The sequence below is a fragment of the Lontra canadensis genome, unplaced genomic scaffold, assembly GCF_010015895.1.
Source record: "Lontra canadensis isolate GAN:19392208 unplaced genomic scaffold, GSC_riverotter_1.0 scaffold78, whole genome shotgun sequence".
NCBI classification, from domain to species: domain Eukaryota; kingdom Metazoa; phylum Chordata; class Mammalia; order Carnivora; family Mustelidae; genus Lontra; species Lontra canadensis.
Window position 1 is genome coordinate 6,002,916 of NW_022631072.1, and position 144,179 is coordinate 6,147,094.

The 144,179-nt window shown below is 42.0% G+C and overlaps 2 protein-coding genes across 10 annotated transcripts; one reads left to right on the forward strand and one right to left on the reverse strand.

Annotated features, from left to right (window-relative positions):
• The first annotated feature begins 17,899 nt into the window (after positions 1-17,899).
• On the forward strand, positions 17,900-85,013 carry RMDN2 (regulator of microtubule dynamics 2). 8 transcript variants are annotated; one of them, XM_032881931.1, is made up of 13 exons: positions 17,900-17,920; positions 23,751-23,861; positions 29,213-29,680; positions 51,379-51,553; positions 52,528-52,630; positions 56,485-56,545; positions 62,634-62,709; positions 63,585-63,662; positions 68,520-68,618; positions 73,516-73,569; positions 74,095-74,175; positions 83,591-83,640; positions 83,749-83,964. In XM_032881931.1, exons 3-13 carry the CDS (start codon positions 29,229-29,231, stop codon positions 83,852-83,854), a joined length of 1,335 nt encoding a protein of 444 aa, XP_032737822.1. In that variant the 5' UTR covers positions 17,900-17,920; positions 23,751-23,861; positions 29,213-29,228; the 3' UTR covers positions 83,855-83,964. The 8 variants fall into 8 exon arrangements, with proteins under 8 accessions (XP_032737822.1, XP_032737821.1, XP_032737823.1 ...); XM_032881930.1 differs by lacking the exon at positions 17,900-17,920 and adding an exon at positions 22,052-22,189; XM_032881928.1 differs by lacking the exon at positions 17,900-17,920 and adding an exon at positions 22,342-22,518.
• Positions 85,014-115,803: 30,790 nt separating this feature from the next.
• On the reverse strand, positions 115,804-121,951 carry LOC116881857 (cytochrome P450 1B1). Of its 2 annotated transcripts, none has more exons than XM_032881933.1 (3): positions 121,548-121,951; positions 120,113-121,252; positions 115,804-117,163 (listed from the first exon to the last, which is right to left on the reverse strand). In XM_032881933.1, exons 2-3 carry the CDS (start codon positions 121,156-121,158, stop codon positions 116,575-116,577), a joined length of 1,635 nt encoding a protein of 544 aa, XP_032737824.1. In that variant the 5' UTR covers positions 121,159-121,252; positions 121,548-121,951; the 3' UTR covers positions 115,804-116,574. The 2 variants fall into 2 exon arrangements, with proteins under 2 accessions (XP_032737824.1, XP_032737825.1); XM_032881934.1 differs by having other exon boundaries at positions 120,113-121,347.
• Positions 121,952-144,179: the final 22,228 nt, after the last annotated feature.

Sequence of the window (144,179 nt, forward strand, 5' to 3'; positions counted from 1 at the left end):
ATTCAAAATGGGATTTTGTAGCAACACACTAAGCTTAAAACCCAGGCTTAAGTCAGAGAGAGAGAAAGTTTGTTCCACGTTCTTTTATTTCCTTCTTTGACATATGAAAACCCATATAGACCATAAAAGTCCATAAAAGGAAATTAAAAAAAGGTGAGAGGAAAGTCTGTCTCTAGACCCAGGCATGGGTAGGAAAGGGAAAGAAGCTGATCGATTAGGTTAGTCAAGCTTCTTCATACTCACTTGGAACCAAGAAGCTTGCACCAGGGATGGTGAATCAGTTGGTTCACTGCTTTATTCATCAAGGAAATCTTCAAAATCCTTAAAAATTGGGCTGAACTATGCAACGTGCTTACTCATATAGTAAAAACGGAATGACATCGAGGTTTGGGACGTTCAGTGCAAACCATTCTCTTTATTAGGTGCTAATACAGATGCTGATCTGTAACAAGGACAATTGTTTCCTGATCAGGAGGGATGGTGGTGTGGGCAGGGGTGGGGGCAGAGCTCTACGGACTCTGGAATACTTGCCCTGTGACAGGAGCTCATAGTGTTTCTGCAGGTAAGAAACCACCTCAGTCCCAGCTTTTGTAGGTGTGAACCGAACAGCCATCTTGCTTATTTGTTTGGCATCTTCAATACTTTTAATAGTCATAATACTTCCATGCAGAGTTCCAAGCCCACTCTTCCATGTTAGATAAGACCAAAGGGCACACGCACAAATTAGGGGCTTGGAATCCAGTTTCTACGTACTGTGGTGACATTATTTATTAGTGAGGTGAAGATGATCTTGGCACGGCCTCCCGAAGAAGTTAACACACTTCCTGTGTTTGGTAGAATGTTTTGAATTTTTCCACTGAAAAGAGGTCCCCACATAGGAAATCCGTGGATATGGTAATCCATATCTGTCATCAAAATCTTTTAAATATTCCACAGTTCGGAAGAAAGAAAATACTAGAATTTTTTTCATTTTTAATTAGATGTATTCATATTTAATACTCAAAATATCCATAGAAGGTACATATAATTCATAACTAAAATACCTATCCTGCGGGTGTGGGCTCCCGCAGTTTGTGCTAATTGGGATGCAGACTCCATAGTTTGGAGTGCACTGGATTACAAGATAAAAAGATCAGGCTATTTTAGCCTGATGCAATTAAAGACCTGATTTCTTGAGTTCCCCCTTGTACTGATTCCTTGTGGTTATGTCCTGCCACAGGTGGATATCTACATAGGAAGAGAATGTGGAAGATACAGAGGTACTAAAATACTTTCTGATTATGATTTAGTTTGCCATGTAGCTTAATGACAGGGAAAAGAGGTCAAGAGTCCAGTCCGTTGAAAACCCAGCTGCGACATTTTGCTGTTCACTCTAGTCTCCGGAAGCTAGTCTCCTGCCTGTGTTCATCTCTCAGAGCTGGAGGAATCTGAGGCCTTCCTGTGGGGATCCTGGGATGAGGCGACCCGTGCACAAGAGATCCTGCAAGATCTTCCATCCCAGAGCCCTGCCCTTCCCCATGCTCTCCATCCTACCCCACCCCACCTCCCAGGTCTGCCCTAATCTATCACATATTTTCAGCTCTGGCATAAGATCTACTCCTGAGAAAATTTGGAAAACTACTGCCCTACCCACCTGCCACCATTTGCATCTGCTCTCAGTGCTGAGTTCCCTGGTTTCACCTAATTCCACCTGTAAATCTACAGACACATCTTTTCTTCAATGAGTATGCCTTTACCGAGGCTCCATTTGTCTGTCTCCGTTTCAGGCTGGGGCTCCCTGTTGTGGGTGCTCCCAGGGCCAAACCCTCCTGCCCTCCTCCCGGCTCTGCTCCTTCAGAATTCCTGGATGCCTTCAGACAACACCTCTGTCCGCTCCCACCTGCAGCCTCCTAAAAGCCAGAGGTTCTCTGGTCCTCCAAGTCTCCTGTAGAATCAAGCCCAATCGACACAGTCGCAGCTTCATGAAGTCGCACTGATGTCAATTACTGATGAGGGAACAGGAGGAAGCGTTAGGAAATCAAATCAAAGGCACCAGTAACAAGACTTTAATTGATTAGATGAAGGGTTGTCCCAGCATAGCATCTGGTTTCTGGTTGCCATGGAATCCAGGCACTGTGCAATCTTCCATGTTTTGTTTTGTTTTGTTTTGTTTTGTTTTGTTTTGTTTTGTTTTTATTTGACAGACAGATCACAAGTAGGCAGAGAGGCAGGCAGAGAGAGAGAGGAGGAAGCAGGCTCCCCACTGAGCAGAGAGCCCCATGTGGGGCATGATCCCAGGACCCTGGGATCATGATCTGAGCAGAAGGCAGAGGCTTTAACCCACTGAGCCACCCAGGTGCCCCAGTCCTCCATGTTTTGAAGCCCAGAAGATTGGGGACGATTGGCTGGAGAGATTGTATCAAAGAGACCATTGCTGGGAAAGTGACCTGGCCTAGTTACTGAATTTGCTCATGGGGGAAGCCGAAGGGGTAGACTAGATGATGTCTCAATTGCCGGGCTGGTATTCAGCCCGTGTGTCCCTCTAAGAGCATTCCAGACCTTAATATGTTGAAACACTTTCCTACTAGTAGGTAGATGGCTGCTGGCGTCCTTCCCTGAAGGGTTCCCCTGCCACCTCCCTACCCTCACTGTCCAGACCCTTCTGCCCTTTCTCATTCCTCCCAGATCTCCCATGATCTGGCAACAAAGGGCTAAAGCTTGACTCGGGGGGGACTTCCAGACCCAACCCAGCCCTGGACACTTGGTAAGTCCCTGCCACGTGCACCCTGCTCAGGCCCCAGCCGTACCTGGCAATCCAAACTTCTTGAGTTTCCATTCCATTGTGAAATGGAATATGGGGGTGCCTTCCAAGGAGGGTTTGGCTGGATGAGAAAATAAAGACTTACTCAGGCCTGAAATTGCCCAAACTGTGTCTCATTCTCTACACTGGTGCGCTGCTCAGGCGAGGCCTGGCAAGGCAGGAAAAGGCACTATCGGCAGGGACAGGCGTGGAGTCTGCAACCAAGGAGAGGTGACCACATCCGATCTGGACAACTCATGGCTCGGTGGGATGTCCCTCTATGAGGGCTGAGTTTAAGCTGCTTGCTCAGATGTAGCTGACCCAGGCCATGGCCAGTGCATTGCAAACTCAAGGCTACTACTGGAGATAAAGAAAAGGTTTGCATCAAAATTCAAGCTGCAAAAAGGGATTTGAAGCTTCAGTCCACAGAAACGAACCTGAAGACTCAGAGAATTAACTGGATGCACTTTTCCTTCCTTTTACATCCTCCTTGTGTTGATGGCTAAACCCTTGCTTGATATCTCAATGTTGTACAATGCTTTGCAGTCTGCACACAGCTCTCATGGGTACAACTGTATTCACATCTCACAACAACCGCTCGCAGGGCAGTAATGATTATTACTCATCTTACAAACAAGGAAACCAAGGAATCTCAGAGACTTGCAATAACCTGCCCGCCCACACTCCTTTTGAAGCCAGGCCTTCCGACTTTAAGTCCAATGTTTCCTGTTATAGTGGGCTGTTTCTTAAACTCCTTTGAAGACAGGGCCCTCTTCTGTTTAACTTAGCGGGAAGCTACACCATAAAACTTAGTGATGTTTGTTCATCTCTTTCTTCCCACCTTCCTTCCCTCCTTCCTTCCTTCCTTCCTTTCTTTCTTCCTTTTTTTCCTTAATCTTCCTTCCTTCCTTTCTTTCTAGACATTCTTCCTTTCTTTCCTTTCTAGACATTCTTCCTTCCTAGACTGACTGACTTACTTCCTTCCTTCCTTCCTTCCTTCCTTCCTTCCTTCCTTCCTTATTTTATTTGTCAGAGAGAGTGTGAGCACAAGCAGTGGGAGCAGCAGGCAGAAGGAGAAGCAGGCTCCTCGCCAAACAAGGAGCTGGATGCGGGACTTGATCCCAGGACCCTAGGATCATGACCTGAGCTAAAGACAGATACTTAACCCACTGAGCCACCCAGGCATCCCTGTCTGTTCATTTCTGAGACAGTGAGATGAAGTGGAGTTTGTAAGGAAATGTAAGAGAGTCTCAGGAGTTTGTTGCTTTGTCAGTCAAATGATACACAGACTTGTGAGACTCCTGATAAAAAATACAGGAATCCATACTTCTTTTGTTGTAAGGACTTACTGATTTCTCTACAGATAAGTACAGTTCATTGCAATGTTGCCTTTTGAACAGCAAGTGAAATAAACATAAAACCCAGCAGTAGGAAATTCACCTGTTGGATGTGAACCCATAAACAAGGAGAAAGAACAGGACGGCAGATTTAGTTCATGGGGAAGAAGATTTGGGAAGAATGCAGAAGAATAGCGTACTCTGATGGAAGCGTGGGGAGAGATGACAAATTCAGGTGATGCAAGTTTGCTAAGCCTGCTAAGGGAAGGAAGTAGGAGAAGCCTTCAGACATTCTCACATTTGTCCTCGCCTGTCTGGGTTTTCTGTGTGGATTTTCTCCTGTAGAAGAAGAGACTGAGAAACTTCTCGTGTAGTTTCATGGTTTTATGACCACTTTGCCTGATGTATGTGTCGGGAGGTGAAGACATTTCTGTTCCTTCAGGGGCTGGTAGGTGAATTTCTCTTCACAGGAGGCGCATCCTTGTTGGGGAAATATTCAGTGCAGCCACTCAGAGCAGATGAGTCTGGGGTGGGTGTCGGGGGGGGGGGGACTGGAGCCAAGGCCACGAGGCCACAGGGGAAGGGCAGGCAGTGAAGGAGATGGGATTGTCTGCTCCCCAAAGAGGGAGGGAGGTGGAGTTAGGAAGTGGGGTTAGAGGAAGAGGAGAAATGAAGATATAGATGTCAGGCTATGGGCTATGGCATCCAATAACCCCCTTGACTTCTCTCTGACACCATTAACTTCTAGACATAATTGAGTAGAAGGACGAGTTATAGAATCCTCCAAGGGTCTGAGTTTCCAGGTTGAAGGGAAGACAAAACAGGGGAACATTTGTGAATATAGGAGTTCAGCTAAACCCCCAGAGCAGTGGTGGTCCTAGCTGACAGCTGGGTTCCATAGTTCATCCCTTTAAGACATTTATATATATATATATGAACCAGTACACATTGTGTGCTTTGCTAGTTTTCAAATTTGGGGTGAGCTGGTACCAGGTATCTTTTTGGTTCTCCTCAACTCAAGGCACCATGATTCTTTTTATGCTCTAAATTGTAGTTTCTGAGATTCTGGTCTTTGAAGGCCCTCCAGGTGGTCTGCGGTTGCCCAAATGCAATGAGTAGGTTTTGTTCAAAGAGTATTTCTGCTGTAAAAAGGATATAGAAATAGATATTTGATGATTACAACCACAAAGATGGTCACTTGCTAAGCAAATACTTCATATGATGCGGTTGTGGTGGTGGTGGTGGTGGTGGTGGTGGTGGTGGTGGGATGTGTGTGTGTGTTCCATGGTTGCAAGCAGAAGTTTTGAGGTGGGTGGTCCAAGGGATTCTTGCAATGTGGGTCATAGTCTAAAATCTCACTTGGGATGAAGTGAAGCCAAACACTTTTAAGACACCAAGAATCAAACCACCTTGTTTGAGAATCTTTAAAATAGGTATTTGAAACTGATACTTCAATTGCGAAAATATCTTGACCCTAAACCTTTGCAATTTCATTTCTGACCATAATGGAGGGATATCTTAGCCACAAAACCCTCATATCCAATTTTATTTCTAGTAGTATAAGTAGCTACTCAGCTTTGAAGTTTAGTGCAGAGCCATATTTTAGGGGATGGTTTGGGAAGAGATTGGCTAGGAAATCCAACCTCAGAAAAGGTCTTTTGAAAACCTTCATTAATCTTTATCATCATACCTATCTTCCAGCTTCATTTAAAAGAATAGTATTCTACCCATGGGTTCAAAACCATGGCAAGAATGCAGACCATTCAGACAGCAAGAACTAGTGGCAGTAGAGTTTTATTTAATCCCCAGATCATAAAAAAGAGACACAGCCATAAGGATGATGAAAGAAAAACACCAAGGACACCTTCAACAAACAAGGTGAAAAGGAATTCCCAGGATTCCAGATCTTCAGGTGATGGCTGGGTGTGCCAAAACGTGAGACAGCAGCAAGGCTTGAGAGAGAGAAGAAAGATTAGAAAGATCTGTGAGCCAGAGGATCTATAAATTACCAGTCTACCTCACCCCTGAAAGAAGAGAGCCACGCTAGGAGGACCTCAGTGAGCAAATTGAACATCATCCAGTAAAAAAGGCTCCAATCAGTAAGATGGTGGCTGGGCTGGGCTGGGCTGCCATGGTGGTCTGGATCACAACCCCACAAACACACCCATGTTCTAGTCCCTGGAACCTGTGAATGTGTTTCCTTACATGGCAAGAGTGATTTAGTAGATGTAATTAAGTTAAGGATCTTGAGATGGGGAGGTTATCCCAGACTATGCAGGTGGGCACAATATAATCACAAGGGTCCTTACGAGAGGAAGGCAGGAGGATCACAGTCAGAAAGGAGATATGACAACAGAAACAGAAAGCGGAGTGACACATTTTGAAGATGGAGGAAGGGACCACAAGTCAAGAATGCAGGTCGCTTCTGGAGGCCCAAAAATGTAAGGAAGTGGACTCTCCCTCAGAGCCTCCGGAGGGAGTGGGGCAGTGCCAATACCTTGATTTTGACCAAGTGGAACATATTTTGGATTTCTGACTTCAAGAATTGTAAGCTACTGGGTCACCTGGGTGGCTCAGTGGGTTAAGTCTCTGCCTTTGGCTCAGATCACGGTCTCAGGGTCCTGGGATCAAGCCCCACATCAGATTCTCTGCTCAGCAAGGAGCCTGCCTCCCCCTCCCCCTCTGCCTGCTTCTCTGCCTACTTGTGATCTCTCTTTGTGTCAAATAAATAAATAAAATCTTTAAAAAAAAAATTGTAAGCTACTAAGTTTGCACTGTTAGCCACTGAGTTTCTGGTGATCTGTTACAGCAGTAATAGGAAACTAATACAGTGGAAACCACATCACCCAGAATCCCCGTTCCTGTGTGTCCCAGTTAGAGTTGGCCAAAGGAGAAACTTGGACAAGATTTGGGAAGTGGGAGCCATTTCTCTCTAACAGTCTTTGTGACAGGGTACCCCGTAGGGTCCATCCAGGTTGGCCTCTCTCTCCTGTGCTACATGTCTAGCTCTTCCAGACGGCAGGCCCTCCTGAGCCAAGACAGCCCCAGGCCTCACATCAGATGCTTGGCTGTGAACCCACAGAGACCATAGCTACACTGAAGCAAGAGCTTCCTAGAGAACCCCCTACAAGTTCCTCTTCACGGCCCCACTTCAGCATGGACCCCTGGCTTTTCCGATTCCATTGCATTTTCCTAATAATGTTGGTGTTTCTCCAAGTTATTCTACCATTTGCTCTGCAATGAGTGGATTTTTTTATTGTCCTGCAGCCTCAACAACACTTAATACAGTTTGATTTGTTTTGAACAATCCGTAAGCTATGGGCTGCTGTTTCATTGTGACTTGACTTTGCATTTCCCTGATAACTAACGAGGTTGGGCGTCTTTCAGTATTTTTTTTTAAAATGTTTTATTTATTTATTTGACAGACAGAGATCACAAGTAGGCAGAGAGGCAGGCAGAGAGAGAGAAGGAAGCAGGCTCCCCGCTGAGCAGAGAGCCCGACTCAATCCCGTGGGGCTCAATCCCAGGACCCGGAGACCATGACCTGAGCCAAAGACAGAGGCTTAACTGACTGAGCCACCCAGACGCCCCTCTTTCAGTATTTTTAATGGCCTTCTGGATCTCCTTATTTCTGAAGCACGCCTGACTTTTGCCCATTTTTCTACCAGATTGTCTCCCTTTTACTTACCGATTCATGATTAGTCATATATGCTGGATATTAGTCCTTTATTGGTATTCTGGATTGCAAACATCTTCTCCCAGGATGTGGCTTGCCTTTTCTCTATATTTTAAGATGTATTGGCTTTTTTTTTTTTTAACGGTTAGTGCTTGTTATGCACACTAAAACCCATATTAATTCTACTTCTGGATCTATGCCCTAGAAAAACTCTCGCACAATTCTCCAGGTACGGGAATATTCACAGAAATGTACAGGGAGAAACCCAGAAGCTCTGTAAGTGTCCATCAAGAGAGGAAATAGGGGCGCCTGACAGGCTCAGTTGCTAGAGTGTGTGACTTTTGATCTGGGGGTCCTGATTTTGAGCCCCACACTAGGAGTAGAGTTTACTTGGGGCCGGGGGGTGGACAGAGAGAGAAGAGATGAATCCAGGTGCACATGTCCCTACACAGTAATGAACTACAAACCCATGTGTCCATATGGATTTGTCTCAAAAGCCTACTGTTAACTGAGAAAAAGAATTACTTTTATTAGAAATTCAAAATCAGCCCAATTTAAATAATATATTATTTAGGGGTTAACAAAAAATACCAGAAACCCAGAGGTGTTAAGCTCTAAAGAGAAGGAAGGGGGCGATTCCTACAAACCTCAGGGTCATGGTTACCTCTGGAGGGAGGGAGGGAACCCGAAGTGAGACAGGCACACAGGGGCTTCTAAGGGGCTCGCCACCTTCTACGTTTCAACCTACGCAGTGTGGGCACAGCTCTTTCCCTTATTCTTCTCGGTGAAATGAACATATGTTTTAGACGGTCATTGTTACGCGATCTATTTTCTCCATAAAACATTTGAACAGGTATGATTCTCCAAACAATCATATTTGTCGACCTGGATTAAGGTGGCTGAAGGTAAGAGAAGATTCGGGATACTTTAGAATGCCAGCTATGGAGTTGCCTCATCCGAGTCAGGCGGGCCGTGGGTTAAAACTGCCATGTACCCCCCCCCGCCCCCGCCCCCACCCCCAGCTACTGAATCAGAGTGTCCAGTATGAGACGGAGGAATCTGTGTCACCTTGTCCAGGTTTGGGAGCACCCAGTCCCTCCAACCCTTACGCAGCCTCAAGAGTGGCTCCCTACTGCCCTCTCGTGGCCAGTTCCCCCATCCAACCTGAGCGGAGGAAACCAGGCGAGATGAGCAAGAGAGGAGCAGACTTCGTCTTGGGATCAGGGGTCGTCCAGGCCTGGCGGCAGACTGAGGACTTCTACGATGGAACTAGATGCCAAAAACAGCATCTAGGACCCACTAGCTTGTCTAGTATTTCTATGTGAAGTCCCAGTGCTCTAGCCTGGCTTATTGCCTCGAACTTTATCCAGGCTCCTCCTGACAGAGATGATCTCGTGGACCCAAAGACCCCTCCAGCCTGCTTCAGACCCTCTTGCGGCTTGGTCCTCCCTGCCCCGGGAGATGCCCCAACTCTGTAAACTGCCTCCCCACCGGGACTCACCACCTCACACACCTGCCCAAAGGAGCGGCTCTCCTTTTCTGCCTGAACACACATCTGGTCTATCTAGCCCACTCCCTGATCCTGGATTCTGCTGCGCGATGCTGTCCTGCCCTTTGGCTGCCTCAAGGGCAAAGCTATTAAGAGGGTAAGAATCAAAAGCCACAGAGAATTGCAGCTCGGGGGCAGGTGAATGCTCTGAGGCTCCATTGAGCCCGCTAGGTGCCTGGGGCTTCTCTGCCCCTGTCCGCCATCTTCCTTTTTCTCTCTCCCTTCCTCAGTCAGAGTTTCTGATTCCTGACATCAAGCTTGGCATGGGCAGGTTCATTCAGAAAAATTATAGAACTGGTGTCACTCAAAGGAAGAGCCTGGCCCAGACCCCAGGAGGCAGGATCCAAGTGTGTAGAGTCCCTGGTGTAATGTAATGATTAAAAATGAATTTAGAATAGAAATTGGATTGGAATCTCTGCCTGCTTCTATGCTTGGTAGTCTTGGGACATTGTTTTACCATCTCTGAACCTCAATTTCCTCTGCTCGATAAAGAGGATAATAATATTTAACTTGAAGTTTGTTGTGATTATTGAAGGAGACAGAGTATGAAAAAAAAACGCTTATCTCATTTTATAAACATGGAAGTACTAAAGAAATATACTAGTTGTTATTTATTATGAAGTCCAGGCCTGTTGGGACTCAAAGGGCTGTATCTTAGAAGCAGAGTCATGTGGAGCCCTTGGAAGCCTCTGTGGCCCAAAGGCTCCACTTGGAACAGCCTGGAAAAGGGTCCAGTGTGACTCCATCCTGCCTGTTTCCTCCAAACCCCATCAGGGCCCTGGCCCAGCCGCTGGATTCATGCCCTCAACCCAGGGACTACTGGCCCTTCCTGTCCATCAGTCAGGTGGACCACAAACCTACTCCCTCAGGAGAAGGAGCCCCCTTTCTCTCTGCTCTCCTTCTGGCTTGCTCCCTCCCCTTCCCGCCATCTCCTCACCAACACTCTCCCCACAGCCATCTGTTGTCACTCTGTCTGCTCCTTTGCCCCTCCCCTCCACCTCCCACCCCCTCACCACCCCCAACCTCCCACCCTCACCCCCACCTTGCTTACTCAGTGCTCTCTTCCTCCTGCCTTCCCCAGTCAGGTCTCTGGGGTGAGGAGCACTGGAGCCTCCTTGGGCTGCTCCTACTTAAAGGCGGCAGCCCCAGGTCTGTGAGATGGCCCATCCCTAGTGATGACAGAATTGACCAGAACGCACAGCCTAAGCAGCCTCTGCCTGGCTCACAGGGAATGTCTCCTTAAGTCATCCCTCTGTTCTCTAGGATACAGAGCCGGGCGTTTTACTGCGAACACCGTGAGCACACTCACCTTGCTTCTAACCACAAAATAAACTCTGTATTCACCGTTAGACATTGAGGACACAAGAACCCTCATGGCAACCACGAGACCTGAGTTATGTGTCCAGCTTGGCACTTACTGGCTACGTGGGGCTGCTAAGTTACTTTCCCCTCTCTGGGTTCCTCACCTGACCGATGAGGGGGGCAGGATGGATGGTCTCAGAGGCCGCTTTCAGCTCCAGTGGGTCGCAGCAGGCTCACCAAGGCACAGTTAGTCACACTTGCTCTTTCTGGGGCTCCACCCTTCTGAGAAGCTCCCGCATTCGGACCAGACGGTTCTGTCCACTTTGGTCCTCCATGCAACTTCAAGGCTAGGTCATTGACTGACCGACCGATGACGCAGATCCTTTAAGGTGACTTGCTCGAAGCCACAGAGTAAATCGATGTCCGAGGCAGAACAGCCACTCAGCTCTCCCTCCCAGCTTTGCCCCTCAAGCCCGCCCAAGACTGCAAACAACCCCTGCTACCACCCCCCAAACTCCTCCGAGCTCTACACCCACGCAAAACTTCTTTCTCACCTAAATCTTACCCTTCAGCATGGTGTGTATTTAACATAGACGAACACAGACGGTCATCATTCAAAACTCTTTCTTTAACCTGCATGAAAGAACATTTAGAAATTGTGAAACTGTATCCATCTGCTTTTTCTTTCTGTGCTTTGTTTTTGAAAACACGAGAATGTCAGTTTCCATACACAGCCCCACGCCACTCAGCGCCTGGAGGCTCGGATTTGTTGGGGGGACTTGGTGTTCATTTCAGAAGCTGAATGCTTTATAGGCACAGGTTGCTGGTACAAAACCCCACATTGACTCAGCTGAGGATTGAATCCCCACAGAGACGTCAGGCTCCCATGAAGAAAACCACTGAAACCAAACATTTTTTTTTTTCTCTAAGGCAACATTATCTTATCTCTGACTCTGTTCCCTTATCTAAGAAGAAAGGATCAAATTCTTCCTGCTTTCCCCCAGCAGGGCCTGCACTGTGGGAAGTAAGGCTGATTTCTCATTTGTCCTCTATGATAATGGCAGCTGGCACACTGTGCGAAGGGAAAGTTCGGGATTTGGAAAATCTCGGGGTCAGGGACTCTCTCTTTAGATACCCGTGCTTTATTGTGTTACCACTATTTTTATGAAAAGACTAGTTTGTCTCAGAAAGTTCTGTGGCCCCACCCAGGTAGGAGGGAGGGCAGGAGTTTCTAAGACCCCCGAGGATGCAGTGCGGGGAGGTGGGGAGCAGTGTGGTGGGAGGGCCAGAGAGCACAAAACACTTATGGTTGGGACCCAAAAGAAACAAAATGCTAGACCTTGAAACCAATGGCCAGGGACACCAGCAGCTGAAGGCGGAGCCTGCACCCAAGGACGGGGTGGAAGTAGGGTTTGGGGTGGGAGGGGGAGAAACCAGCTCCCTGGCATAAGAAGCAAATGGGAACGGAGCATGGCCAGGCTGGCGAGCTGCCAGGATGACACATGAGCCTTCCCAGGAGCTTAGCTCACCCTCCAGGAGGAGGAGAGAAGGTGCATCGGAGTGGAAGATTCCCAGACTTAAAATCTAGAAGTAGCTGAGCTACCTTGAATAGGTGATTTTGATCTCTTCCATGGCGTTGCTAGCCAGGACGAAAAGATCCTCCGCAGAGTTCAACTACAAGTGACATTTCTGCATACATGAATCTTACAACTGAAAGTCTCATCTGCTCTATCAGCAACATTTTGTTTTACTAAAGGATGTCATAGTAGATCTGTGTAAGAAGGCACTGACCCCTAACTCCTAACTGTTTGTGAAGGTAAAAGCCAGAATCTATTTTTCTCTTTTTAAAGGGCCATTAGACACAGAGCACCTCCCCAAATGTTTCATGTCCATCTGGAAATTTGTTTATATGGGTCCAAAGGAGAAACAGTAAAAGCTGTTTTTGTATGAATGCAAATGTGATTTAGACACAACAAAGCTGCCTCTTGATCTTCTATATTTTTAGACCTCCGTTTCTGGCAACATAACATGTTGGAACACAGTCTCCTTTTCATACAGGCATTGATCCTTCAAATGTGAAAGCATGTTAGCAGGAGAGCAGGCTCACGGTCAGGTGCCCTGTTCCCTAAAGTCAGTTAACTGGTCAGCATTACTCTCAGGAGATAGGGAATATATGGGCCTGAGCCATTTTACTATAAAGCCAGGTTAGAAATCTGACTTATGGGGCACCTGAGTGGCTCAATGGGTCAAGCCTCTGCCTTCGGTTCAGGTCATGATCTCAGGGTCCTGGGATCAAGGCCCACATCGGGCTTTCTGCTCAGCGGGGAGCCTTCTTCCCCCTCTCTCTCTGCTTGCTGCTCTGCTTACCTGTGATCTCTCTCTGTGTGTCAAATAAATAAATAAAAATCTAAAGAAAAAGAGAGAGAGAAAAAAACCTGACTCACTTGTAGTGAAACATCTAAAGAGAAACACAAGATCTGTTCATAAAGCAATTTTGTTTGCTCACCCACAAGCTTCTTTACACAATAGCTTTCCTATGTTGACTGTTTGATGGACTCCACCAGCCACAGCAGAGGGTAAATGGCAGTTACTTGTTTTTCTAAGGCAGCTCCCTTTCAGCAATGGCATGGGTATGAGCAGCTATGGCCATGGAGACATGAGGAATATCTGGGGAAATTTTCCTTAATCATAAAAAGAAAGAGATGCAGGAGGATAGCCTCCTTCTCCCCTCCTGCGTTCAGAAGCAGTTGTGAGAGGGCATGATTCCTGGTGCTGTGGCAGCCATCTTGCCACCATGAGGATCCAGACCTAGGATGAAAGTCAGTATGTTGTGGATTGCCGCCTGGAAATATGGAAAGTGCCTGGCTCCTAATGATACTTTTGTGATGCTGAATCAGTCAGGCCTCCAGACTTTTTGAGATATGGGATAAGAAAAACCTTAAGTGTTTAAGACACATCAAGTTGGTTTTCTATTACTTGCAGCCAAGCAAGACATTAAAAGTCATAGGAAAGAGAACTAATTTGCATAAGCTGTGAAAAGAGAATAAAAATATTTTAGTTTGTGTTCTAATTTTCCTGCTGTGATCCTCTGGATTTAGTATGAGAATCCTCTTCCCATTCCCCTCCATCCCATTCTCCAAAGGGAAATGCTTCATTCTCTCTGGGGGTCCACAAGCCCAACTCCCAGCTCCCCTGTCATCTCAGTACCAACCTCCCCAGTGCTTTGCCTCCCATTCTGGATCTGTTCTTGATGGAGGTTTCTCTGGCACTCTGTGGAGCTTTTAGGCGACTCTGGCAGAGTGCCATGACAGACCAAAGAATGACTTCCTTGCTATCCTGGATATTTGGATATTACAAACATACATGAACATGAAGTGGAGAGCTTCGGTACTATTTTTTGTGACCTGTCTCCACCTAGATTTTCATTCTTTGTTTTCTTCTTCCTTCCACAACTCTTAAGTTGCCCATGTTTTCCCTTTAATGATCTAATTGATGATGTCAGAAAGTGAGTCTAAAAAGTGCCTTAAGCCATAGGGTACAGAATAAACAAAAAATACCAAGAGGTATATTCCCTATGAGTTGGAATCTTGAGAATGGTAACAAATGTGGACCTTTTTATCCTCTCTTATCTTTGCGCTCGCTCTTTCTCTAACTCATAGGAGAAACTGTGAGAAGAACATCTAATGAAGTACTCGATTTCCCAAATCTGAATTTCATTTGGTTTCTTTTGCATAAAACACCAAAAATGAATAAAGAACAGATTTAACAGCAGTTCCTCCAGTGTAAGGCTGCCTGACCTCATTTTTACTTTAGAAATTCAGCAGATCACCATCCCTACTGCTACAAGCAATGTTTCTCAAAGGGTGGTCCGTGGGACATCAGGTCAGAATAATATTTTGAAATGCAAATTCCTGGGCCCCATCTCAGAGCTAAGAATCTGAAGTTTTGATGGTCAGAGAATCTATAAAATAAGCAAGCAACCCAGTTAATGTATACGCACATAAATATCCCAATCTTTCAGTTTACCATTTTAATTACAAATGCTACCTAAAAGATTGAGTGGCCTTTACAAAGCAGAAACCAGGAACAGTAAACCTTGTTGAAGTATACATGTATTTAGAAAGAATTACAAACACTGGATAGTATAATTCTGATGAGAAAAGTAGTTTGATAAACAGAGTTAGTTTTAGGCAAAATTTAGGTCTCTGAAGTGAGGTAAAAAAATTCCATTTAATTTTGAAAACTTGAGTTCTCCTTTCTCAGCTTCCCTCCAATTCCATATTCTGCAACCAAATGGGTCTTTCTTTTCTGTAACCCATCTTACCTGACATTAACCAATTTAAAAAAAAATTTTTTTAAAGCAATCACGTAGGCTGGGGACAAATGTGCAAACTTGTCAAAACTTCAGGTTGAAAAGTAAAGAATTCAGGGATGCCTGGGTGGCTCAGTTGGTTAAGCCACTGCCTTCAGCTCAGGTCATGATCTTGGAGTTTCGGGATCAAGTCCCACATCAGGCTCCCAGCTACTTGGGGAGTCTGCTTCTCCCCTCTCATGCTCTCTCTCCCTCTCTCAAATAAATAAATAAAATCTTAAAAAGAAAGAAAGAAAGGGAAAAAAGAAAGGAAGGAAGAAAGAAAGGAAGAAAGAAAGAAAGAAAATAATTCAGATGTCAAGGTATTTTAATGTATCTGTCAATCTATTTATTCATTCAAGATGTATATTAGTGAATGTCAAGTATCGAGGATAGAAAATGAATAAGACAAGGCCCATGCTTTTAAGAAAAATTATCTAAACTTAGAAATCAAGAACTCACATCACATTCTTTTGATGTTTGGGCGTTGCTTAACAAGGCTGCCAATGGAGTACTTAATTCTTTAGGAAAATGTGCGTGTGTTTGACTGGGGCCACTCACTGTTAAGTAAGGGCTGAGATTCCATGATGGGTAACTTCTAGATCTACCAGCACCTGGTGGGTGGAGACTAGGAATATGCTGGATAGCCTAAAACAAATAATTCTCTAGTGCCAAAGGTCAGTAGGACTGAAGTTGAAAAACCCTGTTCCAAAGAGCTCCAAAGGCAGTAATTTGGGACATCAGAAGACCTTTGTCCCCTTTGTGAGAGCAGTGTTAGGGTTTTCCTCGAGGGGCTGATAAATGGTTGGGGAAGCAGGAAGACAAGTCTGTGAATGGGAAGTATTCTCTTATCCTTTCTGGTAGTGCAGGGTGTGAGATAACAGAGACACCAGCGGGGAGGCAGGATGAGGACTTTTTTTAGGAAGGGTAATGGAGGCTAGTCAAGTATTTAAAAGTATTTGGATCAACTGACATTTTCATTTTTCCTTTAAATATTGATGCCTTTGAAGCCCTATCCTGGGCCACAGTGGCAATTACAGCATGTTGGTGAAAGATCTTCAGTTTTTACACATTAAAAAGGGGAGAAAATAATACTGCTTATTTTTGGTCATGTCTTCACGATCACAAATATTTAGCAAAGGGAAAGACTAGAAGTGCCTTTATGGCAAAAGTCGGATTCTCTCAATTAAATTTTTTTTAAATTGCTGTCACTCTGTAAAGCTGTATTGAATTTTTCTATGTGACTGTCTACATGATTAAAATTAGTTTAGCAGGCTTTCATTTGTTAAATACAGACACCCTTTGAGTTATACTTTTTATACCATGAGTGACTAGCCAGTCATTACATCTAGAAGAAAAGTTCCTTCTGTTTGAGAAATGGGAGGTTTCCACCACGGAGAGAATAAATGTCATTAATGTTGGAATTGTCTTTTTATTTTATTTTATTTTATCTTATCTTGATTTTTTTTTTTTTTTTTTTTTTTGAGGAGCACGGAAGAGTTGTTTTGCCTCAGTTGAGATAAAGACCCCTTGGCTGAATGGACAGTACTTTCCTTGCTAGAAAACTCAGCAGAGGCTGTGGTTGGAGGTAGGAAGATTTTTTTTTTTTTAATTAGTTGCTAAGCAGATGCCATAGCTAGAAGATGGGGTCTCTCTTTTCATTGGACAGCTATTAGCTGCTGCAAGTGGCAGGGACAAGTCCACTTTTTTTTTTTACCCCCGTAAGTGGAAAGAGCTAGGGCCATAGCTAAAGGTGGGTAATATCCTGACATCAACAGTTCTGAGTGAAAATTCAGCTGAAACCATATAGTATGTTTTCGTATAGATTATGAAGGATTTTATGGGGTTACTTAGAAATCAAACAACAGGGGCGCCTGGGTGGCTCAGTGGGTTAAGCCTCTGCCTTCGGCTCAGGTCATGATCTCAGGGTCCTGGGATTGAGCCCCGCATCAGGCTCTCTGCTTAGCAGGGAGCCTGCTTCCCCCTCTCTCTCTGCCTACTTGTGATCTCTCTGCCGAATAAATAAATACAGTCTTAAAAAAAAAAAAAAAGAAACCACAATTTGTATTGTGATTTTCATAAGATATATTCCAAGTTCCAAACAAACCTCAATTATTTTAGATCCTGATACTTACGGGTTAGTCACTTGCTTTAGGAGTCAAGCTTTCTTCTAAAATCATTACAGTGGTGAATTGCAATGTTCATCTTTGTCTAGATTCACTTTTGTATGTGTCTTAGTTGTAATAATGGGAGTATAATTGTTATAAAATGGAAAAAGTTTTAATGATGAATCGTGAATTAATGTGTCTCTATTACGGCACAAGGGTGTTTTCTTCTTCTAGATTTATTTGCATACAAGAGGCCGTCTCTACTGAACAATTTTTTGAAAGAGATCTGCTCCTAAGGAGAAACTACTTCTCTTTAAATAGTCTGAGGATAGTGGGTCTGGGAAACTGCTAACCTAAATTTTCCCAGCCTGAACCTCATACAAAACTGACTTACCACCCAGGTTCAAAATGAAATCTTTTGTTCTACTTATGTATAATTGAAACTATCCAGTTATTTTAACTATTTTTTATATGCATATATTGTAACAATATTTTGCTTAACTGATGAACATTTGACTTTATTTTGAACCTGCCACAAAGAAACTGACCTTGGCTTGTGAAGTTGACAAATAAATCATGAATGTCCCTGAACATTTTCTCTCAAGATGAAGAAAACATGCAGAAGAGAGGGGCAAGACTCCTCTTTACTCTGTTCTGCTGCGTTCCATTTCCGAGTGCATCCAAGGCTGTGCTTTAAACAGGCTGTCTACAGGAAACCACGGTAAGAATGTGACTTAGAAAGCCTTCTGCAATTTCTGAAGAAACTTTATTCCTATCTTTAAGCGTCCCAGAAAAACTGCTGATCATCACCGAGCAAGGTTGGTATCAATCAGGCAAAGTATACACTTTTCTGAAAATAACTGTTTCTTCATTGCATAGAAACTTAATTTTTCTAGACAAACTGGAAGTTTTGAATAAGAATTCCATATTTCAATGAGGTTGTCATATTTTTAACAAATGGCTCCAACATTGGGTTGCTATGTAGTATTACATAAATATTGTTGCTAATTTTTCTTTCCTATGTATTTTTCTAAAATATCATTTTAAGTTTTATTGAGTACAGGAATATTGGATCAGCTATTTTATTGTATTTAAATGATTAACAGTTTATTACACTAATTACTTAGTCTTGTGGAAACAATTAATAAACTTACTCTTGTGGTTTTTTCATAGAAAACATTTTCCCCTTGGAAGGTCCAATTTGTTCATAGTAATCTTGGAGTAATTTCATAGTCTGGGGGTCCCCTAAAATAAAAATGTTCCCCAAAAGCACTCTGCTTGCATTAGACACAGTATTATTTTCCCTCTTTTCCCCAAGTCTATTCCTAGCCTAACCTGAACATACTAGAGCCACCATAATTCTGTATGCACCTGCAGCTTAGACATCATGATTAACCCATGATGGTTAACCATGGTTAACGAGAGAAGCTCCCCGTGGGGTAAAGTGCTCTGATCTAGAGATTCAGGCCCTATTGTAAGAGGAGCAGTGAAGGGTAAACCCCATTATTAACTGACTAGGGAGATGAAGACAGGACATATCACCTGTGAACTTCTGGAATGTGCTTATGAGAGGTGTTCTGATGAGCCTCGATCGAATGTTCTATCAGGCATCAGGATGGGGGGCCTCACTAGAGGTGGTTGAGAGGAAAGGCATTCACAAAAATCTAGGTTTGATTACTGCCTCTAAAAGCGACTGTGGGACTGGGGCCAAGTTTCTTCACCTCTGCAAGCCCCTGCTTCCTCACCTATAATGTTACTTCTCTCACCGGATGGCTGGGACGATGGAATAAGACAAGTCATCTGAAGAAGGAAGCAAGAATGGAGTGTAAGACGCAGTCAGTATTTTTGTTGTGGCTGTTGTTGCTGTTGGCTCTCCTCTGGCCCCCAGGTCTGATCTGGGAAACCTGGAGCTTCAGTGGCGCTGGCGGGCTCCTCCAGGCTGCTCTTTGTGCAGCCAGCCTTGGGCTGCTCTCTCTCTTCTTGGTTAGTGTGTCCTTAATTTTAGAATAATGTCTTCAGTTATTTAGCAACAAAACACTTCCTTGACCCCAGCCTGGAGAAGAAGGTAGATGTTGCTGTTTTGAGGTAGGGGTTGGGGGCGTGGCCTGTCGGGTACTTATATTTACTGCTCAACCTGCAATTCCCAGAAATTCAGGTTGTAAATTAGAATATTCCAAGAGCAAAAATATAATGGATTGGAATGTAAATGGCAATATCTGACCATCATAGTTTCCTGAGCCTTTAAGTAAAATCCAGATCAAATTTCCTGAACAAGAGTATATATTCTCAAGGAAATGGAGGCAAAACCCTTGATTGCCTTCTAACTAAACAGTTTCTTTGCCCTTAATAGTCTGTTCCCTAAGTTGATAGGTGATAAAAAGATCTGGAAATAATTGCACAAGGAAGTATATGAATAATTAACCATAGAGTAGATTGATAACTGTTATAGGGCTAAAACCAACTTGGTCATTCAATTGCTTCCTGGAAATAAAACCACTTAGATAAAACCCAAGAAATAAAATAAAACAAAACAAAATTAAAAACCCTGATAAATCCATAACATGCGCTCTACGGCAGGAAGGGCTTCAAATGTCTTAATGCTTTTCTCTTGACTATACATACTACTTACAAAAATTCTTTTTCAAAATATTTATTTGACATTGAGTATGTGCACTGTGCCCTTGAGTATGTGAACGGGGGACACCAAGATAGATACATCCTTGCCTTGAAGAGTCCAATTTCAAGGACCCAACAGTCACTGGCCAAGCAGTAATAAAACTGGGTACGAGAGAGAGGTGTCTGCAAGGCAGCGGGGAAGGGTTTTGTGATTGCATCCTTATCCTTCCCCAAAAGTTTTGATGGGGGCATGGATGGGCACATCTTTTGGGGAGGAGAAAAATGTACAGAGGAGCTTCCCAAGAGAAGCAGATTAACTGGATGAATTGGTTTTTGACCAGCAGTGAATGGGAGGGTATTCTAGGCACAGAGAGCAGCCTGAAGAGCACGCAGAGACTGGGAAATCTGTGGCTTATGGAAAGATGGTAAGGCAGTTTGGCTATAGCTGAAGTATAGAATGATGTCTGGTAGGGAAAAGCTGGAGAAGCAGGTGAGGACATACTGGGAAGGGCCAGATCATTGTAGCACTGTGCTAGTTTTGATGGAGAAAAGTGTCTCAATCAGTTCTAGCTGCTAGAACAAATTTCCATAGGCTGGGTGGCTTAAGTGACACTTGTTTCTCAGCCCCAGAGGCTGGAACCCAAGATCATGGTGCCAGTGTGGTTGGCTTTTGGGAAGAGTCCTTTTCCAGGTTGCAGACAGCAGGCTTCTCACTGTATCCTCACATGGGAGAAAAAGAGATTTCTGGCCTCTCAGTCTTCTAATAAGAGCAGTAATCCTATTCACAGGGCTCCAGCCTCATAACCAAGTTATTGGCCAAAGGCCCACCTCCAAATCACATCACTTTGGGGATTAGGGTTTAAATACATGAACTTTGGGGGAACACAAATATTTGCCCATGGTCAACAGAAACTTTGAAACTCCTAACTGTTGTTTCCCAACCCCCCCCTTTAGTAGTTCCTTTGATGCTATACTTGAGGAAGGGTGGGGGAGTCATTCCTTCTTTTTTAGGTTATCCCTGCAACAGTTCCTGGCAAGGGTAGCTCTTCTCTGTGCTGTTTAGTATTAACTTAACCAAAGAGCAATGGCTACCACTATCTCAGTTTCTACCTCTCAGATAATTTTTACTAAGCAAGGAACAGAATCAAAGATACTGGTGGCAGGCAGAGGAACAGGTATTAGGTAGGCAAAGGAGAGTCTAGCTACTTGACCCTACTTCCTGAATTTAAAGAACAAGTCAGTACCAGCTGCCATCTTCCTCTCGGAGCAGAAAGTTGGTAAGGCCTTGTTCTCCACTCACACTCCATGTTTTTATTGAGGATCTCCTATGTGCTGTGTACTGAGGACATAGCAGTGAACAACTCAGTGGGCTGCTTCTGGAAAAGCTTAAATCTCATGGTGCTTTAAGCTTCTTTTAAGTATTATAGAAGAGACAGTATAGTTTCTTTTGTACTCAAATCTTATTTTTAAAAAACCAAACAAAATCCTATTATCACTTTGCATAACAGGTTTACATTATATTGTATTCTGGAAAAACAAAACAAATATTAGCATTGTATTGTGATATCCTTGCAAACCCTAAATGAAAAAGTGGTTTTTGGGATGGACTGCTATTCTAGCTAGTTTCAAATCTTAGAAGTGTTAGCCTGCTGTCTTCCAAAATATAACTTTGTTTTAATAAAATGACTGTGGCTATGGCTAGGCTTGCTTATTCTTTGATGCAGCTTGCTTAAAACTCAAAAAACACCTTAGGATCCTAGAGAACCCTCATTAGTAAATAGCATTGTACAGATGATAAAACAAGCCTTTTAATTTTTCGTAGAGCAGGATTTTTTTTTTTTTTTCCTTAATAGGAGTGACCTGTTTTTCATTCCATTCACTGCATTGGTGGGGAATTTAATAATCAAGACTAAGTTCTCTGCAAGCCTAAATTTGACGTCTGCCCTAACCTGGAATGAAGATGGAACTTCAAGGTTATGCTTAGGAGGGGTAACAAAGAAGGGTATACTGGGGAAAGGGTGAGTTTGGGCGCGGGAGCCAGGTGCAGGCGGGTTTGGAGAGCGGCAGCGATGGGACAGACGCGCTGGGCCTGTCGCGGCTGGCCCAGAGCCAGGGCCGGAGACCCGAGGGAGACAGGCTTGGAGGGGAGGCAGCATCCCAGCAACAACATGCGGTGCGGGCCGAGGCGCCGGCGGAGCGCATTCTCATTCTGGAAAAGGTGCGCTGGCTGCCCGCCCGGGTAAGTCGAACCCCCGCGGGAAGAGGCGGGAGCCGTAGGGCGAGCGGCCGCGGGCTCCTCCCCCGGCGCCTCCGCTATTTGGGTCAGGACGCGGCGGGCCGCGGGGCCGGACGGGGGAACCCGCGGGCTCCCGGCTGCTGTTCGCCCGGCCGCCGCTCCGCTCCCGTCCGCCCCGCCGCAGGTCCAGGGTCCCCGTTCTCCGACCGCGAAGAAGCCCGAGCGGCGAACTCAGGTGCGTGGGGAGATGGGTAATGGGTGGCTCGCCTTGCGGAGGCCGGAGGCGACCGGGAGCGGAGGGCTGAGGCGGCACTTCCGGCGGTCGCTGTGGCACTTCCGGGTCCCGCGGGGGTCCCTGCCGCCGATGCCCTGTGGAGCATCCTTCCGCCGGCCGGCGCGGCGCCGCGTCCTCCCGGGGGCAGTCCCGGCGGGCGGTGGCTCTCCCCTTCCGGAGCAGCCCAGTCGAGCCGGCGTCTGGAAGCTGCAGTCCTGGAACTCGCCGGTGTTTCACGCAGGCCGCCCGTCGTGGGTGCGTGGGAAGCTGGCGGTGTGCTGCGCGCCCCGGTGGGTCCGTGCAAGCCGAAGGGGTTTTATCCGGAGACGCCGGGTCTCCGCACAATATCCGGCAAACATTTTTGTTGTGTTTTGCTCAGACTCCGATTCTCTACTTTACAAAAAAGAAAGGCCAAATTTTCAGTGCCCCAAATATCTGCAAAGAAGCCAAACATCAGAGAGCCCTGAGTTTAAAAGAAATTATTAAATAGGAAAACTAATGAGAACCTGATGGAAAAGGAGTATTAGAATTCACTTGGAAATACTAGGTTATCCAGGTCGCTGTGATTGCCAGTTCAAGGTCTCAGATACAATCCTATGGGAATCAAACCTCAGGCATGAGTGTAACCCATGGTATTCCTTTCCCCTTCTTGCAAAATTTTTCATACGTCCTCCAGGTACCAGAGTTACATATTTTATGTAATTCCCCCTAAGATTCTGCTGATGAATTAAATGAATATATGGTAGATATTGCTGAAAACATTGTAATTTGATAAAACACAATTTCCATTTCTAAAAATTAATGTAAAAATTTCTTTAACATTAACATTTTGGAGATTTATTACTTCAGTAGGATTCTTGGTTCTCATCTGCAAATAATTATGTATTACCCATTAGCTTTAGATGACAATATTTTTTATGAAAATAATGTGTCATTTTCTATTATTACTAGCACATTACAAATCAAGACTTGTAAGGGGACTAATACTTAGCATTTGATTATCTAGTCAATACATTTTTAATTACTGTGTTTTTATACTAAAGGATAGTGTAAATACACTAATTTGATAATTAGACATATAGAAGTTACACAAATAATGTAATACAGCCTTTGAAATTATACTACAGGTAAGCAAGTGTTCTGATTTATTACTTTGCTAGTTTTTTTAATGATTTATTTATTTTTAGAGAGAGAGAATGAGTGCAGGGGACAGGAACAAGGAGAGGGAGAGTCTTAAGACTTAAAGGTGAGTCCGAGGAGGGGCTCGATCTCAGGACTCTGAGCTCATGATCTCAGCAGAAACCAAGAGTCTGGCGCTTAAGCAACTGCACCACCCAGGTGCCCTTGCTAGTTACTATTTTTAATGAGTGGCATTTTTCAAATTGGTGGCTTAGAACCAGGTTTATTTTGTACTGGTAAAAAACTCAAACATAGCTTGCACTTTTAGTCTCTAATTGTGGTTATTTAAATGCAATACCTGCTCCACTGATTGATTCTAGTTTTTCCCCGTTGATTTTTATAGTTCTGAAATCCTGTTTCAGCTGCGAACATCTCTGCCCAGGCAGCACCCTCCTTCATATCCTATGGTTGCTCTCTGAATCTTCCTCAGGCAGCCAGTCCAGGACTTATCAGGGTAATGGCTTTCCTGTCCTAGTCGCACGGCCCCCGGGTAAATGACTTAACAGCAGGCAGTATGCCTCAGTTTGCTTTCTGCAAAATAGAGATAATAATAGGACCTGCCTCCAAGATATAATTTGGAATTGGTATAATTCCTAAAGAAAAGGTCAAACGAAAATTCATGCCCCTGGCCACTTATTTGAACCTGGGACAGTCTCAGGGATCAGATCGCCTTCCGAACTTCCATTTATTTACTTGATTAAATGAAGATAATTTCAAACTAGGCTACGTTTTTCTCACGTAAAGTTCAAGGAAGGCCCATGAGCCAAGAAAGCAATCAGAATAGGAAGATTTCTTTTAATAGACCTCCGGATCAGCATAGGAACATTCTGCATTAATCTTTTTATTGACAAAAAGCCAAGAAGATGGAGTTTGATGCGTGGTTAGTAGACATAATGCAAATGGAAGTCATGGGCACGTAGTGACTTTTATTATTATCTGTTGCCTTTTTTGCAATAATCTTTCAAAATAATTTAGTTTGGTAATATATTTTGTGTGCGTGCATGTGTGTATGTAAATAAGTGTACCCCTAATAATAATTACCCACAACTTTAGCTGAATTGATCCCAATCTACTGCTGACGTGTCTCCTGGACAGGATAGGAGAGGACGAATGGTTAGACTTACAGTTCCATTCTAACAATTAGGTAAAAATGCTTTTTGTTTACAAAAAAAAATTAATTCCAGGAAAACTTCCCTGAGGTCAGGCAGGCCAGATTAAGCACTCAGCCTTTCTCCTAGAATCTTTGGCTTTAGAAGAATGGAGTCTTAATTTTCTTGGATATAGTAATTTCTGAAAAGTTATTATTTTAAAATCCAGTAATTTCTGAAAAGTTATTATTTTAAAATCCTTAGTCCTTCTCTTTTACACTGAGACCTGTGATGAAATGGAGCATCTAGCTAGGATCCTCCCTTCATTCAGTGCATATCATCTAGTCTATTACTTAAGGAATTCGAAAACACTTTCTCTTAGGCAGATTTCTTGGAAATAATGATATTCACTCTCCAATGGGGGACCATTTGAAGGACCACATTTAGTTGCTCATTTAGAGTATAACAAACAATGCTTTGCCCAAGTATATGTGATCATGAGCCATAGACCCTAGAAAGACACACTTCAGGTACACAACTGAATTCAGAATTCACATCTTTCCAGTGCGCCTTTCCCTGTCCTTACTCTCAGCTGTTTATTTTGTTTCCTAGTTCACTTAGAACAATGAAGCAACCACAGAGAACTTTCATAAGCTCCCACTGTCCCATCTACCCACCTTCCTGAATCTGCTCACATAATCTGCCTTTTCTTTCCTTCCTATGAATGAACGGTTTGTGTTTCCATCAAAGGTCAAGGTCTGTGCCTGTGCCCTGCAGACCATCCATCCCTCTGCCTTCTCAAGTTTCATGCTTCAGTGATTCTCTGATCTTTTACTTCATCATTTTATATTCCTTTTTTTAAAGAATTGGATCTTGTCCATGCCCAGATAGAAATGCTTTTATTTCTCCCATCTTTTTGGCACCATTTTCCAATATAGTCATGACATCATTTCTTTTCTCCTTACTTGCTTTCTCTTTGCCCATTTGTTCTTTTTTTCACCCTTCTCTGACCTCTTGGACTAACTGAATATCTTTAGTATTACATTTTTATCTCCACTCTTGGCTTATTATTTACACCTTTAAGGAGTTTTTTTAAACTGTTGCTGTTGTTTGTTTAGTTGTTTTTTTTTAAAGATTTTATTTATTTATTTGACAGACAGAGATCTCAAGTACGTGGAGAGTCAGGCAGAGAGAGAAAGAGAGAGAGAGAGGAGGAAGCAGGCTTCCCACTGAGCAGAGAGCCCGATGCAGGACTCGATCCCAGGACCCTGGGACCATGACCTGAGCCAAAGGCAGAGGCTTTAACCCACTGAGCCACCCAGGTGCCCCTGTTGTTTGTTTAATTTTTAACCCTTGGATTTACAACAGTACATCTTTAACTTACTATAATGACACTGTGTTATAATCCAAGACCCTTACAACAGTATATTCTACTTTGTCCCCTCCCATACTTTGAGCTATTGTTGTCCTCATTTTTTTTTTTTACTTCTACGTATGTTATAAACCCCATAGTTGGTTAATATCATTTTTGCTATGATAAGCAAATATTTTATAAAGAAATCTTAAAGTGGGAAAAATGACTTTCATATTTACCCTCGTTCTTGCCAATCTTCTGTGTAGATTCAGGTTTTTATCTGTTATTTTCCTTCTGCCCGAAGAACCTCTGTTAGCATTTCTTGTAGTGCGTGTCTGATGGCAGTGAATTCTCTAAACTTTCCTTTGTCTAAAAAAGTCTTTGTTTGGGACACCTGCATGGCTCAGTCTGTTAAGCCTCTGCGTTGGGCTCAGGTCATGATCCCAGAGTCCTGGGATCAAGTCCTGCCTCTGGCTCCTTGCTCAACAGGGAGCCTGCTTCTCCATCTCCCTGCCAGTCCTCCTGTTTGTGCTCATTCTCTCTCTCTCTCTGACAAATAAATAAAATCTTGGGGAAAAAAACAAACACTTTAAAGAGTCTTTGTTTTACCCTCACTTTTAAAAAATATTTTACTGGGTATAGAATGTAAGTTGACAGTTTCTTCCAGTACTTTAAAGATGTCACTTCATTGTTTTTTTGCCTGTTACTTTGTCTTCAGGTTTGCTTTTTTCTCCTCAATGTTTTTTCTTCCGTTAATCTCAGTCAGTAAAATTTTATTTCAGATATTTTATTTTTCATCTCCAGAAGTTCTATTTGGTTCTGCTTAACACCTTCTATTTCTCTCCTCATCATGTTTATGTTTTTCTGTAACATATTTTTTTTAAAGATTTGACAAAGAGAGAGAAGGTGCATAAGCAGGGGGAGTGGGAGAGGGAGAAGCAGGCTCCCTAGTGATCAAGGAGCCTGATGTGGGGCTCGATCCCAGGACCCTGGGATCATGACCTGAGCCGAAGGCAGATGCTTAACCAACTGAGCCACCCAGGTGCCCCTGTAACATATTTTTAATATTTGTATTAAATAGTGAACATATTTGTAATCGTTATTTTAACATCCTGTCTGCTAATTACATCATCTCCATCCTTTTCCTGCTTCTTGTGTATCTAGTTATTTTCGATTGGATGATCAACATTGTGATTTTATGTCATTGTATTCTGAACTTTTTCAATTTCTTTAAAGAGTTTTGGACTTTCTCTTGAAGGCAGTTAAATTATTTGTGAATTAGTTTGATCCTTTGGAGCCTCATTTTTAATCTATTTTAGAACAAATCTAAATAGATCTTAATTCTAGGGTTAGTTTTCAAGGTATTAGCCTTCTGAGATCTCTACTGAAAGCCTCAGATAGGGGCACCTGGGTGGCTCAGTGGGTTAAAGCCTCTGCCTTCAGCTCAGGTCATGATCTCAGAGTCCTGGGATCGAGCCCCACATCGGGCTCTCTGCTCAGCAGGGAGCCTGCTTCCTCCTCTCTCTCTGCCTGCCTCTCTGCCTACTTGTAATCTCTGTCTGTCAAATAAATAAATAAAATCTTAAAAAAATATATTTAAAAAAATTTAAAAAAAAAGAAAGCCTCAGATATTTGATAAACACTGTCCAGTCTGGCTGATGGGAATTTGTGTAATCTTTAGGAATAATTAGGTTTATAACTTCCTCGAAATTGTTCATTTGCCTGGGCTGATGGGATTTGACCCTATGCATGTTCAGACTGGTATTCAGTTAAAGATTTATGGAGACTCCTATGCATATTTCTAGAGCTCTTTCTCTACATACTTTCTTCATCTTCACTACTGTGCCACACAAATTCTTGGTCCTTCAGATTCTCTGAACTCTGTTCTCTGTTCAACTCAGTAGACTACCAGGCTTTGTTTGGTTTTCCTGTTCCTGTGCCATAGTCCAGAAATGCCTCAAATTAAAAACCCAGGGAGATCACAGGACTTATCTCATTTGTTTCCTTTTTCTTGGGGATCTTAGGTGGCAGTGCTCTATTAATTTGCTCCTTGAGAAAGTGTCAAGAAAAATAAACCAAAAATTTTGTGTATTCAAATTCCTGTAACAGACAGTTTACCATTATTTGTAACATTTCTTTCAAATTGCTAACAAAATTTAATAAAGGTGTATACAAAGTAGTGGCTATTGATGGGAAAATAATTTTGAGAACTTCAAAGTCTGTAAAGAAGCCTCACTATATTTTATTCCAAACACAGAAGTTTGTTATAGTACTGATATACTTATTGCCATTTTAAAGTCTTGGGAGGAAAGGAATGTTATACTATTATAAATATTATATTTTTTATTATATTTTATATGTTTACTTATATATTTATTATTATATATTTGTTTAATAATATATTATTAATTATATTTTTGTTTTTCATTATATTAATGGTCTTCTGATTTTAAGAACAGAAATAAGCATTAAAACTAGGAAGATGGGATATACCAAGAAAAAATTATGGTGCATTTAGTCAAAGTAGCTGAGTTTGTGTGGAATTAGGCAGGCAAACACTCGAGCCTTGGATGTAAAACAGTGAAAGTTCAGATGGAGAGAAGAGTCAAAGAAAGGACACTTTTGCTACTTTAAAAAAGAGGAAAATTTGAAAGAAAATAAAAACATTAAAACCTCAGAAATAGAAATGTGAGGAGCAGAGGCATTCTGGATCAAAAAAAGAAAGGTGATGAAGCCTTCATGTGGTAGTGTTTTTGCTCTGCATGCTGAATAAAACAGAGATGAGGTGGGTTACAAACTTGCCAGGACTCTCTGATATATTTTATATTCCAAATCCTTGGGCTTTGAAAATGCTTATTACTCTTAAGTATACATGTGAACTGGGTGCTAAGAAAAGCTCCTTGAACTTCCTTAAAGATTGGATAAGACTCAGAAATCAGCATACCAGTTTTATACAAAGTTTCAAAAAGAGTTAAGCACAATTTGAATTCTTAAATAGCTTTTTTTTTCAGAAATGTATAATGATACTTTTACCACTATCATATTCTTTCAAAATATATGATAAAGAATAAGTTTCAGATCATTCATGTAGAATACAAATTCTGAATTAAAATTGAAACTTTACACTGGACTTCAGTGATATCTTTAAAGTAAATATTTCTATTGGGCCACATACCTTTTAGAAATAAATATATTATACTTACAGTGTATTTTAGTTTATGATTTTCCCTGTGTGTGTGTCTGTGTGTGTGTCTGTGTGTCTGTGACGGGGACTTGACTTTTGTTGATTGAGAAAGCTTTAATGTTTTTGTCTTGGACAAAGACAGAAACAACATTTATTTACATTTATGCTTTCAATTTTAGAAACAAAACCCAAGAAATGCCTCATTCCACAAACAAAGAACTGATCGTTGGCATCATGGTGGGAACTACTGGAATCAGCTTGCTTCTTTTGTGGTACCACAAGGTTCGTAAATCAAGGACAACACTGAATTTACCTAAATTTCTTTCTCTGGGTAATAAATTTGATTCCATGACTTTTCAAGATGAAATGTATAATGGCCAAGGAACAGCAGCAGTCTTTCAAAGAAGGCAGCTTCAGATATTGGAGAAGTTAAATGAATTACTGATAAATATGGAAGAACTCAAAGAGGAAATCAGAGTTCTTAAAGAAACCATTCCAAAGCTGGAGGAATATATACAGGGTGAACTTGGAGGACGGATAACTGTTCATAAGATAAGTCCTCAGCACAGAGCTAGAAAAAGAAGGCTTGCCACCGTTCAAAGTTCTGGAACAAGTAATAGTTCAGAGGAAGCAGAAAGTGAAGGAGGGTAAGTTTCTCCATGATGTTTCCCATGTTGAATTGATTATTTCATTATTGCTATTATATTTAGGTATTTTCATTATGCATTTCCAGTTATGTATTCTGCTAGTAATAAGATTAAAAAAGAAATGATTATTTGGCTTACCTCATAATTAAAACTATATTCAATAGTGGTCTGTATTTAAGATAATTTAGACTGTACTGACAAAAAGAATGTAAGTGACTTACTAGCACCAAGTGCCATCATGAGTAATGAAAAAGTCATTAATTGTTTGCCAGAATGTGTAACCTGTTTTTATATGTGGCCATGTGTGACCCCTTATGTAAGAACTGTCCAAGGAGTGCTCTCAGCTAGAACTTTCTGTGATGACGGAAATGGTCTAAGTCTATGCTGCCAATATGGTAGTGATTAACCGTCTTAGCCATCAAGCACCTGCATTGCAGTTAGTGCAACTGAGAAACTGAATTCTTAATCTTATTTAATTGTAATTAATTTAAATAACCAGAGGACTAGTGCAGACCTAAAAAGATTTGAGAAGGTACAAGGAATTCAGTTTCATCCTCACCATCCACAGTGGTAAACCTTTGAATTCTAAAACCAGAACATAAAAAACACTCTTTTAGAATAAAAACAAATGATTTATGATTAAAAACAAAAAACAAAAAACTGTCCCCAGCTAGTATTTTTGAGGAGTAAAATAGGCAAGTAAATAAAGAATCACTAGGGGTTCTTTAGGGCAGGGACACTATGTTTATTTTATTATATTCTTTATTTTTAAAAAGATTTTATTTATTTGACAAGGAGAGGTGGGCATAAGGAGGAGGAGCAGCAAGCTGAGAGAGAGGGAGAAGAAGACTCCCGTCTGAGCAGGGAGCCTCATGTGGAGCGTGATCCCAGGACCCTGGGATCATGACCCGAGCCAAAGGCAGATGCTTAACCAACTGAGCCACCCAGGCGCCCCTATTTTGTTATATTCTTAACATCTTGTTTTTGTACCTAGCACAGAGTAGATGCTGATAACTGTTTCATGAATGAATGAGTGTTCTGCTACATCACCATGGAATTGGGAGAAGGGAGGAGAGAGAAGAGAGGAAACAGTGGGTCGGGGTAAAAGTGTGATTTCATAGGTAAAGAAATGTAAACGGTTGATCAGGTCTTTGACATCATGCTAGGACTGGAATTACTTAGCATTTTTATATATGAACTCTATGAAAAATCAGATAGGGAAGAGCCACAAATGATTGATCTAGAGAACAGGAAGGTTTTAAACATTTGTGTTCCTGAACAACAAGAAGTTGTAAACTGATTTTAAAATTGGCAGTGGAGTGATTGAAAGGAATTGACAATAGTTCTAAATATTCCAGAACCGTAACTCTGAAAAGGCGCTGTTAATTATTAAGGGTATAAAGAACAGCAGTTTTGTGCTCAAGTGAGGACAAAGATCCCAACACAGCATTGAACATTGATGTGGCAAGCACATCTTTGAAAGGACATGGTGGAACTAAGGACTGGCCAGAGAGGATCAACTGGGAGGAGAGACGGCAGTCCTAGTAAAGGAGTGGAGGCCAAAAGGCTGAGTAACCCTTCATCTAAAAAGACCTACGTTAGATTGAGCACAGGCTTGTTCAAGAACTTCCAAGATTCTAGGAAGAGAGGCAGCCTCTCCTAAGTTTAAGATAAGTTTGGGATGATCAGAAAAAGATAATTATATGGTTTCACTCATATGTGGAATATAAATAACAGCTCAGAGGATCTTAGAGGAAGGGAGGGAAAGCTGAAGGGGAAGTCATCAGAGAGGGAGATAAACCATGAGAAACTCTTAACTACAGGAAACAAACCGAGGGGAGGCGGATGGAGGAGGGATGGGGTAACTGAGTGATGGGCATTAAGGAGGGTACATTGTGTGATGAGTCCTGGGTGTTATATGCAACTGATGAATTATTGAGTCACTACATCTGAAACTAATGATGTACCAAATGTTGGCTAATTAATTTAAATTTTTAAAAAGATAAGTTTAGACAAATGAAAACAAGGTAATCGTGGGACTTAATTAACTTCAAGTAATAGTGTAGGCATAAATTGTTTATGTGAATTCAAGAAGGATTTGTGAAATTTATGAATGACAGCCACAGATGGCTAATAAAAACTTTTAAGATTGATGTCAGGTAAGACATTCCTTCTTCTTGCTCGATCCTGGGGGCCTTTGTTAGCAACAGAATACTAGAGTAGAGGCAAGGCAGCCCTAATGACTTGGACTAGTATATAATTATAGATTATATACTTAATAAAGTAGAGGGAAACTTTACAGTAGAGCTATACTTCAGTAAAATAAACAAAACAAGAAACAATTAACATGGATTTTTTTTTGAGAGAGGAATAAGATACAGAAAAATTTAATACCTTTCTAAATAAAAATGTAGAGACAAACTTTTAAAATAATGTACTTTTTAAAAACAAAGTCTCTATAAAGTGGATTTGTGTAAATTTAAAACTGCCTGTCCTGATAAACCTCCCATGGGACAGAAATGACTGGTCATGGTAAGATACCATCCTAGCCCCATTAACATATTTAAGTTGAGATGTATCCTTGATACAGCAGTATCCTTGACAGCAAAATTAAACATCAAATGATAATCGCATGTTCCATATGTAAAGTTTATCTTTTGCCAAAGGTTCCTGGAGCTTTTGACATCTTTTAGTAAAAAGGGTGCCAGTCACAATTTGCTGACGCTGTTCTTTCTACACAAGAAGAGAGAAAAACCTAGTTATATCCTTAGGTGGTATCAAAAACTTGAATGGGTATATCAGTAGAAACCGTTTTCTGCACACAGTATCTCCTGCATGCCTGTCCTCATACACAGTATCATTACAGGCGTAGGGAGTTATGCCTTTGTAGGACTTAGCTGATTTCATCTACTTCACTGTGGAGGCGATCGTCCCAGAGGCTCGAATTCTCATAATGTGGCCATCAGAGGGCCTGTCAAGTTTCTTCCTTTTCCTTCTTAGCACTAGCGTGAACATCTTGGAAAGCATCTGTGCTTCTTGGTTCTTGTTTCTACTGATTTTGCTTTTGTCCCTGCTCCAAGACTTGGAGTCAGCCACTGCCTTGGCAGTGTTGGTTCCTTTCAGGGACACATTGTACTAGACAGCAGCAGCCGGGCATGCAGATGTGCCCTGTTTGTGGGCTGGATGATACCAGAGCTTGCTTGGGCCCATTTAGGGTCTGAGTAAAGAAAAATAGTTTTAACTATTTTTAAGGTCACGAGTTCACAGTAGTGTTTTCTGCTTAAACAGAAGTCCTTCCTTATTTCTGAAAACTTTTTAGCTCATTTTCTTTTTCGAGCCTCTCACTGCTCCTTTTTCTGTCAACTTTTATCTGTAAAGGTTATATCGAACCATGGGTTTAAAAAGTTCTTTAAATCACAATGTTATGTAAAGCTTTAGAAACCTTTCTTTCAAAAGTTCCATCTTGTTCCAGTTTAGATTAAAGTAATACCTCTAATAAACTCACAGTTCTTCATTTTAAGTGAACTTTACAAAGAATATATGTGTTTCAGAGCACCTGGGTGGCTCAGTTGGTTAAGCATCTGCCTTCAGCTCAGGTCATGATCCTGGGGTCCTTGGATGGAGCCCCATGGTTCTCCCTCTCCCTCTGCCCCTCTCCCTGGCTCGTGCTTGCTCGTTCTCTCTCTCAAATGAATAAATAAAATCTTTTTTAAAAGAAATAAAGGAGGGACGCCTGGGTGGCTCAGTTGGTTAAGCAGCTGCCTTTGGCTCAGGTCATGATCCCAGCGTCCTGGGATCGAGTCCCGCATCAGGCTCCTTGCTCAGTGGGGAGCCTGCTTCTCCCTCTGACTCTGCCTGCCACTCTGTCTGCCTGTGCTCGCTCTCGTGCTCTCTCTCTCTGACAAATAAATAAATAAAATCTTTAAAAAGAAAAAAAAAAAAGAAAGAAAGAAAGGAGGGTTGCCTGCGTAACTCAGTTATTATGCGTCTGCTTTCGGTTCGGGTTTTGATCCCGGGGTCCTGGGATTGAGCCCCACATCAGGCTCCCCACTTGGGCAGGAAGCCTGCTTCTCCCTCTCCCATTTCCCCTGCTTGTGTTTCCTCTCTCGCTGTGTCTCTCTCTCTAAAATAAATTTTTAAAAATCTTTAAAAAAATAAAAATTAAAAAAGTAAATATTAGATGTGTTTCAAAATGAAACATTTCTGTTCAGTAAATCATGGTTGTATAGTAATCCTATAGGCCTTCTTTCTTTTTTTCTTGATGTAAGTATTTTCCTTTTAGTGTTAAGTTCATATGATAGCTTCAGATGGTATCAACACACACAATTATTTGAAAAGAAAAACCCTACAAATCTACCCCCAAAAGAACACCAAGCCATAATACAAGCCACAATACATAGTATCTTAGATAATACTCTACAAATAATAAAGGATGGTGATGCCAGCAAGACCACAGACAGAAAAGGCTTTTGAGATTTTATTTAAAACTATTTAAATTTTCGGGGTACCCATGGCTCAGTCAATTAAGCATCCAACTCATGATTTCATCTCAGCTCATGATCTATGGGTTATGAGGTCGAGCCCTGCCTTGGGCTTTATGCTCAGTGAGAGGCTGCTTGGGATTCTGTCTCTCCCTCTCCTTCTGCCCTTCCCCCTGCTCACTACTCATGCTTTCTCTCGAATAAATAGATACATGAATCTTTTTAAAAATCTTTGAATTTTCATTTCGTGAGCCAAAATATATAGTCTTTGCCTTTTGTTCATTTACATTTTTTATTCTTACTATTATTTACTTCTGCCAGGACAGTTTTACTGTTGGACTTCAATTTCTCAAGGCCTTGAGAGAGAGACAATTTCACATATTCATGATGTGGTGCTTCTGTAGTCTTTCATGTTGAAAGAATGTAGAAGAGCACATTTGCATACACAAAAAATTGTTTTTTGATTAGGATTTTTAAAAATCAAGTATTGCCACATAAATGAAATCCTTTTTGTAGTCCTTTCTCTTGGAGGTAACCATTGTCTTAAAGTTGGTGCAGATTTTTCCTTTGAAAGTTTGAATGTTGCTCCTACATGTGCATGGTTACATCAACAATGAATAAATGGTGTTTGGTTCTCAAGATGTACATAAGTGGCATTATATGGTATGTAACATTTTGTAACTCACTTTTGCATCAAATGTTTCTTTAAGATTTTTCCAGATTGATGTATGTAAATTTATTTCATTCTTTTCAGTTGCTATGCTGCATCCCGTTGTATGAATATGCCTTAACTTATTTCCCTGTGGATGGATGTTTGTTTAGGTTACCATTTTTTGGTTCTTCCAAACAATGCTTTATTGAATACCTTCATATTTCCTTAGGCACTGGTGGAATAATTTCAAAGTATATATTTAGAAGTGGTTACTGAGTTGTAGACCAAATAGAGTGTTATGCTGTATTACTAACCCATTCCTCAGAGTGTGCCAATATATGAGAATTCTTATTTTCCCATACAAATTCTTACAGTTAGACTTTTTAATTTTAGGCAACTTGGTGGAGATGAAGTGGTAACTAATCATGATTTCAGTTTGCGTTTCCCCAAACACTATTAAGATTGGGCATCTCATCATAGTTTATTTATATTTCGGTCTTCTCATCTAAGAATTTCTTTTAAAAATGGGATAATAAAGGAAGGTTGATGTCCTCTTTATTGATTCTCTGGGAGTGCCCACTCTGTGCCCAGCACCATGTAAGTTCCCCAGGTACATTAGAAAACAAAACAGTCTTCCAAGTCAAATACAGATCTTTTTAAAACAGGGTAACAGAATGTTAAAGAGAGATACTGAGTTCTAACTTTAACCAGAGCCCCAAAGGCCAATAACAGAGCAGTAAGGGCCAAGTCCCCTTGCCTTCTAGACCCTCCTAGGCAGGACTGGGCAAAAGATGGAAGCCCCTGCCGGCATGAGCGTTCACCCGCCGCTAGCCTGTGAAAGGAAGCAGCTGAAGGTCTGAGAGAAGCATTCCTTCAGGGAAAGTCGTTCCTGTTCCGGCCATCCCGCCAACACATGTATGATGCTGAATGCTGCAGGAATGAATGGCATTGCTCAGGCAGAATGTGTTGCATGGGAAGAGTGAAGAGGTGTAGAGTGCAGAGCCTTTTGGAACTAGTACCAAGGAGTGGGCCGCAGTGGAGGAACATGCCTTTGGTGTTCTATCTAAAAAGTCATTGCCAGACCCAAATTTATCCAGGTTTTCTCCTGTGTTGTCTACTCAGAGTTTTATAGTTTTGCATTTTATATTTAGGTCTGTGTTCCATTTTGAGTTAATGTTTGGGAAGGGTGTAAGGTCTGCATGACCAACCACTCTTTGTCCAGGGCATGTGTTGGGACTGTGGGGAGAAACCCTGAGGAATGAGGTGATGTTCCCCTCCAGGACCAACAGCACGTTTAGCAGATTTGCTTACTGCTTGGGGTCAGTATAGTAGGTTCCCTGAGCTCAGCATTCCTTTCTTTGTAACACGAGTCAGTGCAAATGCGGGGGTCTCCAGGCCCTCTACGTTGCCCTTGTAGACCTGGGGACCTGGGGTCTGGGAGAACCAGCACAAATATGCCAGTGATCATACCGCTGGATTTGCTGTGTGTATTAAAGTCCTCTTCTTCTGACCCAAGAACTGTGTGTGAGACATTAACCGATGAATGTATTAGCTTATGTGTAGGGTAAAATCAGATCACCAAACCGATAATTAGATGATGAAAATGAGAGAGCGTTGGGCCTTTGAAAAGTAGTTTGTTCAAAGGTTTACCAAAGACCGGGACGCCTGGGTGGCTCCATTGGTTAAGCTGCTGCCTTCGGCTCAGGTCTTGATCCCAGGGTCCTGGGATCGAGTCCCACATGGAGCTCCTTGCTCGGCAGGGAGCCTGCTTCTCTCTCTGCCTCTGCCTGCTTGTGTGTACCTCTCTCTCTCTGGCAAATAAATAAAATCTTAAAAAAAAAAAAAAAAAAAAGGCTTACCAAAGAAGATTGTTAGGAAGGGAAGAAAAATCAGAATGTGGCAGCGGGGTGTTCAGAATATTGAGACGTTGAAAAGTTTATATTCAAAGCACTGTTTTATGTCATCACTGGCTTGACACACATACCTATTACATGGATGGGGCTCCAAGTTGGTTTGGAAAAGGAAAGGACAGTATTTCTTTTCTGAGGACTCTGTTATCCTTGTCTTTAAATGGGTATAAGTTGTTTCAAGGAGTTAGAAACAATAACACAGCAGATCTCTAATCTCTGTGTCTGGCCCGCACTATCAGATGGCGTGCTTTACTGCCCGCATAGAGAAAGCTTATTTCATTCTGGGGGGGCAATGATGTTGGCTATTCAGGTTTTAGGGTTTTTTTTTTTTCCTTCTCCATATATCTTTGGACCAAAATCTGTAATGGTAATTTTCTATATTACTGGAGGGGATAAAAACCTGGGATGAAGAGTGTTCATGTGAAAGTAGAATGAATTAGTAAGCCAGGGGTGTGTAGGGCGGTTAGTGAGAGAGACAGTCCCAAGCAAAAGATGGTGCAGATATTATATACGTTACTGCCTTATCCTGTTTTCTCGTCTCTTGATTTATTGACTGACTCCTTGAACATGATGAAGTTAGAATACGCATTCCCCCATCACATGGATTGCAGCTTTTCAGAAAGGCAAGCCACAGGACAGTTTTATCTGAACCTGATGTCATGAGATTCTAGAGTCTGCTGTCATCACATTCTGTGTTATCACCATGTTAATTCCACACACAGGTTAAGTGTTCAGTCTTCTGACCTGTTCCACCTACACAGGGCATTTTTATGGCTTAAGGATGATGGCTTAGGAAGGAAGGGAGAGATTTACTTTGGATTAAATTCAATATGGGAAAATACTTAAGGTAAGCCTTTAAAAAGAAAAGAAAAACCCCCATTGTTCCATATGCGTTCATGTGCTAAAGAAAACTGACATGTTCATGAACCCAGCTTTAACGCTTCCTTTAGTTTCCCACAATAACTGAATATGAGGACTCTGGGTGTTTTATCTGAAGTATTCTCTCCAGAGACGTCCTGCTTCTTCCATGGTTACTATTTTAAAATGTATTAGTCAAAAGGGCATACATTTATTCTACTTAACTCCTTAGAATGTGGTAGTTCAAGAATCTCAAATAGATATTATGATTTACTATTTTTAAGAGAGGAAACTCTCTCCTTTCCTTCAGGGGATATTTTCATTCTCGTGCCTTGTGGTATGTTTCCCCTGGTCTTTCTGCCTGTTTCCCTGATTCTTTCAACTGATCTTCCCAAGGTTTAACAGATTGGGCAGGTACTGTGCAAGTAGAGATAATCTTTTAGACTAGGGCATTTGGGGGAGGGGGATACATCTCTGTGACCCTCAATTCAGCTGCCATAATTCTCTCATTCCCTATTGTTTCCATATCAATAAAGTAGATATCACTCTTCAGAAGGCTTGGCAGGGTTCCACCTCTGCTCCTTGTTTTTTGTTTTTGTTTTTCCCCTCATTTGACACTTTTCTCACTCTAGCCGCAGCAAACAGGACCAGAACTTGCGACCAAATTATCCTGCAAATCAAGTTACTTCAGACCCCCTGCGGCATGAAGCTTCTTCTTTAACTCATCAATCTCTTAATCCTAAAAGAACTCGTCTGCCTGCAATATGTAATGTCAATTCACGTAGAGGAAGTAAAAATTTATCTTCTACTCACTCATCTTTCTGTGGAAGAAGACATTCTTTACTTGCTAAACTTCAGAAAAGCAGTATTTTCCCTGACCATCAACACAGTAGAGCTAACTTTGATTCTCAAGAAAAACGAACCTTCCGTGATTTAAAATCTTCCTCAGACCGTCTTGGCCTTAGATTCCAAAGTTTTTTCTCTGCCCCTAAACTCAGTATAATTTCCTGTTATGAGAATGCTAGTTTTTTTGATCTTCAATCAAGTGGTCAAATCATCTTTAATACAGATGAAATTGAAAGAGTTTCTAAAAACTCAAGTATTTCTGGTGCTGAAAAATATCTAAGCTCTTGTTCTCCTAAATTTAACCTTACACATTTTATGAGTTTGGGAACAAGAGCTAATCCTTCAGCCCATCTACACACTGTTGGTGGAAACACTTGTCAACATAGGACATCAACCTTAGCTTCCCTTCCAGGTATTATTTCCTACACCTATCAACAGAACGAAACTGCCACCGATATTGAAGAAAGAGGCCAATCAAGGAAAGTTTCCCTTCATCCTGTTCTCAGAATCACCATACAGATCATTCTCCACCTGTGGTTCAGCATCATCCCTCTCAAAGAGTAACTTCCCCTATTTTCTGTAATGTTGGATTTTCTTCACTTTGTAAAAAAAAATGCTACTCGCTTTATCCCACCTCAGAAGGACATGGCTTTGGATTCCTTTGAAGATAAAAACATGGCTATTCCATGTCATGATGAAGACAGATCTTCAACTATTGCAATTCCTAAAATAACGTTGCCACAGACTTTCCCCTTTCTTAGAAGAGTAGCTTAAATCAGAAATTTTTCCACCAGGCACATTCTATAGAAATCATGGCTCAGCTCTCCTAAAAGTCTATCTCACCAAGCTTCACTGCCTTTTCAGAAAAAAAAGACCTCCACGTTGCAGTCTAAATTTAATTTTAATTGCTGTATGTCTTTGGAAAAATAGCTTATGACTTTACTGAAATTTAGAAGTCAAAGGTTATTAATCTGTTTAAGGCTTTTAACAGATTGACTGCTAACAGGTTGACCAGTCTCAGATTTCTGAATGATAATTGTAATATTTCTGTGATCTGAAAATAACCTCAAGCATTGGTATATGTCTTCTAGATGTGTGACATTCTCTGAGAGTTTTAACATCATCTTTTATCCTATTTTAATCATTACAGACAGTATTTCTACCTATGTCATCTATAGAGCTATATTCAGCAATTCACAAATTTTCATTTGTATCAACATTGCTAGACACATTTCTCATGCCAGATAGCCCAGAGACAGATGATATTTTTACTAATACAAGGATCAAGTTATAAGTAAAAAATATGATAATGGAAATTATTGAATATACTGAAACCAGGTATTTTAACTAAATAATTTTAATACACATTGTGTGTTTATGTCTGAGACTTCAGAGGACTGTGAGATCAGAGGTGATAAATGCATATTTTAGTCTCACTTTTTCAAAATGAATATTTTTCAGATTTTTTTCCAAAATTTTTAAAGATTTTTTAAATAAAAATTTTATTTTAAAAAGTGCCTCCCAAAACTTTATTTTTGAGTAAATATCTTTCAGTTTTTTTCCCACTATATTAAGGTCTATAGATATATTTATCAGAATAACTATTGAATAAAAAAATGCATATAGACAATTAAAAATACTTAAGTTAGAATATAGTTACTCTTTGTAGAGGAAAGAAATTGGCATTGTGTTCAATTATTTATCATGATAAAATGCCCCCTAAACCTGCATCATTGGGCCAAGATATTACTTTTACTTTCATGTTTTTCTCCAAGTTTTAGCATTTCTTGTAAAAAAAATTTTTTCTACTTCATTTTTTTAAATTGTGGTAAAATTTACTGTCTTAACTGTTTTTAAGTTTAATGGCATTAAATACATTCATATTGTTTGGCAACCATTATCACCATTTTTCTCCAGAGCTTTTTTCATCTTCTAAACTGAATTCTGGACCCATTAGAATCACTCCCCCCTCCTCATCCCCCCAGCCTCTGGCAACCACTTTTCTACTTTCTATCTGTATGAATTTGATTCCTCTAGGCACCTTAAAGAAGTGGAATTATGTGGTATTTGTCTTCTTGTAATGGCTGTTTCACTCAGCATAATGTTCTCAAGGTTCATCTATTTTATAACGTGTCAGATTTTCTTTTTTAAGGTTGAACAGTGTTACTTTGTATGTACAGATCACATTTTACTTATTTATTCATCTGTTGATGGACACTTTTGTTGCTTCTACTTTTAGCCATTGTGAATAATGCTATGAACATGGGTGTACAAATATCTCTTCAAGACCCTGCTTTCAATTCTTTTTGATTGTCTATCCAGAAGTAGAATTACTGGATCATATGGCAGTTCCATTTTTAATTTTTTTGAGGTACTGCCTAATTTTTTCCATAGCAGCTGCACCATTTTATGTTCCTCCAAGAATTCATAAGGATTACAGTTTCCTCACATCAACACCAACATTTCTCTGTTTTTTGACAGTAACCATCCTAATTGGTACAAGGTGGTATCCCATTGTGGTTTGCATGTCCCTCATGTTTAGTGGTACTGCACATTTTTTCATGTGCTCATTGGCCTTTTGTACATCTTCTTTGGGAAAATGTCTTTTCAAGTCCTTCACCCTTTTTTTAATTGGGTTGTTCGCTTTTTGTTGTTGAGTTGTAGGAGTCCTTTATATATCCTTGTTATTAACCCTTTATCAGATATATGATTACAAATCTTCTCTCCCATTGTGTGGGCTGCCTTTCACTCTGTTGATTATGTCCTTTGATGGCCAAAATTTCATTTTCATTTTGATGTCTAATTTATCTATTTTAATTTTGGTGTCCATCTATTTTGCTTCTGTAACCAGTGCTTTTGTTGACATCCCCAAAATAGTAAATGATCCATTTTTTAGTTAATTTTTAATTTTTGCACAGAGCCCAGTGTCATTCTTTTGCATATAAATACCCAGTTTTCCCAACACCATTTGTTGAAGAGACTACCCTTTCTCCATTGATTGGTCTTAGGACCCCTGTCAAAAATCATTTGACTATATATGTGAGAGTTTATTTCTGGGCTTTCTATTCTAATGCACTGATATTATACATGACTTTATGTCAGTCCACATTATTTTGATTACTGAGCTTTGTAGTAAGTTTTAAAATCAGGAAGTTTGAAACCTCCACCCTTATTCTTTTTCAAGGTCATTTTGGCTATTCAGGGTTCTTTGTGATTCTACATGGATTTTAGGATGGATTTTTCTATTTTTACAAAAAACATTGTTGGGATTTTGAGGGGGATTGCACTGACTCTATCAATTATTTTGGGTAGTACTGACATCTTAACAATATTAGTCTCCAAATCTATGGCATGGGGTTTCCAATTTTGTCTTTAAATCTATGGCATGGGGTTTCCGATTTTGTCTTTAATTTTTTTTAAGCAATGTTTCATAGTTTTAAGTACATAAATCTTTCATCTTCTTTTTTAAGTTTACTACTAAGTACTTTATTCTTTTCGGTGCTATTATAGTCGTTTTTATTTGCTTTTTAGATTGCTTCTTGTTAATGTGTAGAAACACATCTGATTTTTGCAAGTTGGTTTATATTCTGAAACTGCTGAATTTGTTTATAATTCTTACAGTTTGTGTGTGTGTGTGTGTGTGTGTGTGTGTCTACGAAATATTTAGGTTCTACATTTAAGATCATGTTATTTGCTAAGAGATTATTTTATTTCTCCCTTTCTGATTTAGGTATCTTTTATTTCTTTTAAATGCCTAATTGCTCTGGCTAGGACTCCTAGTACTGTACTGAATAGTAGTGGCAAAATGAGGCACTCTTGTCTTGTCCCTGATGTGAGAGGAAAAGCTTTTAGTCTTTCACCATTGAGTATGATGTTATCTTTGGGTTTCTCTTATATGGCCTATATTATTTTGAGGTAGTTTCCTTCTATTGTTAGTTTGTTACACACTTTTTTTTTTTTTAAGTAGGCTCTGCACCCAGCATGGAGCCCAAGATGGGGCTTGAACACACAACCCTGAGATCAAGACCCAAGCTGAGACCAAGAGTCAGATGCTCAACCTACTGAGTCATGAAGGCACCCCAGTTTGTTACTCATTTTCATCATGAAAGTGTGTTGAATATTGTCAAGTGCTCTGCTTTTTTCTGCACCAGTTGAGATGGTCATATGTTTTTCCCCCCTTAATTCTGCTAATGTGGTATATCACATTGATTTTTCATATGTTAAACCATCCTTGCATTTCCACTTGGTCATGGTGTATAATTGCTTTCAAATCTTATTTGCTAATATTTCTTTCAGGGTTTTTGCATCAGTATTCATCAAAGGTATTAGTCTAATTTTCTCTTCTTATAGTGTATTTGTACAGCTTTAGGATCAGGGTAGTAATGGCCTAATGGAATGAGTTAGGAAATGTTTCTTTCTTTTCAATTTTTTTTGGGAATTTGAAGAATACTAGTTAATTCCTTAAATGTTTGGTAGAATTCACCATTGAAGGCATGTGGTCCTGGGCTTTCTTTTGATAAGAATTTATTGATTACTAATTCAGTCTCTTTACTTGTTAGATCTGTTCAGATTTTCTGTTTCTTCCTAATTTAGTCTTGGTAGGTTCTATGTTTCTAGGAATTTGTTTGTTTCATCTAAGTTATCCAATTTGTAGGCATGCTATCCTTCATTATATTCTCTTATAACCCTTTTTATTTCTGTAAAATTGATAGTGATATTCCTCTTTCATTTCTGTATTTAGTTATTTGATTTTCTGTCCTTTTTTCTTAGTCTAGCTAAAGTTTTGTCAGTGTTGTTGATCTTTTTGAAGAACCAACTCTTGGTTTCATTGATTTTCTTTTTAAGTTCTGTGCATGTTCATTTCTACTTTCTTTTTATTTCCTTTCTTTTGCTAGCTTTGGGTTTAGTTTGCTCTTCTTTTTCTAGTTTCTTAAGCTATAGATTTAGGTTGTCGATTTGATACCTTTTTAATAAAAGCATTTATAACTATAAATTTCCCCTTACCACTGTTTTCACTACACTCTGTACATTTTGGTATGCTATGTTTTGCCTTCTTTTGATTCAAGATATTTTCTAATTTCCCTTGTGATCTATTCTTTGACTCATTTGTTGTTTAAGTGTGTTATTTATTTGCACATATTTATGATTTTCTAGTTTTCCTTCTGCCTTTGATTTACACTTTCATTGCAATCAGGAAAGATGCTTTGTGTGATTTTCATCTTTTAAAATTCATGAAGACTTGTCTTGTGGTGTAATATATGATGTATGCTGGGGAATGCCCCATGTTCACTTGAGAAGAATATGTATTCCTCTGTTGTTGAGTGGAGTATTCTGTATATGTTAGGTCAAATTGGTCTCTAACGATATTCAAGTCCTCTGTTTGCTTATTGATCTTCTATATGGTTATTCTATCCATTATTAAAAGTGAAATATTGAAGTCTCCTACTATTATTATGTTACTATCTGTTTCTACTTTCAATTCTATCAGTGTTTGCTTCAAATATTTAGAACCACTAATGTTTAATGCATATATGTTTATTATTGTTACATACTTCTGGTGAATTGAGTCTTTTATAATTATATAATGTCCTTCTTTGACCCTTGTAAGTTTTGACTTAAAGTCATGTTGTTTGAGGTTAGTATAGCCAATGTTATTATTTACATGAAGCATCTTTTTGGTTTAATGTTAAGTTCTTCTTTCCATGGATATAATATCTTTGCCCATTTTTTAGATAGTCTTTAATTTCCTCAAATAATATTTTTTAGTTTTCTATAGAAAAGTTAAAAAAATGTGAATTTTTTCCTAGGTGCTGTGTATTTTTCCTGGATATGTTACATTTTATGAAATTACATTCTCTAGGAGTGCCTGCGTGGCTCAGTCGGTTAAGCATCTGCCTTTGGCTCAGGTCATGATTCCAAGATCCTGGGATTGAGCCCCATGTCAGTCTCCCTGCTTGACAGGGAGCCTGCTTCTCCCTCTGCCTGCTGCCCCTTGTGTGCTCTCTCTCTCTCTCTCTGACAAATAAATAAAACCTTAAAAAAAAAAAAAAAAAGAAAAAGAAATTACATTCTCTAACTTGTTTTATATGTATAAGGGCATGATTCATTTTCAAAAATTGATCATAAATGTTGAATAGCTTTGTTTACTTATCTGTAAATTCTGCTAGCATTTTTATTCTACTGCATTAATTTCAAATAAAAATAGTTCTATTTCTTCTTTCCCAATTATTATTTTTTTAATTTTATTTATTTATTTGACAGAGAGAGGGAGATCACAAGTAGGCAGAGAGGCAGGCAGAGAGAGGGGGAAGAAGGCTCCCGATGCAGGCCTCTATCCCAGGACCTTGAGATCATGACCTGAGCTGAAGGCAGAGGCTTTAACCCACTGAGCTACCCAGGCGCCCTTCTTTCCCAATTCTTATCATTTTTATTTGTTTTCTTTTAATATTGTGCTAACAGGACCTGCAGTACATTGTTGAAAAGAAGCAACAATATTGAACATCCTTTTCTATTTCTTACTTTAAGGAGAATGCTTTTAATGTTTCATCATTAAGTGTGAAATGTATATTATAGTTTTGGCATAAACTTGTGTTCAGAAGTCCCCTTCTACTCCTTGTTCATGGGTCTGCTATTTCCTTATCCTAAAATGAATATGAATTTATTGAGAAAAAATTGGTAATCACTGAAATGATCATCTAGTTTTTCTCATTCTTTCTGTTGTACTAAAAAGAAACATTCCAATGTTAAACTGTGCTTGTAATTCCTGGGAGAAATCCAGTTTGGTTATGATGCATTCTTTCATGTTTGTTACAGTTTTTTTTATATATTTTTGATGTCTTTGATTGATATATTTTTTTTTTAAGATTTTATTTATTTATTTGAGAGAGAATGAGTGAGAGAGAGAATGAGAGAGGAGAAGGTCAGAGGGAGAAGCAGACTCCCCAAAGAGCTGGGAACCTGATGCGGGACTCGATCCTGGAAGTCCGGGATCATGACCCGAGCCGAAGGCAGTCGCTCAACCAACTGAGCCACCCAGGCGCCCCTTTGATTGATATTTTGCATCTATATTTATGTGTGAAGTTCATCTATAATGTTCATTTCTTATACTATCCTTGTTTGATTTCAGTGTCAGTTTTACCAGCTTCAGAAAATGAGCTGAGGGATGTTCCCTGTGTTAGAATTTCTTAGAAGAATTTGAGTTAATCTAATTCTTTGGATATTTGGTGGAATTCCCCATGAGAGAAACTTCTTTTCTCTCCCAATCCCTGTCTCTGTCTCTCTCTTTCTGTGTGTGTGTGTATGTGTGTGTGTGTGTTGAAATAGATATATAAATTCTGGCTTAATTTATTTGATAGCTATAGGAATAGTCACATTTTTTCTTCTTTCTTATAAAAATAAAATCTTTATTGAGATATTCTTCATATGCTGTAAAATTCACCCCTTTAAAGTGTACAATTTGGTGGGGATTAGTTTATTCACACTTAGTTGTATAGCTATCACCACTATCTAATTACCAAACTTTCATCATTCAAAAAAAGGCCCTGTACCCTATATCCACTCATTCTCTAATTCTCTGCATCTCCAGGCCCTATCAACCATTATTCTCACTTTCTGTTAACATGGCTTTGTTTACCCTGTACATTTAATGAAGTGGAATCTTACAGTATGTGGCCTTTCCCTTAGATGATGTGTTCAAGGTCCATTCATGTTGTATCACCCATTAGTACTTCATTCCTTTGTATTACCAAATAATATTCCATTGTTCACTCATTTTGTTTACCCATTCAGCAGATGAAGGGTATTTGGGTTGTTTTCATTCTTTGGCTATTATGCAATAAGTTTCTATATACATTCCTACACAGGTTTTTGTATGGACATGGTCTTTCAGTTCTCTCAGATGTGTACTTAGAAGTGTAATTGCTGAGTCATTTTGTAATTTGCTGATTCAAATTTGTAATTTGCTGTTAAACATTTTGAGGAACTACTGTATTGTTTTCCAAACTTGATGCACCATTTTACAATCCCATCAGCAATGTAGGGGGGTCCCAGTTTTTCCACATCTTTGTCAACATTGTTATTGTCTGTTTTATTTTAGCCATCCTAGAAGGTGTGAATGAATGAATTATTGTGGTTTTGATTTGTATTTCACTAATGTCTAATGGTATGGAGCCATCTCTTCATGTGTTCTTTGGCCATTTTGTTAACATCTTTTGTTGAAATATCTATTAAATCCTTTTTCCATTTATAAATTGAATTATTTGTCTTTTTATTATTGAGTTGTAAATCTATTTGTGTACTCATTAGATATACATCAGTATATTTGTCAGCATACTTGTTAGATATACGTCAGTGTATTTCATTTGTAAGTATTTTCTTCCATTTTAAATTTTCTTTTCTTTTTCTTTTTTTCTTTTTTTTTTTTTCTTTTTCTTGATGAAGAAAATTTCCTTTAAGCACAAAAGTTTAAAATCTTATAAAATCTATTTTATCTACTTTTTCTTTCTAATATTTACTCCTGTGTTTTCTTCTAAGAGTTTTATAATTTTAACTCTTACATTTAGGTTTTTGATCCATTTTTGAGTTAATGTTTATATATGGTGTGAGCGAAGTTCCAACTTATTTCTTCTGCATGTGGGTATCTATTTGTCCCTGTACCATTTGTTGAAAATAAAATTGTATCTTCCACTTAGTTGTCTTGGTATTCTTGTTAAAACAAATTGACCATAAACATAAAGGCTTGTTTCTGGACTCTGAATTCTTAATAGGTCCTTAATCCCTATACCATATGTCTATCTTCCTTATGCCAGTACCATCTTTACTACTGTGGCTTTATAGTAAAATTTGAAATCTGGAAGCATGAATTCTCTTTGTTCCTCTTTTACAACATTATTTTGACTATATTGGGTCCCTTGCATTTCCACGTGAAATTTAGGATCAGCTTGTCAATTTCTGGGGGAAAAATGTTGTCAGCTGAGTTTTAATAGAAATTACTTTGAATCTGTAGATAAATTGGGGGAATCCTACCATCACAACTAAATCTGATTCATGAGCACAAAACTTCTTTTCATGTACTTAGATCCTATTCTTTAATTTCAGCAATGTTTGATAGTTTACAGTATATAAGTTTTGCACATATTTTGTTAAATTCAATCCTAAGAATTTTATTCTTTTTTTTAAAGAGTATTTATTTATTTACTTATTTGAGAGAGAAGTGGGGGACGCGCATGAGTGGGCAGTGGCAGAGAGAGAATCTCAAGTAGACTGCCTTTTGAGTGTAGACCATAACCCAGGGGCTTGATCTCACCATCCATGAGATCATGACCCGAGCCAAAATCATGAGTCTGACACCCGACTGACTGAGACACCCAGGTACCCCAGAATTTATTTTTTTTAATAATATTGTAAGTGAAATTGTTTTCCTCATTTTTGTTTTTGGATTGTTCATTGCTAGTTGTATAGAAATACAATTGACTTTTATAAGTTGATCTTGTATTTTGCAATCTTGAACTTGTTTATTAGTTCTAATAGCTTTTTATGGATTTATTAGGATTTATATGAACAAGATAATGTCATCTGTGATTAGAGATAATTTTACTTCTTTCTTTCCAATCTGGAAACTTTTTATTTCATTTTTCTGGACTAACTGGTTGATTTTCTCTTGAGCAGTTTTAGCCAGTTATATTTTTCTAGGTGGTTGTCTTTCATTCCAAGTTTAAGCCTAAAATTGCTCATGGTAGTCTGTTGTTTATTTATTATTTGTTTATTTATTTTTAAAGATTTTATTTATTTATTTGACAGAGAGATCACAAGTAGGCAGAGAGGCAGGCCGAGAGAGAGAGGAGGAAGCAGGCTCCTCACTGAGCAGAGAGCCCGATGTGGGGCTCGATCCCAGGACCCTGGGATCATGACCTGAGCCGAAGGCAGAGGCTCAACCCACTAAGCCACCCAGGCGCCCCAGTAGTCTGTTATTTAAATCTATGCTCTGTCTATAGTAACAATGTTTCATTCCTGATGCTGTTTATAATGACTTCTGCTTTTCTCTCTTTTCTTATATTCTCTTATGTATGAGATGTATCTTTTTAAAATTCTTTTTAAACTTTATGAAATACAGAGTACCTGTGGAAAAACATACAAATAACAAATACCCAGACGGATTTTTCAAGCTGAATACAATGGTAAAGTCAGCACCCAGATTTAGAGACAGAATATTTTTAGTACCTCAGATATTCCCAACATGCTCTCATCCAGTCACTCCCTGGCACCAACAGGATAACCCATCTTGATTTCCAAATGCATACATCAGTTAAAATTATGTTTTTACTTTATCTAAATGAAATAATACACCATATGCCCCTTTGTGTCTAGCTTCTCTCAGTTGATATTAGCTTGGGATACTCATGCATATCATTGTGCATGGTTGAAGACCATTTATCCTCACTGCTAAATACTCATCCATTGCATTAATATACCACAATATGTAAGCTCCCTATTCCTCATAGGCATTTGGTACTTTCCAGTTATGGACTATTATGATTGGATAAACATATGTACACATTTCTTTTGGGTATATACGTAGGAGCAAAATGACTGTGTCCATGGAGTATGTGTATACCAGCTTTAGGATATATTGCCAAACATATTTCCAAAGTGGTGGTTCTGATTTATGCTCCCATCAGCTATGTATAAGAGCTCCATTGGCTCCACATCCTCACCAACTCTTGGTGTTTTTTGTCTTTTCATTTTAGCCGGTGTAGTGGGCATGTAGATGGAAATGTTTCAATTATTTTTAAATTTAGAGGTTTTCTCACCTACTCTTTAGTGTTGATTTCTAACTTAGTTGCATTGTGAATAGAGAATATGGTCTACACAACAGATTGTTTGTTACCATTTGTGGCTTGCTTCGTGGCCTTGTGTATGTGGCTGTTTTCATAGATATTCCATATGACATTGTTTTCCTGGGGCTCAGTGTCTAGTTTTATATATGTTAGTTGGATTTGAGCTTGTTAATTTTGGCACCGAAATTGTATCCTTACCTTTTCTTATACTTTTATCAATTACTTAGACTGTTATGTTAAAAATCTCCTGTTCTCATAGTGGATTCAATTTCTCTTTGTAAATGTTAATTTATGTTTTCCGTGTATCTGAGACTTGAGTTTTTAGATGCATAGACGTCTCAAGCTGTTCTTTCTTTATCATAAATTGAACCATTTAGCATTGGTGTCCCTCTTTAATGCTTTTTGCTCTAAAGAATATTATGTCCGGTATTAAAATAGTTACTTCCTTTTGGTTATAATTTTCTTATATCTCAGGTACATAGACTAGCTCTTGCAAACTCTAAGGACTGGTCCATGCATGTGTCACTTTTAATCATTTAGTTAGTTATTGTGAATAATGTAAAAGCATCCATGAAACTACCTCCTAAAACAAAGGATAGGACCTAGACAATAATCTTCATCAAACCATTTGGCTCCCCTGCCTTCCCTTATCTGAAGGTAACGATTACCCTGAATGTCTAATCTATATTGTTCATTCCTTCTTTTTTTAATAATATCATTTCATTGCAGGTGTGTGTATGTTCCTTAAGATACACATTTAATTTTGATTGTTTTTATGGAAAGGGGATTGTGTTGTATATAGTTTTAAGAGCTTATTTTTCCACTTAATAATAAGTTTGTCAAGATTCCTTATATTTTGCTCATCACTGTATTTCTTTCATTTTGACTGTTGTATAATATTCATTCACTCTTTGATGGGCATTTAGGTTGTTTCCTGGTGTTTGAAAGTACTGCTCTCTCTATTATACATATCTTTTTTTGCACATATGCAGGAGACCAGATTACTGGGTCCTAGGACATGTGAAAGATTCACAATTACAAGATAACTCCAGAGTGCTTTCCCAGCTGGGTTCACCAGTTTGCATTCACATCAGATCCTATGGATTGACTTCATGCCCAGCATTTGATATTATCAGACTTTTTACATAATATCTCCCTGTGGTCTTTATTTGTATTTCTCTGTTTGCTAGTGAACATTGAACATCATTTCTTACGTTTATTGACTATATGTATTTTCTCATTTGGGAAAGTATCTATCAAGCATATTTCTATTGACTGCACTGCATCTTTTATTATCTAATTTTAGAAAAGCATTTATGTGTTCTTGATATCAGTGTTCTCCACATGGATATGTTGCAAAACATCTATTCCTGATTTTTAATTTATGTTCTTATATTTTTGAAATTGTCTTTTGATTAGCAGCAGTTTTTTTCATTTTAATATAGCTAAGCTGATTAGTCACTCATAATTAATCATTTATAGCTAATTCTTTCATATCTTGGTTAAGAACATTTTTTGCTCTGCGACACCTGGGTGACACATTCGGTTAAACGTCTGCCTTCGGCTCAGGTCATGATCCCAGAGTCCTGGGTTCGAGTCCCATATTGGGCTCCTTTCTCAGCAAGGATCCTGTTCCTCCATCTGCCTGCTGCTCCCCCTGCTTGTGTGCTCTCTCTCTCTGACAAATAAATAAATAAAATCTTAAAAAAAAAGGAAAAGAAAAAAGAAAATCTTTTGCTTCTAAGACTGAGAGATATTCACCGATTAATTTCTACTTAGAGTTTAGAAAATTATTTTTAACACTTAATTCCTTTTATCATCCAGAGTTAATTTTATAATAGTATATTGTAGAGATTCAGTTTCATTGTTTTCCATAGGCATAGCCATTGTTTTTCCTAGCCCTTCCCTTCCTTTCCCAGTGATCTGACAGCCGAACTCCATCACACACCACAGCTCCATATGTGTACCGATCTGCTTCATGCCTCTTTGATTTCATCAGTCACTCATCTGTTCTTGTATTCATAGCATACTGGCTTGTATTTTAAAAGAATCACTCTGGCTATTATAATATAACTCCCAAGAGATTTGATCATTATTTATTATTTCTGAATTTTAGGTATATTACAGCTAATACTGACACAGAAGAACAGAGTTTTCCAGTCGCTAAGGCATTTAACACACACATAGAGGAGTTAAATTTAGATGTCCTTCTTCAGAAGGCTGATAATTTACGTATGAATGAACGTAGCAAGTTGGAGAGTTTCGAACTGCTTTGTGATCACAAAGAAAAGGTAAGAGATATGAGACAATGTTTGTATAATTTTGATTTTTAATTTTACCTGCAGTCCCATTCCTGTTGTGACTGTAACAATTGTGTTACCTAAATGGTTGATGCAAAATTTTTCTATAATCTAACTGAAACTTTTAACAAGTAAATTATAAGAGTTTATGAGGCTCTGAGATCATGAAAATGAGAACCAGAGATAAGATTATACACACCTATTTTTATTTGATTCTTATTAATTTGCCATATTTGATATGTACTTTATAACATAAAGAATATGACCTACTGCTTCTGTTGGGGCAGGAAAGCTACAATTTTAAGTTTTCTGTCTTAAGAGTTATTAGTGTAACAACCATCAGTTTCAGCATGTTTCTACTAATGGACATTTTTCAACATTTAACGTTGGGCTGAATTGAAAAAGCCCATACCTCCCACTATTACCACCAAAAAGAAAGAAAGAAACAAGGAAAGAAGGGAGGAAGGGAGGAGAGGAGGGAGGGAGGACGTCTTTTCTGTGAGCAATTTAAGTCTTAAATCCTTCGTCTGAAGACTTAGCAACTCCAAACACAAAGATTGTGATTGTATTTGTAGGTAATTGAGGTTAAAAATGTGACTGCTCTTTTGAGTATATGTGATTTGTAATGCTCTCTGAGGCATTATATTGAAGGTAGATAACTTAGAAAGGAAAATAAAAAGAGGGAAAACTCACCAAGTCTGGCACCTGTCCCTTCTCTCTTCCATGTTGGTATAGAGCTAGTGTCTGCATAACCTTCCTTAGTTTTAAGATCCAAATGCAACACCATATTAAATCACATTTTGTAGCCATGAATATTTGAATTGAAAATGTTGTATGTACATGAATAGATTCAGTCATCCATAAATGTCAGTTCACCTGCCTACTTTTTTAAAAGTTGCAGGGGAAAACATTTATAGTCTTGTCAAGTTACTGAGTTAATCTAATATACAGTTCTATCTTTTCAGTTTAGAGATGAAATAGAGTTTATATGGCGATTAACTCGTGCTTATGGAGACATGTATGAGCTATCTACTAACGCAGAAGAAAAAAAACATTATGCTAATATCGGTAAGTATTTTGTAAAGATTGATTATCCTCAAGTGACAGTCATTATCTATAATAACCCATTAATGAATTTTAATCAAATTTAAATCACCTTAGCTAGAACCAATATGCTTAATTTATTTTAATATATCCTGTACTGAAAAATATACATAGTCTAAGGACAGAAAGGGTTTGGGTTGTTTTTTTTTTTTAAAGATTTTATTTATTTATTTGACAGAGATCACATGTAGGCAGAGAGGCAGGCAGAGAGAGAGAGAAAAAGCAGGCTCTCCGCTGAGCAGTGAGCCTGATGCAGGGCTTGATCCCAGGACCCTGAGATCATGACCTGAGCTGAAGGCAGAGGCTTTAACCCACTGAGCCACCTAGCCCCTACAGAAAGGGTTTTTTAGGGCTAAAGTATATATTGTCTTAAATGTTTGAGCATATTAGAATAGGCAACTGAAAAACTCAAATTTCAGATAATAAAGTTTATAAAATCACAGAAAGACAAAACATTCAGAGGTAATATTTGAGGAGCAAAAGAGGCAGAAGATAGTTGTCTTCAGTACAATTAAAATAACCCTCCCTGATTACTATCAGGTAGAATTTCAGGGTTTTTATCAATGCTTTTTTTACAAAGTTCATCTTGATAAAACAAGATTAGCCTTGAGTTGATCGTCGTTTATGCTAAGGCATACAGTACCTGGTTGTTTATTATACTGTACTCTATACTTTTTTGCATATTTTTGAAATTTTCCATAGTAACAACAAAAGAAAAACAGCCGGGATGGCAAATATTTATATATATATAAATAATAAATATATAAATATAAGTATATAAATATATAGTATATATAAATATACATAAATATATATTTAAATATATATAAATAATATAAATATATATATCTCACCTTGACTCTCATTAAATATCAAAACCCTTTCTTGCAAAAAGCCCTGTAGTTGCCATTTCTCTGAGCTTCAGCATAGTAATCTAACATCAGAATTTCTTTAATTCTTCTTTTATTCCAAACCTCCTCTTTTCCAACCTTTCTTTCTCTAAGATAGCATAAGGAAGAAACAGCAAAGCATAATGATACCACAGACCTCATTCCAGGCTCATTCACTGTCATTTTATTTATTTATTTTTAAAGAGTTTATTTATTTATTTGACAGAGATCACAAGTAGGCAGAGAGGCAGGCAGAGAGAGGAAGGGAAGCAGGTTCCCCGCTGAGCAGAGAGCCCGATGCAGGGCTCGATCCCAGGATCCTGGGATCATGACCTGAGCCGAAGGCAGAGGCTTAACCCACTGAGCCACCCAGACGCCCCCACTGTCATTTTAATTTCTAAGAAGGTAGTATCTTCAAACTCCTTGTAATTACATTCCTTCCACTTGTAGATTTCCTCCTCCAGTGACTTTTGCACAAAGAGGAAAAACTGATTTGTGTTTGTATCTACTGAGAAAGTCACAGGATATCCATGTAAACTGTTTCAACATTCATCAGTATCAGACACTTTTTATTTCCTGTATGCACTTGCCCTACCCTGGGCATCGAGATTCCTCCTGTGTGTGATAGGAAGTAGAAATGATAGCAAAATCACATGTTCTCAGACCCTAGACGAGCTAACGGCTTTGTTGGGGAAGCAGTATTATTGAAATAACCGTACATAAAAGGAAACAGATAGAAAGCCATTGTGAGGAAAGAGAATGCAGGACTTTTAGAGTAATAACAGCAAGGATATGATGGCAGGGGCTGGGGGGTCGAGGCAGGGAAGGCTTTCCTGGGGAAGTAAGAGTCTCTCATAGGTGAAATTACTTGGGATCTCTATTCTTAAATGTAGTAGAAGTTTGTGTTAATGAATGAAGTGGTAAAAATGGAAAAAGAAATGGGCTGGAGGAAATTGGGGAACAAAAATGGAACATAGATTGGAATAGGATCTATTTTAAAAAGAAACATTTATGATGTCATGGAAAAGGAGTGAAAGCCTCAAATGCATTCATTCAGATACTGAAATATATTAAAAAATAATTTTTTCCTCTCCATTTAAAAAGTATTTATTGGAAATTACCATGTCCAGGAACAATATTAAAATGAGGGGTGGAGGGTGAGAGAGAAGGGAGAGAAGAGGGAGGTGAATGTGATTAAGATGATGCTACATTAAGGAACTTGCTAGAAAGATCAACATTGAGGCAGCCCATCATACTTCAGGGTTCAGGTAGTGAGTACCTGGGAAAGGCAATGACAAAAATAGGCTTGAGCTGAGACCAGCGTTGGAGGACACTGGAGCTCCACATGAGGGAAGAGGAAGTACTGAATGTTATTCCCTATAATAGCGTATTTAAGTTTTTTTAAAAAAAGTGGTGCGGGAGGTGGTGCCTGAGTGACTTAGTCGGTTAAGGGTCTGCTTTTGGCTCAGATCATGATCCCAAGGTCCTGGAATCTAGTCCCGCACAAAGGGCTCCTTGCTCAGTGGGGAGCCTGCTTCTCCCTCTCCCTCTGCCTGCCCCCCCCACCCCACTTACTTGTGCTTTTTCCCTATCAAATAAATAAATAAAAACTTTAAAAATAAATAAATAAAGTTGTTGTGCCAGGGGAAAATGTGATGGCTGAGGAGTGCAGAATTCTTTCCGTGCCCTCTCACTGGGGTGGAGCCTTACACAGGCCTCTTTTGAAGTACTCTGATCATAATTTGTCTTCCAAACAAAATATGAATCTTATCTCTAAAGGAACATTATTATAATTGCCAGAATTAAAAGACCAATGTAAGTGTCTCAAATAGATCACAAAGTATGATGTCCTAAGGAAAACAGCTTTCCTATCGAACTTCTGCTGGATCAGTGAGGCTGCAGAACCTGCCCGCGAGTGTCCTTTCCTAGTCTCAGGGTAATGGACTCTATTTCAGACTTGTGGTTGTGCACTCAAAGATATTTTTGCTCATTTGGCCAAGGAGATAAAATACTGATTTTGTTTCTAATATTTAAATGTACATTTAAAACTGCTTTTCAATCATTTATTTAAAAATTACTCTTTTAATATATGTCTACAATTCAATGTCAGTATTAAAACACTTCACTTTGTAATTTTTTCTGGTTTTGGTAGATTTCTACACAGGATGGTATTCTTCATGGATAGAGCTATCAAATACAGAGTGTACCACCTTAACATATTAACAAATAGAATGGTTTTAGAATAAAAGATCCTTATTTATAAAGATTATCTCAACCACTTATTTGGAAGAGCATTTCACAGATCCCTGGATATTCTCTTCAAGGCAACAGCAAAAACATGGAGCAGGGGAAAGGAGATGGCACAAGACAAAGCAGCCCCTTTTAGAGAAGAATTTTCAGAATGTCCAGTTTTGTAACAAACGTTTTGACTTTTCAGGCCAATAGACAAACCTCTATCCAAAGTAATTATGACATTATGAAAAGCGATCCTAAAACTAAGGGAAATGATTTGGAATGATTATTTATGTACAGAGCCTGTTCCCTGGAAGCCTTTAGATGGAGTTAGCACTCTGTCCTCTGCCTCGCTCTCTCTTTCTTCATCTTGCTTTTAGTTTCTGCATCCATTTTCTTTGCTTTCAAATAATGATCAAATGACTTTTCTTGCACTTGGTTCCATCACTTAGTCCAGTGGACCTAAACTTGAGCATACAGCAGAATCTCTAGAGGCTAGTTAAGACAGATTGCTGAGCCCAGACTTTGTTAGGGAATGAGTTCTCCCTCATAGTCCCAGATTCACTTTTCTAACAAGTTCCCAGGTGATACTTCCAGTCTTGGGACCATATTTTCAGAACCACTGACTTAATTCAATAATCCACTCCTCCACCAACTCTCGTGAAAGTACTAACTGTAAGTACATTTGTCTTTCAGGAAAGACATTAGGGGAGAGAGCTATCACTAGAGCACCCACGAATGGACATTGTCATCTGTGGTAAGTACATAGAACTTCTGTAGCCTTTTTAAACCTTCATATGCCTCTGTGTAAGTTACAATTGATTTTTAAGATATTATTGACCTGTTTCACCTGTCACATTCACTGAAAAATATATTTAGTAGATAGCACAGTAAATATTCTTATTCTCATGTATTTTATAGTATGTATATTTTAATATATTCAAAGTAAACTTTCACTGAAGATTTCATAGGTGAAGCTACCAAGTGCAGTGCCTTTGAATGTGATAAATTCTAATTAAATATAATTTAATGTTTTGTTTGAAAACAAATATTGAATTGATACCGTGTTTCTAAATGAAATGTAGGAAGAGTGCTTCAAAGAATAAAAGACTGTCACTCATTTCTTTTACCTTAATGAGTCCATGTGTACAAATTCTACATGTCAAAGAGAAGCCATTTTTAATATAAGGAATATAAGAAAGCTGTGAATATCCTTGGGGAAACAAATTTATTCTTGAATGCATTTTGTTTTGGATCCTTTGTATGTTTAGAATTATAAAACACAAATAAGAAATATATTGTTTTAAATTAACACTCTTTGGTTGCATTTTTCTTTAAGATTTTATTTTTTTACTTATTTGAGAGAGAGAGAGAGAGAGAGCAGGGTGAGGGGCAGAGGAAACTCCCTGATGAGCAGGGATCCCAGGACTCCAGGATCACAATTTGAGCGGAAAGCAGATGCTTCACCCACCAAGCCACCCAGGCACCCCTGTGGTTGCATTTTTACAACATTTTACAACATTTTACAACATCTTTTAGTTCCTTACAGCAATACAGGTACTTCAGGTGCTAGGAAGATAACAATAGTAAGTTAGTCAGACCTAGGTTTCCAGAAACCTACCGCTCTTCGGGATTATTTTTATTCTTCTGGAGCACTTTTAGGCAAAATCTCTCTCACAATGGCTCCCTTTCTGCAGGTCCACATTTGTCCCACAGGAAATTCATTTTCATACCACGGGCTAACTCTGAAATGCAGACCCATTTTCTCAAAGCAGAGCTGTTTCTTTACTCTGCCACCAGCAGGGGGAGCTCCACCCACACACTCATCTTTAAGCTTCTCTGCTTAGGAGTCAAGGACATTTTTTTATGTCCCCTAAGGGACACAGGCCAAAGTAAAAACAGGTCTTTTGATCTGCTCTCACTTGGCTTAAGAGGAGGTGCAAGCCTCCCTCCTGCCCCCTTCCATGAGAAGGTGGGAGTCAGAGCCCACTGTCCACCTATCTGCAAGAATCCTTCTTTACCTTCTCTTCTATAGCCTAGAGAAGGGCGCAGGGCTGAGCCCAGCAGAACCTGTCAGTCATTTCCTTAAGGTGTCATGCACGGGCAGTAGAGCTTCTGGCTTTAGGAATTGGAGCACCTAAAGTGAAGTATTGTTCTATGCCCCTGGTCCCTCTGCTGCAACTCTAGCAGAAAGGCAGTTTTGCAGTTAACTTCCTGGTACTTATCTTTAAGATCATTTCCCCAGTAAGTAAGGGTCTTGGCTATCATTTCTACAGCCAAATAGACCTTCTCATCTAATTTGCACATCAGTATTAATAAATGAACATAGGAATGCATTAAGGTACTTCTGTTCTTCTACTTGTAGTCGTAACTGTAATGAATTTGTATTGATCAAGACACACACTCTTCATCTCCTTTGATACTGGAGGTTTGGGAGCTGGTTGACAAGGTTTAGATGAAGAAAGAACCCCGAAGCCCTACTTACTCTTAACTCTGAGCTGCTCCTCCTCTCCCTCCCGCTGCATTGCTCTTCCTCTGTTGTCCTTTTCCTTCTCCCACACATAGATCTGCGTCCATGAAAAATCACACTTAAAATATACAGTGGATTTCAGTCCTCAACTTGAGGGCATTTATCTATGTAAGCTTCAAATTTTCATAGAGGAATTTTCATAAGTCTTCCCTGGGGGCTACATAAGTACCTTGATATCTATCTTGTAAGAAGAAATTATCTGTAACTCTGCCCTCATAGTCTACCTGGTCTGCCGTACACTAGTCCGGCTTCTTTGCTTTTGTTCATCTTATTTCACTTTTTGTTGTGAACAGATTGCCTTGTTTATAACTATGGTATTTGACTCCAAGTTTAAATCTTATACACACACACACACAGAGTAGTCATCCAACTGTGTTGCACATGTCATGTTCAGTATCAGTTTTAAATTTTTTAAAAAGTTAAAATCTAATCAGTTGGTAAAATTTGATAAATTCAAATGTCAATTTTATCTTAGTTCTTAGAATATATTATATTGTATATAGTGAATACAAGAGTTTTCATTCAATTAAATAGTAGAGGCTTAGGGTAATGATAAAAGAAATTAAAAGTTTGACTTGAGAAGCAGTGGTTAAAATTTAGGTTAACTGATTCCATAATTAATTGTAATAAAAATATCATAAAAAGTCTTTTTTGGGGTGTTGAGACATTTTCTCATTCAGCGTAAATAACAAAGTACAGTCTGGGGCTGACTGCCTATTTTCGTAAATAGTTTTATTGGCTCACAGCCACACCTATGCATTTGTGCACAGCAATGAAGTTGGATAGTTGCAACCTTGACTGTATGACCCCAAAGCCTAGAATGTTTGCTACAAATTCTGTTGTTTTTGTTGTATCCAGTCTAAAATACTTCTAGAACCAAGAGAGTAAAATCACTGTGGATTTAGTTTGTTAGCCCAATAGGCCTGACCTTAATTACAACTAATGTCTTACATATTTGTTGTGCTCTACTGTTCACAAATTATATCCAAATGTTTACAGCACACGAGTCACAGAGCAACATGTTTCCACTTTATAGATAAGGATAAGCCAGGTAGTGTGTTTAGGGGGTCTGTTGTCGGGGGTATATGCTGATTAGTGAGCAGGAGTCACACAATAAATAGAAAAACAACAACCAGATCTCTTATTCCTAGATACTCAGTATTTTTTCCTTTTACATTATTTTTCTACTGCTTTCCTACAGTGTAAATAGCATTCGTGCTGAATAAGAAGTATGCAGGGAAACTAATGGGGTAATTTTAGTAGTTAAAGCAGGAATGTCATTTATTAAAGATATATTCAATATCAATGCAAAGAAAATTGGAATTTTTGTCAAAGTATGTACGGTGAGAATGACCTCTAGATGGAGGTAATGGACCATGTTGTGAATTACCGTTCTTCAGTGTTCCCGTCAACTTGAGATGGTTTAAATTACATGTTTAAAGATGAACAGCATAAAAGAACAAAAACACGCAGGCACACGGAGACATAAGTGGAACTGATTGCCAAAAAAAGAAGTGATGATCCTTTGAGGTCAGGTGAACTTTGAACTTAGAATATGTAGGAAGGTAAGCAATATTTTAGACTTTGAAGAAACAGACTTCAAGGGGTGCCTGGGTGGCTCAGTCAGTTAAGCATCCAATTCTTGATCTCAGCTCAGGGGGATAAAAAAAGAAAGAAAGAAAGAAAGAAAGAAAGAAAGAAAGAAAGAAAGAAAGAAAGAAAGAGACTTCAAAAAAGATTATGAAAAGCATTAAGACTGATTATTTATAAGGGAAATATGTATATTTCATATAATGGTGTTCATTATATGAAATATGCATATATTCATTATATGAAATATGCATAAGTCATAGAGGGGTTTTTTTCCCTTTTTTCGTCACTCAGAGTAGCTTGGAGAGAGCATGCTGAGAGAGCAGTGTCGATGCCTAGGGCTGTGCATGGAGTTGTTCTGATGCTGACGTTTAACGGAATAGATGATTGATCCCAGCGCTCTAGATCAGCGAACATAGATTCTTTTCTTTTGATTCCAGCGCAAATATTTGGGTTTTTCTATAAATCTCTGGATGAGAAAGTTCAAACAGATTTTTCTAAATATGTGACATGATTTGTTTTTTATTTCTTTGCCAGCATGTAGAGTAGGGAAATTGAGCTGGTACATCTGGATTTAAGCAAGGCATTAATGTAAGTTTACTTACAACGTTCTTATGGACAAGATGCAGAAATGTGGGGAGGCCTCTGGGTTACCCACGTAGAGAGAAGGTTTCAAGCCTTAGCTACTCAACAGAATAACTGTTGGCAACATCATTGTCAGTCTGGAGGTGATTCTAGGGTTCCAGGTCTGTATCTTAGACACTGGTGTGTTCTGTAATTTTGTCAGTGGGTAAAGATAGAATAGGTACGTTTATAAAAGTTGCAAGTAACGTGAAACTAGAAGAGGATGTATGATGAATGACAAAAGTAATTCAAAAGATTTTCACATGTGTGAGTTAACAGGGATAAATGTGGAAGGAGGGATGGAGAGAAAAGTGTCAACATTTAACTTAGGGAAAAACATGAGAATCTGAATAAAGCTTGGAGTTTCATTAATAATAATGTATTACTATTGGTACATTGTAAAAAGTACATATCAGTATTGCTTGACAGAATTGGTAGACTTGTGATAAATGTACTGTAATTTGTAAACAGTACAAAATGTACAAAAAATAGTACAAAAATGTAATGTAATATGTAAACAGGAGAGAAAACAGAATATGGGTGTATGGGAACTCTCTGTACCATCTTTGCAACTTTCCTATAAATCTCAGGCTATTTTAAAATAAAAACTTACTTTTTTTAAAGTGGCCTAAGGTTTTAAGTCCAAGTGAATCAGAAAATGATAATGCCTATTAAAAAAATGGGAGCATTGGGGGAAATAGATGTATGGAATTCTGCTCCACTTTCTGGAACTCCCTGGGAGGAATGATAGAACAAAATGACAGAGAACATTTCAAAAGACCATGGTGAGGCTGGAGGTGACAGTAGCAGTTTTACAAAGAAACTCATGAGTCTTTCTTCAGTAATCTTTTCCTCCATGCTCGGTCTCTGGTGGGTGCAGAGAGCTATGTGTAATGTAGTCTGATGATAGAATTTGTGAATAGTAGTATCTCCTAATCTAGTTAGACTCTCAGATTACTTTTGATAGGTTGATTTAGTTGTCATTCTTGTTTCTCCTATAGCAGATTTGGTTGATTATATAGAAACTGCAAATTCAGAGGTCAAACAAATCGTAACTGAAAAGTGACTGTTTTGTTGGTGTCATAAGTTATGTGAATTATGTCATCTTTTGTGTTCAGGAAGGGTCTTCCTGTTCCAAATTAAGAAAATTGTTCACTTCATTTTTGTACTTGAGAGTTATGCTAATCTACAGGAATGATCAAGATAAATACCCAAAATTACATCTTTCATTTCAATTATGACAGTACAAATAAAAATTAATACTTACTCTTGAAATATTTAGGTAAGTGAGTATTTTGCCTCAGACAGAAATACTCTGAAATACTCTGGAGACTTGAAACAGAAACACTCTGATATAAAGAGTAATACATCCCCAGATTTCGGAGTGAGCAAATTGCTGAGCAAGTATCACACCCAATTTATGTCAAATAATTATTGATGTAACTTTTGTATTCCCAGTGGGAAAAAAAGTGAACAATTATGGGATATGCTATTCTAGGTTGCAGTGTTTCAAGGAAGGATCGAAGGTCATGGGGAATTTTTCGGAAAAGTGTATTCTGAAACTACCTTTGATTTTGTTTTAGTCATGGTATTTATTTTTGTTTTCAAATGACATTAAGGGAGGCTGTGAAATTTTTATTTTTATTTTTATTTTTATTAAGGAGGAGCAGGGATATGATGATACAATATATTTTTCAATTTATTACCTGTGTGACTAGACTTCTTCAGAGAGCCTCTTTGTGACTTTGATGTTGGTGATGGTGATAGCAGCAACTCCTATTTCTCAGAACTCACTATGTGACAGGTAGTATTCTAAGTAATTATGTGTTCGAGGTGTTCTGGCATACGTACAGGATGTATGAGATGGTGTTATTTTCCCCTGTCATAGGTGAGGAAACTGGCCTCATGTTCATGTCAGGTATTTTTTTTATTTTGCATTTTATTTTTTTCATTTTCTTTTATTTTCATAAAGATGCCCTTGCATCTATATGAATACTTCTGTCAAATATTAATAAATGCTTTAGAAATACTTTTAAAATGTTATATTTGATGGTATTTGATTAAAAGTTCACATGCTCTCCACTGTTTTTATTCTTTTCAGGTATGCGGTTCTGTGTGGCTATGTATCTGAGTTTGAGGGCTTACAAAACAAAATCAACTATGGACATCGCTTCAAGGTATTTCTTGATATTAAAAATATTTTAATGGACCTATCTGTTTCCTTAAAAGATATAAATCAAATTATTCAATGAATTAATCTCAAGGAATTTATCTTTTTTATTTAAATGAAGTAACAGTCTTTACATCGTACCACACAAAAAAGAATGAAACTGCTTGGGAATTTGAAGATTATTATTATTCTGGAACTTGAAAGTAGTCACATAGTAGACGAGTATTACTTGTTCAAAGACTGAAGATTAGTCTTTTGGTCATGAACTCACCAATATCATCAACATGATGGGGACTAATTAGTTAACATTTCTTTCATATTGATGTGGCAGGAGGAGTAGAATCCAGTTGAAGGCTTAAACTTCACATGATGAGTGAATAAAACAGATTATGTACAGGTGCATCATTTATAATGTGGCTGTAGCTTTGATAGCTCAATACAAGTGGTCAGGGTTTGTCTTCCAGCTCCCTATAGCCATTATAATAACGTCAGGGGAGTAGGTCCCTCCATCGCCTAGTTCTGCTCTTCTTTCTCCCGTTATATCCCCATCATTTGATATTTGCAAGGATGCTTCTGAATAGTAAGTACTAGCTAGGCAAGACATGGGCAGACAAAAATGTCACTTGGACGTTTTCTATCTTTATAGTGACATTTGGCTTTAAATTATCCATTGCTTAATTAAATCATAGTCACAGTCTTTTTCTAGTTGCGGGCAGTCATTCCCGAAAATTGAATTATTGGTAAGACTTACTTGTATTAATGCTAAGGATTGAGAAGGAGGACCAAACAACACTGTAAAGCCCCTTTGAATTGACTAGGCACACTTCCATTCATCACTGCCTGAAATCTGAGAGATGGTATTTGTTTTGATTTTTCTTTCAGGAACATCTAGATAAAGCAATCCAATTTTTACCTGAAGAACCCTTTTTGTATTACCTCAAAGGAAGATACTGTTATACTGTGAGTTGAATGTTTCTATCTATAAGTCTTGTTTAAATATACTATGATTATGGGATATATTTCCAGTGACTTATTCTCTAAGTGTTTTACCTAGTGCCTACTGTAGGGAAAATGATAAAATCAGTACCTATTTTATGAATTTATGATTGATTTGTTTGTATACTGTGTTACATACAGTATGTAATTTTTGTATACACATATATATCTGAGTTTTCCCCGACCCCCTCCCTGTTTCCCCTGGCAGCAATCACATGTCCCCTTTGTGCTCTCAGTTGTTGGTCAGCCTCCTATAGGCATGTGCTCTGTGTTGGTGTACTACTCTTTGTTTTGTGAGAGGACTGTTTCATTTATCAGTGTGTTGAACATAAATTATGTGCCCACTGTTCTTGTCTTCAAAGAACTGGATTTAGAAAGACACTTGAAACATACAGAAATAAATCAAGACAGCTGGCGAGTCTGAGATCCAGTGTCTCAAATGACATTAGTTTATAGAAAATTAACAGAATGTGAAAATCTAAAGAGATGCATGAAAAATTATGCTGAAGAGAAATGGTATTTCTGAATGAGGAAATTAGCATAAGCAAAAGAGGAAGCTTTTTAATTGTGGTTTGAGGTTTAGGAATGGAGAAGGAAGCTCTTTTATTGAACACCTGCTATGTATCAGATGTGCAGTTTATACTTTGTATTTCTTGTCCCCTTTAATCCTTGAAACAGCTCTGTAAGCAGTTTTTATTGTGCCACTTTTAGATATTGAGAACCTGAGTCTTCATTAAGGTACAAGACTCCACAGGCTTAAAAACCATTGACCCAACCTCACATGAGTCTGGGGCTTGAATGTACATTATTTGTTTAGGCTTAAAAGAAAAAATCTGGGGGCGCCTGGGTGGCTCAGAGGGTTAGGGCCTCTGCCTTCAGCTCAGATCATGATCCCAGGGTCCCAGGATCGAGCCCCGCATCGGGCTCTCTGCTTGGCGGGGAGCCTGCTTCCCCCTCTCTCTGTCTCTGCCTGCCTCTCTGCCTACTTGTCATCTCTCTCTCTGTCAAATAAATTTTAAAAATCTAAAAAAAAAAAAAGAAAAAATCTGGAAAGACCATCTACACAGAGGTTAAATAACATGCAACTAAACAATGAACAGATCAACCAAGAAATCAAAGAAGAAATAAACAAAAATATATGGAGACAAATGAAAATGAAAACACAATGATCCAAAATCTTTGAGGTGCAGCACAAGTGATTGTAAGAGGGACGTGTATAGCAACACAGGCCTACCTCAAGAAGCAAGAAAGATTTCAAACAACCCAACCTTACACCTAAAAGAGCTGAAAAAGAAGAGCAAAACCCAAATCCAGCAGAAGGAAGGAAATAATGATTAGAGCAGAAATAAATGATATTGAACAAGAAAGAAAGAAAGAAAATAGAACAGATCAGTGAAACTAGGATTCATTCTTTGAACAGATAAGCAAAATTAATCAATTGCTGGCCAGACTGATCCAAAAAAAAAGAACTCAAACAAAATCAGAAATGAAAGAGAAGAAATAACTGACACCACAGAAATACAAAGGATTATAAGAGAATATTATGAAAAATTATATGCCAACAAAATGGACAACCTAGAAGAGATGGATAAATTCATAGACACATATAATCTACTGAAACTGAAAGAGGAAGAAATAGAAAATTTGAACAGACCAATTACCAGCAATGAAATTGAATCAGTAATCAAAAAACTCCCAACCAAAAAAGTCCAGATGTCTTCACAGGTGATTCTATCATATATTTAGAGAAGAGCTAATATCTATTCTTCTCAAACTTTTCCAAAAAATAAAATAAGAAGGAACACTCCTGAATTCATTCTAATAGGTCAGCATTATCCTGGTTCCAAAACTAGATAAAGACAAAACAACAAAAAGAACTACAGGCTAATATCTCTGGTGAACATAGATGCAAAAATCCTCAACAAAATATTAGCAAGACAAATCCATCAATACATTCAAAAATCATTCACTGTGATCAATGGGATTTATTTCTGGAATGCAGGGGTGGTTCGGTATTTGCAAATCAACCAGTGTGATATATCACATTATTAAGAGAAAGGATAAAAACCATATGATCATTTCAATAGATACAGAAAAACCGTTTGACAGAGTACAATATCCATTCATGATAAAACCCTCAACAAAGTTGGTTTAGAGGGAACATACCTCAACATAATAATGGCCTTATATGAAAAATCCACAGTTAACATTATACTCAATGGTGAAAAACTAAGAGCTTTTCCCCTAAGATCAGAAACAAGACAAGGATGTCCATTCTCACTACTTTTATTCAGCAAAGTACTGGAAGTCCTAGCCATAGCAATCAGATAAGAAGAAGAAATAAAAGGCTTCCAAAATGGTAAGGAAGAAGTAAAAGTTTCACTATTCACAGATGAGATGATACTATATATAGAAAACCTTAAGGATGACACCAAAAAACTACTAGAACTGATAAATGAATTCAGTAAGCTCACAGGATAGAAAATCCCCATGTAGAGAAATCCATTGCATTTCTAAAAAGCAAAAAGAAAAATTAAGAAAACAATTCCATTTACAATTACAAAAATAATAAAATACCTAGGAATAAACTTAATCAAAGGGTAAAAAAACCTGTATTCTGAAAACTATAAAATAATTGTTGAAAGAATTAAAGATTATCTAAAGAAATGGTAAGACATTCCATGCTTATGGATTGAAAGAACAAATATTGTTAAACTGGCTATACTACCCAAAGTAATCTATGGACTTAATGCAATCCAAGTACGAACAGCATTTTTCACAGAACTAGAACAAACAATCCTAAACTTTGTATGGAACCACCCAAATAGCCAAAGCAATCTTGAAAAAGAAAAACAAAACTGGTGTTATCACAATTCCAGGTTTCAAGTTATATTACAAGTAATCAAAACAGTATGTTACTTACACAAAAATAGACTTGTAGATCAATAGAACAGAATAGAAAGCCTAGAAGTAAACCCACAATTACATGGTCACTTAATCTTCAACAAAGGAGACAAGAATATACAATGGGAAAAAGTCTCTTCAACAAATGGTGTTGGGAAAATTGGACAGCTACATGCAAAAGAATGAAACTGGACCACTTTCTTACATCATATACCAAAAAACTCAAAATGGACTAAAGACCTAAATGTGAGGCCTGAAACCATAAAAATCATAGAAGGGAGCATAGATAGTAATTTCTCTGACACTGACCATAACAGCATCTTTCTAGATTTTTCTCCTGAGGCAAAGAAAACAGGAGCAAAAATAAACTATTGGGTCTACATCAAAATAAAGCATTTCTGCACAGCAAAGGAAACAACCAACAAAACTAGAGACAACCTACTGAATGGAAAAGATATTTGCAATTGATGTATCCAATAAAAGATTAGTGTCCAAAATACGTAAAAGAACTGATACAACTCAACACTCAAATAATCCAATTTAAAAATGGGCAGAAGAATGAACAGATATGTCTCCAAAGAAGACATTCAGATGGCCAACAGACACATTTGGAAAGATGCTCAACATCACTCATTGTCAGGGAAATGTAAATCAAAACCACAATGAAATATAACCTCACATCCAGCAGAATGCCTAAAATCAAAAACACAAGAAATAACAAGTGTTGGTGAGGATGTAGAAAAATAGGTACCCTTGTGCACCGTTGGTGGGAATGGAAACTGGTGAACTACCCTATGATCCAGTAATCACACTACTGGGTACCCAAAGAATTCAAAAACTTTAATTCAAAGTGATACATGGACCCCAATGTTCATTGTAACCTATTTTCAATAGCCAAATTATGGAAGCAACCTAAGTGTCCATCAATAGATGAATAGATAAAGAAGTGGTATAGTATACCATATAATAGAATATTATTCAGCCATAGAAAAGAATGAAGTCATGCCATTTGCAGCAACATGGATTGGACCTAGACTATAATGCTAAGCAAAATAAGTCAGTCAGAGAAAGACAAACACCATATGCTTTCACTCATGTGTGGAATATAAGAAACAAAACAAGTGAATAAGGGAACTAAAAAGAGACAAACAAAGAACAGACTCTAACCTACAGAGAATAAGTAGCTGGTTATCAGGGGTGAGGTGAGTGAGAAAGACAAAGGGGACAAAGAGCACACTTCTCTTGTAGAACAGCGAGTGACATACAGAATTGTTGAATCAGTGTATTGGACACCTGAGAAGAACAGAACACTGTATGTTAACTACATTGGAATTAAAATGGGGGGAGGGGAGGAAGCAAAGAATAAATGATAATATGAATTTTGATTTTGGTGGTTATTGGTTAAAAAAATTTTCTCCTGAATTGTGAATGTGTATCCTGGGCCCTCACTCTGTACTCCCTCTGGGTTAAAGATCCTTGTTCTATTTACATTTCTGAGATGCTGTGTTCTGGGTCAGGTTGGCCATAGGGAGTAGGCAGGAAGGAACCCAAGGTGGGGACTCTGAAAAGAAATACTGTGTGGTCATCTCAGAATCTTGAATCGTATAAACAAACAGGATCAGCAGTATTCCACATCCCTTTCTCTGTCTGAACACAAATCTTACCGTGAGTATTTCAGATTGATTTGGTAACCAGTGCTTTTAGAGCTCACGGTTTGTTAGAACTATAAAAAAGGGAAGGTAAAATATTAATACCGTAAAGATGATCTCTGTCATATATGTTACTTATGGAGATGTTTATATTTATATATTCTGTGCATATACATTCATATACACCTGGACATGCACGTCTGAGGAGAGACAATTGATTCAAAAGTTGATCAACTTTCTAAGAATGATGTCACCTCCCTGTTTGCAGGTCTCAAAACTGAGCTGGATTGAGAAAAAGATGGCCGCTACTCTGTTTGGAAAAATACCATCCTCAACTGTAGAAGAAGCTTTGCAAAATTTCCTTAAGGTATATTTTGTCTGTCTGTTATTTTAGTATCAAACTGGCTCCAACCTTCACCAATCCCTCCTATGCTTCTCCATGCGTAGATCTCTAACAGAAGCCCCAGGTTGAATCCTAGTTTTGAGGTGTCCAGACTGCTTCCCAGAGCAGCTAGTTATGTCTTAAGTCCTAGGGGCACAACCCTTAGCTACCAAATCCAAGAGTTGCTCTCTGGGTCGTGTGAGTATGTACAAAAGCATTCATGCCCTGATTATTAGACTTGTTCCAAAATACTCCCAATTAGCCTAATACAGAAGCAATTTAATCTTGAAGAACTAAAAGATATCAAAGAGGAAAGTTATTATTTTCCATAAGTTGCAAACAGTTCTATGGAACACAGGGCATCAGATCAAACCAGTATTTTCATTCCTGTCTTAAAATGTATAATTGCAATGCTGATAAAACTCTAAACAGTAATAACGTGTGTGTGTATATAATCAAGTTCCTGGTGGGCTCATCCCTTTATCTTTCTCTGGGAGCAATTATAGAATCTTACAGACACTCAGATGCCTTTTCTTTCCTTATTTACCTTTTCAGATTTGTAACAATGTAGACAAAAATCAGGCTCTAAACTGTATTGTCCAACATATTATACATGCTCATACTTTTTTGTTGTATCTTAGGGTTTGATTTTGTAGAACGAAGAGGGAATTCAACAGATTTCATTGCACTTTCCATTTCTGACTGAATGGTTAGCGGCTACCTACAATGCCCTGTGGAATAAATAAGTGTTCTGAGATCAAGCATGAGCCCGTTAGAAAACAGTGCAGGGTATAAGAGCGCAGGGGCCAAACATGTCTTATTTTTTTATTTAACGTGATCTTTTTTATTTTATAAAAAAGGAAAGCAAGGAACTTAATTTTTTCTACTGTCACACAGTGGCAGGCCAAAATATGCATGTAGTCTAAGGCTGTGTCATCCCCATTTCTTCACATCTTTTATCTACCACTGAGAATTAGTTCTTTCATTTTATAAGAATATAGATCATGGTATATTTAAGATAGTTCATAGAAGGTGCTAAGCTAATTAGGAAAAATGTCATTTGGACTTGAAACTCATTTCTTCATAGTATCAAAGTAATAAATGGGGGCTCAGGTTTTCAGGATGTTGTACAGAAGTTCTTCAGGTGCTAATGTACTCAAAATACTACCCAGATAAAATAAATGATCAGAGGCCCAATAATGTAGAGGTAAGGATTGCAACCTTACCTCTGCAACCTTACCTCTGGTTAACCAGACCACCTGGTTAAATCTCAGTTCTGCCACTTACCAACTGATTAACGCTGGACTGGTTTCTTAACTTCTCTCTCCATTTAATCAATGACATGGAGATAATAGTACCTGACTCATAGCGTAGTTGTGAAGATTCAATAAGTTAATATAAGGAAATGGCTTAGAGAGTGCCCTGTACCTAGTAAGCCCAATAACAGTCATAGAATTTTAACTCCATTAAATTGTATACACCTTGGCCAACCATCTCGGGGACCTCACCATTCAGTCGTGACTTAAATTCTGTCTGAAAATGCATTTTGTGGTATTTGTTGAGGGAGTGAGAAGGCATAAGGAAAGCTCCTCTCTGTATTGACTGCCACAGTGAGGGGTCCTGAGGAGCCCAAGGTGCTAAGTTCAAAGGCTGGGGCGGAGGAGTAAGAACACTGTGGGGTGGAGGGGAAAGAACTTCGATCCCGTACCCAAGGGGAGTCCACAACCCTTGGTCCCAGTAGCAGGTTGGGGTTTTGGACCCCAGATTGTAGAACTCCTGTCCCCAACTCTGTCCCTGCAAAGAGGGTTCACAGGGGCCAGGAATGTGTCCCCACGCCATCCAACTCAGTCCTGTAGAGCTCTGGAGCACGGGCATTAGAATCAGACAGTTTGAGACCGAAGTCTTTTCCCATCCATATGACCTAGCCATGTTTCTTTATTTCTCTTAATCTTAAATTCTTCATCTGTAAAGCAGGTGTAATAATACCCACTTTATATGGTTTTTGTGACGATACATAAAATAGTTCATGTAAGTTTCTTGGCTTAGGATCTAGCACATTAAGTTCTCTAACTGAAAGTAAATGTTAGCTGCTATTATTTTGCTCTTATAACTGGTGAAGTCTGATCCTCCTCAGTGTCACAGCATCTCAGGAAGTGGTTGTAGACCAGGGCCATTATGAATAAAGCTTCTATGAACATTCATTTGCAAGCTTTTAGGTAGAAATGTTTAAAGTTTCTTTGCTAAGTTACCTTAGCAAAAGGAATGGACTTGGGTCATAAGAGAAGTATTTCAAAAACTTGATCAGTGTTTTTAAAGCTCTCAGAGCTCTTCCTGTGTGGCCCATGGCATGGTTGAGAACCCAGTGCCTTGAGTACGTGTAGTAGGATAGCAGGTGTAGCAATGTTGGGGAATCGGTGGCCCTGGTCTCCCCTACTGTTTGCAACATATGATCTCTGGATCCCCCCTTAGTGGTTTTACCACCTGCAGAGCCTTCATCTGTGTCCTGATATGACGGAGGGAAGCGGCCTAACGTTATGAGATGTTCTTAAAACACCACTAGTTTATTCGGTAATGTTTATTAAGCACATAGCTGGTAACAGACACGGAAATGATCAACACAGCTCCTGCCTCCAGGGAACTTGTACAACCAAGACCAAGTTAACTACAATATTCTGTATTATTATTGAGAATTATTATTATTGCGTTATAGTATTATAGAGTATATTGTTATCGTATCCCTGTGTTATTATAGAGTATTATTATAGAGTGTTCTAAAAGCCTAGCTAGAAACTGCTGCCTAACTAGAACATTCTACTGAGCAACACTACCTTCCTTGTTATTAGGTAAGCCCTTTGGTAAAAAGTCAGAATCTGCTCCGTTTTAGGAAGTTCATATTGTTCGTAACCTATGTTCCTTGGGCTGCTGCTTTTTTTTTAACCATGAGCACAAAAAGAGATGTTCTAATTTATAGTTAGTAAGGTTAATTAAACATAAGTGCTAAGATGTGTATGCAGAATTAAAATGCCAACATTAGAAAAAGAAGCTGCATACGCTCATATGGTGGAGCAAGTTCTCCAGGCAGGATTTGGACAGAGCCGGGCAACTGTTGGGCATAGAAGAAGGTACAGTTGAGCAAAGTTTAAGTGAGGTCTTATTAGAGTGATCTAAGAAATGCACTTAGTAGACTCAAAGAATAAGAGTTGAGATGAAAATAATTGGACAAAAAAGAAGCAACAGAACCAGAATCCAACAGCACTGTGGATGGCCATGTGGGCTTTTCAAGGCTCTGACTAGGACTGCACTTGACAATGTCCTTCCATCTGGCGGCAGCCTTGCGGTCTCACTCGCAGGCTCTTGGCCAGATCCACACACTGTTCATCCATTTGGTCCTAAAGACTTACACCCAGTCTGGCTCCCCAGCCCAAGAGACTTTCTCTTCTTCCTCCTCCTCCTCCTCCTAGGACCCTTACCTTTTGGATTTTATAGAAAGTAAATGTCCTTTACCAAGAATGTGCCCTCCTCAGCACAGGAGTGCCTCGGTCTCAGATTCTCCTCCATTAGCATCCATCTTTAAAATGTATGTGTCCTTTTACGCAGCAATTCAACCTCTATGAATCTCTCTTACAGACATAATTCCACATGTGCACAAGTGTACAAGAGCAAATGTGTTCATCAGTCATTATTAGTAAGAGTAAAAAAATGTCTAATAGAGGATTCTTAATTTAATTACAGCATATGTGTATTATGAAATACAGCTCTTAAGAAATAAATGAGGTAAATCTGTGTATGTTAACACAAAAACGTACCTGTGATATGTTGTGGAAGAAAAGTTTTAGACCAATACATAGAAATGGTCCCATATTAATTTTTTTTTCAAAAGCAGATTTTTTTTTTTTTAATTTGTGTGTACTTGTAAAAGGTCTGGTGGGATGCATGTCCAACTGTTGATAGTGGTTACCCCTGGGGAATGAGACTAAAATCGAAAATAAAATTAGAACAAAGAAACTTTTACATTTTAATTTTTTAAATGTCCATATTATTTGTATCTTGTAAAACAAGCATATCTTTGTAAATTTTTTTAAGTAACCTTCTTCTATTGGGTTATGTATCTCTCTGGGTTGGGTTCCGGGGTCAGACTGGGGGCTTATATTTGCATGAGCCCTTGCAACTGCAGAAGGCGACCCTGACCGAAGATTGACTTAGGTTCTAAGAAGTGCTTTCTAGTGGCCATGCCAAATGCCTAAAGAAATTCTTATTCTCCAGAGCTATAGAAAGGGAACTGGTGCATAAGAGTTTAGTAGATGAGGAGTAAAGTGTCTCCATCATACCCACTTATTAAAATCTGCACGTAGGTCTGGACTAGTTGTTTCACGGGTCAGTCTTTGCTTTAAAAATACTTGATGCGATGGACTCCGGATAGGATTCGACTCATGGGATGTATTGAAGTCCTAAGAAATCAAATACTAATGCAGTGGAGGCTTGTCATGGGATACCAGTCATCCTCTGCTTAGTTCCTAAATAGATTGTGAATTGTATAGGACTTGTCCTGAGAAAGTGTATCACCAGTTGTTTTTGTTTTTGAAGGGAGAAAAAGAGAAAGGATAGGTTATACAAAGGAATCCCGAAACCTCAAAGTATCGCATTTTTTCGTAAGCTTTATGAACGTAATAATAACTTCATTTTAATGGATAATCTCAAAAGCTCTATTTCTACTCAAAAGGTACTTGAACTGATAAAATGATTCTGATGTAACACAATCAACCTAAATTTTTAGGACAGTTTGGTTAGTATTTGATTTATTGAAATATATCCTCTTTACTGGTGGTGGTGGTTGTTTTAATATTGTCCCATTATTCTCTTTTCTGTTTTTTCTTAAAATCAGGTTGAAGAACTACACCCTGGTTTTTCTAAGTCCAATTACTTGTTCTTGGCCAAGGTAAGGAAGACCACTATTTTTGGGTTTTTTGTTTGTTTGTTTGTTTGTTTTTAAATTTTATTTATTGGGGCACCTGGGTGGTTCAGATGGTTGAGCACCTGCGTTTGGGTCAGTTCATGATCTCCAGGTTCTGGTATTGAGCCCCACTTCAGGCTCCCAGTTCTGTAGGGAGCCTGCTTCTCCCCCTCCCTCTGCCTTTCCCCCTACTTGTGCTCTCTCTGTCTCAAATGAATAAATAAAATATTTTTTAATAAAAAAATTATTTTAAAAAGTATTTTAAAAAAATATTTTATTTATTTAATAAGGGAGAGAGAGAATCTCAAGCAGATCCTGCACTGAGAGCAGAGCCCTCCTTGGGGCTCAATCGCATGACCCTGAGATCATGATTTGAGCCATAATCTAAAGTCAGATGCTTAACGGACTGAGCCACCCAAGCGCCCCAGGAAGACCACTCTTCTAAGATCACTTTGAGTCCATTACATAAAACTGGGCCTGCCTTTCTTATGGACCGTTTTTCATTTCCAGTGTTACATCGATCTTGAACAAACAGACAACGCTGTGAAGTTTTGTAATTTGGCAGTGTTGCTTCCTTGTGTTACCCAAGAGGTAAGTCCCAACAGTGACAATGAGGGCTGTTATTTTATTAGTCCTTTTCTGGCCTCAAATATGGCTTAGAAATGTGTGGATTTTTCTTCCATACTAACATGTAGTATGAAGTTTTAAAGTCTGCTGTAGTAGACTCCCAGTATCTTTAAGGGACACACAAATCATGGACTAGTAGTTAAAATATCCTATTGCCTGTTAAGTGTTAGACAGCAGAGAATAGGCCAAGCCCACTGGGGGAAGGTAGGAGGACAGCCTCATTCTGGGGATCTGATGGTGAAGCTGTGGCAGGCAGCAGACAAGTAGGCAGGCTGCCCACCTTGGAGCAAGAGGACTGTCCACGTGCCTGCCATCTTCAGTCCTCAGCTCACAGAAGGGGATGGCTATCCTCTAGCAGGAAGAAGATTAAAAATAATGTATTACCATTTTCTCAGCCTTTGGACACCTACCATTAATGAAGAAGAAGCTATCATATTGCTTCTTGCCCTTTTGTTTACTGATTTAGCATTCTGGATGTGCTCTGGTTTAAGAATTTCAGAGTTAACCGTCCCATCTGTGTTCCTGTGAGCCATATATTGGTATTGTGGGAACGAAAGAAAATAAATGTTTTCCTTCTTCCTTCCATACCAGCAAACATCATTCTCTGAATCACAGCTAAAAGAAATGCCTCAAAGGGCGCCCAGGTGGCTCAGTCGGTTAAGCGTCCAACTCTTGATCTCAGCTCAGGTCTTAATCTCAGGGTCGTGAGTTCAAGCCCCATGTTGGGCTCTGCACTGGGTATGGAGCCTACCTTTTTAAAAAGGGGTGGCGTGGGGAAATAAATGCCTTGGAATTAAGCAGCCCTCTCCTTCTCTGTTGGAGCCACACTGGCTCTGATGTTTGTTGTGATCTCAAATATAAACTTGCAAGGCATGCCCACAGCCCTCTGTAGCCTAGAATATAGGTTAGATAGCCAAGTAACCGTAGCTCAGGGTGAAAAGCCCAAAGAGCTAGGAGAAGTACAAATAATTGGTTATGGAAATAGTGAAGATGGAAATTATTTTCACCTAGAAGAGATCAAGGAGCATCAGAGGTGGGTTTTGATGACAGGGAGGTGTGAGAGAAGCACGTCGCAGGTCATGACCAAAGCCTCCGCGTGGAAAAGTGAAGATTTGTGTGCTTGGAGGGAAGGAGGGGTTCAGGACAGTCATGGGAAATACGAATGATGGGGAAGTAGAACAAGAACTTTCTGGAGCTTCAGGGTTCGGGGATGCCCGTGTCTGTAGACGGGGCTGGCCAGCCCTCTCTGGGCCTTCCCAGCAATCACCTGCTCCAGGTCTCGGGTGGCTCCTAGGTTCGGGATTTCCTACAGGGTTGGCTCTCCTTCTCTCTCCGACCCCTCAGTGGATTCTTTTGGTCAACACTGAGCACACAGCACAGGCTCAGTAGCAACATTTCCCCACAGAAGACATTTTATGGAATTTTGGGGGCAGAAAACAGATTTTGTCCCTCTGGTTGCCTGCCCCATATCGGTGATGGGGAACCTACCAACTTGCCCATTTCTCCTGAATGATGTCACTTAGGTTATATGCAGTCATCTTAAACTGGGTGTCTGTGCATTCCTATTAGAATTTGAGATTAGGATACAGTATGATAATGAAGTATGATGCCTGGTGTGACATGCAACTACTGGTGCGCGCAGTTCCGCTCTCGCACAAGGGCTAAGTATCAGTGACCCTCGAGGTTTGGTCCTTGTTTCCTAAGTCTGTCCTCTCCTCTCACCTTTCGTCCTCCCTCCCCACAAATCTGTTGTCCATAACTTCCAAATGCTATCTCCCTGCCAGCAGTCCTCAAATTTGCATCTCTAGATCTCCCTTCTGAACCCTAGACCTCCTTTTCTGCTTTCCGTGTGACATCTCTACCTGCGTGTTTCGCAGACATCTCAAACTCAGCTTGTCATCAGGCCTTTGGATCTGCTCTTCTCCGTCTTCCCAGCTACTAAATGGCACATTCATTCATTAGTTGGGAATGCTGGGAGTCGTCCTTGACACCTTAGCCCCCAACCCAGACACCCACCCAGTCCCCAAGTTCTCAGACTCCCTCTTCTAAAACATGCCGTGAGCCACACAACAGCTCTCTCGCTCTGCTGCCCCCACTCCAAGCAGGAGAGCACCCCCGTTCACTTGAACTGCGACGTGGGAGCCTCCCACTGCCGTGCAGCTTTCTTCCTCCCTCCAGGTCATTCTTGACTCCCCTTAGCAGCCGAGGTAGCAGGTTAAACAAACGTCAGTCTGTCCCTTCCCTGCTTGAAAGTCCTAAAAGTCCTACCCTGAAGGCTCCGGTGTAGTTTCCCGGCTCTCCTCCCCTCTGCACCACACTCTCCCCTGCCTCACACCCCCAGGCCCTGTTGTCGCCTCTTCCCGCCCTCACTCCCTTCACCGCCTTTATTCCTACTCGCCCTTCCAGCCTCACCGTGAATGTCCTTTCTTTAGGAAAGACTTCCTTGACGCTCCCAGGCAAGAAAGCACCTCGTGCTTTTCCTTGATATCATTTACCGAGCTGTGGTTGCCTCGTAATGAGTGTGATTGTTCCAAGAGAGTCTCAGCCAGGTGTGTTTCGTTCGCCCCCGCATTGCTAGTGCCAGGTGCCAGGCCTGGCATGTGACAAGCACTCAGGAGTCCGGGCAGGAAGAATCAGAAGACCAATAGCGCGCAAACAAAAATACTAATGCTAGTAAGTGGGACTGATTATGAATGTAACAGAGAGTTGGGCACTGTGGAAATACTTGGGTAATAAGCAAAACAGCATTAGTAAATATTTCCCATGTTACTTTTTTATCTTTCCCAGTGATGTTTCTGTTTGCATTTTCTAGGAGGTTTGGTCTTTTTGTGTTTTTTTTTCAAGGAGTCAAATGTACTGTCAGGAATGTCTCCGTTTCTTTTTCAATTAGCAAGTAGGCTGAGGAGAGTTACCTGTAGTACCCCGATCTCTGTAAGGTTTTCCTGACTGAAGTGCACCCCAGTAGTGATTCTGCTGATCAGTCTGTTCATTTGCAAAATGTCTAGCAGAGCCACAAATTACAGTGAAGGCCACCGACCCCTGGCACGCTCTCCTTCACGTGACCTTGCGTGACCTGGGCACTGCTTTCTCGGGGCGCTTGTAACCTCTCCCAGCGATGAGCTGTCTTCCGTCCCCTGCAGGGGGCTGCCCCTCATCACACTGCACTCGGTATCCGGACTGTCAGCCCTTGGGCTCTAGGACCCAGATTCATGCACGTGAGCTACCTTGTATTCCCAGAACTTGAAATTACAGTATTTTATTATTCATGTGGACTTTCCTTGACCCCAGGAAGGTAATCTCAGGTCCTGAGAAACATTCCGTTTTTAAAATAAAAGGGATTCCTGTGTCTGAGGCAATGTAACAATGCTTGATGAATGAAGTCATGACCGCACCAGCAGCCTGGGAGTTCTCTGCCTGGAAGAAGGCTCAAGTTACCGACCTGGGCTGTGCTGCGAGCGCTCAGGGCACGAAGCAGGATGTGGTGTTGTGTGTCACGACCAGGGAAGCGCTGATCTGGGAAAGAAACAGAATGTTCTTAAATGGCTGTGCTATTTTGAAGTGAAATTAATTGCTCTTCTAAGACAAACTCTTAAAGGACAGTAAATAAAATATACAAGGAACAACTCCAGGAAGAAGAGGACGCTGGGAGTGCTCCAAGTAAACACTAGTGTGTCCCGGCTACCAAGTTCTTGGAAGTTACCTGTTGTTTAAATCCTGGGCTGTATCTCCATACTGTTACACAGATTAAGAATCATCTCTCTTACTAGTCACCACTCTTAGCAATAAAATCCTAATCCTGCTTTAATTTTCTGTCTTAATTAAGACCTCACGTTTGATTTTTTAATTATTATTATTTGTTATTATGTTAGTCACCAGACAGTACATCGTTAGTGTTTGATGCAGGGTTCTGAGAGTCATTGTTTACGTATAACACCCAGTGCTCCATGCAACCCGTGCCCTCCTTAATACCCATCACCGGGCCAATTTTAATTAGGAGATTGGTTTCTCAGATAAGTTTATAAAATCGAATCAGTCTACAGATGTTCACCCTGCCTTCCTGTTCAGGGAACACGACAGCTCCGAGGAATGAGTGGGTCACTTACTGAAACCCAGCAATGCTGTCCAGGGTCTCATTTGTTAGAAATTCTGATTTGCCCTATTTCTTTCTGGTTTGGACTTATTTCTTATAGATTAACTCCTCTGTGCCATCCAGGCCTAGAGAATTGATTCTTCCTGGTTCATTTTAAAAGAACTTAATAAGGCCACTAGCGGATGGACAGACTGTTCCAATTCTCTAAACATTCATTTTCATGAGCTGCAGATGGGAGGGTGCTACCCTGTTTACACCCCCCGTTTCTACTCTCTCAGCTCTTGTATTGATCAGCATTCTGAAATACTGTATTCATTAAGTCTTCTTGATATGTAATGGCATTGGTTGCCTTTTTAAAGTTGATCTTAAAAACACCTTCAAGAAGTTTCTTAAACCTCCCTTTAATAATTTTCTTAAAATAACTGATGACAGAGCATCGGTTTGGAATCAGTCATTCTTAAACTGTACCCAGTCTAGTCAAGTTGATGTTTGATGATCATTGCCAAATGACAGGAGCATAACAATATAAGTATAAGTATAAGAATAAGTATAAGTATAAGTATAAGAATAAGAATAAGAATAAGAATAAGAATAAGTAAGAGAGAGACTTCCTTGTCCAAAGTTTTTGGTAGAGAGTATTGATATATTTTCCCATAAGTGCTTCTTCTTGTGGCACTTGTAATCTCTTCCTGGTGTGTGAGTTATTTGTGACATGTCTTCTGTCCCTTTCAGGGAGCTCTGAGCTTATCATACTGCACTTGACATTGGCAATGTCAGCCCTTGGGCTCTAGGGCCCAGATTCTTGCATGTCAACAACTTTATTTGCCCGGAATCTAAAACTACAGTGTTTTGCGGAGAGGAAGTGTGCTGTCTCAGCAGAAAGGTCTCATAGTTTGAATCTGGGGAGGCAAAGAATAACCTGAACTCAAAACCATAACCCGAGTCCTCAGAAGATGCCATGTGCACAGACGTGGCCCATATATATCGAGTGCCTGAAACATAATGAAGACCTCAGAATTCATCAGATCGCTGTGCAGTTGACCTGCTACGGAGGGAAGAACTTCAATACGGGGGAGTATCACACCCTGTGAGTGTAGCCAGCGCGGCGAAGACTTTAACTGGAGGTTTTCACTGAAAGATCAGCATAGAATCCACATGCGGACAGATGAGCTGATGAGCGGGGGTGGGCAGACCGTTAGCAGCCTCTCCTCTCCCCCTTAGAGGATTTCACACTGGAGCAGAGCTCTTTGAATATAATGTGAATGGGGAAGTAGCCACAGCTTTACTGACTGGTCTGTGGTGCTGGAGAGAATCCCTACAAATGTAACGAATGTGGCAAACTCTTCAGCCGCAGAGCTAACTTTTGTTTCTGTGAGAGAATTCACACCGGAGAACCCTTTGTAATCGGTGTGGAAATGCCGCCAGTAACAACTTATCCTTCAAACAGCGTGAGTGAGTTCGCACCACAGAGAAACTCTATGAATGTCATCTCCGTGGTAAAGTCCTTAGCCCATGCTCTGACCTCAGCCATCATGAGAACACACGCTGGAGAGAAACCCCCATACATGTAACAGATGTAGAAGCTTCAGCCTCAGCATGAACCTTTCCACAAGAGTCCCCATGGGGGAGACACCCTACAGCCTTCAGCCAAAGCTCAAGCCTTGGAAGACACAGAACACTGAAGACACAGAACACAGAAAACAAGAAGGAAAACAGCAAGTCTTTACCGGGAGGAGGAAGCCATTTGAGAAATACCAGATAATTAATGTTCAAGAAGCATTTCAGTGAAATAAACAGGAGAAACCCTTTCTTCACAGAGTAACATTCCAGGACACGTGAGGATCCTCACTGTATTAAACACCCTCAGTATCACAAATGAAGGGAAGTCTTCAGCGATCACGCGTACCTTAGTCAGCCTTCAAGTTCTTACACTGGGGAGTCCCTCAGGCTTCAAGTCCAAGTAGAAATGCCTTTATCTGCAGCTTCTATAAGAAAACTCAGACTGGAGAACAAAACTATCAAGAATGCTTTAGAACACAATTCAACATATAATTTAGACTTTTGGCAAATGTTATGGCACTGAAAATAATGCAGTATAAAAATGTAGAACCTGAAATGCATTCTTGGACATGTAGAAGGCAGAATCCGGTAACATGCAATAGGCTATAAGATAATCCCTCCTCAGCAGATTAATAAAAGTTGATGATAAAAAATCTGATACATTGGTATTTGTCTAAAAAAATCATGAAACATGCTGAGTAATCAGGCCATTTTCCCTTTGTTACCTCACTGTGGAAAGCTGACCAGTTTCTATTCTTTATGCAGTGCTAAACATATTTACAAAGACGTTTGTTCAATCAGAAAACAACTTTTAATGTAACTGAAAAATGGGGAACACAAAATAATGTGTTCTAAGGATTATATTAGTGTCGAAATATGTATGTACATGACAAAGGTGAATGGAAACATGGACCATAAACACACACGATGTGGTTCACGTGTCTCGGTTGGTACTGATGTGGGTGGCCCTACTTGATAAGACACTAAAACAAATGCTTGGAATTGAGAAATATGCCGAAAAGCATTGAATCAAATGTACAATGTGGCTGAAATGTTGAGTACTAGAGGGAGGAAAGAGATGAGAACCCTGTGTACTTTTTTCTTAAAGGAGGGGGCACCCATTACAGGGTCTTAAGCAACAAGTAACACAGTGAGATCCCGGGGAGGCCACAGCAGCCGCCATGTGGAGACTGACTTGGCTCAGAGGGGAGCAGAACTGGAAGAAGGGGTACCATTTAGGGAATTCCTACAATAAAGCAGGCATAAGCCAGTGACCTGGACTAAGGCAATGGCAGTGAGGAGTGAGAAGAGAGCACAGATTTAACGGATTTGTGGGTGGCAGTCTCTACAAGACTCAGACTCTGAATTTCCAGGAGATAAAGGACTCAAGAATGAGATCTCAGTTTCTGCCTTTAGAAACTGACCAGCATAGATGGAGGTACCTTTAAGGATCTAGAGAATGTTGGAGAACCAGATTTGGTAGAGAAGTTCGGTTATGGACCTTTTGGGTTTGTGTCTGTGAAGTTCTCCAATCCATAAGGTGATTAATATTTGTCATATAACGGATCTTTGAAGCCCCAAGTTGGCAGAGATCACCCAGTTAGGTGAGAGTATTTGAAAGCCAACGGGTCAAGGATCAACTCTGAGAAACACCAACATAAGAGATGGGGAGGAGGAAAAGGAAGCTGCAAGTGAGATGCAAAGAAGTGGCCACAGGGGCCTCAGAAACCAAAGGATGGTGGAAGTGGTCAGCTCTGTCAGACACTCTGGAGAAGTCAGGACTGGAATGAGCTGAATTTAATGATGTCTGTTACTGGCGATCTTCACCCAGATTGTTTCCGTGGAACAATAGGAGCAGAGACAGTGCGGAGCGCCAGAGGTGAGGAAATACAGTCAGTACCTGAAGGCGCTCTTCCAATAATGTGATGGGGAAGAGAGGGGGGTGGTCAGGCGGCAGATAAGGTGGTGCCGGAGTTGAGAAATCATGTTTTTTTAGATGGGAACTAGGGGAGCATATTTAAATGATGAGAAAGGGCCAGCGAAGAAGCCAGGGTTCGAGAAAGACTGGGGAGAGAGGAGATAATTGATAGAATAAGGTCCTGAGGAAGTCAGAGAGAGCACATCATGGTCCTCTTTTTTTTTTTTTTTTTTGGTCATGGGCTCAGTAGAAAACTTGATGGGTTTGTAGACTTGTCGGCTGGTGGAGAGCCAGGGCAGGCACCACAGAGGGAGAACGGGTTTTGCTCTCTCGCTCAGAGAGTAGCTGGACGTAGAACCTAATGTGGGTAGAAAATAAGTCAAAGCACCAGGAAGCTGACAGAGAACAATAAGGAAATAATAAACTTGTAGCAGTTGAAAAATTGGTGTTATTGAGAATAATCGGATAAATGGCCCAATAAGATAGGCAGTTGTGTTCAGAGAGCAGGCTGCGTGTGTCTGGGATAGAGCAGTTCTAGGTCATGACGCAGCCAAGTGTGTGCTCATGGGGGTGGTGCATGAGGACATCAGAGATGAGGGGACCAGCTCCTGGGGCGCTGGGATCCACAGGCCATGGGGACAAGGATGTCTCCAACAGTGGTGGCAGACAGTGTGGAGAGTGACCCAGATCCCGAAGTCATATAAAAATAAATGTAAAGGGAGAGTGACCAGGAGTTTAACAACTATAAGACATGGTAGTGGGGAATCCTCTTCTCCCATTGGCTCCCACTCCTCCGCCAGTAATACCCCTCACCCTCTCCCCTTCCCCCCAGAATATATTCTCTCAGCAAATGCATTACGGGTGATGCAAAAGTGACTTCAAAACAAGTCCCCTAACAGGAGTGCTAGGGAGCTCTATAGAAGCATCCGAGAAAAGGGGGGAAAGTGGGAGGTTGAGTCAAGGAGGAGAATTCACAGGAGAGCGGCTTCAGGGGAGCACTAACGAGGATCGAGGGTGTAAAGGGCCTATATTTTGGATGATAACAGAGGAAAGCATGATTGGAGGTGGTGGTTTTAGCTGGCTTTTTGGGCCAAAAAGCCCTACCAGTGTCCTCTGTACATAAAAACATAAATAAATAGAGTATTTGAATGGAAGCCCTGGGCAAGAGTGAAACGGGAGGGGTGTTGTGTGTGTATGAGCATGTTAACCAACTGAGCCACCCAGGCGCCCCTCAATAAATGTTTGTTAAATGCAAAAATGTAGAGGAGTACCCTGCCATCTGAATTTATCACCTCTCTTTCTAACCTCCACACCCGTTTTGAAGAAATAACAACACATGTGCAGTACTAGAAAACATATTACATGGTTTTTCATCTTCCATATAAACCACTTGTTAAAGTCAATAATGAGAGGGTGTATTTGCTAGCCTGGATCTTGCAGTGGAACCTCAGATTTCTTCAAATCCTACTGCGAGGGCTGGGACTTCTTCCACATGGTACAGCTGAAAAAGAAAACAGTGTTAATTAACCATTAACATGCTAGTGAGATCAAGTGTGTCCGCTTACACAGAAGGTTCTCTTTTCCCTGCATTCCCACCACTCCAGACCTGGTGGCAGGAACCCTGGAACTAGCTCTCCACATGACACATCTTCTCAGAGATCTGAATAGTGCCTGGATCTAAGACATCTGTAATTTCCTTATAATGGTCCTTCAGAAAGTACCACCTCACTCCACCAAAGTTTGCTTCGAAACACCCAGGGTAGCAGCATCACTGTGTGAAATTTCATTGTGTACTTGTATTTTCTTTATAGGATACAGATGCACAGAGAGAAGTGAAAAAAATAACCAGTTCCTTGAAGAGGTAAATAAAAGAACTTACTCTTCAACAAATCAGATGTTGTCTACTAAAATTTAAACTCATCCAAGTTGCGTTTTTTTTATTATCCTTTTTTTTCTTTTTTGATGTAAGGGTATTGTGCTCAGATCTGAAGGTAAAACCACATTTCTGCAGAATGCATTCCAATAGTCGCACTACAAAACTAATCATGTTATTTGGAGAAATCAAGTTCCCATAAATGTCAGTACAAAATTATCTTTAAACATGTATGATTCATATTTTTCCTACCAATAAACTATAGTCTTCAGAATATTACTTTAAATAAAATACTTACATCAATTCAACAAAGTGAACTCTAGTAAGTGTTTTATTGCTGCTTCAATGGAGACTTTACAAAACAAAATTTCATTAATGCGGATGATAAGTGGGAAAAATGGGCAAAGGTCATGAACAAGTTGTTGATAGAAGAGGAAAAACAGGAGAGTAAATACATGGTAACTAGTAATCAGAAATGTGAATAAAATTACAGTAAGATACTGTTTTCTCATCAAATTGGCAAGGATTTTTTTCTTTCAAGAGATGCTCAGTGCTGGTCATGATGCCGGGAATTGGAACATTCTCAACCACAGCTGGCGGAAGGGTATTTTGACACAAGCATTTGGTAAAATGTATCCTGAGCCTTAAAAATGTATTAACTCCTGAGTTTTGTAATGTCATTTCAGGGGACTAGTGCTAAAGAGAGAAAGTACAATTATTTATGCACAAATGTTTATAACAGCATTCTTTACTACAGCAGAACACTATGTCCAACAATAAAAAAGCAGTTAACCGTATTAGAATCTAACCATGTGAGAATATAACTACAACAGGTTATTACTTTGGCATTGAAAAAATTACAAGAACTGTGAAATGCACAAAGCATCTTAAGGACAACTTACAAGACAGTGTACATATTTGTATATGTATACGTAGTGTATACCTGTCATCTCATATACACATATACATGGTGTCTCGGCTGTATGAAAATGTGTGCAGAAGAGCATCAGTTGGAAAGACACGAATCTGGTAGCAGTTCCTATTTCTGTGGAGTTGTGGGTTTTTTTTCCTATATTTCCCAATTTTTAATAAACTACAAGGTTGTTGTTTTTTTTTTTTTTTTCATTGAACTTAGCGATCTATAAAGATTCCTCACTACACCTGAACCAGCCTCATCCTGGAAATCAGGTCAGAAGTTGAATTTCCTGCTTGCTATCCCAAAGACACGCATACATTTGTACACTCAAAACTTCGAGCCCTGACCTAGCGATGCCATTTAATCAAACTGAGCCAGATCCTCCCTCTTTTACAGTGACCCATCGAGATACCCAGATCGGTTCGACTGATTCTTGCCCACACTCTGATACCCGGTCTCATGTTGACACCGCTGGCTGGAAGGGACAGGAGTCACAGCAGGTCCCTGCACAGAGCCCTGGTGTCCATAGGCTAGGACACCTCTGGCTCTCTCTAAACAGCTCCAGGAATGTGCCAGTTGAGATGGTGATTGTCACTAGCAGCAAATGACAGAATCAACCACGTTGTGGGAGCAGCTCATCCCAGCAGAGAGCAGTGCAGAGACTTCTGCTAGGAATTATGAGAGACATCTAAGCGATCTCCGTGTGTTTTAACAAAATTCCTGTTGGGTCCCTGGAGTCAATATGCCTTCAGGGGACAGATTGATGTCCCTTGGTTAAGTGATCCTGTTTCTGGATAAGGACCCCAATGGGAGTGTAACACTCCTAAAAGTTACTTGAACCTTTAAAGCATTCAGAATTGTTGACACACTTAACAATTTCTTCAGTAGGATGTTAGCAGAGGAAACCTCCCCCTCGTCATGTTATACTGGATCCCCTTCATGCCATCTGGGTCACGACGGAACAGTCTCCACATTCAGTCTGCCCCCGTTAAAAGCAGAGTCTTTTTCTCAGCTCGCAGCACTGTTTTACTTCTGCAGTGAACTTCGCACGAAGGGAGTCATGTGAACTGGCTGTAGCTTTCTTTCTTTCACTCACCACTCGTGCTGCTGACCTGGGAGAAGACAGAATCGCTCCAGAGCCCTTCCGGAATGATTTCTCCCGGGGGGTCCCTAAGGCCAAGCTAGTGACGCGTCAGCCACCACAAGCAAAATACGCAGACTCCTAAACTCCATGCAGTTTGCAAGGTTATCTTTCTTACTGAATAATGAATGACCTTCGCTGGAACGTGAAAAACTCCATTGTGCCTAACGGTTGTCAAAAAGCTGCTCCTTTGATAATATTTGTATGATTTTGAATTATAAAAAGCGGTGTTAACAGCTGCATGTGACCATGGAGACAGTCTTCTAGACCAACCTTCTCATTTTCCTTTCTCATTTAGATCAGAGTCTAAGCTCTGATGCATAATTCACATGGAAGGGGTCAGGGAGCTGGGGACTGGCCAAGACAGGACTGGGTTCCAGCTCTCGGAATCTCGTGCTTTCTGCCCTCTTCTCTGAGCCCAGGACTTTTTACATTTAACTGATTGGAGCCCAGCCTGTCGGTGGTAGCTTAGGGGCTCTGGGAATGGAAACACTGCAGGGTATTAACCCGTGGTTCTGCCTATTTCGAGGGCTTCACCTACCACAGTGGCCCGGTGAGAAGGAACATTTGGTATTACCCTATTTACAGACGGGGCAGCTAAAGCAGGAGGCATTAAATACATACGGGATGAGATTTGAACCTGGGCAGTCTGCTCCGGTCCACGCTGTAGTCGGAACCGCTATGCAATCCTGCCAGCAAATGGGGGTCAAGGGGATGAGGGGTAAAAGACAGAAGGTAGAAGGAGAGAAGGGGAAAAGACAGGAAAGGAAGAAAGGGTTTAGTAAGAAAGGAATGGTAGAGAGAGATGGTAAGGAAAGAAGGAAAAGAAGAGAGCAAAGGTGAAAAAATCTTTCTTTGTAGTTTTTGGATGTTGATACCCATTTTCTGGTTTGTTTCCAACAACCTGTTGTGTATCTTCCCTTATATTAAGTCTGTTTTCACATTCGCCCCCTTCTCCTTTCCCAAGATAAGGAAGGAGGGAAAAGGAGGTGTATCTTGCTGTTCCATGACTTCTGTAGCTCCCAAAGCAGGATTTTGCTCTGGGTACCCAAAGTCATATCCTAAGTTTTTTAAAAATAACTTTATTGGGGTGTAATTGGCATTCCAAAATGCACATATTTCAGGTGGATAAATTGATGTGTTTTGATCCATCTATCTCTATATACATCCCTGAAACCATCACCACAAGATAACAGACATTTCCATCACCCCAAAAGTTTCTTCACACCCACTTGCAACCCCCCCAACTCTCCCTGCACCTCCCATCCCCAACCACTGACCTGCCTTCTGTCACCACAGATTGTATTTTCTAGACTTTTGTATAATTAAGGTTGTACATTAATTAAAACATTAATTATGTTTTCTCTTTTCTTGTCTGATTTCTTTCAACAAAATTCTTTTGAGATTTGTTCATCTTGTCATGCGCACTAAGAGTTCATTCCTTTTTATTACCGGGGGATTTGATTGCATGGATATACCACAGCACTTTCTTTCCATTCACCTGTTGAACATTTGGGGAGTTTCCAGTATTTGATTATCACAAACGAATCTATGAATAGTCATATAAAATTTTTAAGTGGACATATGCTTTCATTTCTCTTTGATAAATACATGGGAGTAGAATGGCCAAATCATGAGACAGATCTCTGTTTAGCATTTAAAAAAATGGTCAGACTGTTTTCCGAAGTGGTTATCCCTTTTTATAGTCCCACCAGCAATGAATCAGAGTTCCACTTCCACCACCTTAGTAACAACACTTGGTATCGTCCTTCTCCATAATTTTAACTACTGTTCTGTGTGCAGCGATTGGGGTCTCATTGGGCCTAATTGGGGTTTTAGTTTGCATTTCCCTAAAGGCAAATTACACTGAGCATTTTTTCATGAGCTTATTTGCCATTCATATATCTTTGGTGAAGTACCTATTCAAATTTTTTGTCCATTATTTTAATTGAGATACTTGTTTTCTTTTTTATTGAATTTTGATAATTCTTTATATATTCAGTATGATAGAAGTCCTTTATTAGATAGGTAATTTGCCACTGTTTTCTGTCTGTCTGTGGCTTGTCTTTTAATTTCCTTAACACTGTCTCTGACAGGACAAGTTTTTCATTTTGATGAATCAATTTATACTTTCCTGTATGTTGTTTTCAGTGGTATATCTAAATATCCTTGCTTAATATGAGGTCATAAAAATTTTCTCCTATATTTTCTTCTAAAAAGTTTATATTTGAGGTTTTACATTTAAATCTGTGATCCATTCTGGGTTAACTTTTGTATACGGTGTGAGGTACGGATTGAAATTCATTCATTGTGTATGTGGATACAGAATTGTTCTAGCACCATCTGTTGAAAAGACTATTGTTCTCCCACCAAGTTGCCTTTGCACCTTTGTCAAAAATCCATTTTCCACACATGTACATACTTTCTATTTTGATCCATTCATCTATTCCATTGAGTATTAATGCCAACACCACACTGTTGATTACTGTAGTTTTATATTCTCTTGAAATCAGATATTGTTATTCCTCCAGCTTTGTTTCTTCTCAAACTTGTTTTGGCTATTCTAGCTTCTTTGCATTTCCATCGAAATTTTAGAATCAGTTGTTTAATTTCTTTAAAAAAAAAAAAAAAAAAGGTAGGATTTTGATGGGCATTTTGTTGATCAATTTGTCTCCTCAACTCAGGGAGATTGTGGGACTCCTTTCAGGCTCCCCCTCTGTTCATGGTCGTCTGGAAACTCTCTTTAAGCAATAACCCTGGGCAGATACAGGGCTTATCCTGTTTGTTACAATCTCTCGGGGGTTACTGTCCTTTCTTTCCTACTCCATGAAAACCATTGATTCATACATTTTGTCCATGTTTTGGATTTTGGAAGGCAGCTATGCTCACCACTATACCACCAACGCTGCACTCATGTTTTGGATTTTGAAGAACAGAAATTGTAACTTCAGGAACACTTGTCACTCTGGAACACTTTTCAGTCCTCCAAACCATTCTTTTGTATACAGAAAACTTAAACATATTAAATTGTTTCTTAAAACAAGTTTCTATAATGTTCAAATGTATCCATTCTATAATATAAAACAAGTTGAGCATCTGTACTATGAACTTAATTATTTAATTACACTTTGGTTTACAACTCAGATAATTTGTTTTTAAACAGCATTTTTACACTTTGGCAAATAAAGTTTGCATATGAAGAATTAAATTATACCTTTCTTCCTCCTTCAGTACTTTAGATTTACACAACCCTACTAATTTAAATTTGGGAAACTTGACTGGGAAAAGAATCTGCTGAAAATTACAAGTAGAAACAGCATTAGGAATTATTAATGTCACTCAGCTGTGCTGTTCACGGAGCCCTCAGTGGGCAACTACTTCCTGTCAGGTAGACTAGTCGCACCATGGTGTGTATGGAATCATCTGGAACCCAACATTGGTTGTCCTAATTTTTAAAAGGTCCCAGTCAGGAGTGCCTGGGTGTCTCAACTGGTTAAGTGTCCAACTTTTGGTTTCAGCTCAGGTGGTGACCTCAGGGTCCTACACTCGAGCCCCACGTTGCAAACATCTCTCTCCCCAGTTGAGGCCTGGCACAAGTGACAGAAGCTCCACCATAAATCCTTCCTGCTCCACATTTCTAGATGTGCTCTCTCCTTCCTCAAAATAGCAAGGCACTTTTTGTGTCCTTTGTCAGCCTGACCAGCCATCAGATCTTCAGCAAGGCGAGGACAAGGACCATGTATTAGTCACTTTTCTATTGCCTGTCTGGCTGTCTGCCCTCAATTAACACGTGTTCAACTAACTCAAACAACTCAAGAAACACAAAAGCACTTCACAGCTCCTAGGGTTCCTAAAAGTGGAAATTAAAGGTCACTTCTGCCCTCGGAGATGATGTGACAGGGAACAAGCAGAGGGAAGGAGGGGAGAGCAGGGCAGGAAATGGATCCACCCTGTAGCTCAAGGGCTAGGCCAGAGGCAGTAAGTTCAAGGCAATGCCAAGACCAGTCCTTGACTTCAAATTCCTAGGACTCTCTTATTCCCCTAAAAACAACACAGACACGGGAATATTCCTTTTCTTTTTTTTTTTTTTTTTTTTAAGTATAGCCTGCATTGAATGGAATGCGGACTATATTCTAGACTTAACCATGGTGGCATTTCTAAGACCCAGTTGCTATTTTTTTTCTTTTTGAAATTTTAATTCATATTCCATTTCCAGGCTTCAGTTTGCAGTCTCTTGGTTTAGTAATAAAGTGACTCCTGCTGTACCCCAGTGTGGAACTTAAAACGATTTAGAGTGGTGGTGACAGAGGACTCTTCCTAACAGCCACCTGGTGAGAGCGAGCACTGCTCTCGGAGGACACTTAGCCCTTGGTGCTTCCTGCTAACAGATTGGTAAATTTTTGAATGAGATATTTTTATTGCTTTCAGAACCAGTCCCATAGCATGTACATCTAGTGATACGACATATACTATGTTTATAACATTGTAAAAGTTGTCTTGGGAATGCGAAAAAAACAAAAACCGAAAAAACGCTCCTTTGTATTCATATCAAACTTTCACTTTTTCAAAGTGTTAGCACCAGATGTAACATTTCGTTGCAAGCCTTTTACTTGCTGAGGTTGGCAAGGACTGGTGCCATCTTAACTTGACCATGAGGAAACCGGAACGAGGTTAGATTTTCTGGAAGTCACATACCTAGCTAATGAGATAGTGAACACCGGACCCTGGGGCCCTGACTCCCAGCCCTGGTGTGTGCAGTAAGGGAGGAAGTCATATTCAGATCCATACAGTCAGCTTTAAACCATTTTAGATTTAATGTACTTAGGAACTCTTTTTCCTTTGTTTTTATTTACCTAAAAAGTGCCTGTGGCCGTCTATCTTTTGTTTCTCAAAACAAAGATAGAATTCTTGAAATTCATGCAATTGTTAATTTAGCCAACCACACAAGTATCTCCCACAGTGGGGGAAATGGTTCATTGGAAAGGAAAACAGTAATTAAGATGGGCTTCAGATAGGGAGTTCAGTGTCCATAGAATATAAAATTCATAGGAATGTCCTGGAAAGGTGCCTTACTCTACTCAGGGAACAATTTACGTACATCTGGTGGCGGTAATTTCTCTACAAGATGCTGCTCACAGTCATACTTTGTTTCCGTTTTAATTTCAATGTAATTATGTGAATCATCACTGTTCCATAACCATAATTTACATTTCAGAACATACTTAGCGGCGATTATGATCTATCTCGCAGTCACAATCCCCCCCACCAATCTAGACTGTTCCAATGTGGCTCACTGAGTTGGCCGAGCAGCTTGGGGATGAGGGGAAGTTTATTTAGATTTTCCCAAACTTAGTAATGCACAATGAACCCCTGATTTCTTTTCAAAGAGGATAACTTGCTGGGGGCACACAAGCAAAAGCTGCCCATCTCCTTCTGACCTCCCACCTTGTCTCGAACTGGAAATGCTCTCGGAGCAGGGACCACCTTCGGGATGCACAGGGCCCAGGAGGAATGCTCTTCCGAACCACAGTTAGCTAGACCCCAACTTAAGTGTCTTATTCAAGAGAGGAGCCAGTGAACTGAGTTGGGTCTCAAAAGAAACATCCAACCAAGCAGACCACACCATGGCTGCCAGGCTATGACTCAGCCGCCATCTTTGTACAGCACTGGGGCAGATGTGGGGCTGAGCTGCTCTCTGTCCGTCATCCCCCAGGCCTTTTTCAGAAGCGTGTGCTATCTCTCACTGGTTCACCTGTCCTGAAAGTCCATTCTTCAGAAGAAGGGCCTCCCCCTTATCTTCTTACTTCTTGTAAACGTTACATACAACCAAATGCATTCATGTGAAGTGTACAGTGTGATGAGTCGGGACAAATTTATACACCAGGTTAAGCCCTACCACAATCGAGATATAAATATGTGCATCACTCTGGAAGTTTCCCTTGTGTCCCTCTAGCCCGCACCCCAGCCTCAGGCAACCATAAATCTGCTTACTGTCACTATAGGTTGTTTTTGAGAACATCACATAAATGGAATCATTCCTTCTATGAGCACATTTTTGAGATTCATCTGTGTTTTCAGGTGTATCAATAAATAGTTCATTCCATTTTGTTGCTGTGTAATACTCATAATTTGAATGTCATAAATCGTTTGTCAATGCACCTATCTGGGGTTGTTTGCAGTTTGGGGTTATTATGAATGAAGCTGATGTAAACATTCATTCACTAGTCTTTCAAGGACATGTTTTTATTTGGAAGGAGGAGGCAAAACCTAGGCATGGAATTGTCACATGGTAAGCATATGTTCGCTTTACAGGAAACCACCATGTTGCTTTTCCGATGGCAGCACCATACTGCATTCCCCTCAGAAATGAATGAGAGTTCCCGTTGTTCCACATCCTCACAAGCACTCGGCACAGTCAGCCTGTCTTCAGTTTTAGCCATTCTAACGACGCATGGCGGCATTGCATTGTGCTTTTAATTTGCACTTCACTGACTGATGACTGAGCATCTTCTCATGGGCTCGTTGTCTATCTTCTTCCTTGACTCAGTTGCTCTGACTAGCAGATGGCACTAAACTCAAAAATCCTACAGCCAAAAACATCCTTCTCACTTGCTGGTAGCTTGTCATTTTTTCCTTCTTGCCTTAACACTGGCAGCACATAAGGAGGCTGACAGGAGCTCTGATTTGCTCCCTGCCCCAGGATGAGGTCATCAGAACAGACCTTCAGATGAGCAGGTAGATGGAGCCTGTGACATTGGAACAATGCTAGGAGAAGGAAGAGAAATCCTAGGTCCTTCTTCCCCCGCTTTGCTCCGCTGTACTTACAGACACCCCACGGACACAATCCCAACAATCAGTCATGAGTTTTCTGACCTCTTATAACACAGTCCATGTTATTTTGTTATTCAATTGTGGTTTTTTTTTTTAAGATTTTATTTATTTATTTGAAGGTAAAAGCAGGAGAGATCACAGAAGGAGGAGAAACAGACTCACTGCTGAGTGGAGAGCCTGATGCGGGGCTCGATCCCAAGACCCAGCTCAGGCCATGAGCTGAATGCAGACGCTTAACCGACTGAGCCACCCAGTTGCCCCACAATTCTGTATTTCTTTGAATTGTTATTGACTCCATATGCACATGTATTCACTCCTTAAATAGATTAAAAGGCACTCCATTTTATCCTGCTTCTGTGTTCCCGTGGTGCTCAATGAGTACTTTTTAAAAGGTTGAGTTAAATTTGCCATTTCGACATATACGTTTATTTTATATATATGTACACACACACACACACACACATATATAAACATATATGTATATATGTATATATTTAGAGAGAGAGGAAAAGAGAAAGAGAATAAAAAGAAGGGAGAGAGGGAGGGAGAGAGGAACATGGAGGGAAGGAGGGAGGACGAGATTGAATTTACTCTAGATTATAGTCATTCCATGTGGACTCAAGCTTTTCATCTCCAGGACTTTACAAAATTCCTCCCCCGGCTCCCTACTCTTGTTGACAATGTAAAACAAACCACAGTTAGCCTGGGAATTATCTTTATGGAATAAATCAGCATATTGTTTTGAGTTTTTGTACTGCATGTATTAATTTTAAAAAGAACACGTCTTGGTTCAGTAAAAATTTGCAGAAAACCAGACATCCCATAAAAAGTATTTGTTGTTTGAGATGTTTATCCCTCTAGCCATCTTTTCCTTTTTCTATGACTACAAAGAATACTTGTGTTTCTTTACTTGTCAGAATCATCTACTCAAGAAGACTTCCAGCAGTGGCCCTGAGAGGAAGTCCCACTGTGCTGAAGCCATGAGTCATTATGAAGTCTGGTTCCCTCCCATCCTTTGAGTGGTCTGCACATAGGTGTGTCACTACCTTGCCTCTGCCAGAAAGAGCATCTTTCAACCAGGACACACTCTTTATCCAAGGTGTGCTTCAGAGAGGCAGGACCCAGGCCACACAGGCCCCCCTCCCTCCTTCCTCTGTCATATTATGATGCCTCCACGCTTGGGGGTGTGACCGGGGAAACCCAGCATGTTGTTGCCTCCCTGAAACCATCCGATGTAGAGAAAGACATTCAGAGGGGCAAAGAAATCAGACTTTTTCAGAGATGAACTAAGACCTTCTAATGATCGATGCTTAATTAGCCAATCTTCCATCAACTGATAAGATAAACAACATCCATTACAATAAACCTAAAGCATTCAAGATCTTTAAGTGCCTTCTGCGTTTGAAAAAAACCAAAAAGTTAAATTATATGTGGTAAATGTTAGTATTTTAATATAAGTAATTTTATTACGATCTTACAAGCCCATTGTCTCCAAGCTTCTTTGATTACATGCCTCAGGCAATCAGTTTTTCAAAGCTGGCATCCCCAACATCTTTACATTCATTTATTTATAAATTACAAATATTAAAACTCTACTAACATATTTATGATAAACACACACACATATAGAACTTTTCAAAGTATAGGATTGCCTCCTTTCTTGATTAAAAAAGAAATTCTTTTAAAAAAAAAGACTTTCTCAAAATGATAAAAAGATATATTTATCTGAGTCTATCATGCTACTAACACAGAATTTAGAAACCTTTGTACTGAAGTCAGGGCCAAGACAAGAATGATATTATCATTATTATCACTTAATATTGTTCTGGAGGCACTGGCACTAATTTTTTTTAAAGATTTTATTTACTGGGGCTCCTGAGTGGCTCAGTCTGTTAAGCGTCTGCTGTTGGCTCAAGTTATGATCCCAGGGTCAGGCTCCCTGCTCAGCGGGGAGCTGGCTCTTCCCTCTGCCCCTCCCTCCCCCACTTCATGTGCTCGTACTCTCTCTCTCTCTCTCTCTCTCTCTTTCACTTGCTCTTTCTCAAATAAATAAGTAAAATCTTTTTTAAAAAAATATTTTTAATTAATTTATTTAGAGAACCTGAGCAGGGGAGAGGCAGAGGGAGAAGGAGAGAAAATCTCAAGCAGACTCCAGGCTGAGTGCAGAGCCGTGTGGGGCTCGATCTCACCACCCCAACATCATGACCTGAGTGGAAATCAAGAGTCAGACGCTTGACCAGCTGAACCACCTGGTACTAGCCCTGGTACTAGCTCTGATTTAAAAAGACAAATAAATTAGAGTCCATTTGGAAGTACTATATTAACAGAATATAATAAATATTGTTATTTATGTAGGTAAATCAACCTGTATGCACAAAAAACCTGAGAGAAGTAGCTAAAAAACTATTTTCAAACATAAGAGAGTTTACTAAGACAGTGCAGTGTGTGGAGATCAACAGCCATCCCCAGTACAACAGTTAGTCGGAGAGGTAATGGAAGGTAAGCCCTTATCGACTGTAACCACCAGACAGAATCAAATCCCTAGCAGTAAAGTAAGAACGTGCCTGATGCACAGTGGAAATCTAAAGTCCTCAAGGGTTTGAACAAGTAGAAAGACCTACTGCATTCTGACTAGAAGACAGCATTCTGGAGTTACCAAAGCTTCCTCAGTCGATCTACAAATTTAGTGTAATTCCCGTTAAAATTCCAACAAGAGCCTTTCCGTATCCTAAGAGTCATATAGAAAAACAAGAAGAAGAATAGTTGGGAAGACCCTGAAAAAGTCAAGGAAGGAAGGGCAAACAGATAGGAAGCAGATATTCCTACCAGATAGGAAAAAATGGAGCCTAAAGTTCTAAGAATGAAAGCAGTTTTGTGAATGAATCGATGACCCATCAGTGTGGAGAGGCTGTAAGTACACCCAGATACACGGGTCAATTGAATATAAATCAAGGGGGCACGTAAAAGGGATTGTGCAGTAAAGGAGCCCTTGGAAGAAAAAGAGGGTGGGAGAGATGGACAAGAGACCCACCCCCCCAAACCATGGCACAGTGACTCACTCTGGGCATCTCCTGGGTCACAGGGAACCCGCCCTCAATTCCAAGCATCACCGTGTCAGGAGCTACAAGGAAATGTGGAAAAAGAGCTTCCCTGGGCACACATGCAGGGGAACCTTGCTGATGAGCCCAACCTGAGGATAAAGAAAGAGGTGCCTGTGATGGAGAATCACGGAGATCTCATCACAAAGAGATGGAGGTGTCACATGGGGACAGCCACCACCTGCAGGATGGTCTTACCAGGAGCCCAGAGGTAGGGCTCCGTATGCCCAACAAGCCAAGTACGCGTTGTTGGTCTGCTGTGCCCAGCTCCTGGGCTTCCCTCAAGAAGAGCATGAAATGACAAATGCGAGTACACTTGGCAAACTCTGGTCACAGACAAGTGTTCACTTTGCCTTGAGTCTGGCTTGTAACAAGCACGCCCCTCGCCGTTGTCCCCTATCCTTTCTGAAGGAGCCACAGGATTTGTAGACCCAGCAAGAATCCAGATCCCCTCCCCCGAAGAAAGTTAAGGTTGGAAGCCACGGAATAATCAGCACCCTGTCCAAACTCAGGGCCCGGGGAGGCGCGTCCCCCTCCCCCACCCAACCCAGGGGCGTCCTGCTTCATTGGCCTTCCTCTTGGCAAGCAGCGAGGCGTCGTGAGGAACTTGATGAAAACACAGAGCTCCAGCCGGGGCAGGGGAGCAGGAGGCTTTCCTGGAGGTGGATCCAACATCAAAGCACTCTTCTCCGAGCGGACTTGTGTAACTCTTTAGCTGGTCTGATAACACATACAGAGACAGACTCTTGGTTTCCTGCGGGGAGAAATCAGAGCCAGAGATGTGCTGGACCAGGCTGGCAGACATGCAGAAGTCTGATGGGAAGCAACTGGGCCAAAAGTCCACAGGGCTGGTGGCCACGGCCACTTTGGGGGTCCTGGTGGCTTCATGATCTATTTCCAGAGAGAGTAGGAAGGGGGGTGCAGAGCAAAGTGCATAGGAAAATGTGCCGCCTTATCCCCGGAGAACATTGATTTTCCATCAGTCGAGGCTTCCAGGGAAAGGTGGCATGATATAAAAGAGAAACCAGTACAACGTTCAGAATCTGATTCCGATCCAGACCCGCCCTCCCTCCATGCACAAAGTTGCACCAGTGACTTAAGCTCAGTGAGCCTTCGTTTCCCCCTTCATAAAATGGTGCTAAAAATTCTGACGATGCAAGATTTTGTGAGAAAGTTTAAATAAACGCAAGGAAAATAATTGGCATTGGGACGTGGAGAGGATTTCTCAGCTTCCCTATCTTCCCGGGATGTTTCCACATTGTTTTTTATCCCCATAACCCTGTCCTCTCCCTGGAGTGCTTGTCAACTCGGCCTCTAGATTCTGGTTGTTGAGCAAATGTCTGCAGAGACACGCCCAACCACGAGCTCACGGCCCCATAGCCCAGAGCAAGGGCCGGACGGCATCCACGGACTCTGTGCGAGTCCTGGGGGAAGACAGCTCGCTGCTGCCACAACTGCCACACGCACACTCGCTGGGGAATCCGCATCGGGTCTCAAAATGAGTTCAGAATCCTGGTGTGTCTTTCCCGAACTCGCATATTGTGTTTGATCACGTTTTCGGGCTCCCATTAGTGGCCGAGAGCTTGAAAGAAACTCAAGGCAGGAAACTCACAAACTGCTCACGGAAGACACTGCGTGAAATGCTTTACACCCTCTGGCTCTTGTCCTCCACCCCCCACAAGGCCATCATGCCCATTTTACAGGTGGTAAAACACAAGCTCCCCGAGGCTCAATAACTCCCACAGTGTGACAGACTTTAGTGCCCGCCTGGGCTGGGAGTCATTCCCAGAAAGACCAGAAAGAGAGGTGAAGGAATGAGAATTGCAGGAAAAGATTAAATGCAATACCTTGGAGAGTTTTGTAAGCCTGTAGAGCTCTGGAACCTACGGTTTTTTTGTTGTTGTTTTTTTTAAAGATTTTATATATTTATTTGACAGACAGAGATCACAAGTAGGAGAGAGAGATGGAGAAGCAGACTCCCTGCTGAGCGGAGAGCCCGATCTGGGACTCGATCCCAGGACCCTGGGATCATGACCTGAGCCGAGGGCAAAAGCTTTAACCCACTGAGCCACCCAGGCACCCTGGAACTTAGGTGTTTTGCCTTCACTTGCAAGTTGGGCATCCAGAATGCTGGCTGTCTTCTGTCCCTTGTCTCCTCTTCATTCTCCCTGTTCCCTTCTTTTTTTCCATTTCTTCCCGCAGTTAGACCACGGAAGGCACTTACTGCCTCCGGTTAGCCAGTGGAAATCTCCTGATCCCCGAGGAAGCCCTTCACAGACTTTCCACTTGAGGGCCTCAGTCTGGCCTTGCGGGGAACCGGGGGTGGCCTGGTCCCTGGGGCGTGCTGGGAGCCATGGGCAAGGCCGCCGCTAGCTGCTGGTCTCTCTGCACCAGGCGCTTGGGCCTTCCTTCCCTTGGGGAGTTTTGGTTTTTCCCAACAATCAAATAAGCCGAGCGTTCTGTGTAACTGGTTCGGTTATCTTCGTACTTGGGGGAAGGAGCCAAGGAGAAAACCGATACTCCGTGTTGTGTAAGCTTTTTTCTGGGAAATTCAGCACTGTCTCCTGCGTGGCTCAGGGCTACGGCCCACTGTCTGCAGCCTGTGCTGGGGGGCCATCTGCGTCTGCAGGCGAGGGGCCCCCGCATTGGGGGGCATGGTCTGCCGGTTCCTTCCAACTTCCTGAGCTGAGGTTCAAGCACACACCTTCAGTCTCCGTACCCACAGCATCTAGAATGAACCCTGCCCCACAGCAGGCACCCAGGGCAAGCATTTTGAAATCAAAAGGAAATGTGGGTTGATGATACTGGGGCCTTGTCAGAACCCCACAGGGTTGAGACTAACAGGTAGACCTCAGGACAGGTAGAGACAGACACTTTGGTCTCACAGACCTGATTGTGGAGTCCGTATCTGAGGACCCGCATCAGGTCTTAGCCTCGACCAGGCCAGCCCTGCCCTGAGAGGTTCTGCCCCCTCAGCACTAGGAAGGTCAGGCCCGTGCTTCTGGGGCCAGTATGTCCCCTAGAAGCCAAGCCAGAAGTGTTGGGGTTTTTTGCACCCAACCTTGATTTGAAATCTTTAAATGATGATGAAAATACAGTAATGGTTTTCTTAAAGCAACGGTTAAAAGCCAGATGCTATTCAACAGTCCATAATACACATAATTCATATATATGTGTGTGATTTTAATGCACATGATTGTCCTGGAAAAGTCAGTCTTCATTTTGGGATTGTCCTTTAGGGTTTTAGTCATTTGGGATTGGTCTCATTTCACAGATGCAAAAACTATTGTCCAGAGAGGCTAACCTGCCTAAGGTCATAAAACTAGTGAGTCACAAAACATGATTCGAACTCAGAGCTGTCTGGTTCCTAAATCTGCAGGTCGGACGTGCTGTCGATGGCAAGTGACAAGCACTCAGAGCATTGCCAGGCACTCCTGTTTTTCCACTTCGTCCTCAGAAGCAGTGACTTCCTTTACGTGAGGGGCACAGTCTCTCCTATGTCATCCCGGCTCCTCCGAGACATCGTTTCTGTGTTGCTGGACCAGTCCCCCTTTTCACTCCTGCTGTTAACCTGAAGGCCCCACTTCCACGCATGGAGGAATCAGGTTTGCTGACAGATGAGGCAGGACCCCTCTTCCTCCCCTGCCACAAAATCATCCACTGTCTGAGGCTGAACCGTGTGTTCCCTGAGGAGTCAGGAAGGAGAGCAGGGAAGGACCCGAGCTGGCCCTGCCCTCCCGAGACCCTAATGCCTCCTGTTCCACTCCCGGCCCCCAGATGCCAAGGATCAGACCCAGCTGTGAGAAATCAAGAAGACAAGGAAAGGGAATGTGCCCAGCGCCGTGTCTGACAAAGCCACAGCCAGCCCTACTGGCCTCCCTCCCACCTCCCAGGAGCCCCTCCTCTCCTCAGGCTGTCCCGCCAGGCCACCCTCCCAGCGGGGCGCCCCGCGCTTCCGGCTCAGTCCACAGTCATGTCCCAGGCAGGTGAAGACCCTCGCCCTCTGGCACCTGGCGGACAAGCAGGGATCAGCAGGTTCAAGTTGGGGGAAGGCCAGCGTGGGTCGGGAGGACAGAGAAATGTCAGGAGTTAAGTTGTAGAAAGACTTAGGATGTAATCTTTCTTCACAGATGAGTGATTCCTATGTGAGCATGTGTGTGTGCGTGTATGTGTGACTCAAGGGTAGCAATTTAAATTTGAGATCTTATTCCCTCCATTTTACACATGAGGGGATGGCTACTTAAAGAGGTTAACTTGTGGGGCGCCTGGGTGGCTCAGTGGGTTAAGCCTCTGTCTTTGGTTCAGGTCATGATCTCAGGGTCCTGGGATCGAGCCCCACATCGGGCTCTCTGCTCAGCAGGGAGCCTGCTTCCCTTCCTCTCTCTCTCTGCCTGCCTCTCTGCCCACTTGTGATCTCTGTCAAATAAATAAATAAAATCTTTAAAAAAAAATAAAGAGGTTAACTTGCTCAAATTCACACATTTCTACAAACTGACAGAGACTAGATTTGAACCCATGATTTGACGAAAACGCTCAGCCCCACATTACAGGAGCTCCGTGTCCCTGGCCCAGCGTCTCCACGAGCGGTGCGTCCCACATTCCACTGCCTTCTGAGGGTCCTCACTCCTACAACTGGCTCCCTTCTGTCCTGCCTCACCCCCTCTTCTCTCTGTAGGATCATGGGGTCCAGCATACACACCTGCCTAAGCATGACTTACTCTGACAAAGTATGTCCCTTGACGGTACATCTCCTTCCTCACATCCCCCCTTAGAGCCTGAATTTCTCTGATTCTCCTCTTGTGTTCATGAAAAGGCAAGCAACATCACCAGCCCATTACATTGTTTGCAGCTCTCAGATGTTCTCATAGAGTCTTTAAAAGCCCACGGGAGGGGCGCCTGGGTGGCTCAGTGGGTTAAAGCCTCTGCCTTCAGCTCAGGTCATGATCCCAGGGTCCTGGGATAGAGCCCCGAGTTGGGCTCTCTGCTCAGCGGGAAGCCTGCTTCCCTTCCTCTTTCTCTGCCTGCCTCTCTGACTACTTGTGATCTCTGTCAAATGAATAAATGAAATCTTTTTAAAAAAATTAAAAAAAAAAAAAAGCCCACGGGACCTCTGTCCTGGCTGAGGGAGAGGCAATTTAGTCTTTAATTGGGCAGAACAGCTGCCCTGGATATCCTACCGTGGTTCAATTTCTAATAGAGCTCCTGGTCACCCCAATATGAACTTGGAACCGAGCGAAGACGTGACCCTGCATGAAGGGCACATGGATTTCTTAAAGTAAGATCAGAGGGCCATTCACTACGTGGCTTTGAGTGACGACCATAACCTCTGCATCCACTGTATTGGAATAATCACATGTTGTTCTGTTGAATTATTGTGATTTGTGTTGTTATCTATAGGATCTATATAAATAAAAAACCAGGCCATCAATATAAAAAGACCCTAAAAGGTTGGGACCACTCTGAGAGCAAGCCGCTCCCTTGAAAGACATGAGTTTAAGAAATTGAAATCAGTTCTTATTTAATTTTGGAAGATTAGGCCTAGGATTGTTACTTATGGTTTCCCCCCAACATGCTTAATCGGAGCATCATAATTTGAAGTCAAATAGCAACTCTTAATCTGAGCCTAGTTTCCCAGCTGTGAAAAAGATTCGCCCAACTTCAAAACTCAAGTTGAATAACCTCCCACCGTGGTTGATGTCTAAGTATTAGAAGGAAATGAGAGAGGGGAGCAGCGTCCAAAGAAGGCTCATGGGTAATCCTGTGCTTTTGTGAATCTTCCACGTGGAAGTATTACCTGGAAAGTATCATGAAGGGTGTGTTGTTTTTAAGGGCCAGAATCGGAGATGCAGAGAGGGAGAGCAAGTTAGAACACGGCCTTGTGGGGCTGGCTGTGCCCCGGGGAGCGAGGCTCTTCAGGAAAGACATCCTCAAGCCCGGTGACAAGGACTAAGATGTCCTTCAGGGCATGAAACCTCATTAGCTCAGGCTTCATCAGTCTGGAATTTATGCAATTAGACCAAGTCTGGTTTGATGTTTATCTTCGATTTGCCAACCGTTTCCTTCAAGGTCACGCAGAGTCATAGCAAAACCAAATTGCCGTGAGAGTGTTGAAGATATAGTTCACCCCTGGAGGTCAGGTGGGATGTGTCTGGAGGTGTTTGTGAATGGCAGCTGTTTCACACACCCTCTGTACAATGCAGTCAAGTGGAAATGGAAATTCTGAATGACCTTTATATCCTTAATGATTCTCCATAAGCACTGATGAGCCCGGCTAAGGATCCTTCTTTGATGACGTCTCTGTCTTCTTATTTTCATCACCAGCAGTTACTGTTTGTCCTGGGGACATGTTCTACAAACTTTTTTTTCTTAATCAGGTCCCAAGAATTAGAGGACCCTGAAGTCAAGTAGAAAATATTAACGCTATTTTGACATAAGCAGGTGGGCAGTGGGCTGGGTTCACCAGCGAATGGATTCCCTGCCATCCTCCGGCCTCACTGGCCATGGGATTCAAATCTGTGTCTCAGAAAAATCACCATATGGAACGGATCCTTGGTCACTAACTCCATGACCGCCAAATCCATAAATGTCAAGGCTCTTTGGAGTACAAAGCACTGGTTCTCAGTCCCAGTTATTATATCTTATTCACTATGAGATTGAAAGTCATTTGTTGATAAAAAAAATAAATAAAGTACCAACAAATACAAATAATGAGTCCCTTAAGAATAAATGAGTGAGGGGCACCTGGGTGACTCAGGCGGTTAAGCGACCATTGGTTTTGGCTCAAGTCATGATCTCCAGGCCATGAGATCAAGTCCCACATTTGGCTCCCAGCTGAGCATGGATCCTGCTTGGGATTCTCTCTCTCCCTCTGCCCCTCCCTGGCATGGTCTAAATAAATAAATAAATAAAGCAGTCAATTTAAAATTGTTCCTACCATAATACATCTTTTTCACTTGACTCATGATATGCTTTTTTGAGTGACAGAAAGAATAGTGCACAGCCCCTCTCACCTAAGACCAAACAGCCCGCAGGTGGCTGTTACTGGCGTATTGTTAACAGCTGAGTATCTCAGCACTTTTAGCTGAAATGTCCTGGGCAGTGCGGGAGGTTTCACGGGAGTTCTGAGAGTGCACAATGTCGACCCCACGGGCCAGAGCAGGAGAAAGCTTCAGCTATGCTGCTGAAGAGAGAATGCAAGCTGTTTCCAGGGCCTCCAAGACTAGTATTTATTTATTCACAGATGCATGAAAAATCAAGATAAAAGTCAGTCTCATCTCATCACTGAAATCGTTCCCAAATAGCACATTACTAACCATACAAACAAGTCCCACTCCATGTGGATTATCACAACCCACAAACATGCCAGATTCATTCATCCAACAGGTATTTACTGAGCAAGGACAAGGCACCATCCTAAGCCCTGGGGACCCAGCAGGGAACCAGACAGACCACCAGGCCCTTCCACACCTCAGCGCCCAGCCAGGATCTTTTCAGCCCCCTTTCCCAGTATCCCGTCTCTCTGGTCAACCCTGAGCATCTTCCCAGGCCCAGCTCACAGAGAACTCCTCTGCAGAGCCATTCCCGACCCTCGCCTCCCCACATTCCTTACGTGAATCCGGTATTTTCTGATTTCTATTCCCCCTGCACTTCATACAAAACCATTGCTGCATCCATCCCACTACTTGCATGTGTCTCCTCGAACAAAGAATAAACACCCCTGGGGGCACCTGGGTGGCTCAGTGGGTTAAGACTCTGCCTTCGGCTCAGGTCATGATCTCAGGTCCTGGGATCGAGCCCCACATTGGGCTCTCTGCTCAGCAGGGAGCCTGCTTCCCCCTCTCTCTCTGCCTGCCTCTCTGCCTACTTAGATCTCTGTCTGTCAAATAAATAAATAAAATCTTAAAAAAAAAAAAAAGAATTAACACCCCTGAAACAGGAAATGTGTTTGCTTTTACAGTAGGTTTTCTCTTATCACAAAATCTAACAGTGTTTAACAATGCTTAGAGGCGGGCGCCTGGGTGGCTCAGTGGGTTAAGCCCCTGCCTTCGGCTCAGGTCATGATCTCAGGGTCCTGGGATCGAGTCCCGCATCGGGCTCTCTGCTCAGCAGGGAGCCTGCTTCCCTTCCTCTCTCTCTGCCTGCCTCTCTGCCTACTTGTGATCTCTGTCTGTCAAATAAATAAAATCTTTAAAAAAAAACAAAAACAATGCTTAGAGGCATAAGTTGGATGTGAATAAATGATCTGAATGTACTAAAATGATATTTGATTTACTCCGCTCTGCGTGGAAGATCCTATGAGAGTTGCTCAAAAGCACACTTCAGAGTGTCCCCTGTGACCATATAAGATGAAGAATTTTGTTTATCGGATTGGTTGTCTTATCTCAGGCTATGCCTAATAATTGTGAAGGGCACCCTTTCAGATGATACGAACTTACAGACACCAAATCTTTCGGGAAGAGGAAAATAAGTAAGAACTTCAAGTCCCAAGACACAATCTATTTCTTTGATTCTGTTCCAGCGATGTTACCGCACCACGTGTGTGGGTCTGAATGTTGCCTGAACATAACCGCTGTGTTCTCTAGTCTGTCATCAGATGCCTACATTTTCAAACAGTCTGGAATATTGCCTCAGTAAAAAAATGCCTGGCACCCGTTTCTGCTCCCGAATGACCTCACCTGGGGTGATGGCTTTGTGGGTTCATGTCTGTCTGTGAAGCAGCCGCAGCCTGCCAGAGCCTGCAGGACGGAGGCCAGGACGGTTGGAGACAGAGGGGAAAGTGGCACCCGGGGAAGTGTCCTGTCAGCCACGATGGGCTGGTAGATGGTGAGGAAGTTACTATCAATATTTGCTGGTGCCTCGAGGCGTCGATGGTACAGACCAGGACTGGCACCCATTTCCTATTAGGGCCAGAGAATAAATACTGTCGGCTTTGCGGTCTCATGATCCGCGTCACTTCTCAACTCTGCCTCTGGGGAAGGAAAGCAGCATAGACAAAAAGCAAATAAATGGATGTCTTTGTGTAAATCAAGCATAACTTGATTTACGGACACGGAATTTTGAGTTTCACGAAATGTGCATGTGTTACTAAATACTATTCTTCTTTTGATATTTGCCAACCATTAGAAAATGTAGAAATAAGTCCTAGCTCACAAGCTAGAAGAAAAAAAAGCCATGGGCTGGATTCGGTCTGTGGGTTGCAGTTTGCTGACCTCTGGTGTGAACCACAGAAGGTCGCATCTGTCTAGACGACAGGTGACCAATGGAGCCCGCTGAGGCTATGCTAGTGGTGTTAGAAGAAGCATTCCAGAAATATTCAAATCATATTCGCAGCGTTAGAGAGCTACATCAGCTCTTTGAAATTTAACTGTTTTCTGTGGAAATAATTGTGCTCCTCACGTGCCTTGTTCCTTTGCCCTGAGTTGAGTTTTCCACTGGGAGCATGAGGTTCCCCACCTGTGAGAGAAGGCCAGGCTGATACCAGTCAGCATCTACCGGCTCCGGGAAGAGGGTAAACAAGCCCAGGTGGAGAATCTCAGAGAGCCAAAAATCACAGTCAATCACTCCTCATCCTGCAATAGAGCTCTTCAGGTCAAGACTTCAAGCTTTGTTCTGCAAGGGGAAGTGGGATTAGGAGAAGATCCTCCCTGCATTGCGACCCCCAGATAGAGGGGAAGAATCAGAGAAGGAACCATTCAAGTGTTGTTAGTTTCCACCTGCTTCCCCCAGCTCCGAGCAAGCAGATGATGTCAGGACCGGAAGTCTTTGTTTCCGGGGGACTTGTTGTCCCAAGGTAGAGGTGAGGGAGAAGTAAAAGCAGAACTTCAAAGCTATGGGAACGATCATTGTTAATCTCCTTGTGTGGAGGTAAGTTTCCCACCAGGTTATGACTGTATCAGGTCCTCTCCTCTAGTTTTCTCAAGGTGTTGAGTGTTTTGTGCTTTCAGACTGAAGTACTGGGCACTTTTCTGTTTCAGATCCACCTCCTCCAAGAAGTCTTCCTTGATTTCCTACCCTGAACTGGAAAATATAAATATTTCCTTCCTTTGAATTCCTCCAGTAATTTATCTGTATCAACCTCAAGGTTTTTGATACATATTTTTCATGTTATATTTATCTTCAGACCCACCTGCTGAAAGAAGCAAGTTCTCTGAATCCTCCCTGTGCAACATGCATAGCTTATCAGGGCACCTTACTCCAAGTAGATGCTAAATGGTTAGCTACCACTTGGATAAAAGAAAAAAAAAAAATCCAACACGTTGACAAACCAATTCACCTATAGCAGCGCGGTTCAATAGAACTTTCTGCTGTGATGGAAGTGTTTTATATCTGTGCTGTCCATGGCAGTAGCCACTACCCACACGTGGCTACAGACCACCTAAAATATGGCTAGCATGACTAGGGAGATGAAGCTCAATTTTTTCAATCTTAATTACTTTAGATTTAAATAGACACATGTAACTCATGGCTATCTTATTGGACAGCATAGGTCTATACAACAATAATTAACCAATTGTGTGTGTGAGTGGATTGTTTATTTGGGGCAGTAATCAGATCCCACAGACGTTGTGTAGAAACCCTAGTGGGATGATTAGATGTCCTACTTCCCAAGGAACATAAAGATGCCGATCCTTACATTCTGTGGAGTGAGGTCCGTTAGAGACAGACGTTAAACCATAAACAAAGCGGAAAGGTTAGGTTTATGTTATATTAGCAGGAAACATGTACCGTGGAAAAGAAAAAAAAAAGAAACACAGAAAATGTAGAGTAAGATAAGGTGAGCTGAGAGTATCTGGTGGGTGGTGAAAGTAGGCTGCATCAAGAAAGTGAGGTCTGGGGTGCCTGAGTGGCTCAGTTAGTGAAGCATCTGCCTTTGGCTCAGGTCATGGTCCCAGGGTTCCTGGGATCGAGTCCTGCATTGGGCTCCTTACTCAACAGGGAGTCTGCTTCTCCCTCTGCCCACTGCTCCCCCTGCTTGTGCTCTCTCTCTTCTCTGACAAATAAATAAAATCTTTAAAAAAGAAAAAAAAAACTGAGGTCTGAACTCGGACTACAGAAAGGGGCAGAGTGACAAAGGAACTGAACCCCGCAGAGCCCAGTGGCGGTTCTGGATCATGGACTGAACCCCTGCCACATGGTCACAGAGAAAATGAGCCTGGAAGGGCCCTGAGGAGGGAAGTCAGTTTTTGGTGGGTTTTGTTAACAAAGCTTTGATTGGTATTTCCAGAACCATCTTGTGAAGTTAAAAATGAAAACTAAGTGGCAAGCAGCCTTGTTCTGCTCTTTACCACAATGAGTTTCTGGAAACCACGCTGGAAAACACGACAGTAAAAAACCAACCTTATTCCTCCACCTCTTTGTCCAGCCTGTGTTTCCCAACTTTTTCCCTCAGTGTCAACGCCAAGTGCTAGGGAAAGCCGCGTGCCAACTGGATTTGCTCGGAGGCTGTGGAAACTGCAGAAGCAGAGTCTGAAGTTAAAATGAAGATTGCTGAGAAGGGCAGTAGGAGAGCCGAGGTGCCCCGTGGCCCCCTGAGGTGGGGCAGCAGTGAAATGGGGGGTCGGAGGGGAGCACCCAAGGTGGCATCAGAAGGACCAGCACAGAGCCTGCCAGCCGCAAGGGAACTGTGTAAGTCTCAGCGCTGGGTGTGACCTGCGCTCTGGTGTCCCAGCACCTGTCTGTCAGCCAGAGCTGACAGACACAACCACGAGGCAAGGCCCCCAGAGAAAGCCTAACCAGCCGCACAGTATGAGACCGGGGATGCGAGACCCGGGACTCTGTAACCCAGACTGCTTGCTGTTCCCCGCAAGCCCACGGAAATCAGGGTGGAAATCCTTTTCAATCAAATACAGTAAGAGTTTCATTCAAGGGCCAGAGGTAGAGTCTGTGAAATATTTCAGAAGAAGATCCATGAAGGGCTCCAAAGCATCAAGTTGAAATCCTTGGTTGCTTAGAAAGTGGGAGAATCCTCAGACCATTCAAACTTGTATTTTTCAAAGCACCATTGCCAAGTACGTTAGCGCTGACATCCTTAGGCATGTAGAGGGCCTGCTCGCTGGTGATTCTCCGGGAGCTGTTTCAGTGCTCCCGGGGGAGGACAATGGAGTCTGGGAGTCAGAGGCAGGAAACGGTCTGGACCATACCGATGCCATGTGGCAAAACCAAAAGCCAAAGCTGCATAAGGGCTTGCCTGCAACATCTGTCATTGGGCGTGTTGAAGTGATTTTATTTCCAGCTGTGGCCTGTGACTCATTAGTGAACTGAATCCATTTAATGAGTTGTAACCAGCCTTTTTTTTTTTTTTTAGATAACTGATTTATTGTCTGAAAATTGTGTCGGTTATTTCCTTCGGAGGAAGAGGATGCTTGTCCTTAATTCTGCTCCTTGCCACCCCCTCCAGAAAGGCCTCCCTGACTATGTATAGAGTTCCCCCACATGCACATACAAACACATGCACTTACACACCCGCACACGGACACACACACTCCACTCTGTTCCATTGGCTTTACAGCACCAGGACACTTACTACTAACTGAAGTCTCCCTCCTTCCTTCCTTCCTTCCTTCCTTCCTTCCTTCCTTCCTTCCCTCCTTCCCTCCCTCCCTCCTTTCTTTTCTTTCTTTCTTTCTTTCTTTCTTCCTTCCTTTCTTGCTTTCTTTCTATCTTTCCTCTCTCCAGGTCCACCCCACTAGAATATCAGCCCCAAAAGCTCAGAGCCAAGTATCTTGATCGCTGTCTTATTGTCAGTGCCCAGAACAGTGCCTGCCACACTGTAGGTGCTCAGTTAACACAGATTTAAATCGCACCAAGTGGCAGGCTCCCACTCTTGACTTTTGGCTGCTGTTGTTCATCGGAAATGCTGGTGTCCTACTTCCCGGTTCTGCTCTGAGGGCCTGCTGCCTCAGCCTACAAGGACTCAACATGCGACCCGGCTTCACACACCTGGACTTGACCTTTGTTCAGTGCTTCTCTGTCTTCCAGCAGCTGCTGTCGTCTCTGCCAACCACCATTCAGCTTCACTGAAGCTCATTTGCACCAAATCTCCTTCAAAAATATTTTTCAGCCTATTTTAATGTACAGCTTAATAAGCTTTAACACCGAAGCTATATTGCCACAGTCAGAAACCCCCCAAAACTCCACCATGTTCTGTAGTCCCAGCCCCCTCTGCCCCAACCCTCAGCAACCTGTGGTCTGCTCTCCATCACTTTAATTTTGTCTTTTGGAGACTGTTGCAAAACTGGATTCATACAGTATGTAACCTTTCGAGGATGGCTTCTTTGACTCATTGGTGTTCCCTCGAGATTCCTCCAAGCTGGTGCGTAGATCTGCGGAGTTCATTGCTTTTTTATTGCTGAGTGTCACTCCTCTGTATGGGTGTACCAAGGTTTGTTTAGCCGATCACCGGTGAAGCACACTTAGGTTGTTTCTGGTTTGGGGTGATTATGAATAAAGCTGCTGTAAATATTAATATAAATATTAATAAAGCTGCTTTTATGTGAATGAATTTTCATCTGTCTAGGATAAATATCTAGGAGTAGAATTGTTCGATCACACCATACCATTTTGCACTCTCCACCAGCAATGTTTGAATGCTCTAATAGCTTCACATTATCTCTAACTCTTATTATGATTATGTGTTTGTTTTTTAATTTAGTTTCTATCAAAAGTTTGTGGTATCTCATTACAGTGTATTTTTAATGAAAAATAATAAAGTAGGTTTGAAACAAACTGCATCACAGAAAACAACGCTAAATACTATATTTTAGATTTTATTTATTTGACACTGAGAGAGAGAGAAAGAGAGAGCACAAGCAGGGGGAGCAGCAAACAGAGAGGGAGAAGCAGACTCCCCGCTGAGCAGGGATTCCTGACTTGGGGCTCGATCCCAGGACCATGACCTGAGCCAAAGGCAGACTCTAAACCAACTGAGCCACCCAGGTGCCCCAGTGAAAGGGTCTGCTATTTTTATGTCAGTATGTAAGTGCACAGTCACACACATAGGTACGTCCTAAGTTATGGTGCAAAATGTATTTTATACTGCAGATTATGGTAAAAAAAAAAAATATTTGAAAGCCACTGTTCCTACCAGAGGAGGAAGACCCAGGATGGCATTTCTGCTTGCCAATCTTCTGCTTGCTGGAGTGAGTTAGGGAGAACCTCAAAACCTTAACTAAGCTCAAACCTACAGCAGGGAGAAGAAACTGAGGTCAGACTTCAAGGGTACGGATTGAGAATGGAGTTGGGGAAAGATGGTATCCTTAGTGCCGAGAAGCAGATTTACCAGAACTCACTCCTTTGTTCTTTCATAACTGTATGTGCAAACTATCATTCAATAGCAAATTGTTGGCACCCAGTCCCTGCTGTTAATGAATGTACCATCGAAAAGAGATGTGATAGAACCACAGATATATCTATAGGACATGTTGAAAAATGAGGGTAGATGTCGCTTTCTAAAAAATCTATTTAATGCATTATACCTCCCTAAACAATGTATCTCATGTAAAAAATAATGAGGTCATTTCCATGTGTTGGTAGGGACAACGGTGTAGAGGGACCAGGCTGACGGGAGTGTGGCTAGTTGGCATCCTGGAGAACATGCTCACAGTCCCTAAATCAGGTAGACACAGTCTTGAGAACCTGACGGTTCTGATCGTGGGTATGGTGTATATTACAAAATTCTAATAGGTGCACAAGGGAACATGTACAAAAATGTTCTTTGCAGCATTATTTGGGGACACATGAAATCAGACGCCATTTGGGTGCCCATTCCCAAGACTTGGATAGAGAAAATGTGGAGGATGAATGTCTAGAAGCAGGAGAGAGCGAGCGGAAGCAGTGGGATTCGACAATATCAGAAGTATTGTACACAGAGAAGACCAAGCAGTAGGATGGGATACAGAGAGCACTTACAATAAATTAAAACCACATGTATACAAAACAGTAATACAAATGTTGCTGGAATACACACAAACCAAAAGTACCCATTAAGCATCAAGAGAGGGAGAGAAACAAAAATAGGCAGGTAGAAATAAAAAACAATGAAAAATTGTTAGGAGAGCCTAGAAGGTTTTCCAGGCTGGTGGAGGGATTCTTAAAGTTCTGACCTGAAGAGATCTCAGTGGCTGTTGGGTTTGTGTTGTTATATTGTGCAATTTGTATAGTATCATGCTGTTTGTTTAATATAACCCTTATGTAGCTAGTTTATTGAGCCTCTCTATCACCCAAAAGGACCTCAAGTAGCCCAGTATCCATTCCAGCAGCTCCCAGAAGCTGTTCTCAAAAGAGGCTTCCCATCAACATGCCTGTCTCGTTCATGCCTTGGTTTTGCACACTCGCTCTCTCTGGAGAATGTTCTCTGTTCACCCTACTCAAAGTTGCCGAAAGCAGGAAAGGTTCTGATGGGTCACCTGAGCCAATATCCAGTGTGGTGTCCCCTATCAGAGAGAATTCTTCAATCAGGCCCCTTCATAGGCCACTGGTCCTCCCTATGGATGGCCTTTGGCTCAGGCAAGGATCCTTAACCTAAACAGATTACAGGATAGAAGTTTTAGGATTATAAAAGAAACCATGACCTTTCCTTCTTTGTCTTTCTCTTTTTCTTTATTTTTTTCATTCCTTTCTTTCTCTTTTCTTTCTTTCTCCCTCTCTTTCTTTCTTCTCACTCTCCCTCGCCCTCCCTCCCTGCCCTCTTCCAACTTTCCCTCCTTTTTTTTTTAAGATTTTATTTATTTATTCAACAGAGAGAGATCACAAGTAGGCAGAGCAGCAGGCAGAGAGAGAGAGGGGGAAGTAGGCTCCCCACTGAGCAGAAAGCCCAATGTGGGACTGGATCCCAGGACCCTGAGATCGTGACCTGAGCCGAAGGCAGAGGCTTAACCCACTGAGCCACTCAGGCGCCCCCGTTTCTTCCTTTCAATAAGGAAGTTCGAGGATGCTTTTCTCAGGAGAGAGGAGTGTTTTGAGTCTTCCCGGCACTTCACAATGTCAAACCTGACTGCCGTGTGGAACGTGCCCTAGACAGGTTTGGCACATGGCTGTGAAACCCAAGGATCAGAGGGATTGGACCGTAGACGGACTAGACTGTCCCCCCACACATGGCCGGGTCAGAAGGTAACTCACTACAGCGTGAGGACAATGGGCTGTGGAGTCAGTTCGTGTCTAGCGAGTGTCCAGACACTGCCAACTTCTCAGTGTTTAACAGGCCCCGTGACGGCCCCCCGCAGGGAATGCTTGTGCAGTTACGCGTGGTGCGGTGCTTCAGACACAATAAGCGCCCCGCATGGTCTGGGGGCGTGGGTTCCTCCCGTGCCTGCCGCGTGTTGGACGTGTCAGCGCGGAGCACGCAGCCTGGGTGTGAGTGCACCAGCGGCTCCAGGCATCAGCTCTTGTCTGCCTGCGGCTCGCCCAAACCTATTTAAACCAGATTTTCTCCACTCTTTCCCATCAAAAAGAATTGCTTCTGAATATATTCTTTTCTTTTCCTTCCCTTCTCTTGAGAATTATAGCTAGTGGGTCAGAACTGGAAAGCAGAGAGCATGGGAGTCACTGAGGCAAAGGGAGGGAGTGTCAAAGCCAAACTTCTGCAGAAAAATGGACTAGCTTCAAGGTCAGAGAAATGACCTCTATGTGTTTGCAGCAATCATGCCTGTCTCTTGTCTAAAGCTACGTCCATTTCCCACCCTGCACTCCAGCCTTATATTTTAGTGGATCAGTTGGGTAGAATTCAACTCTGCTTGACATTATTGCAAAGGCCTGACCCCACTTATAATTTTGTTAAAATTTCTCCCATGGAAAAATGTATTTCACTGGTCCTAAAACTGTATGACCATTCTGAAAACCCTAGGTTAGCACCTTTGGAAAACAAGTGGATCTTCTCTTAAACCAATTTATAGGCATACTCTTTACTTGCTGAAATGATGTCATCGAGCCAAGGCATCAATAACACTGTGTGTGTCCAATTTCTTTTCCTGTTTTCACATTAATGAGAGCTTCGGTCTGGAAGAAATGAGAGCTCTTGGCACTGCAGAGCCTGGTTAGCAGAAAATATTTCCACAGAGTATGGGACAAAATGTTCTCCCCTATTCTATTTTTATTGGACATGAATTGCATTTATTAATTAAGGCACATGTACCTTAAAAATGAATGAAAAAATGTGTATCAACTGAATTGAAAACAAAAGCTTTCACCACACACACACACACACACACACACACAAGGTTTTGTGACAAAAGGAAACAAAATGAATGAATGAAATACTAAAGGAAAAGACTGGCTTGTTGCTGAGAGTGGAAGTGTATCCTGCATTTTTTAGATGAAGCAGAAATAAAAGGCCAGAGTCTTAAAAAAATCTACTCTAGTCCATCTTTCAAAATTAAAAATCAACTCTCATTTTGCTAGGTGTTTGCCACTGAAATTTAACTTCTGTGTTGGTGCTCATAAACTGAAAAATATAGAGATCAGAAATTTGGTAGGAAACTAAATGCTGAACGCCTACTTAAAAAAAAAAAAAAAAAGGCAAGCAGCCTAAAATGTCAAATGACCAAGTAAAATGTTTACATGGCAACATTTTAATTCAAGCACTTGTAAGTAGTTGAAATGAATGGATGCATTAATGAATGAATGCATGTTGAAAAAAAGGTAGCAGATTCGCTACAACAGAAAGTAAAACTTCATAACAAGACTAGAAAGTGATTTTTATTATTTTGGTAACGGTGTCAGGTTATAGGTAATTACAGATACAGAATGTTTTTAACCTGGTCAATCACGTGGTAAAAGATACACGTTAACCCTGTGTCGCCAAAATGTATTCAGTTACAAGCATGTATGATAGTAGCTCTCTAAGTGTTAAAAGCATCGGTGATAAAATACAAAAATAGGAAAAGGTTAAATAAAAAGTTATCATTGAGCTATAAACATCTACTAAAATACCACACAGTGTGTCATAGCTAAAAACATACAAATTCGTATAAATGCCATGCAACTATCTGATCTAATATAGATCTAATATGGAAATATTAAGGCCATAATAGTATTTCACAGGTGAAGGCTAAGTTCTGAGACGTGAAAGCTTTCAGAGGGGGGGAGAAAAAAAAGCTTTCAGATAACCCACAAAACAAACCTGAGACATCTTTTTGTTTGGAAAAAAGTCATCTTCTTGCAAAGTCAAAGCTTCAGTATATAAAGGAATTATTTAAGGAACAATATACTTTAACTGTTACCATAACCTAGAGAGTAGATATTCTGACTACAATAGCGACCAGCAAATACATTCTTTGTCTGCAAGAAATATAATAAGGTTTTCTGATTAGACCAGTAGCTGGATTACTATAGCCTCCAAGTTTGGTTATTTGTATTTGTTTATTTTGGGTTTCGTTTTCCTTCCTTTAACTAGATTATAAAATAGAGAATAACCAAGTTGCATTTAAATAAGCCAGGTAGCCTCCAGGACCCCTCCTCTCTTCCTCCTTCTCTGTTGCCAGAAGTCCCAGCCGAACTGAACCTACATCTGTACAAACAGATTAGAGTACATCTGGACTTGGTTGACTTAATGAGGCATCCAGATTGGTACATGCTTGCTCTTGTACCACACATGTCTCAGAGTAAGTGGGCTAGGACAGCCTAAAATCACTGTCTTGGCTCTGCTTAGGGGTAGGGGGTAACCACGTTTTAGCATAGTGGGTGACAAAAGAATTTAAATGTAGTGAGTAAGCCCGATTTCTACAGTTGGCTTTAGTGCCTTTAAAAAAATACTGTCACAGGTCTCCATCCTCAAGAGGTAGAGCTATGAGATTTTATCGATTAAAAGCATACGAAATGTTTATTCATAAAAGAATTCCAAATTACAAAATAGATCTTCTGTGTTGTAGATTTTTTTTTAAGTATACTTGGGACTGAACGTTAGCCGGTGATACATTTTTCTAAATATTCATATTTCAAATTTTGTGCTTCAGAGGAATTCAGAGGAATTAATTTGGAATGAGTGGGGGAAAGCTTAATCATATTTCTTCTGTTTCCTTTTCTGACCTTTTTTCTCACCGCCCCTATGCAGAGCCATCAGACATGCTTCCCTTTGTAACTTTGATCAAAAGATTCCCAAAAAGCTTAATAGAATGTAAGAAGCAGTAAACTCTCAGGACATGTATACTTTCCTCTGAAAGTTCACACGCAATGGGAAGTTAAAGCTCCAACCTTCACTTCGAACTTTTGCCACCTTCCATCGTGCGTTTTTTTGTTTTGCCTTGTTTTTTTGTTTTTGCGTGTGTGTTTTAGGTTTTTGGGCTCTTTACATAAACGGAACATATATATTTCCTTCAGGCTTCATGTATTCACAGTTAACAAAGTGGGCTGCTCACCAGGCCAACCATCCTGAACAGCACACCTGATCTGATCAGCTCCAGTGGAACGGGATACAATCCTCAAAACAGCCTCCCAACGCTACCTTCTGATTCTGACTTTCCAAAACACAGACATGGACACTATTTTTTTAAAAATCATTTAAGAAACTAGGCCTAGTATGATGGGAACTTCCCCCCTGGTTTTCTAATAAAGAGAAGATCTAGATAATTCATTGCATATTTCCCTATTCACCAGGCAGACACAGGTTCAATTTCTCTGCCTTGCACAGGCTAACGGTCAGATTTCCAGTAACTTCAATGGAAACTCAACAATCAGAACGGCTTTAAAATTAAATTAAAATTTAAGTATGCTGAGAGTTTGAAATTATAACATATTAACAACATTGATTTCATAAGAAGATTCTAGATTGTGAATATGATTTTTAGAAAGTATGTTGTAAAGTAATAAGGAACGCATCTTAGAGATCCAATTTTGAGACTTTTTAGTTCTGATTCAAGTTGCAGATGAGAGAATGGACTTTGCTTTACGTTAGTTTCCATGATGTCAAAATAGGCTCATTTCAAGTATTTGAGCCTAAATTGGTTGAATTGTACTTTTTGATTGGTCTTTCTTTTGGACAGATGTACATAACTCAAACTTTTCTTAAAATAACTAATACTATTTAATAATCCAATAACTAATACATATTACTTAAGAATAATTATATATGTAAATATATTGAATGGTATTTGGTGAGTTTTTTATTCTACAAGATTTACTGAAATCAGTGCTTTATGATCATATGCCATAAAGCTTAGCTGGGCTGGTAAATCTTTTTTTTTTCTCATCATTGAAATTCTGTATTTTGGCAACAGCAGAGGTATGACTTCGGCTTGGAATTTTTGACGGTTTAACAACTTACACTTCAAAATTCATGATAAATCATCGAAGCCTACTATTGAATCAACCACTATTAATTTCTTTATAAGCAAATGACCTCATGATTTATGCAAAAAAGAGAAAGCACATCGGTAGGCAAAAAGACAAATCCATCCAGAGATACTCCCTAAACTATTTTTTACCAAAGAGGTCAGAAAGGAGTTTCTGGTCTTTACCCTCTTCCCTTGTCACCCTCAATCCCGCATCTTACATTGAAATGATTTGCCTTTGCGTAGTCAACAATATTTTCAGAAATTTTGCTGACTGTGGTTTCCTATGGAGCAGATTTCAGCGCTCAGAACGTCAGTCCTGGATCCCACCCACGAAGGTGTGGTTACTGAACCTGTTCTTCATTAGGTCATTTGTGGGTGCGCATATGTGGGTTTCAACTCCAAAGGATGCTCCCTCAAGATATTATTACCAGCACTCAATATTGTGTAAAAATTCTTTGGACCCTGTAATTCTTTGGCTCCAAAATTCTTCCAGGAGCTCCTTCATAGCCCTGCACTGCTCTGAGCACAGGTGCGTGAAGCCCCTCATCAGCAGGTCCGTTGGTTGATACTCACTTTAGAAGCCAATTGAGAAAGTGGCACAGAGGAGCTAGAAAAGTCTACCCGCCCCCCCACACTTGAGTATTTCCAAAATTTGAGCTCACTTCTGGCTTCTCACTGGCAGCCTTCCTCGGCTTGAAACTTTTGGACAGCCCTATCAAGGAGCGCCATGGACTCTCTGAGAGTGACATTGATTCTAAATGACTTGGGTTTAATGGTCAGACCGTAATTAAAATCCATCGTCGCGGGTTCGTCTGGATTGGCCTTGAAATTGCACTCATGAGCCAGGATGGAAATGAAGAGAAACAGCTGCATCTTGGAAAGCTCTTCCCCAATGCACCGCCGTTTGCCCACTGAAAAAATCATCACGCTGCTGGCCAGGTCCTTGTCGATGAAGCCGTCCTTGTCCAAGAACCGGCCCGGATCAAAGTCCTCTGGGTTAGGCCACTTTGCCGGGTCATGATTCACAGACCACTGGTTAACAAAAACCACCGTATCCTTGGGAATGTGGTAGCCCAAGACGGAGGCGCTGGTGGTGGTGGCATGAGGAATGGTGACAGGCACAAAGCTGGAGAATCGCATGGCTTCGTAAAGAAAGGCCATGACGTAGGGCAGCTTGGGCTGGTCGTCCAGGCAGGGCAGCCGGTCTCTACCCACGACTTGATCCAGTTCGGCCTGGACCCGAGCCTGCACTTCAGGATACCTGTTGGGTTGTTAACACAGAAGGAGAAAGTAAGGGAGGCAAATTAATTCTTTCATCTAGGAAGTGCATGACCGTTTATTTTCATGCCATTTTCTTTATCTGAATCAGTGGCTGAGTTAACACAGCCAGCCCCCTAAAAAGAAAACAATCCCAAACAGTTTCCTACTTTCTCACTAAATTACGGGATGGGTAAACTAATAGTTCTATTTCCTGTAGCAAGCCTCACCTGGCTGATGCTCTTTTCCAATCGTAAGTCGAAAACAGTCTTTAAGTTTTCTAGTCTGAAAAAGCTCCTAACAAAGACAATTTCTCCATGAGGCACAGGAGACAGTGCCAAGGACCCACAAAACTTTCCAGGGGCTCATGAAAATGTTTTCATTTCATTCAAAATCAGGGAACAAAAAAAGGAGCTGTTAGGTCAAAGAAAATGTTTTAATACGTAATTTTAACCTAATTATCTTTATTCCAATGTAGTAATAAAATGTCACTGAGAAATCTATTATGACGTAAGCCGTCTACAGAGGCAAGAGCACCCAGGGTCCACAAAAGTCAAAAAAGCAGCCTCCAAAGCGGATCCTTTTTTCTCTCATTTCCCAAGATAATTCTAGGACATACACTGCTCTCACTTCACACAAATTGGTATCCTGATAAAGCTACACATCTTCTAAACTTAAAAGGAAATTCCCAGTGTTCGATGGTACAAACTATAATGCTTATCACTGTTGGCAATACAAATAGTACTGTCCTTTTGGAGAACAAAATCTGCGTACGAAGCAAGATGCAGAAAGGTAATCCCTCTCCGATTTTTTTTTTAAGATTTTATTTATTTGACAGACAGAGATCACAAGTAGGCAGAGGCAGGCAGAGAGAGGAGGAAGCAGGCTCCCCTCTGAGCAGAGAGCCCTGATGCGGGGCTTGATCCCAGGATGCTGGGATCACGACCTGAGCCACCCAGGCGCCCCCCCACCGATCTTTTTAAACCCAGTAATCCATGCCTAGATATGTATGTGCAGGAAACAATAGATCCAAAAATATGTAACTATAACAATAGCCGAAATTTTAAAAATGCAATCAACAGTGTTAAAAGAAGTGATCATATATAATGGCTATTATGACAAAAATACTAGAGAGCCATCAAAAATCACTAAAATAAAGTTTTAAAAAACAGGGAAATGTCCATTACAGTAAGTGAAAATGCCAGAAGTTTAAAAAAAAAAAAGTAAATTAGTATTGCATCTCTGAAAAAAAGTTAAGCATGTATGGTATGAAATTATGGTTGATTTAAAAAACTGCCTCATGAACATCATACTTCAGGGGTCTGCAAACCTTTTCATGAAAGGCCAGATAGTAAGTATTTAAGGCTTTGCCAATCAAACCCCTGTCACAACTATTCAGCTCTGCCTTGTGCTGTGAAGGCAGCCATAGAGAATACATAAACGAATGGGCATGGTTGTATTTTGCTAAGAAACTTACATACAAAAATGTGCAGTGTAATTTGCTAACCTCCGTCATACTGTCTTTTCACTAAAAAGAAGAAAAACGTATTCATCAGCTATATTGAATTGAAAGTGACTCCAAAATTGTTTTATTTACTTATGCTGCCCAATTCAGTTTCTGATTTAAAAAAGAGAGAGAGAGAGAAGTTTCAAAAGATGATATGCTTATGGAGGGACATAGAAGACCTATCGATCTCCTTTTGGGATGTCTTCTTCCCAATCTGTTATCGACTTCTTTGTATTTGATTTCTGCTCATTGCCCATATGTGTTTCTGGGCTCTTAATACTGAAATGCAATGTTAAAAATACAAAAAATTCAGTTTATAAAAGTACCTGCACCTGATCTGAGGTTGGAAGATTCTAATAAGAAAAGAAACAGTCTTTGCCTTGCAATGTCTGGATTGCCAGCAAATTCAGCATTCCCCCTTATTAGAACCTTCCCCCCCCCGCCGTGGCTCCCTTCTGCGCCAAGAAATGGCACAACCAGGACTTCAGGTATCTCAAGGCAACTACGATGTGCCTTGAGTGAGCCATCTGTCCCGGAGCAGCGGCAGGCTGCTATGTTAAATGTATAATTTATGTTTAAATTTCAGATAAACAATGGTTAATCTTTTAGCAAGAGCATGTCCTGCGTGAATTTTATTTTTTATTTCTAAGTCTGGCAACACCCTTTACCAGCAACCCGTTTGCTTCCTGCGTGTAGAGCTTCCCAGAGCTCTGCGACCGTAATCCAGGTGGGCACTGCCGATCAGTCTGCCCACCGAGCCGGGCCCGGGGACCAGAGAAGTGCGTCCGCAGGCGCCTCCTGGATGCCCCGTTTGCCCTCCCGGACGCCGCTCTGCGCTCAGTACAAGTGACTGCTTCTGCGGTTTTTTAACTCGGTTACTTTAAACACAACTAGCGCGGTGGTTTCATAAACCCAGCACAACCTGCTAGTCTCTGGCCGCCTTCCCAGAGCTTCCGTGCCGGGTAAGCGCTGGCGGGGCTCCCTGTGCCCGGGAACAAAGCCCGGACGCGCGGCTGGCGGGCAGCGCGGGGGCTGGGCGGCCTGTGCTCTGCGCCGGGGACCCGCCGGACCAAGGAGCCTCCGTGTTTATTGAACGTATCCCCCGTTACCCTTTCTTTCGGAACCGCGCCGATTTTGCTTCTGTTGTGCCGAGGAGGCAGAGATCAGGACTGCTCTGAGGACACTTAGAAGATCCTGCCTTTCAGGCAGCTCTCACAATTCTGTCCCCACTTGAAGGGGTAGCGAGCGACAAGATCAAAGCCGCGGTCGGTCCGGGCCCGGCTGGGTAGGGTGCGCGCGCGGTCTCCGAGATCTCAGCTTGGAGAGGTGCGGACCTGACGCGGAACCCCAAACCCTGGGCGTTGGTCGCGCCCTCAGCGTATTCCAGCCCCACTCCGCCCTTTCCAGGCGAGGAAAGGCCCGGCCCACGCCTCCTGGAGGCTTTACCTGGTGAAAAGGATGAGCAGCCACTGCAGAGCCGTGGAGAGCGTGTCCTGGCTGGCGCCGAAGATGTCGGTGACAGTGGCCGGCACGTACTCCAGGTCCAGCCGCGCGCCGCCGCCGTCCGAGCCCTCCGCCGCCGCCTCGGTTCCTGCCGAGAGGATGCAGGCGTCCATCATGTCGCGCGGGGCGGCCCCGGGCTGCAGGCTTTCACGGTGCCTCAGGAACTTGTCGAGGACGAAGTTGCTGAAGTTGCGGTTGACCTGCTGGAACTCGCGGAAGGCGGTGCGCACCGGGTTGGGAAAGCGCCGCAGCCAGGGCAGCACGTCCACCAGGCTGCCCGCGCCCACCGTGCGCCCGAACTCCTCGTTGTGGCTGAGCAGCTCGCGGAACTCGGCGTCGTCATGGCTGTAGCGGCAGCCGAAGCACACGGCGCTCATGACGTTGGCCACGGCTACCACGGTCAGCGGCCGAGGGTCGAGGAAGGCGCCGCCCGCGCTGCCGCGCACCAGCAGCGCCACCAGCTCGCGAGCCTCGCCCAGCACGTGGCCCTCGAGGACTCGCCGGCTGCGCGGCTGGCGCGTGGAGAAGGCCCGCATGGTGCTTTGCGCCGCGCGCCGCTGCACCTTCCAGAGCGGGGAGTACTGGCCGAAAGCCAGGCTGCGGCCGCCGGACACCACACGAAAGGAGGCGAAGCGCGGCCGATCGGCAAAGGCGGCGCCCTGCTGCACCAGCGCCTGGCGGATGGCGCGCTCGCCGTTCAGCACCACCACCCGGCAGTTGCCCAGGCGGATCTGGAAGACGTCGCCGTAGCGCCGCGCCAGGCGCGCGAACGAGAGGTGCGGCGCCGGGCCCATCGCCGCCGCGTTTCCGATCAGCGGCCACGCGAACGGGCCCGGCGGCGCGGACCCCGGCTGTCGCCGCCGCTGCCTCAGCAGCCACTGGCCCACGTGCACCGCGGCCAGCACCGAAAGGAGCAGCAGGAGCGTGGTCTGCTGGGACGACAGCGCGCTCGGCTGCAGGCGAGCATCGGGACCGAGGCTGGTGGCCATGTCGGAGAGAGATGGACGGAGGCGTGACGCTCAGGTGTGCGGAGGAAGGAGCCGGCGCCCTGCGCCCCTACCCCTGGCGTCTGGCTACGCCGCGCTGTTGGGAAGGAGGAGGTGGCGCGTAGGTCAGCTCAGGGCGCGCGCACTGGGCAAGCAGCAGAGGACGCTTCTTCCCGGCCCAAGCCCCTTCCCCTAAGGAGAAGGGAAAGAGCGTGTCTCCATCTCTCTGTGCCCCGAACTCTCCGTCCCCACCTCAACCCCCAGAGGCGTAACGGTCCCAGCAATTAGGGGACAACCCGGAGGGCATCAAGACGGAGGCGCTCCGTTCCCTCTTGGTGCCTACCACCCTGGCCCGACAAGGTCGCGGGAAAGCAGCTCCGCGGAGAACTGACCTGCGAGGTGGCGCGGTTTCCTGCGGCACGGGATGCACGTTTCCGAAACAGGGCTGGGGCCTTTGTGGAGGGCAAGAGGTCTCCAGGAAATCGGAGACCTCGCCGGGACACCTGCTGCTCTGGGAGCTTGAGCACCCACTCAGGAGCCTCTAGGCGTCGTCCGAGCCAGGGGCGCTGGGACTGGGATGCGGACCGAGAAGGGTCCCTCCTTTGCCGATCGCCGCTATACCTGGGGCCTCTGCAAAGCGGGGTTTTCTCACAGAGTGCGGACTGAGACTGGGGGGTCAACCAATGCAGTCAATTCCCATCCCTCAGGACGCCCGCGTGTCTCCGACAGCTGGTGTCGCAGAGGCGTGGCCCGTTTGCGCACAGTCACTCCAGAGCTGAAACGCGCCATCCCGCCCGACTTTTAAGGTCTACATCGGGCGGGTGGACCTGGCGGGGCGGGGCTTGCGGGGGGCGGGGCGCCGGGGAGGTTCCAGCGGCTCAGACCCCTAACCCCGGTCGTTGTGCTCCCGTGGTCACGCAAGGCGGCCGCGATTCTCCCGACGGCCTTGGCACAGTGGCTGTCGGCTTTGCCAGAGCTGCGGTGTGAGCTTCCCGTTTGCCGGAAAACCACTCTTCATCAGTCCCTCCCCAGCGAAGCCGCAGTTTCCCGGAAGCGCGCTGGGAACAGAACCTGCCCGTCCCGCGGGGCTCTCGGTGGGAACGCGCCCCCCGCCTGGAGCGCACGACCCGTCTTCCCTCTCGGTGACTGAGCTCCGTTCCCCGAGACAAACCCGTTCGGGATCCTTGGGCGCCCGGGCCGGGAGAGGGAACCTGTCGGTTTAGGAACGCGGACTGCCCGGGTTATGGTGGCGACTTGCCTTTACAGCATATCCCCAGTTGTTTTATTTTATTGTAACTTTCTTGCAAACAAATAGGCCCCTCCGATGAGGCCCTTTGGCGGGCAAAGTTCTCCTTCCACCTTGTGCAGCGAGATCAAGAACCCCGAAAGATGCCGCTCCCAGACCCCGGCGGTGCTGGGCACACAAAGGCCAGCGCTGGCCGCGCGCAGCTGGCCGAGAGGCTTCCCGCTTCGCAGTCCCCCAAGGTGGCGCCGCCCCCAGCCCCGCGCGCGGTCGGAGACCCTCGGCACAGAGCCGGGAGCCAGGCTGGGGCGAACGCGGGGCTAGGAGCGGAGGGAGGGCGCTCGGAGGATCGCGGAGGGAGGGCAAGGGGGAGGAGGAGCAGGAGGCCGTTCTCCTCGCGCCTACCAATTTCATCGGGTTGAAGTTTCCTCTGCTGTCCCTCCCCCTTGCGTGCAGAGCAGACCTTTGCGTGCCCGGCTTCTGGAAAGTCTTGGGCTCCGGTCATAGCCTTGGGCGCTTCTCACGGCACCTGACACGCCGAGGCGGCGGGGGCGGCGGCCCAGGGCGGGAAACCTGCCACCACCGCCCTCCGCGGCGCACGCACGGCCGCACCCCGGGGGCCAGCGGAGAGGACGCCCTGACCACCCTATCGGGAGGCGGATCTGGGCGCTGTGAACTCGAGATGGGGACGCTTCCTTTGAAGCGGAAGCAAGAGGTGCTCCGTCCGCGGTGGCTTCCCCCGCTGGCTGCGCCCTCCCTTTACCAGCTGGTACAAAGCATTTTCAAGCCCCAGGGGAGAAAAGGGCTTCTCGGCAAGGTTGGGGAAAGGGCGAGCCGGGGAAGGGTGAAAAGTCTGGTAGTTGACCAGGGTGGAATTGTACCTCCGGGCCTCTGGGATCCTCAAGTGTCATAAAAGTTGGGGGTTTACCACGTGACAACTCTGCGCTTTGAGTATTACCCACGCTGGGAATCTCTATTGTTCTATTGCTTCTCAGTTTGCAGAGGTGGAAACTGGTGTTCGGAGAGGTTATGTGACTTAACCAAGATCACACGCACTGCAATAATACAATTACAGTCATACAGTATAATCTTGGGGCGCCTGGATGGCTCAGTCTGTTAAGCTTCAGACTCTTGATTTCGGCTGAGGTCATGATCTCAGGGTTGTAAGATTGAGCCCCGTGTCACCTCCCCCCTGGATGTGGAGACTGCCTAAAATTCTCTCTCTCTCCCTGTTCCCCTCCACCCCTTTCATTCTCCCTTTTAAGTAAAAATTAAAAAAAAAAACAAAAACAAAAAACACTGTAATCTTAAATGATTCTTTTCAAGGAAGTGATTGAAATGCTTGATGGTTTTCTCCCCTCCCTACCTCTTACCACATCTCAAGAGGTGAAGCCAGAATTCGAATCCCCCTCAGTCTCTTTCCAGATCCATCAGACAAGTTTATGTGGAAGGAAATCTTCAGGTGAGAAAAGCACAAATGCCATCTTTCCTGCCTGCTTTAAAAAAAAAAAAAAAATCAGCTGGAAGAATTTTTTTGAATACTTGATTTTGTTTATGGAAGTGAGGACTCTGAGGTTCACAAAGAAGAAATAGTGTGGTTCCCTTTTGCAGTAAAACTGGATGAGGGAGGCCTGTGGACTATGCCTCATAGCTGACCTGGAACTAAGTGGTTAAATTTTAAAGAAGCCCAAAGAGATGTCTGAAAATCATACTTTGTGAGAGACTGAAACCAACAATAAAATATCTGACCTGATAAGAAAATGCTTTTTGTAAAAGTCTCCATTCAATAGTTTTTGAGAGGTTCTCTCTGGAAATGATGTCACACACTGTAACAGAGCCCTCAGATCCATGATGAAGTTGTTTTTGAGCGATGGAATAAATAAACATTGGTTTCAGAGCTGGGTTGGTCTACACACCCTTTGAGATGAGTTTCATAACTTTACAATGTCCAGCTTTAGCAAGCCCCTTGCCTAATAATTCAGTTCAAGACAGCTGCACGCATCAGTCTCTCAGTAGGCTTTAATTTAATAGACGGGAATTGTCTATGGACTTATGCCAATTCTTAGCTATCAACATTCCTAAAAGCTCTATGCCAGTAGCTCTACCAGAAACCAAGCAAATAGGGGTTGCCTTTAAACCAAGTAGATTACTCTTTTCAAAAGTATAACCCAAGGCTGTTCTTAAGACCTCTTGTTAGTAATTCCTGAATAATGCTGTATGTGTAGTCTTTAGGTAAACTAGATGCATGCCCTCTTGCCGTAGAGAATAGTTTAAGCATATCCTTCAAGCTGTGGTGCGTTGGGCTCAGCTCTTATTCTAGGACATGCTTTAAAAAGCAGAGTACCCAGCTGGGCCTGTCCTGTCAAAAGGACAGGTCCTTATGGATTATGACAAACCCAAGTGACTGGCTATGGTAACAGCCTCTTCAGAATTTGCAGGTCTCGGATTCTCTCAGACTTCGTGGTGTAGACCTCTGTTGGAGGACCCATGTGGTACTTGATGGAGATGTAGGGTGAATCCTAGGTGGCCCGTAGGGACCCCTGACCCAGCTCGAGGCAGGGCCTTCCCTCTAGTGAGAATCCACACCAGGCTCTTCGGTCAACAACACAACTTCTCAACCAAAGCCAGTAGTATTTAAGGCCCTAGGATCCCCTTTCAGTCAACAGCCTGGGATGTGGGGATTTCACCCTCCCAAATCCCCAACTTGAATTATGTGGGGCAAATAACTTTCAAAAGAACAGCTAAGCTAGAGAGAGAGTTTAAGGTGGAGGTTTAAAATACCTTATATCATACTGATTCCAAAGAACAGAAAACCAGCTTAAGCTTGTTTAAGCAGAACAGGAAAGCCCTAGCTTGTGCTCAGAGAAGGATAACTGTGGTACCTTACAGGATGGAAGGATCTGGAGCCACTCTCTTCGATCTCTATCATGCTGGTCTCTGCCTGGGCTTTGTTCTGGAGACTGTCCTTTCATGCTGGGAAAGCTGGCCATAGGCAGCCCCAAATGGACCACTCCAAGAATAAGAGAATATTTTTCTCCCACGGTCATTATACAAGACCCCGGAAGGACTCTGACAAGCCAGGCCAGCAACAGGCCACCCTGTGGCCAATGTTCCAGGTCTGATATCGGGAAAAGAGGGATGTGGGAAGAGAGAACATGCTAGGAAGCCAAAGATAAAAGCCCCCTCAGTCCTCCTGTATCTCACTTCTGTCCATCACTCCCTTTTGGGTTGAAGAATACCTCAAGGGTATCATCATCATCATAATTTGGGTTTTTTTTTAGATTTTATTTATTTATTGGGGGAGGGGGAACAGAAGGATAAGGAGAGGGACAGACTCTGCACTTAGCATGGAGCCCAGCACGGGACTTGATCTCATGACCCTGAGATCATGACCTGGGCCGAAATCAAGAGTCAGGTGCTTAACAGACTGAGCCACCCAGGTTTCCCTTCATCGTCATTTTATTTTTTTTTATTTTATTTATTTGACAGAGATCACAAGTAGGCAGAGAGGCAGGCAGAGAGAGAGAGAGAGGAGGAAGCAGGCTCCCCGCTGAGCAGAGAGCCTGCTGCGGGGGCTCTATCCCAGGACCCTGGGATCATGACCAGAGCCGAAGGCAGGGGCCTTAACCCACTGAGCCACTCAGGTGCCCCTTCATCGTCATTTTAAATCAGCAAATCAGATGGCTGCATTACACCTGGAGCCCCTACCCAGGAAAGTCAGCCTTTACATCATCAGGCTAGAAGTCGGTTTTCATGCTGGGCTTTCCCTCCAGCATAGTCCTCTAGCACATCATTTTGCCCCTGAATGCTGTGCTCTTCCAACCCCCTCCAAACACCATATGCACATGCAGTGAGAGGAGAAGGGAGTAGAAGCAACAGCCCCTGGCAAGACTTTGACATACGGGACGCACAAGACATTGTCATCAGACCCATGCTAGCAGGCAGAGAAACAGCCATCGGGAGATAAGCATGTGTCCCAGGCAACTGAGAGGCGGCAGAGCAAGGAGGAGGAGGAAGCCACAGATCATGTGCTGGGACTTGGGAGGATTCTTAGGAGGTGATACCAAACCCTGTGCCCCACCTGACCTGCTTCTCCTTCCTTCCTCCTGGTAATACACAGGCTAAGAACCACAGAGGTAAAAAAATCTTTCTTATTTCATCTCATCGAAGAAGTTATCTTTTGTGGGATGCACTGTTGTTTTATGCACTAATATAAATAAACACAGGGGCTGCCACTTACAATTATGCCACCAGTTAATAAGACATGGTCTAATTTCACAGATGTTAAAAATGTCCTCAGTGTGTTTTAGGATCGACAGAGCACTGCGTGCTGGTGGTGATCTTTGCTGCCTTTGTATTCAGTAGTGGGGGTCCCGAGAGCTCTTAGATAAGGCATTTGGAGCCAGGAGTGTCACCTACCAAAGCCATCTCCCCTTCCATTTTTTTTTTTTTTAAATTTGATGTGAACAACTGATGTTTCTTCAATTTCATGTAAAGCATGGGGAGAAGCTGCTTTGGAAGATTTTGCTAATTTTATTGACCTAAATAAACCCAAGAAAACAGTCACTTACTAAATCAGTGCAGGTTAAGACCATTTTCTTAGTCTTCCTCCCCTTCCAATCTCAGTGCCCCACTAAACTCTTTCCATATAATCTGGTCCTAGTGAAAGCCACAAAGCTACACTGTACTAGTCCCGATTCCACCAGAATACTTCCATGGGTATTTAGAAGTGAATAGACATCATCGTTTGCAACATGCTCTCAGAGTTCAAGAAAAAAGACAGGGAGGGAGGGAGGGAAAGAGGGAGAGAGAGGGGCAGAGAGAGAAAGAGTGATGAAAATGATAAAGCAAACATGGTAAAACGTCCATAATTAGAGAATTTGGGTAAATGAGAGTTCCTTGTGATGTTCTTGGGACATGTCTGTAAGTTTGAAAGTGTATCGAAATTAAAAGTTACTCAAAAAAATCAAAAGTTACTAAGAATAGAAACTAGGAGCATAAGAAAGAAGTATCTTCTTGACATTGTGATCTTACATTGTCTCCTCCGTTTTTATTGAGAGTGTCTTATGAGAGAGGCCAGTGGCAAGGACCTGGGATTGGCATGTCCTTCAGGCTCCTTCTTCGGATCCGGCTCTCAGAGTTCCAGGCTAGGAAATTGTACATATGTGCTCAGCTGGGATGGTTTTCCCCAGTTTCCTATCTGATTTGCCCCTTCCCTTCTTTGCTATCCTTGCTCATTGAATGCTCTAAGTGAATCTGGGTCTTTGATCTCCTTCAATTCTTTTTTAAAATAAAAGGAATATAATACGTAAACAACCTCTTTCTCTGGTCCCTCTGTTTCTTATTTCCAGGAGATAACCCACTTACCATTTCCCACGTGCCGTAAAAGCAGCCAAGGGCGCGTGTCTCAGATTGTTTCTTCCGGCTTCTGTCAGTTTCCTTCCTCCTCAGCCTTCTTTCTTCTCCTTGCTCTGCATTTTTCTTTCTTTCCTGCGTCCTGTTTTCTCCCCTTCCCCTTTTCCTTAGGTCCATCCTTGCCTCATGTCACCTGCATTCCTTCCAAGACCTCTGTTCTTCCTGGAGCGACCACCACCGTCTCTGCTCTCCTTTGTCTCCCTTTCTCTCTCCATCTTCTGTTCACCTTTTCTCTCTCCCTGGACAGTAAAGAGTTAGGGGTAGAGAAGAAAAAAGAAGGGGAGTGAAGAAAGTAAGAAAAGAGATCGGGGGACTAGAACAACTAAGAAAAGGAATAAGGGAAAAGTATCAAATGCCGAGGCTAACAGAGAATGCAGTGATCAGACAGGGTGGGCTCCCACCCGGCAGGACTCCCCTGCTCCGTGTTTGTGGGGCGAAGCAATCACTAACTTGGGACAGTGATAATTCAAAGGAAGGGAAGGGACGTCGAGGTCTGGGGTTGCTTCAGTACCTTTGTTCCCTGAGTTTTGACTACCAGCCATCCAGTTTCTGACATTCACCTTCTCACAGTAAATAATTTCACCTTCTCACAGTAAGCAAAGTACAACCAACCAACAAAAATGTACATTTGGGTTCAGCATCTGGCCATGGGCCAGTGACTGGTACACCTTCCTGATCTGGGACAGATTCTTGGTTGAGAATCCAGATTCCAGTCTTCTTTTACTCCACAAACCTCTTAGTTTTTAGGGTTAAATCTGTTTATCTTAATGTGTTTTCGTCTTTTTCCACAAAGGGACAAAATTTCAGGTCAAAAACTGTAGTCATACCCAGGGCTTAAGAAAATATTGGGTAGTTAAATGGTAATTTATTGGTATACTGGGTATAATATTGTTTATTATTGGTATATTGGGTATAATACAATATAATATTGGGTAGTTAAGTGGTTATTCCTCCCCTGCCCATTCCCAAAAGGGAACGCATGGGCTGGATAATTATACATCGGCTTTTTGACCATCAACCCCCGAAAGGATTTTTCTTTTCTACTCTGGAAGTGTTTGTTTTTCAGCCATGGCCTGTCCTGTAGTTGTACTGCCCGGGTGAGAAAGCTCTAGATGTCAGAAGGTTCTTTCCGACAGTACAAAAGATTCTGGAGTGAACGTTCTTGTCTTCTGCTGAACTTCAAGCCTCCCTTTGGAGAGAGACATAAACCAAGACTAACGTCCTTTTCACATACAGTCCTTCACATGTTTGAAAATGGCATGAAGCCATCGTTCCACCAACCAAGAGCGCCCCACTTCCTCAAGTCATTCTTTGAGTAACATGTTTTCTAGAGCTTTAACCAGCTTATCTGTGCCTTCTAGACAATGTAGTTTTTCAATATGCCTAAGTGCCTACCTGAAACTGAACAGCATACTCCCAGCGGGGACATCCTGTCCAGCCCAGAGGGATGAAGTTACTTCCCAGGAGACTCCCAGTGCTCCTTTTAATGCAAACTAAGGTTTTTGTACTGTTTTAAAAATCTGCATTCCACTGTTGTGCCCATACTGAGCTGGTGATCCAAGTCTTTAAGTTTCATTATAAGACTTGGTACCATTCTGAGCCTTTAATTGCCCTTAGGCAATCAATTAAAAAAAAAAAACTAAGAATGAGATTTGCATTAATACCTGTTAAATGCGTCTTGGGGCTGTAAGACTGTTCTGGTCCGTGGAGGCCATGTTAAACTCCTGCTGACCCTCAGGGCCAGAGACCAGGAGCAGGAAAACTACATGGGGATAGATATTTATTTTACATAAATATATATTTACTTTATATATGTGTATATATGTGTCTATATAAAGTATATTTCCTGTTTTGGTCAGATATACATTTTTAAAATACACACAAGTAGCACATAAATAGATTATTGCTGCAAATGATTTAATCAGAATATAAGAATATGCAGGAAAATGGGAAAGCCCATACTCCCACCTCTTCTCAGATGTAACCCAGGGAACCATGACCTTCTGTTTATGTACGTGCATATGTTTGTACATAGGTATGTATTTCTGATACAAACAAGATTGTACATTACTGTTCAGTGACCTTTTTTTTCCCATTTAGAAACTGTCTTGGTGACCACAATAGAAGGCATAAACCTACCTCATGCTTTCGAACTATTGTGTGGTATGACTACAGCATAATTGATTCAACCAGTTAGTAGATGGTCACTTGTGCCTTGTCTCGCTCGTAGACTTCACCGTAAATACTTCGTTTGTCTGTGCAGGTCTATATACACTCCAGTAGAGATGTTTAAACCAGGGGCACATACATTCGAAAGGGTCTTGGTACCCCCCATTTGTCTTCCAGAAAGGGGCACTGGGTTTGCATCCTCAGGAACCTGGGTTTCACACCGAGGAGTCTGTGTGCTGCTGTAAAGAACCATTGCTGTCATCGAGCTTTGCAAATGTAGAAAGAGAACAAACAAAAGCTTGTCTTTCAGTCCTCTTCCTTATTTTAAAAGAATATGTGTGCTTGTGTTTGGATGTCTCCTTTCCTTGACAGATGAGGGAAATCCCCAGATGAAAGTCTGTGAAATGTCGGGGGGGTGGTGGTGGAACATTCCAGATCTCCGCATCTATGTGGAAGACATCACAGACGCCACGGTGGGAGAGTGACCTCAGTGTGCTTTGATAGTCTTCCTGAGATGATGACAACTCTTTATGGGCTCCTGGGCACAGGCCCAAATGCCTTCCAGGCTTGTCTAATCCTCCGGAGGAGATCAAAAACAGTGAAGCCAGCAGACCTCCCTCGTCAGGACTTTGGGTCTGGGGACCAGGCCCTCGTGGGTGTGAGGCCCAGCTTGCTTGTTTATCAGCAGTGACCTCAGCCAGGTTATTGGATTCTGCTGAGCCTGCATTTCCTCCTTTGTGCAAGAGAGGTAATACTATCCCAACCTCGGAGGGCACTTGGGGAGCTTAAATGAGATACTGTGAGGAAACCAGTAGTGTGGTTGATGGAAAGAGCAAGTTATAGATACGTTAGTCCTTACTATTACTGTCATTGTTGTTGTTTACTACTGCCACTACTACTACTAAGCCTACATACATACATTGATTTATTTTGTGTATATGTGTGTGTGTGTGTGTGTATAAAGTATATTTTCTGTTTTGGTCAGATACACATTCTCACTCCTTTCCAGTAAAGTCAGAGTCCTGCAAGGACTTGGAGCTCACAGAGATAAAGGCACTGGTAAGATGCCTCCTGGAGATGTGCCCTTACCCACCTGCAAGCTTCTGGAAGCCTGGGGCGACACCAGTCCCCTGCTCCTTGCATTCCTGAGGCACCATTGAGGGGCCAAGTCACCCCTGTCGAGCCAGCCAGGGTCAGACTTGGAGGCCCACAGTGGCTAACTCCAGCGGCTGCAAATCAAACCACTTCCCAGGGTCCGGGTTCCGCTTTGGGGACACGGAGCTGATCCCAGGCCCTAGTCCATAGAGTCGTGGTGGGGACTCACTGAGCTGCCACGTGTGAGGCTCCAGAGCGGTGCGCGGCACCCCGCAGGGGCTCAGCGGGCATCAGCTCCAGTCACTGTTCCGCGGGAAGCCATTGGCGGCTGCCTGTAGGAGGAGGCTGACTGACCGCAGAGCCCTCCGCTCCTGGCCGAAAGGCTCAGCACCAACAGCCAACTTGCATTTTCCTTCACCCCGCAGATGGCAGCCGTGCTGCCCCCTTCCTCACCCCGTGTCAGCTCACCTTGGATGTGCTCCTGCTCAGGACCCTAGTATGGAGGCAGCCCTTCAGGCGAGAAGGTGCCATATTCCTGAAAGATTCTGGGCCAGGCAGGGCCCGGTTCGCCCCTCTCAGCTCGGCTTGCGGCCAGTCCCACCGTGGCTTTGGTGAATGCTTTGCAGCCCTCAGGAATGAGGCTCCGGGACAAGACTCATGCGTTCCCTGCCAGGGACAGTTGAGAAAGCACTAGTCCACGTGGTGCACATGGGAGAGAACTCAAGGGACCTCCCGCTGATTTGTACAAATGACACAGTGCTGTCCAGCTTCCCAGAAGCGCCGGCCTTCTTTCCCGAAGTTACAGGTGGGGCTGAAAGCCCATCTGACAACCACACTGAAGAGGCTGAGGCCACGCCCGGGAGCCAGAACCCGAAGGCAGGGTGGGGCGGCTCTCGGCTCCCCCTTCTTAAATGCCAGGGAGAACGTTGTCCAGATTGCTGTCCCATCCAAAATGGAAAGTTAAATGCAATGGTCTGGACTTGGGTGGTGACTAATCTCTATTTCTCCTTTCCCCGTTGTGCTGAGTCGGTCCCTAGCAGCCCATTCATTTTAAGGGTTTGGATGCAGAAGAAGGAGGGGGTTTGGCGGATTCCGGGCCTTGAAGCGTGGCACCTTGCTTTGTTTAGGTCTGGGTGGGATCTGTCACCTCCAGGCCCCTTGTTCTCTGTTCACTATTTCGGGGACTTCTTGATGCCCTAAGAATGTGACTGGGCCCTGAGCTCCAGGTTCTGGCGCCATGCCCCCGAGGCGTACCTGGGGCTGTGGGGTCAAATAGAAATCTACCTCCCCAGCAAGGACACAGGAGGGATCTGGACTCCTAAGAAGGCTCATTTCTGTTCTCTTTTACTGCTGGGCTCTCAGCACCATACCTGAGGCAGACAGAGAGGTAAAAGCCCAATTACACATATCACTGGATTCAGTAAGGAATAAACACAGCACCTGTGAGGGCCACGTGCGGAGCACTATGCCCGCCGTGAGAGGACGATTCGTCTCTGTTGGGACAGTCATAATAAGGTCAGGGCCTGTGCTTTACGGCCCTCTATGATCTTAGGGTGCCTAACACCACAGAGCAAGTTGGGACAGAGAAAGACAAGGAGCTAATATTCCTCCCCAGTGCTAGGAACTGTTTTCTATGTTTTCACAACTACTATTTCATTGAACTCTCCTAATCACCCTAAAAACATTGCTAATTTTAGCCTACTTTACACATAAGTGGATTAAGGTTCAGAGACAGTGAACTATTTGCCCAGAGTCACATAGATTGCAAGAGAGGGGTCAAGATTTGAACTCAGGTCCGCAGACTGCAAAACTGATCCATCCGCAGCAGAAAAGATAAATTAACTTTTGCCGAGAGTCCTGAATCTTACAGTAGCCCCTCCCTCCAAACTCTTTGCTGAGTTTAGACTTCTCTGGCATGATTATGGCTGCTAAGGGCCTGGGCGACCCCAACCTCTCCACCCACCCCCATCCTGCCAGGGAGAGCTGACTCCCTCCAATGGGCCAGGACCCCAAGAGGCAAAACCATCTTGGTTCCAGTGAAGGATGTGATTCAAACCCTGTCCCTCGCCTCCCAGCCAAGCATCTCCCTGGTGTCTGCCCTGCATGATTTAATCTCTGTAATTTACAGTCTAGTCTTGGGAGCGCTTAGACATTTTTCCTTTAAAACAGTGGCTGGAACATGCCGAGAGCTGGAAAGAGCATTCCACATGGGCTGCATGACTAGATCTGCTCCGCTCAAATCCATTACATTGAAATTACTATAAAATTCACACAATTCCAAATCTCCAGAAATGATGGTTTTATTTAGAAGTAAGTGAGCAAAGGGATGATTTCATAGACCCCAATGCCAAAATATTAGCTCAGTGCTTCTCAAATGTTTAGCTTTCAGGACCTGCTTACACTCCAGAAGATTATTATTGAAACCAAAGAACTATTATTCAATTGAGGTTATATCTACCAATATTTAAAATTTTTGAAAGGAAAATGCAACAAGATTTAAAATACTTATTCATTGGAGAAGAATAAACCTAACACATTCATGTTAATGTAAATAAGATGTTTTTAGGGAAAAATAACTATATTTTCCAAAACCAAAAATATTAGCAAGAGTGGCATCATTTTACATTTTTACAAATCTCTTTAATTTCTGACTTAACAGAAGACGGATGAAGACTGGTATCTGATTCCGTATTCAGTCTGCTGTGATCGCCAACGTCATGGGGCCCCTGAGAGGCCCCCAGTAGAGGGAGAGAAGGAGAGGAAGAAAGGCGAAGACTAGCCTATGACCATGGTTTGAAACTTGGGGATCCCCTGACAGAGTCTTGGGGACCACCCACCCTCTTTTGGAGTCCCTGGATCACTTTGGAAACCATTGTCTAAGCTTAAAAGTATAAAGATTTTTTTTCTTTGGAGTGTCTCTCCATCCAAGCAATGTTTAAGGGGCTTGATACAGGAAGTTGGTGGGAGTGGGGGTTAATTTCAGGGGCAGTAATGCCCCAGCTATTGGTTTGAGGAGGAAAGCCTTGGAGACACTGTGGACACGTTAGAACCCTGTGGCAGCCCGGCTGGGCTATCCCGGAAGTACCATCAGCAGGCGTCCGGCTGGGACGAGGCACCTTAGTCCCAAGTAGGGCCCTGAAGAAGAGGCAGGCTGGTAGCCGGAGCCCTGCAGCCAGAGCCCAGGCATTGTCTGAATCAGGTGGCTGGGAGAGCACGGGGTTGGGGAGCAGCGCAGGGAGGGTGGCGGCAGAGGTGGGGGATCCTGCTCAGGTGTGAGCCATAGCAGCTTTTTGGAGGATGGCAGCTCTGCCAATTGTAATGACGACAATAAGAATATACTGCCAGTAATGTGGAGTTACTATTTATTGAGCACTTGGACCCAGGCAGTGTGCCAAGCACTTGACAGAAATCCTTTCATTAATCTCTCACCCCTAACCCTTTGAGGTAACTATTAACTGTAATCCCTCTTGTAGGGACAAAGTAAGGCGGGAGCAGTTAGAATTACCAACCAACGTCACACAGCTGCCTGTGGCAGCTGAGCCGAAATTTGAATCCAGGTTTACCAGACCAAAAACTCTCTCCCAGCTCCCAGCGAGCAAACTCTTGATGGAGAAAAATCCAAGTTCGAGGGCAGGAAGCCTGAATGTTACTGCTTCCCACTGGATGAAGCATGGGGACAGAGTGGACACCCCTTCCAGCTTCAATCACCCTCTTGTGGGCTTCAGAGCTGAATATGGGGGTCATCAAAGACTGCGGGCAAGGAGGAGCCAAGATAACAGCACTGGGTGTATGGCCCCTGGTTTGGGGGGGCCCCCCAATGACCCTCCCCACCCAACTCTGCTCCCACCAGCCACCTTGCCATTGTTTGCCTCCAGTGGGGCAAGTGTGGGCATTGGCATGCGACAACCACCCCCCAAACCTTCCTCTCTGAAGGTCTATAAGAACTACATCCCTTCAAAGCCCTGCCTTGGGGTCCTTCAGAGCCCTTCTCCCCATCGAACCTGTGTCTGGCACAAGGCCACCTCCACAGCCCACCCCTTCGGAGCTCAGGCTCCCAGAGGTGTGAACTTCTCCTAAAGAGCTCTATCTGCGGTTCCCTGAAAAAATAAACAAGGAGATTGTGTGAGAATTCTCTTCCAAGGCATCCTCCCCTCTCCCTCACCAGAGGCTCAGAGGAGTTCAGCTTTGCACGAACTTTTAATTTGCGTGCAGACAAGCACAAAAGGCCCAACCGGATATACCTGTTATTTCCCAATGACCTGAGAGTCCGAAGTTTATGTTAAGCCTTGGGTTATGGCTCAGCTTGCACGCAAGGCTCCAGGACTCCTGCAGGCAATTGAGAGGAGGCGCTGGAGAGGACGGAGGAGCCTCAGAAGTGACAGCACATAATTTAATTCCCCCTAAGCTTTCCAAGCATGCAGACTGTTCCTTTTTTGTCAGCCTATAACCTAAGTGATTTGTTCTACTCAGGCAAGAAATGTCTAATTTAAACCATATTGCAGCTAAGCCCTGGTGAAGAGAGCTCCCTGCGGCTTGGCGCGCGCGCGTGTGTGTGTGTGTGTGTGTGTGTGTGTGTGTGTGTGGTGGTGGTGGTGGTGGTGGTGGTGGTGGTGGTGGTGGTGGTGGTGAGGCTGCAGGGAAGCTGAGGGGAGGCAGACTCCCTCCAGCCCAGGTCCTGACTGGAGAAACCTGCATTCTTGGGCTCTCACCACCGCACTCACTCTTCCTTCTCATGCTTCATCCCTCGTGAGGGGGTTTAATTTTAGTCCAAGGGTTTCTGGGAGAGCTCGGCTGCCTGTGCCCTGTGTCCCGGGTTAGAGTTTAGAGTTCCACGTGAACTTCTTTCAACTCCAGTCACCATTTTTGCTTTCCTGAAACAGCCGGGAGAGGTGCAGACTAGTTCTAGTGGCAAGTCATTTGGTGTCCTGGTTTCAGAGGGAAGCTATCTGTACCCCAACCTGGCTTTGCCTCTAACTAGCCAGGGATTTGAGACAAGAAATCTTCTCTGGGCATCAATTTCCTCATCTGGAAAATAAGTGAGTTGGATGAGGTGGTCTTTGAAGTTCTTTCAACTCTAAATGATTATGTATGCCCTAAATCACTTCCAGTTTGACAAGATAATAAGAATAGTAACAATTATTACTATTATTGTTATTATTACTATCTGTAAGTCCCTTCTATGGTTCCAAAGAATTCACTAGCCAGGCAAATCTCCTTTTAAAGTTTTCAAAAAAAAATTTTTCTATATGCCTTACTTCCACGAAACAAGGAGCCCCCCGCCCCTCCATGGCGAGATGTGATACGAAAGTTCTAGTCCAACTCATTCCTGTCAAATTATTGAATTTCCTCTGGAACCTCACCAGACAGCTAAAAATGGTCTCTGAATACAGCCTACATTTCAAGGTTGTTCCCTCAGCTAAAAATGCTCCCCCCCTTCTCTGCCGTGAAAAGTCTCATTTCCCTTTTGCTACCCTCCGCATTATGGAAGGAATTGTTTCTCCTCTGAATCCCTTGAGCACTTTGCACTATTATTCCATTGACTTCATTCTGTCATGTTATTTTTGGTTTCATATCCAATCTATCTCTGCTTAACTAGACCCTCAGGACCTGGGGAGCAGGGACTGGGTCTCTGTACAGCTTGGCCTCGCTGCTCCCCCTCTCCTCCTCCCTCCCTCTCCCAGCACCTGGTATATATTCAGTGTTCCTAGAAGAATTAAACTGTTGAGCTCTGTGGATTTTATCACAATGGGGTAAGAATGCTCTGTGGGTTAGAAGTTCACAAGCCTGGGCTGAGCAGCATTGATCCCCACCCCCTAGGATCACTGATTAGGCTGGTGAACACAAGGAGGGAGGTTGGGACTTGGCGGGGGGGGCAGGTTGGGATCCCAGGAGCATGTGTTGTGAGGTGCAGGGGAAAGCTGGCTTTTTAGTGGTGGGCAAAGCCCCTAGATAAGACGGACTGCATATTTCTCTTCTCCTTACTTAGCCAGGTTTAGAACCAGCTGGTCGACCCTCCTGTCAGAATGTTTTGTAAATAGCACCCAACTTGGATTACATGGGAGTGTTTCTGAAATTTAAAGAACAATTGCTATTCAGTTTTATTTGCCCCAGTCTCTTCTTTCTTCCAGCATATGGTAACTCTCTTAGGAATGGTTTCCTTTGCCCCACTCTTTCTCCAAGATGGACCATAACACGCATCAATACCTTCCTTGCCTTTGGTGTAAAGTCATGTTTGGAGGCATCAAGCTCTGTGTGGGCTTCTCATTTTAAAATGAACAAGAATTTTTAAAAAAATTTTTTTCTAAATGAATGAGGATTTGAAGTTAGCCTAATTAAGAAAAGTTTAGACAAGGTTCTTTAAAACACCGTGGTAGAGAGATAAGGAAGAGCTGTGCTATTGGAAAGGTGATTTCATGTTCAGCAAAGCTTTTTTACAATGAGAATGAACAAACAGAAAAGTGTTGTCATGAAGAGTGGCAACCGTCCCCCAAAAAGGTTCTGAAATCCGACCTTGGTTATTGCCCTCTTGCAGGAGAAGGAATCACGGGTGCTGTAAATTTTGAACAATTTCTCCAGAAAAGGATCCATTTAATTCAAAAGTTGAACAGAATGAAGAGAGCTTAGATAACTGTGTCCTTGGAGGTACCTTTTTCTTAAAATATGTGAATTATCTCACCAAAGACATCTGAAAAAGAATCTGTATGGTTGTTGTATGTAGGCCACTAATGGCAAAGAAAGCTGGGGATTTCATTTTATCCAGGCTGAAGAAAAGCCAGAGGAGGAATAGAGGTCATTTCTGATGACCAGGAGATCAATGTGTTGGGAATTCAATGGATAGTAGGTTAGAGTCCTTTTGCTTTAATAATTGGGATAAACATGGCAGATGCAACTTTACAAAACATTCTGGGAGTGAGAGAGGCAGGGAAGGCTGAGACAATTTACATGAATGCTTGGGAAGCAAAGCAGATAAAACCTGTTTGCTACCACAAGTGCAGATGGGGACGCAACATTCCAGAAATGGAGGAGAAATGAAGGAGATCTCGGGTCCCTAAGGGGAGAAGCAAGGCAGCGCTGACCTTTCCCCTCTCAGCTGGCCTGGAATGCTGGCTCAGAAGAAAAGGAAGGGTCGGGGGTTTTATTTTTTAAGAAGATGTCTCAGCAGTTATAGTGAACATGGCACAGCTGGCTCTCAACGATGGGTAGAGGGTGAGAAGGGTAGCCAGGGCCTGTGGCAGATCGGGGGAAGGGGGCCTGGGGGAGGAAAGAGGGCTTCTGAACCAAGGACAACATCTGGCAACTTGGGCGGAAGGACTGCCAGACGTGAGGTCCAGAGACCGAGCAGAGAAATGGAAGGACAACAGGAAGGACTTTGGGGGGAAGGCAGCAGTGTGGGGAGGGTGTTCTCCTTTCCAGATCTGAGGAGGGGACTTCCCACTGAGGAGAGCCATGGAGGAGGGACAGGAAAGCCACCAGCAATGCCAGGAAGGCGTGTGGTATCAGGGCCTGGTCTCCAGAAACAATTTCTGCAAAGATGGTGACACCACAAGCCTGCGTTCCTTCACATTCTTTCTAAAAGTTAAAGGTCTGTTTTGTCAACACTATGTGAAATTGGCCTTATTTGTGGAATTCTGCAAGACTGCTTGCAGTCACGGGAGGGTATATGTGACCTAAGGAGAACCAGGTCCTTCTCTGAGGCCCCAGGGCCCTGGAGCCAATTCTTTGGGTTTCAAACCTTTTCTTGGAGATTTTGAGAACAGTGAAATTGGAGAGAGTGTTTACCTTAGAGTAATGTCAGGGAGCAAGAATTTCTGTCCCTTCCAAGGTCCTTCTAGCTGGACTGAGAATCAAGTTGATGTGTGATAGATTAACAGGAGAAAATCAAATTTCATAGTGTACTAATGGGGAATCCACACAGATGTGGAAATTCCAAAGACAGACAGGCAAAGTGAGGTATATATGTCCTCCTGAACTGAAGAGAAGGGGTAGGAGTCTGGGTCTTTGAAGGGAAGAAATGCAATTTATAGGACAGTAAGAAAAAGAGCAGATGTTTGGTAATTAGATATTTGCCCTGCCCTACAGATGGGTCACTCAGACAAAATTTATCTCTGGTAATAACCATTCTTCTGGGAAAGAGTTCCAATTTAGATTCTTCTGTGTAGTTAAGAGAGGGGCAAAGAGTTTCTCTCCACCCACAGGGTCTCAATTGCTTTCAGCTCAAGATAATCTTCAGGCCAAAGGGGCTCATCTTGGGACGGCCTGTCTTTGGCCCTTACGGTTCCATCCTCTGAAACTTGCTGAAGTTCCACACCTTAAACTTGAGCTGGTAGATTGTTTTGTCTCACTGAAACACTTCTCCTGGGTCTTGACAATAGGTCAGTTTAGTTAAACTCACTTCAGGAGGCAATGATGCACACGTATTCTCCAGGTTAGATCTATGGTTCGAGTAATCAGGTATTAAATAAGAGGCGGGGCGCCTGGGTGGCTCAGTGGGTTAAAGCCTCTGCCTTCGGCTCGGGTCATGATTCTGGGGTCCTGGGATCAAGCCCCGCATGGGGCTCTCTGCTCAGCGGGGAACCTGCTTCCCCCTCTCTCTGTCTCTGCCTGCCTCTCTGCCTGCTCATGATCTCTGTCAAATAAATAAATAAAATCTTTAAAAAAAAAAAAAAGAGGCATTTCTATGGAAACAAAAGAAAAGCGGTTGCTAACGATTAGATCAAATGATAAACCAGTCTCTGTGTTGTGAGGGTAGCCAGTTGAAAAGACTTCTAAATGTCAGGCTGGAAACATGGTCACATAGAGTGAGGACAGGCCATGGTAATCAGACAAATTTTCCTGGCTTATCGCTCAAATGTCTCTGGTGATCCTCTGAGTGGCCCAAAAAGCCACAGGCACAAAGATTGTCTATACCTGAGCTACTGTGGTGGTTTCTCTGAAGTTTATGTCACATCATTCATATTAAGTTTACAGGCCTTAGGAAGAAGGGAAGTTTTAGTTCTCAAATGATTCCAACTCAGAAAGATGGGAGAATGTTCAAAAACATTAGTTTGAAGAGTTGCAGCCAGGCATTGGAGGACACTAGAAGAAATCAGGATCTAGTCCAGTGTATAATGAATAGTGTTAAAATCTAATATTTACAGGGGGCACCTGGGTGGCTCAGTTGGTTAAGCATCGGCCTTCAGCTCAGGTCATGATCCTAGGGTCCTGGGATCAAGCCCCACATCAGGCTCCCTGCTCAGTAGGGAGCCTGCTTCTCCCTCTCCCACTCCCGTTGTTTGTGCACCCTCTCTCTCTTTGTCAAAAATATCTTAAAAAAAAATCTAATATTTACAAAGGTGTGTTATGAAAACATAGCCTCTCTATAATACCCTCATTTTTACCAAAGACAGCCAAATATTAATTTATTTGCAAAATAAGTCTCATTTCCAAAAAATAAAAACAAAAATTAAAAAAAACTCCCAAACTCAGCCTGATTATATACGTACGTGAAACAATAATGGTTGACCATACAGGCTTTTTAAACTCTGCTTTGCTGGAAGTTTTCATAAGGAATTCCTAGAATGAACTTTTAAAAACCTCTTGAGGCCAGAAGCCAAGCCAAATACTTACCATCTGATTTCATCTGCAATACTTATAGATTTGGGTGAATTCCTCTCTTCTTGAGATTGCAACATATCCTGAGTTCCCTGCACCTATCAGGAAGTGATAGGCTTACCTGGTAAGCCTGCTGGGGACTCTATAAGCAAAGTCACCATGACGATATTTCCAAGGGGCCTTGTGGGCTCCCTAAAGTCAACCTTAGTTTCTTAAAGCTGTCTGTTTACATCTGAGACTATGACATTCCAGCCAAAGCCTTGGTGACATACCCAAGATTTCCAATTGTGTCCTGTCATAGAGAGAACAGATTCCTACTGAACTTAGGCAAATAAATTTATTGACATAAAATGTAAGACTAGTCACTGAGAGTTTCTGAATTCTGGTGGGTTCAAGTAGGAAGAAAAAATGTTTCAATTTATTCACGAAAGTCTATTTTATCAGATTGCTGTCAGCCTAAGAGAAAAAGTTTTCTTCAATCTAGAAAAAGCAGGATTTTTAAAAAGTCAGCGATGTTTCAAACAAAAAGTCATAAAAATTATAATTATCCTCCTTAGTATATTCAGGCCCTATGTAGACTATTAATTCTTGTTTTGCTTGAATCCAGTTTTTTGACTAGTTCTGGATTTTTTTTTTTTTTAAACCTAGTTCAGTTTTATGGTCTTGAGGTTATCAGAAACCTGTACTCAGAGTTCTTTCCATGTACCTCCCTGAAGATAAAGCACATTTGCAGGAAGCTTTTATAAAAGCATTTGAGTAAAAGTATAACTGTCAGGAAATAATAAAAGATTCAAAAATGGCCACAGTTAAAGATCTGATTAGAGTTCATCACCATGCGACTGACAAGGAAATTTGGTTAGTTTTGTGATCCACAACAGGTCAAGATAATAACATCCCAGGACATGAGGTTTCTAGGCATTTCATATACTTTGTAGAACACTGATTTAAAATGCACACACACTGATTTTAATAATATACCTACATAAATGTCAACTAACCGGCTTTACTATTACTTATTAGACAATGCTTCCCATGTAATTTAATGCACCAAATGAGCGTAATTATTTTAATTTCTCAAAAACTGTTTTTGAAGAGTTCCAGGGGGCCTCTGCAAGGTTCAGTTAGATTGTGGTCAAAAACTTATTTTAGAATTCGATTTTTGGGAAACATATCAAGAAATACCAATCAAAATTGATTAAATAGGATCACAAATCCCTATGAAACAATATCAAATGATCCCTGTAAACAAAATGACAATAAAAGGTTTCAAACAGGTTACATAGCTGTGAGCAAAATTTAGCTCTTTTAATAAATACTAAGACTCCATTTTCTTAAGTAATCAAAGACCTCATAAATTTAGGAGACTATTTGGGCAATACAGATCATCGTTTTTTAGGCAGATAACTTAAAAGATAAAGAAAACCTTTGTTTCCAGTTTCTCTTTAAGCACAGACACATAGTTAAAGAAAATTCTGTCTTTTTCACAGAGAAGAGAAAAATCTTACTTTTGCTCCAGTGTATTTTTGATATTAAAATTAATTTAGTTACTTCAACTTATCTTAATCTTAGCCAGTACTGACTGTGCACAAGATTTTATTCCAAAGAGTCTTTTTCCATAAACCTTCTGTAATTTTCTTTTTTACATTCAGATTTTGTCCTAAGTTTTCCCTCCAGTCTCACTTTAGGACAAAATTACCTTCTTTTCCTTCAACAAAGATGTGCTTTTTTTTTTTTTCCTACCAAAAACACATACCTTACCTTCCTTGCATACAGGATTATCTCCTTTAACTCCAGTAGTCTTAATTACATTTATTAGAATTCTTCATGCTTAGAAACCTTAATTTTTAGTGAAAACTAAATAGTAAGAAATTGTGAATTGTCTGCTCTATCAGAATTTTTCAGATTGGCAAATTTATGAATGTATTCCATAATTATTTTTATAATTATAATTTTATATATAAATATAAATATAATTCATAATATTTCATAAAAATGTGCTTTTTCATAATATAATCTGTTGATAAAGCATAAAACATGTTTACAAGCAGACCCCAATTTTTTTTAAAGATTTTATTTATTTATTTAACAGAGATCACAAGTAGACAGAGAGGCAGGCAGAGAGAGGGGGGGAAGCAGGTTCCCCACTTGAGCAGGGAGCCCGATGCGGGGCTCGATTCCATGACCCTGGGATCATGACCTGAGCCGAAGAAGACAGAGGCTTTAACCCACTGAGCCACCCAGGTGCCCCAATAGACCCAAATTTATCTTGAGTTTCTCTGTAATAAGACAAAAGTAGATAAGTTATTTTCAGCATTTAATGTTCATTATTTAACCTCATTTGGAAATTATCTGAATAATCAAGGAATTTAACTTTACTCACCATTTAACTTAGCAACAAGTTTAGGTTACCAAAGATTTCAGAAGCCATTTAAGAGTTAGCCTACAAACTTTTCTATCTTAGAGACATTTACTTAATTCACTGTCTCCTAACAATTATGCTTTGACTACCCACAAAACTTCATGAGGCATTAGACAAAGTCAGTCATTATCCTAAGGACTTTTTTCCCTGACAAATTTGGCAAGAGAGTTAACATGAACTTATCCGACTTCTAGTAAACACAAGCAGAATAAAAGTTTTATACTGAATGCTGATTAAAGATATGTCTATTTTAATTAAACCAGCAACCTTATATTAACTTTCGTTTCAGACATTTTCCCAAATCACAGGAACTTGAAAAACACTTAGGTTAGTTTCTAGCTTTCTGAGCGTTAAATTGCCCAATCCTTACAAGTGTTTGTCTTCAAACTAACTAAAATAGACCTCTTTTACAAATTAATTTTAGCAGTACCATCCGGAGACAGAGAAAGTATTTCACATTTACAACCTACAACACACAAAAATACAAAGACAAGATGCAAACAAAATCTTTTACAGCTTTTGCTTTTTTACTGATATTTGTGGAGAGAACGTTACAGGCCCAGTTTCCAAATATTTCCCTCTCCACCCCTGTGGCCCCGCGAAAGACTTCTCCCTGAAGTTTGTATTTCAAAGAAGGGCTTTTAGGTTCTAGAGAAGGAAGGTTGGGGGGAAGTCGTTTAGTCACAAAGACACAGAGAAAGTACCCAAGTTCCCCCTCCCCCCTAAGTGGATATTTGGAACAGATCTGCCTATTCTCAGATGCGCTAGAGTTTGGACATTAGAGTCTTTTTAGCAATTTGGATTTTAAAATAGCTTCTTCCCTATTCCCCCGCTCCCTTCTTTCCTTCAATCTCAGGAGATCATGGTCTGTGTTTATATTTCAAAGACATGATAAGATTTATAATTTCAAGGGACAAAGGAAGAATGTTAAAAAAAAAAAATTTCCCTAGAGATTCAGGATAGTTGCTGTTTAAAATTTGCCTTTTTTTTTTAAAGTACAGGTAATTTTGTTTCAATATCTTGCTCTTTTGTAACACCCATAAATATTTTGAGAACAGGTGAGCTTTGGAGGTTGGCAAAAATAGGTGGGCT

What these genes read in the sequence shown, in the direction of transcription:
- LOC116881857 (XM_032881933.1), bottom strand. Translation starts at nt 121,158, where the DNA reads ATGGCCACCAGCCTCGGTCCCGATGCTCGCCTGCAGCCGAGCGCGCTG. An exon ending in CTGCTCATCCTTTTCACCAG is followed by an intron (nt 117,164 to 120,112) that starts GTAAAGCCTCCA and finishes ACAACCCAACAG; the next exon opens with GTATCCTGAAGTGCAGGCTC.
- RMDN2 (XM_032881924.1), top strand. An exon ending in AAAACATTATGCTAATATCG is followed by an intron (nt 52,631 to 56,484) that starts GTAAGTATTTTG and finishes TTTGTCTTTCAG; the next exon opens with GAAAGACATTAGGGGAGAGA. An exon ending in TTCCTTGTGTTACCCAAGAG is followed by an intron (nt 74,176 to 83,590) that starts GTAAGTCCCAAC and finishes TTTTCTTTATAG; the next exon opens with GATACAGATGCACAGAGAGA.